The 125,329-nt window shown below is 43.2% G+C and overlaps 1 protein-coding gene across 1 annotated transcript; it reads left to right on the top strand.

Annotated features, from left to right (window-relative positions):
* Positions 1-69,758: 69,758 nt before the first annotated feature.
* LOC148515328 (pre-mRNA-processing factor 39-like) lies at positions 69,759-122,217 on the top strand. Its single transcript, XM_088480020.1, has 14 exons — positions 69,759-69,862; positions 73,178-73,374; positions 78,247-78,372; positions 93,461-93,579; positions 106,030-106,197; positions 106,381-106,531; positions 113,944-114,048; positions 114,141-114,305; positions 115,603-115,729; positions 116,390-116,658; positions 119,203-119,378; positions 120,109-120,183; positions 121,363-121,675; positions 121,773-122,217. The coding sequence occupies exons 1-14, from the start codon at positions 69,823-69,825 to the stop codon at positions 121,833-121,835; spliced, it is 2,094 nt and encodes a 697-aa protein (XP_088336146.1). The 5' UTR covers positions 69,759-69,822; the 3' UTR covers positions 121,836-122,217.
* The last annotated feature ends 3,112 nt before the right edge of the window (positions 122,218-125,329 follow it).

The following is a 125,329-nucleotide window of genomic DNA, read 5'->3' as shown; positions in this document are numbered from 1 at the left end:
CATGATACAATCTGGGCAAAAGGCTGTAAAAGGTGGTATAATCTATTAAGCAGGGGAAACTACTGTAGATGGGACTGCTGGATATGATATTGATAATGTGGGCAGAGGCCTGTATGTGGTGGGCATGAGACTGCAGTAGGCATATACTGTAAGACACCGTTTGGGTATAGTGCTGTAATGTTATATAAAAGCCTATAGTGGGCAAAAAGCTGTTAAGTTAGCACCTACGTCTTGGGCATGCTATGCATCATTCAGTAATACTCTTCTTCACCATCCTGTACTTCGTAAGTAGTTATTTTCTCGCTATAGCATGTTATATGCTATCCAAGTCACAGCCCATGTTTACCATTCCTTACTCCACTCCCTTCATATTATCTTACACTCCAGCAATATCTGTTTTAGAAAATCGTCTTATGTAAGTTGGATAGCCCTGAGGTGAGTTAGGTGCACATTCAGGCTACAGTATATACAAAATAACCACTGTATCTGTAATGACTGCATTTATTTATAGATGTTATTATTTTATCGGGTGCTGGATGCCTACCCGTGTGTTCCTATCTGTAAACTGCATCAAAGCCTTCTCAGCTTTGTTTTCAAATTTTGAGCCCTGCCCTTAGGCTTGACCACAGTGCTGGAGGTTTTCACAAAATTTGATGACTTCCCTTCTCTGGACCAGTGGGGGGGAAGGTCATTGCTTATTTAGACGACCATATGATTAAGCAGGATTCTCATCAATTGCTATTAATCCAGGTTCAGTAAATGACAGTGGCTCACATGGGTAGATTGTGAGCTATGCAAAATCCATTTTCCTCCCATCTAAAATAATAATAAAAATCTAAGGGTTCTGTTTAGCTCACAACAACAAATGTTCAAGTAACAGGATAATATCTCCCAGCAGGATCTGGTAAGTTCTCTGCTGAAAAGAAAATCACAGTCTGTGCATTTCTGCATTAAGGTCTAGGGCAAGATGGTGTTGACCTTTAAGGTGGTACAATTTACCCAAATCCTTCTAAGGTTGTTCTGGGTAAAGATTCTCTTAAAAATGGAACAAATCTCACTTGTAGATGAGGTCTCAGTGCATCAGACTATTGAACAGGGTACATCTATCTCTGTTGTTGGACCCTAACAATTTAAAAAGTACGTCTATTCACCATTTGTGGCTTGTTACAACAAATGCCAGTGTCCGGTTAGGGAGCGATTCCCCTCCAAGCAACATATCAAGGATGATGGAATAAATTATTGTCGAAGCTGGATAATTTTCTGAGACAAGATCAGCTCAAAACAAGATCGAAACGACGCCATCTTGCGACTGGCCGCAAGACACCGTTTTAGAAATGAGATCGGCAAGACGCCATTTTGCGAATGGCCGCTAAGCGCCATTTTGGCTAAACTCACACTTAAGTACATATGGCGATGCTATTATTAGCATTAAGCGATCGCATCTTTTTCCATACCTCATACACACATTAATACACATAGTTGCGCTGTTAACATGTCGCATATTAGCGAATGCATGAGGCCCAGTATGAAAAACGCTATTCATTAGCTTAGTGCGCACGCTTCTGCCCGAAGTTAACTAGCGTCTTTTCCCATATCCCTAATACTTACATAATGCACACTTACACAAAGGGTTCCATAGCGATATAGTAAAAGATCCAAGTTTTATACATTGATTACAAATGTTGTGAAATAAAGACTATTTTGGTATCTAAGGTTTAATACGTGGTAAGTAAGCCGTGTTTGGTATTGTACTGATCTGCACTTCCTCAACAGCTTTCCGGTATCATCGGTGAGATTGCAACATGCATTCGCGACTTATGGACCGTAGAGACTTGAAGCACCAGAGTGTACATTGTAAAACCAACAGCCAAGATTTGCATGAGGCGGGGAAACGGAGGCAGCAAGCTGTTAGAGGCTGTCTGTGTCCATTTGAATCAACCTGTTAAATGCCCTGTAACAAACGCACCACGATGGGGAACCAATGGGATCAGCAACAAACTTCTCTATTGTGTTGTCTATTTCTGTAAGGGTATAAGTGTGTGTGTGTGTGTGTGTGTGTTGTGACTCCAGTCGAGAGTCTTCTTGCTGATGCTGGGATCTGGTCCAGAGCGCGTGCATATGTATGACTGTATCTTGGGTCTGTATAATTCTTTGTGCTAAATTGTACTTAGATCAGAGCGTGTAACTGACTGTACTTTACTTGAATAATACTTTGTGCTTTGGAAACACATGTTCAAGGTCTAAAGTCTTTATTTTACTGTATGACTGCGTACGCAAATAGCATCAATATTAGAGGTTTATAGGCAGGTTTTAGAAGGTATAGGTAGGTGTGTATAGAAGAAATCCAGAATCCTTAGTTGGGGGCTCGTCCGGGAGTGAGGTCACTTACCTACTCACACGATATACCTACGGTTATCGATATCTCACCAAAGGGTGGATAGAGGCCACACGCAGTTTTACCTGCAACCACTCGGTGCTGAGAGATCGCTACCCGTTATCGTGTGAGCAAGGGACGCTGACTAGAATCCAGGGACAAGAAAGGAAAAAAAGTTTGTTTTCCTTTGTTGATAGAATTTCACGCATTTTTGTGCATGCAATAGAGACGCACTTTTGCGTGCGCAGCTAACATTAGGTCATACGGGTGTGTAGTAGGCGCATTATTGTGTATGCGACTAGTCGCACAATAGCGTATACGTACTAACGGTAGTGCTGCCACGTGTTTGAACAAAGCGGTTGAGTTTACATTTTTCAATTATTACCAATAACTGGGGTAACGTGTATTTTTCTGCGCAGGAAAAGTGTGTAACTGTGAGTACTTCTTTAGGTTGTAACACGGGACCTAAATGTTAAGGGTATCCCAGCGTGATTATAGCATTCAGTAATCAATGTGTGTGATCTGTTAGGCTTATTTGAACACTATAATTGAACCACATAATTTTGGTTAAATTGTGAGCTGGTGAGAGGGTGGACGAAATCAACTGGAAAACAAAGGGTACTTTGCTGCCCCCTAGCAGTTGTAAGGTAGTCAAAAAGGGATTGCTGAGCGGAAGCGTCTGGAAGTCCTCCATAGGGTTTTGCGGATACACCCTTTTTCAAAGGCGGCCGCCGGTAAGTGAAAGTATCTAAATTGTCTTTCACCAGTTAAAATTTTTATTGAAAAACATAGGAGTTGTCCCAAGATGGGAGTCGCGCAAACAGTACAAATGTTAGACAATGATGTGTTGCTAATGGAAGTGCCGCTTGGATCGGCCCATCGTATTATGCATACTAAGTACGGTACTTATGCAATAAGGTATTGTGACGTATGGTTTAAAATAACGATGAAGAGTGTTAGACCGTTTCCCAGGATTGGTAGTTTTGATAAAGATGTATTGGATAATGTCCGGGATCACATCAGTCTGATGTGTTCTCGAGAGAAAAGGTAAAATATTATGAATGTTTAAAATTGTGGCAGCAGGAAGGAGATGCGTGGCTTAAAAATGTGCAAGCGACGCAAACTAGCGTTGCGAACGCATTGCCAGCAAATACACCCGCGACACTGGATTGCAAGGCGTGCGAGGCGCAAAGTGGTGCGCACGTGTGGCAAGGTAGCGCTGCGGAAGGTATTGCCAGTAGTTCACGCGCACCACCGGCACCTTATGTGGATGGGGGTGCAGGTACAGTTATTGAAAAAACAAAAATGTAACAAGCAATTTGTACCCTCTCTTAAGTAACCATAAAGAAAATGTTTATGATGTGGATGATGAGCCTATTGTCATGTCTGCCGTTTCCCATGCTGTACACATGTTAGATGCGGCACCACGACAAGCCCACCATCTCCATCAGTAATAGCATGGGAAGTGTTAAACTCCTCTGCGCCCGTGGAGGAAGTTGTTAATACTATATGTTGCAGCAACAGACTAAACCCCCAGCCAGGTAATAAGGTCAAAGGTAGCAATGCGGCCAGTCTGCATCCCATTCGGACAATCACTGTTCCGAATGGGAATGCGGATGCGAACGGAGTTGTACCTGCAAGAGATGTGGTAATGCATTGTCCTTGGACAAGAGCAGAGCTAAATTCCATCATAAAAGATTTCCCCGATCCGAAGAAGGAATTAGCCAAATGTCAAAGATTTTTGAGAAATTTGGGTAGTTCTCACGAGCCCACCAATAAAGATTGGCAGATGGTGTTAAGGGCCTGTCTACCACGCAGTATCGATGTGAAAAAATTTATCACGGATTGTGTATTGGATGGTGACGTTCCCTTAACAGACAAAGTGAACCAAGGTAACATTACCCGTATTATAACTCAATTGGGTGTATATTTTCTAATAGTAGTTAACTGGAACAAAATTTTCACCATAAAGCAAAAGGTGAGTGAATCTGCAGAAGATTATTGCGACCGGGCTCTGCAGGCTATCACCCAGTACACTGGGTTAGAGGATATTAAAGATAGCATTCACCACAGGGGAATGATTGTCACCATACTCAAGGATGGCCTTAAAGAGAACCTAAAAACCCGGGTTCAGGCCTCACAGCCTGGCTGGAGGGGAGTCACAATAGATCCCCTCATAGAATCCGCTTAGAACATGACAAAAACATCTGAAAGAAGAGAGAGACCCAGAGTGAGAAACTAATGGCTGTCCGTATTCAAGCTCTGGAAGGAATGACGGTAACATCACAGCCAGCAGACACTCCTGCACATACACCTGCACCTGAACAGTTACACACCCTCACTAGTCCCACACCACTGCAAACACAACCCTATCCCACTTATCCTACACAACCACAAGTCCCATACTACCCACAGACTACATATCCCCCACCATATCCTTTCCCTCAATATCCTTACCCATACCCACCACTCCCCCCCCCCCCCTGCTCAACCCGCACAACAACCCTTTTCTTCATCCAATCCACGAATGTGCTTCAATTGTAACCAGCCAGGACATGTAAGTAGGAACTGTACGGAAAAAAGGGTAAGACCCCCAAATCAGGGAAAGCTTGGATATCACCATAAGGGATATGCACAGAGACCAGCAAATATCCAACAGGCACCAGCTCCAATTGTGGCCGTTAATGCTTTATTGGAGAGTGGGAGCCAACGCTAGGGGTCAGGTCATACCTGTAGTCTACAGATAGTCAGGTTAACGGGAGGTACTAGGGTAGAGCCAGTCATGATTACTTTTATTTATTACCAGTTATTTATATAGCGCACACACATATTCCACAGCGTTTTACAAAGAATATTCGGCCATTCATATCCATCATCCGGAGCCAATTAACCTACCAGTATATTTTTGGAGTGTGGGAGGAAACCAGAGCACCCGGGGGAAACCCACGCAAGCACAGGGAGAATATACAAACTCCACACAGATAGGGCCGTAGTGGGTATCGAACCAACGACCTCAGTGCTGTGAGGCAGTAATGCTACCATTACACCATCTGTGCTGCCCTATGATGGTTGTTGTAGCTGGTACTAAATATCCTTTTCTTGTAGACACAGGGGCGACCAGGTCAGTGATAAAATCTCCCGTTAATTTACAGGTAACCAATGAGACAGTACCAGCAATGGGCGTAACGGGTAAGGTGCAACATTGTCCTTTAACAAAATCCACGGAGGTTACTATCGGGCCGCTGCATACCAGGCATTCTTGCCTTCTGGCTGCAGCGGCTCCTACTAACTTACTAGGTAGAGATTTGTTATGTAAGATGGGATGTGTCATATATTGTACACCTCATGGTATATTTTTAGATATCCCTGAGAGAGTTGCGCACGAGGTGAGGGATATATTGGACACTTCCCAAAGGATAATGTATCACTCTACCAGTGTAAATGAAAATCCATCTCAAGTAGATCAAATGTTATCCCAAATTCCAGATTCACTTTGGACCAAGGATGGACAGGACACTGGATTAATGGCAAACTTAAGCCCTGTAATGGTAACCTTAAAAGGCGGTAGGCAAGCTCCAAAAATTCCCCAGTACCCACTAAAACAGGAAGTAGAATTAGGGGTTTATCCAATAATTGAACGATTATTACAACAGGGAATTTTAGTTCGTACAGCCAGTGTAGCCAACAGTCCCATCTTTCCGGTAAAGAAGAGTGGTGGGAGGGGTTATTGGCTGGTATTCGACCTTATAGGTGTTAGTAAGGTAGTAGAGAGCCAATTTCCCGTAGTGCCAAACCCAGCTGTCATTCTTATGCAGATCCCACCAAATGCAACCCATTTCACTATAATTGACCTCTGTTCTGCTTTCTTCTCTGTGCCTCTTCACCCTGATGGTCAGTACCTATTCGCTTTCACATACAGGGGGGTACAATACACATGGACACGATTTCCACAAGGTTTCATAGACAGCCCCAGTATCTTCTCTCAGGCCCTGCACGACTGTTTACAATCCAAGTTTCAATCTGCCAATGGGTCTGTTCTAATTCAATATGTGGACGATTTATTGCTATGTTCAGATTCGTTTGTCATCTCTAAATGATACTTAACTTTTGTTGCTTCACCTCTCGCACACAGGACACAAGGTTGCTAAGGACAAACTACAGCCGTGCCAATCTAGAGTAAAATATTTGGGACACTGCCTAACCCAGGGGTTATGACATCTCACAAATGACAGAATCCAGGCCATACAGAACATGACACTGCCGCAGAACCAGCAGCAAATTCGATCTTCTTGGGAATGTGTGGATACTGTAGAATGTGGATTCCAGGTTTTTCTATTTTGGCCTTGCCTTTACAGGACTTAGGCCCTGATTCAGACCCACTCGCGAGCGGCTGTCCGCTCGCAAGTGGGTCGATGTTCTGCACTGAGCATGCGCACGACGGAGGGAGCTCCGTCGTGCGCATGCGCCAGACGCGACGAGCGAAGGAAAGTCCTTCGCTCGTTGTGTCTGATCAAAGGGGGCGTGCTGTCGATGTTGATTGACAGCACGCCCCCTTTGGTGGGCGTGCCGGGGGCGTGCCTCCCTGATGGGGGCGTTCCCATGGGAACGCCTCCCGTCAGAAGCCGGCCCACTGACATCACTAGTGATGTCAGTGGGAGTGATTTTGGCTCTGATAGAGCCAAAATCACTCCGGAGCTTGCGGTTGAAAACCTCAACCGCAGGCTCCGGCTCGCAGTTTTGATGGTCGCGATGGTCACGACCATCGCGGCCATCAAACTGCACGCTCGTATAGGCTGTGGGTGGTGACCCACAGCTATACGAGCGTCCAGGAGGACGCTCCATTTTTATGGAGGGCGGCCCTCATTCAGAGCGTGCGCTCTGCTCAGAGCGTACGGCTCTGAATGAGGGCCTTAGTCTCTTCCTCAAAGCCCGATCGTGTCATACACACAGAGGAATCAGAGCAGGCTTTCTTTAATCTTAAGGATAGTCTGACAAAAGCACCTGCATTGGGAATACCTGATTATGAAAAACCTTTTGATTTGTATTTTACGGAAGCCGATGGTTGAGCTGCAGGTGTCCTCACACAAACACATGGTGATGCCAGTAGGCCCGTAGCATACTACAGTGCCCAATTGGACACTGTAGCAAGATCACTCTCAACGTGTTTAAGAAGTGTAGCAGCGACGGCTCTATTGGTGAGTAAAAGTGAGGATGTAGTATTGGGCCATGATATGATTGTCTACACTCCCCATGCTGTATCTGCTCTGCAGAACTCTGCCCAAACCAGACATGTTTCTTCAGCTAGGTTTACCAAATGGGAACTAGCTCTAATTGCACCTGCAAACATCACTGTTAAACAATGCAGTACGCTGAATCCAGCAACGTATTTACCATATGTACAACATGATGTACAAACGGTGGAAGGAGACGAGTAGCTGGTGGGAAGTGAGTTCAGCGGACATAATGATACACACGATTGTATGGAATATCTGAATCAGACCTTTACTGCTAGACCTGACATACGTGACACACCTTTAGAGAATGTGGATGTGACATTTTACACGGACGGGAGTTGTCATAGACAAACAGACACAGGTGAATTATGTACAGGTTATGCTGTTGTAAATGACACAGACATCATAGAAGCTGAACCCCTCGGTCCTTCTCACTCAGCCCAGGTGGCAGAGTTAGTAGCACTAAGAAGAGCGTGTGAACTGGCAGCAGGCAAATCTGCTAACATTTACACTGACTCTAGGTACGCGTTCGGAGTTGTGCACGATTTCGGAGCTCTATGGCGTCTGAGAAATTTTATGACAGCAGCAGGCACACCGGTTGCACATTCCAGACACATAAAACATCTTTTAAAAGCAATCCAACTGCCCAAAACGATGGCAGTACTTAAGTGCAAAGTCCATACATGTGAGAGTGACCCGGTGTCACTGGGCAACAACAGAGCCGATGAAGCTGCAAAATGGGCAGCAGGGTTAAAAATGTTTTTACCAACAGAACAAATTATGTCTTTCCAAACAATTGATATGCTGAAACTAATTGAGATGCAAAATTTGTGTTCAGTCCAGGAAAAGTCCATCTGGAAGTCCAAGGGATGTGGGCAAGAGTCCTCCGGGCTCTGGAGGGACGGACAAGGTAAGCCAGTAGCCCCTAAAGCATATTACCCCAACCTGGCTGAGGCAGCACACGGTCTGACTCATCTGGGAAAGCAAGGTATGTGCAAATTCGTGAGAGTATACTGGTGCGCACTGGGTTTTTCTTCACAAGCAGAAAAGAGAGCAATGTCCTGTCTGACCTTGAGGAAGAACATAGGGAAAGTGATCCCTACCGAAAACATCCCACATTCCACCGACTGATGGACCTTTCCAGGTGATACAAATTGATTGCATCCAATTACCACCCTGCAGGAATCTCAAATATGTATTAGTGTGCACTGACATATTTTCCAACTGGGTTGAGGCCTACCCAGCAGCCACTAATACTGCTGTGTTTACTGCCAAGAAAATAGTACAGGAGTTTGTATGCAGATATGGTATCCCTAAAATTATTGAGAGTGAGGTAGCCATTTCACAGGTGATGTTTTTCAAAATATGTGTAAACTGATGGGTATTAATAGTCGACTTACCGACCGCAGGCCAGCGCCAAGGTAGAGAGGATGAACGGGACTATTAAAAATAAGTTAAGTAAAATCATGGCAGAGACTGGACTAGGATGGCCCGAAGCATTACCGTTGGTCCTGCATAGTATAAGGACCACTCCTAGACCCCCTCTAAATCTGTTCCCCTTTGAGACACTGTTTGGTAGACAACCTCATTTGATTATAAGTCCACAGGAAGACTTGAAGGGTAACAACGAGGTAACTGTAAAGTATCTTATATCAATGAGTAAAGAGTTAAAATATCAACAGCAGAAACTGAAATTGTTGTCCCATGATATGTCTGAAACTAACTGTCATGATGTTGAACCAGGAGAATATGTTATGATCAGAAATTTCTTGCATTCGGGTTGTTTGACTTATCGGTGGGAAGGTCCGTACCAGGTGTTGCTGACAAGTACTACATCTTTGAAGGTGGCTAAGAGAGATACCTAGGTCCATTCCACTCACTGCAAAAAGGTCAATCAACCGGTGGAGAAACAAGGTGGAGACAAGGCTGATAACGCGGACCTGTCGATCGCAAGCTTGTTCTGGGAGGATTGAAAAGGTCGTAGTGAGATACCTGAACTAAAAGAAATTTGCAGGTCTTTGTCGTGACAATGGACTGGCCTGCTGTGTTCATTTTCATATTATCTTCTAGAGTGTTCACCATTCTGGTTGGTTCGGGAATGTCCGGTTTCTGTGTTGGGGGACCGATAGAGGAGATGGGAGCTGATGGCAGCGCTGATGGAGTGGAGTCAGGAGGAGTGCAATGCCAATCAGGGGAGTGTCTGACCAATCTTAGTACTGTAATTGTTAAGAGAGCTGTTATTTCGGATACTCGGGAATGGTGTGGAGGTTTATCGCCTGAAGATTCTGTATTTGTGAGTTTTGTGGGTCCGTAGTTGATGAGAACTGTATCCAACGGTGCCAACCTAAATATAACCCGTACTGGGGTGGGTATCCTTTAGAGGATTATCATAGTATGGTAGGCAAAGTTTTAAATCAAACTGATTGTTGGGTGTGCTCACATGTGCCACAGGGTCAACAAAATGTAGAGTTGGTACCATTTCCGCTGAATATCACGGAAATTTTAGAATTGCAAAAAGGGTAAACCTTAGATGGAAAATTCCTTTCATCCAAACCACCTCATTTTAAACTATATAAATTCCAAGCAGATAGATCACTTTTGTACTTGAACATAACCAACCCCAATAAACCAGGGAATTGGGAAGTGACGGGGAATAATCAGACGATGACCTCACTGAGAGCTGATAATGAGTCTATAAATCATGATCTGTTACGCTCAATTAGATCTAATGGGAGACATTTTAGGTATCGGTATACATTGAGTCCCACCAAAGAAATTATTGGTAAGTTACCAGATGGATATTGTGCTAAGATAATACAACCAGAAACTTGCATGTACCAGATGGAAGAGCCTGAGATAGGACTGTTTGCAAGGGAAATGTGTTTAATGGTAATGATGCATACTATTCCTTATGTTCTCCCCGATAATGTATATTTTATATTTGGAAGAAAAGCGTATAAGTGGCTCTCCCCGAGTTCTGAAGGTCTGTGTTACCTGGGAAGAGTAGTCCCAGAGGTTATGACCCTCACACATGTTGAAATGCTCAGTATTCATAAAACACACCATCACCATATCTTCACACCCAGTATGAACACAGAGGCAAAAGAAATATGATACCTGGTGACTTGCATAAAGCCACTCAGTTAATTAGTGAGACAACTGGCTTTCAAGTTTTAGTAGCATTGGATCCCACCAGGATCGCTCGGGGTACACTAAATTTTAGATATATCCAGGATCTTGCTAAATTGATAGATAATATCACCGAGATGTATGATGACACCTTCAGGTATACAGGTAGAGAATTGCAAGCATACAAGAAAGAACTGGTGCAACATAGGCTAGTGTTAAATTATTTAACCGCTGTCACTGGAGGATATTGCGTAACTTTGGCCACCCAATTTGGAGTGAAGTGTTGCACCTATGTCACCAATGATACCAGCGATCCCAAGGAGGTAATAGACTGAAAGATGGATGAAATTCTGCAGCTGAAATGGGAATTTCGAAAGAACCATAATGTTTCAGTGGCTGAAGTAGAGGAAAAGGTAGAGGAATGGGTGTCATGGTTGAACCCCGTGAAATGGTTCTCAGGCCTAGGGAAATGGGCCCAGGAAATGATCGCAAGCGTAGGCAACTTCCTCATCTTTATACTGGTCATCATCATAGTAATTGACATATGTGTCCGGTGTGCTCCTATTGTGTTGAAGTGTGGAAAATGTAAGAATTAGGTAAAACGAAGGAACGAAATTATGATGGTGGTCAGTAATGACAATATGAATACTGAGGTAAATATAGAACTGCATTACAACCCTGAACTTGGAAATACCATCATATAATGTATTGTATTTAGATGTGCATAAAAGGTATTATTGAAGTGTTATTTTTTTTTTACTCATTCAAACATCTTAGATGATGTAAGTCTCTATTCCCCACCAAAACTTCCTTTATAGGACTGGTGCATCCCCACATCTTTCACATGATCTCCCAAGGTCCGCGGTGTGCGTATAATGGTAGTTTTATGTCCCTTCCTAGAGACACATTATTTACGGGTTAAAAAAAACACCTTGTGCCATAATAAAATTAAGTAATATATATATGTATGCCTAAATTAATTTAAAATCAGAGTGTGATAGCATGTTCGCTATCAAAGGGTGGACTGTTGAAGCTGGATAATTGGCTGAGACAAGATCAGCTCAAAATAAGATCGAAACGACACCATCTTGCGAATAGCCGCAAGACACCATTTTAGAAACGAGATCGGCAAGACGCCATTTTGCGAATGGCCGCTCAGCGCCATTTTGGCTAAACTCACACTTAAGTACATATGGCGATGCTATTATTAGCATTAAGCGATCGCATCTTTTTCCACACCTCATACACACATTAATACACATAGTTGCGCTGTTAACATGTCGCATATTAGTGAATGCATGAGGCCTAGTATGAAAAACGCTATTCATTAGCTTAGTGCGCACGCATCTGCCCGAAGTTAACTAGCGTCTTTTCCCATATCCCTAATACTTACATAATGCACACTTACACAAAATGTTCCATAGCTATAAAGTAAAATATCCAAGTTTTATACATTGATTACAAATGCTGTGAAATAAAGACTATTTTGGTATCTAAGGTTTAATACGTGAGAAGTAAGCCGTGTTTGGTATTGTACTGATCTGCTCTTCCTCAATAGCTTTCCGGTATCATCGGTGAGAAGATCGCAACATGCATTCGCAACTTATGGACCGTAGAGACTTGAAGCACCAGAATGTACATTGTAAAACCAACAGCCAAGATTTGCATGAGGCGGGGAAACGGAGGCAGCAAGCTGTTAGAGGCCGTCTGTGTCCATTTGAATCAACCTGTTAAATGCCCTGTAACAAACGCACCACGATGGGGAACCAATGGTATCAGCAACAAACTTCTCTATTGTGTTGTCTATTTCTGTAAGTGTGTGTGTTGTGACCCCAGTCGAGAGTCTTCTTGCTGATTACTGATTGACGGAGGTTTCTTGCTGATGCTGGGATCTAGTCCAGAGCACGTGCGTATATATGACTGTATCTTGGGTCTGTATAATTCTTTGCGCTAAATTGAACTTAGATCACAGCATGTAACTGACTGTACTTTACTTGAATAATACTGTGTGCTTTGGAAACACATGTTCAAGGTCTAAAGTCTTTAGTTTACTGTATGACTGCGTACGCAAATAGCATCAATATTAGAGGTTTATAGGTAGGTTTTAGAAGGTATAGGTAGGTGAGTATAGAGGTAGAAATCCAGAATCATTAATATATATATATATATATATATATATATATGGAATGTGTGGTATATGTGTAGATGCTTAGCTTGTTAAGTAAGCCTATGAATGTTCATGGAGCCTGATTTAGATATGTACAGTAATGCAATCACAGCTGCTGTGTGAAAATATGCTAATGCCGCCTGGAAACTTATTGAGACGTCCTCTGGCAGCTTTGCAGATCCAAACACGCAGCGGTGGTCGCAGATCATTTGATAATAAACCATTTGAGTAACCCTATGGTCATAATCACTTTGCAAAGAAATCCTCACTGTGAGCTTCATCGCTAAAGTATCTTGGCTGTGGGCAGTGGCATTGTGATGCATGCAATCATCTCCAGTAAGCCCATCCATAGACAAAACTCCCTGGTCAAATGTTCTGCAGAAGTGTGAGAGAGCTCCCTAGTCCTGCAGCCTAACAACTTCAATGCCTGGACTTTTTCCCATTGTAGAATCCTGTAATACCATCCAGCTGGCAGGAGACAAAACTCCAGTCTCCAGTAGCTCCTGGTAGGAGTCTAAACACCACACCCCAGAAGATGTTACACAGTACTGTGCTCCTAACCTTCCTGTCCTGACCTTTTAAGAGGTATACACCCCTTTGCAGGTAAAGTGTTAGTATGTCCCCTGGTGTTGGGTTTCTCTGCAGCGGGGCTGGATGTGATGCACAAGTATTCTCCCTCGTTTACTTGCTAACCCCTGTGGTATTAAACAATAAAATATATATGATCACTTGCGCTTCAACAGAAAGGCAGCAGTATAGTACTGAAGTGGTCTCTCACACTCCACCAAACATATAAAAACAGAAATAAAGTACGTTCCTGCGCCCTCCAGTAGGATATTGGTATATATTAATAAATTATCTTTTTGTCCATATGAGACTAATAAATGATTTTTTTGTCCATATGAGCGTTTATCAAGAATCTTCCAGACCAAAGTCTCTATAGTCAAAATGAATCCCTTCTTTTTTTGACCACCATGGAGTATTCCTTATTTCTAGAAGCTTTGTCAAGTCACATAGAAGAGAAAAAGAAATGCTCCATATAGTGTAGTATTTTTAAAATAATCAACAATTTATTAATCCAAACTCCAAATAAAAATTCCCGTCACCAAAAAAACATGTATGTGTGGCCCCGTACCATGCAGTAAGGGTGCAGTTTCCTGGACACCCAAAATGGCATATGCAGAAAAACCTCAGAGTCTCCTGGGTTGGACAGTAAGGGTCTGCTGGCGTTTCCAGGAAGCTGGTAATCAAAACTCCAGTATTAGGGTCCTTCACATGAATCACCAACGCATTTTGACTCTTAAAATAGTGAGTCTTCCTCAGGGTGTATGTGAGTGGTGACCCTCACAGACTTATATCCCCCCAAATGACTCCTCATTGGTGCAGGGATTGTCAAACAATAATTACATAAACATACAAAAAATCATAATTTCCACCTATATACTTATACACAAACTTCTTTCCTATATACCATGATGTTTAAAACCATAAAATGCTTTTCCATTTCTATAAAATACATAAATTAATATAAAAAACGAACCCTGTATTTACTTCCGGCTCCGGCATGATTAGTTTACATCCGGTCCCTTGCTACTAAATGCTTGTCGGAGCACTATACCCAGACAATTTTGTTCCTATGGCTACTCTGCCCAGCTCCCAACACCGGCGCACACCTCTGGTCACATGTCCAAACAGCCTCCGGTCTCCGCGCTCCACACGCATGGAACGGAAGCTCCGGAGCTTCCGGCCTTTGCGCTCCACACTCGTGGAACGCAAGCTCCGGAGCGGATGTTCCTTCTCCTCCTCCCTCCGGAATGAGCTTCTCAACAAACAGACTTCCGCGTTCCTCTTATGTGGAACGCATACTTATTAACTGGAACCTCATCATTAAAAACATATATCCCATTACATGGGGACACTATTTTCCAGTCATGGAGCACATGATGTAAAATAGATATCTAGTATTAACTAAAATCCCAAAGCGTGTTAAAAACATCTTCATGGAGAACATATAAAAAGATATAAAAAATAGCACATTCAAGTATAAAAAATCCACTGTGTATAAATATATAGAAAATCCACTGTATATACATATATAAAAACACTAAAATAAAAGTTAAAATCATACATAAAAATGGACATATATGTGTGGTATCATAAAAACCATTTAAGTTCAAAATCACTGTTGAGACCATTAGGGACCAATGTCCCTATTTCATAAATCCATTTCATTTCTATACAGGTTAAATTTTCATCTCCATTTCTTTTTCGCCAATGATTGGTCACTTGTTTAATACCTATAACCGATTTTATACTTTTTGTAGCACAGTTATGACACTCTTTAAAATGGTTAGATAATGAGTGGTTAGTAAATCCCTTTTTTATATTTCGGAGGTGTTCAGCCCAACGTTCCCTCAGTGACCTTGATGTTCGGCCTATGTATTGCAGGCCACAGTCTCATTCTATTACATAGATACAATTTTTACTATTACATGTAATAAATTCCTTAATCTCATGCAGTACTTTCGATTTATTTGAAACAAATGTATCTGTTTTACTTTGCTGGTTTCTATGATTTTTACACATCGTGCATACACCACACCTATGAAAGCCAGTGGTTTTAACTCTACCGGACTTCCTAGGTGGTATTGCACTTTTTACTATTTTGTTCTTAATATTGGGAGCTTTTTTATATATAAATTTGGGATATTTCGACATAATTGGTTTCAAAACTGGATCTCGTTCTAATAAATGCCAATGTTTTTTAATGATCTTTTCCACTTCTTTATATTGGCTATTGAACGTAGTCATAAATGGTAGGGTGACAGGTTTTTCCTTTTCTCTTGATCATGATTCTAAAAGATCCTCTCTATTTATCTCTGTCATTTCCTTTATAGCTCCATCAATATCTCTGTTTGTATCCCTTTGAGATAAATTTTTGTTTTAAAACCACTGATTGATCTTTAAAAACTTCTACATCCATGCAATTTCGCCTCACCCTTCTTATTTGTCCTTTGGGTATATTAGTTAACCATAATGGACGATGGTTACTACCCCATTCTATATAGGAATTGCTGTCTGTAGGTTTATTAAAAGTCTTTGTCTTAAAAATCCCACTTTCCACATATAAAACTAAATCTAAAAAATTCACCTCTACTGTATTTATATTAAAAGTCAAATTGATATTAATTGTATTCTCATTCAATTCTCCACAAAATGTTTTTAAATCCTCCTCACTTCCTTTCCATTTGAACAGGATGTAGTCTATAAAACGATACCATTTAATAATATTCATAAGAAATCTATTGTTTGACCATATAGTTTGTTCCTCCCAAAATGCCATGAAGAGGTTAGCATATGATGGAGCAAATCGTGTGCCCATAGCTGTTCCTTTTATTTTTGGTAAAATCTCTCATTGTGCCAAAAGAAATTATATTCTAAAATGAAGCATATGCTATCTATCATAAAATCCACCTTCCTTTGGTCCATCTCGTTTTTATCTAAAAAATATGTTACCGCATTTAACCCCTGTGAATGTTCAATGATGGAGTATAAGCTACTCACATCCGCGGTCACTAAGATAAAGTCATTTTCCCAAGTAAGGTCTTTTAATTTCTTTAAGACATCACTAGTATCTTTAATAGAAGATCTAATTTTTAATACTTCGGGCTGTAAATGATAGTCCACAAAGTGGGATAAATTAGATGTTATACTTTCAGTTCCAGCCACTATAGGACGTCCTGGGGGATTTTCCAAACTCTTATGAACTTTGGGCAAAATGTAAAAAAACGGCAAACTCGGGTTATTAATAATCATGTATTTTTCTTCTTTCTCTGTAATAATCCCTTCGTTTCTATATTCTGTCAGTAATTCCGAGAGGTTTTTAATAATGCGATCGCTATGATTATTTCTTAGTACTGAATATGTTTCTCTGTCATTTAATTGTCTCATTATCTCTTTTTCATAAAGGACTGTATCCATAATGACAATACTCCCACCTTTATCTGCAGGCTTAATAGTTATCTGATCATATTTACTAAGATTATCCAAAGCTTTCCGTTCTTTTATCGAGATGTTGGAATTCTTTCCCCACTTTGGTGTAATTTCTTCTAGTTCCATAGTGACAGCCTTATTAAAGCTGTCTATGAAACATCCCCTATTAAACGTGGGGTTGAAGGTGGATTACGGTTTCAATATTTCACAATTATTAATATTTTCCCCCTTTTGGCTTAGGAAATATTTCTTTAAAGACACCTTCCTTACAAATTTCTGTATATCAAAATAAGTCTCAAATTTATTGAGTTTATTGTTTGGTGCAAACTTCAACCCCTTTTTTAAAACTGACTTTTCCTCATCAGATAAAATAGTAGTAGCATCTCCTTCATTGCTTTTTCTCCATTTACTTTCCTAGATTTCTCCTTCGTATTCTTATCTTTCCCTCTTTTACCCCGTTTTCTCTCTTTAATTTTCTTTGCAGCTAAAATCTCCTCCTCTGTTTTCTGCTCCTTCCTAAAAAATCATCATCTTGGAAGATTTCAAATCTATTTCTTGTGGTTATCTGATCTAATTCTCAATCCTCCTCTGGATGCCATTCATCCTTTACATAATATATATTCCTCTTCGGTGTGAAACCTCTCTCTCTATACAGTATTTTCTGGTTCCTTCTCTCTTCCTCTGGGGTATGGCTCAAAACGTGTTTCACCATATTCAACTCGCTCGTGTCTATTTTTATTAAATCTTTTGGGACTATATCTATTCCTGTTCCAATGCGGTTTATTCCTAGAGTAATCTACGTGGTAATTTTTCTGGTATCTGTCGGACTTTTTTCACACTCACATTTAGAGTTTTCTCTGAAACGTAATTTCTTGGGTTCTGGGGTATTAACCTCTTCATCCTCTGTCCAATTCTCATTTACCTCTTTCAATTGTTGGCTTTTGTTATTAAAATTCCTATCTCTTAAAAATTTACTTTTTTTCTTTCAAATAATTTCTTTTTCCTTCCTCACAATCCTATTCTCCATATCTATTTCCATGCTTTGGTATTCTTCAACTTTCCTAAAAGGTTCTATAAGATTAGTTAATACATCTATCTCATCTTCTATTGTTTCTAGATTCTTTCTTCTCTCCTCTACAATTAATACCATTAACATAATTGAACAATTCTCTAACACATTATTCCATCTGACGTAAAATTCTTCACTTTCATGTCTAGAAGCTGTATTTTTCTCTATCTTTAAACCTTTTGGTATCACTTGTTCTGCAATATATTTTTCTAAGGTCGCAGCTTCCCACCATATTCGCCTTTCTTTATATAAGGTTTGTTCCAATTTCTTTAATGTATATATTACTTCATCTTCTTTAATTCCTTCTCTATTGACCTCTGGAGTGTTATTATCAAAGACTGTTTTCACTAAAATTTTCTGGGACTGGATGTAAACTAATCATGCCGGAACCAGAAGTAAATACAGGGTTAATTTTTTATATTAATTTATGTCATCCCCCCAGGTCTCACAAGAGCCTGCGTGGGTTAATTCCTTGTCCACTTTTTTCCACTCTTTGCGGCCACATAAGCGTCCATTACCGTCTCAGCCTGCTCAATATGATGAGGATGATGTGTCATCTGATGACGGTGAGATATTTGACCTTTCTGACCAGGAGCCCATCCGTACTAAAGAAACGGATTCTAAGTCTAAGGTCTATATACCTGGCATAATACGTGCTGTCCGTATGGCTTTGGTTATTGAGGATGACGATCCCCCCGTGGCTAAATCTAAATACGCCTTCTTTAAAGATGTTAAGGGTGATGCCACAGTTTTTCCCCTTTCTGCCTAGCTAGTGGATCATTTAGAGGAGGCGTGGAAAAATCCGGGTAAACTGTACCAGCCTCAAAAACGTTTGGCTTTTGCATTCCCATTTGCGGATAATTATTTCTCTAAGTGGGAATCTCCTCCGCAGGTGGATTCTCATTTGACATGCCTAGTACGAAGTGCTACATTGCCCATGTCCTCCTTAAAGGATGCTATGGATCGCAAGGTCGAAATATGCCTTAAGTCCATTTATTCCCTTGCTAGAGGGGCATCCAGACCGGCTATGGCTGTGTGTTGGGTGGCCAGAGCCATGCAGCGCTGGGCGCACAGTTTGGAGGCGTCTCTGGACTCTGACTCATCTGTAGAGCAGGCAGAGTTAGTCGGTAATTTCAGAGATTCGGCTACTTACATTAATGAGGCAGCCTTGGATATCGGTCTCCTCACCTTCAGAATCTCATCTGCAGCTGTGGCCGCTCGTCGCACCCTATGGTTGCGTTCTTGGAAGGCGGACGCCGATTCCAAGAAGGGCTTGGAATGTTTGCCGTTTAATGGACAGGTCCTGTTTGGCCCTGATCTGGACAAGATTGTGGCTACTTTGGCCGCAGCCAAGTCTGCGTGTCTCCCATCGGCTCCAGTCCAGTCAAGGTCGGGTACTTCATCCTTTTGGCCCTACAGGCCCCAGGATAGGTCCAAAGCACAGTCTTTTCCAAGATAGGCCGGGTCCAAAAAGTCTACCAAACCCAAGAAACAAGCTTGGAGTACAAGGCGCCTGGCCACCAAGTCGGACGACAAGCCGTCGGCCTGACGACCCGGGCCTCCCTTTGTGGGATCCCAAAGTGGGAGGCCGCCTGCTTCAGTTCACCCAGTGTTGGTACCTGACTACCAAGGACACTTGGGTACATGAGGTGGTCTCTCGGGGCTATGCCCTATCCTTCCGGTGCCGACCCCCCAGCAGGTTTTTCACAACAGGCCTTCCGTCAGATCAGAACAAGGCCCTGGAATTGCAGAAAGTATTGCACTCTATGCTCCAGGCTGGAGTTATAGTGCCTGTTTCGTTATCCCAGAGGGGCATGGGTTTCTATTCCAATCTCTTTCTGGTGCAGAAACCCAATGGGTCTTACCGTCCTTTTCTCAACCATAAAGCCCTCAATGAGGGTGCCTCGGTTCAGGATGGAGACCCTGCATTCCATCATACTGGTGATGGAGCCTGGGGATTTCATGGTGTCAGACATCCAGGACGCTTACCTGCATGTCCCCATTGTCTTAACGCATCAACAATTCCTCAGGTTTGCAATACGCGACAAACATTATCAATTCCAGGCTCTGCTTTTGGTCTAGCAACAGCACCTCAGGTTTTCACCAAGGTCATGGCAGGCATGGCGGCTCAACTGAGGATGCAGGGAGTCCGCTTATTACCTTATCTGGACGACCTTCTGTTGTTAGCAAGGTCTCCAGAGATCCTCCAGCTTCATCTGCAGCTGAAAATCTCAGTATTGCAGAATCACGGCTGGTTAATAAGCTGGAAGAAATCCACCCTGGTTCCCTCACAGAAGATTCTCCATCTGGGGGCCTTGTTGGACTCGCAACAGCAGAGGATCTTTGTGACGGAGATAAAGATCTCTGCATTGCAGACAAAGGTACGGAGTTGTCTTCAGTGCCGCTGATTGTCTATTCACTCGGCGATGAGGTTACTGGGCTCCATGGTGTCACTCTTCGACATGGAGGAATATGCCCAGTTTCACTCCAGACCTCTGCAACAATTGATCCTGTCCAAATGGGACGAGTTGCCTCACCAGATAAAGACGCAGACCATGGTGCTTTCTCCGGGGTCCGTCTATCTCTGGCCTGGTGGTTGCAAACAACTCACCTGAACAAAGGACGTCCCTTTTGGGTGGAGAACTGGGTCCTTATGACAACTGACACCAGGCTCAGAGGCTGGGGAGCGGTTACGGGTCCACACTTGTTCCAGGGCAGGTGGACTCTGGCAGAAGCGGAACTTCCAATAAATATCTTGGAGCTTCGCATGGTGTTTAATGCTCTCCAGCACGCAAGACTGGTCCTACAAGGAAAACCCGTGCAGGTCCAATCAGACAACGCCACCACTGTGGCTTACATAAACCACCAAGGAGGAAGAACCAGAAGTCGGGCAGCGCTGGCGGAGGTGTCCCGCATTCTAGTTTGGGCAGAGGGCAATCTCCCTGCCATCTCGGCTGTGTTCATCCCGAGAGTCCTCAACTGGGAAGCGGACTTTCTCAGCCGGCAGGACGTACATCCGGGAGAATGGTCTCTTCACCAGGAGGTATTTCAACTCCTGGTGGACAAGTGGGGCCTTCCGGGAAATAGACCTCATGGCCTCCCGACACAACAACAAACTACCTGTGTACGGGTCAAGAACAAGAGACACGGAGGCATTTCTAGTAGACGCCCTGTCAGTCCGGTGGACCTTCCAGTTTGCGTATCTCTTCCCTCCGTTCTCCCTTCTTCCTCGGGTGATCCGAAAATTCAAACAGGAGGGCGGCAAGCTCTTGTTGATAGCTCCAGAGTGGCCCAGAGGTCACAGGTTCTCAGACCTTCGAAGTCTCTCCGTAGACACTGCTCTGCGGTTGCCTCTATGTCCGGACCTGTTGACACAGGGTCCTTGTCTTTACCCGGACCTCAGTCGGCTGTCTTTGACGGCGTGGCTGTTGAGACAGCCCTCTTGTCATCCAGGGGTTTTCCAGCTCTGTAGTTAAGACCATGCTAATAGCTCGGAAGCCTACATCAGCTAGAATTCACCATCAAGTATGGCATACTTTTTTTGAGTGGTGCCGCCCTAGAGGCTAAGATCCTCAGGTGTTCCGGATATCCCGAGTGTTGGCTTTCCTACAGGCAGGCTTGGATCACGGTCTTCACCTTTCTTCTCTGAAAATGCAGGTTTCTGCTCTTTCGGTGTGGTTTCAGCATAGGATTGCTACACTTCCTGATGTCCGCACCTTTATGCAGGGTGTTCTTCCATATATAGAATCCCTTTGTTCCACCTGTGGCTCCTTGGAATCTGGCTGTGGTCCTGAGGGCTATCCAAGGACCGCCTTTTGAACCACTGGGCTCAGTAGATTTGAAATGGCTTACGGCTAAGCCTGTATTCCTTCTGGCCATTGGTTTAGCCAGAAGATTCACAGAATTAGGGGCTCTTTCATGTCGACCTCCCTTTCTCACTTTTCATAGGGACAGGGCGGTGCTTCGTACTCACCCTGGTTTCCTCCCAAAGGTGGTATCTATTTTCCATATCAACGAGGAAATGATTGTACCAGCCTTTAATGCACCAGACCTTTCGGTTGGTGAGACCACCTTGGATGTGGTGCGGACCTTAAAAATCTATATTGACCGCACCGCTTCTTTTCGGAAGTCGGACTCGTTGTTTGTCCTTTATGGCTTCCGGAAGAAGGGTTGGCCTGCCACTAAACAAACGTGGGCAGGCTGGATTTGCCTGGCTATTTCTGAAGCCTATGCTCATTAAGGTCTTCCCGTTCCATCTTCGGTCAGGGCTCATTCCACTCAGTCTGTGGGTCCTTCGTGGGCAGCTCGACATAGCGCCTCAGCGGTTCAGCTTTGCAAGGCAGCCACATGGTCAGCTGTTCATACGGTATTATGCTTTTGATACCTACGCCTCTCAGGATGCTTCCTTCGGGCGGCGGATTCTCCTTACAGCACAGGAGCGTCCCTACCCTTAAAGGATACTGCTTTAGAACATCCCAAAGGTATCCTGTGGTTACCCTATGGAACCTGCAGTAGAAAATAAGAGATATGGTAAGGACTTACCTTTGTTATCTCTATTTCTACGAGGTCCATAGGGTTCCACAGGACTCCCGCCCTGTCGATCCTGTACTGCAGATGGGCTTTTATCTGGTCACCGGTTTTTCTGTCTCCTTCTGGTGAGAATGTGTTTCTTGTGTGTTCCAGATCTTTCTTCTCTCTCTTTCCTCTCCTCCTCTGACCTGGGGCTTGTTATGTAACTGATTTGCCTTGGCTCGGGGGTGGGGTATAGGAGGGGGACCCCAGTGCATCCTGGGAGGCTGGAAAACGTTAACTCTGTGGTGCCTGTGACTGACGTCATCACCTATACCCCTAAGGTATCCTGTGGAATCCTATGGACCTCGTGGAAATAGAGATAACAAAGGTAAGTTCTTACCATATCTCTTATTATACCACAGGTTCTCAAACTCAGTTCTCAGGACCCCAAACAGTGCATGTTTTCCAGGTCTCCTCACAGAATCACAAGTGAAATAATTAGCTCCACCTGTGGATCTTTTAAAATATGTCAGTAAGTAATGACTGCACCTGTGCACCTGCTGGGTGACCTGGAAAACATGAACTGAGGACCAAGATTGAGAACCACTGTACTAGACGATTTATGTGAGCGATTGAATGATAACGATATCTCTCATAAATCGTTTGTAAAGGTTTCTTAAACGACCAGCGGTGCACCAGCTGGTCGTTTAGACATCTATCATCGTGCAAACATGCTGGACAATCTGACATATCGTCAGGTTCAGCATGTTTGCAGATGATTGATGAGCCTGCAGTGAATGACTGCTCGTTTACTGTAGGCTCATCACAGACTGACAAACGGCTGCACGATTACAATGTAATCGTGCACTCGTTTTCTTGTCTGCTAGTGGATGGGCACCTTTACCTGTATAGAACAATTGAACTCCTGCAAAAACATTTGATAATTCAACTGGCTACATTTCAGAAACAAAACATGACAAGCGACTGCACAAAACTCTTATACAGTCCTTAGATGCTGTCTATACCCTCTTCACCTGTGTACAATGCGTAAAACATAAAACACTGAACGAAGAATGGTGTTGATGGGAGGGCACAACAGAAGAAGCCACTGCTGTCCAGGAAAAATATTGATGCACGTCTGACGTTTTGTAAGAGCGACATGGATGTTCTGCAGCACTACTGGCAAAATGCTCTGTGGACAAAAGTTGATATGTTTGGAAGGAAGACAAAACACTATGGGCCTGATTCTTATTTGGACGCATCTGTGGATGCTTTTCTGTCCGTTCGCAGTTAAATTCGCAGATAAGTTGCTCAGAATGAATGCTTGTATCCAAGAAACGATCGTCTGAATGGAGGCCGACGACATATTATCCATTCTCCTCGTGAGGGAAAAGACTTTCTCCATCAGCAGAATCTTTATTCTGCTCCACCTGGCCCCTCCCTAATGACGGAGGAAAATGATAAAACCACCTGAATTGCACTTTTCTCTAAACACCTTATAAAGTAGTATATACGCCAACAAGGCATTTTGATTTGGTTTGTGTTCATCAGACTACATGCCCTCATTTACTTGAGGATATCTAGTCTGGGTTTCATGTGTCTCACGTGTTTCATAAGATTACTTTTTATAGTAAGTGATTTTCCTGTTAATACTGTTAGTTCGTTCTACTCAGTTTCACACTTGCTATATTTAGCTATTTTTTAGGGCTCTGGAAGCGTGCTTTTATGTCCTAGCTCCTTTACCTAGCTCCTTTACCACTCCACGCCTCCACCTCTCTTTCTCTAGGGATTCTCAACATATTCACAGTTAAAAACTTTCCCTTGCCAATGTTTACAAGGAAATTTTAATCACACCCTATCCTGAGCCCAATTGGTTTAGATTAATCAGGGTGCTCTAATTGTGTGGCAGTTCTCCCTGAGTGGGGGGTCCTCGCACACATTCTCTATCCCTCCCTACTACTCCCTTTTTCTTTTCCTCGCAGCTGTACTTCCTTCTTTTTCACCTTTTTCTTCCCTTTATTTATTTATTTTATTTGTTTGTGTGTGTTTTTTTTTTTAGATGCCAGTCTCTGTTTTCACACTGAATGCCAGGGGTCTCAACACTCCACAAAAGCGTTCTATGATGTTTTCGTTTGTTCAATCCCATTCTGCTGATATTGTTTTCTTACAGGAGACTCACTTTAAGCAGTCGGGCCATCCCTCGTTGTCTACTCGACGCTTCCCTTCATCCTACTATTCGAACCATAGATCAAACGCTGTGGGGTAGCGATATTAATTAGTAACTCTGTCCCCTTCACGCTGCTCGACTCACTCCACGATGAAGAAGGCCGCTTCCTAATTCTAAAAGGTCAACTTAGCGGGAGGAACATTACACTCGCAACAATATACGCCCCAAATTCAGGTCAGTCCGTTTTCTTTCGAAGCTTCTTTTTGGAGTTACATACTTTCCAACATGGGGAGGTCATATTAGGGGGCGACTTTAATTCAATTCTCTCACACTCCCTAGACTATTCGGGGAATTCCCCCCACTTATCCAGCACCACTAGCTCCAAAACACTGAATAGACAAATGACCGAGGCTGGTCTGTTTGATTCCTGGAGAGCCCTATATCCCACAGCCAGGGATTATACCTTTTACTCCTGCCCACATGACTCATACTCTAGGATTGATATGCTCCTCTGCAGTGCCTCGCTAACTGACACAATTGTAGACTCGACCATTTATACCAACCCATGGTCTGACCACTCTGCATTGTTGGTTTGGCTAGATTGGTCGTCCTCAGGTTCAGGGACGTGTTTTTGGAGGCTTAACGAGACGCTCCTGAAAATGCCAGACTTCCAAACACTAGTAACCACTAAGTTGAGAGAATTTTTTTAGATCAATTCTACCCTAGGTGTCTCTGCAGGGACGGTATGGGAAACACACAAGGCAGTAATTAGAGGGGAAATTATTAGGTACGCCTCACATTGCAAGAAAACCCAAATGGCAGCAATGTTGATTTTGAATAACCAAATTAACCAACTGGAGGCAGCACATAAACGCACACACTCAACTTTAATATTGCAGCAACTCGGCAAAGCCAGGGGTGAGTTAAACAACATTTTAGCTGAAAAAACAGAAAAAAAATCTTCGTTGGCTCAGGCAAAAATTCCACAACAAAGGCAATAAGGCAGATGCTGTCACACGTCGCTCCAGAGACCCCAGAATCAGACCCCGTCACTTACCTTTGCGGGCGCTGACCCGCGGTGTCTTCCGGCTCCTGCGCTGTGCACTGCTTCCTCCTCTCTCAGGGCGGGTCCCGCTGTTGTCCTCTGACGGGTCCCGCTGCTGTTCTACCTCCACGCCGACTCCTGCTGACTGCTTGGTCCCCGCTGCTCACATCCAGGAAGCGCTGTCCTCCGGTCCATGGGCGCGGTCATCTTGGATTCGCACATGTGACTCCACTACCACCAATGAGGAGCCTTCTCCTTCTCTCTCAGCCTACCAGCTCCCAGTGTCCACTATAAAAGGATCCCCACTGCTGACACAAGTTGCCAGTGCAACAAGTCCCTTAGTAAAACTAAGTGAGCCTCCCCACTGCGCTCTGTAGGTGTTCTCGCCGCTCCAAGTAGCTTTCATGCTACCAGCTCCTCTACATGGCTATCCAGCTGCTCCAAGTAGCTTCCATGCTACCAGCTCCTCTACACGGCTATCCAGCCACTCCAAGTAGCTTCCACTCTACCAGCTCCTCTACACAGCTATCCAGCCACTCCAAGCAGCTTCCACGCTACCAGCATCTCCACACGGCTATCCAGCCGCTCCAAATAGCTTCCACACTACCAGCTTCTCTACACGGCTATCCAGCCGCTCCAAGTAGCTCCCATGCTACCAGCTCCTCTACACGGCTATCCAGCCGCTCCAAGTAGCTTCCACGCTACCAGCTTCTCCACACGGCTATCCAGCCACTCCAAGTAGCTCCCCCACTACCAGCTCCTCTACATGGCTAACCAGCCGCTCCAAGTAGCGTCCACGCTACCACCTTCTCCCCACGGCTATCCAGCCGCTCCAAGCAACTACCACGCTATCAACGTCCTGATACGGCTCCTTAGCCGCACCAAGCTCCTTCCGCATTACCCAAATCCTCTAACAGTCTTCTGCACCCTCTCATGCGGAGAAACTTTATCAAGCCAAGTCTCCTCCAGCGAGCATCTGAGCTGAGTAATACAGGTCCAAGGCCCAGCCCGGGAACACAGCCTCAAAATACCACGATTGTGACAGTTTGCACTGGCGCAATGGACTCGGCAAGTGGTCAAGGATCTGGGGTAGATTCCTCTCAGGATGTGCTATCTCGTCTGGAAAGAAAGGAGACCTCTCAGGCCCAGTTGATCCAATTCATCCAGGATATGTCCTCACATCTGGACAACATGCAGTCCTTGCTGGCTCATCCTGCTCCCGTTGGCTCTCAAGCCGCCTCTCCTCCTGTGGTGTCACCTGCTCCTCTGGTACCACCTCCTGCTCATCTTCAGCTTTCTCCCTCAAGCAAGTTTGATGGCAACCCCAAATTATGCAGAGGGTTCTTGAACCAATGTGAAATCCATTTCGAGCTTCAGTCCACCAATTTTCCGACAGCCAGAACCAGAGTGGCGTACATTATCTCTCTACTCTCTGGTCAAGCACTCGATTGGGCCTCGCCTCTCTGGGAGAAGTCGGATCCTCTGCTCTCCAATTATTCTGAATTCGTTGCCACATTTCGCAGGAGTTTTGATGAACCTGGAAGAACCACTTCCGCATCAGCTGATATTCTATGCCTCCATCAGGGCAGCAGGACCATCGGCCAATATGTCATCCAGTTCCGGACTCTTGCTTTGGAGCTCAACTGGAACGAGGAAGCCCTCATCGCTGCCTTTTGGAGTGGTCTTTCAGAAAGATTCAAAGATGATCTAGCTTCCCGTGACCTTCCAGCCAGTCTGGATAATTGAATCTCTCTCTGCAATAAGGTGGATCTTCGACACAGAGAGCGTGCCTTGGAGAGATGCAGACTTGATCGTGGAAGGCCACGTCCAGCTTCTCGATTACCTTCTCCTCCCATGGGCGAAGAACCCATGCAGGTCAACCACTCCCGCTTATCAGCTGAAGAACGGCAGAAAAGGCAAAGACAGAATCTATGTATGTATTGCGGATCTCCTCAACATTTAGTTAAATCCTGTCCCATCCGTCCGGGAAACGCCTCCTCCTAACTTATGAAAGAGAGGTTAAGTTAGCAGTTGCCATCGACTCACATAGGAAGTCTGATTCCACCATCCAGGCTCATTTAAAGCTTCCTCGAGGTTCCAAAGCTGTATTAGCCCTTCTGGATTCTGGAGTGGCAGAGAACTTTGTCACCACGGACTTTGTCCAGAAACATCAAATTCCCATTGAAGCATTGCCTTGAGTCATCACTTTAACTGCAATCGATGGTAGTCGCATTACTAGTGGAACCATCACCCATCGTACAACACCACTTAAACTTACCATCGGGGTGCTCCATTCTGAACAACTATCCTTCCTAGTGATTCCCAAAGCCTCTCATTCTTTAGTTCTTGGATTACCCTGGCTACAGAGACATTCACCACAAATTGATTGGACAACCATGCAAATAACCTCCTGGGGTTCTAATTGTTTCAAGGGCTGCCTTCAGCGTGTAGTACCTGTTTGATCTTCTGTCCTACACAATTCTACAGACCTGCCCGAATCCTATGTTGGGTTCCTGGACGTCTTCAGCAACAGAGCGCAGATTTATTACCCCCCCATAGTGATTGGGATTGTCCCATAGATCTGATTCCCGGGAAGAATCCTCCCAGGGGCCGAACCTACTCTCTATCTCTTCCTGAGACTCAAGCCATGTCGGAATACATTGAGGAAAATTTAAGTAAAGGCTTCATTCGACCTGCCACGTCTCCAGCTGGGGCTGGATTTTTCTTTGTAAAAAAAAAAGATGGTGGGCTACGTCCATGTATTGACTACCGCGGTCTTAATGAAATAACTGTTAAGAATCGCTACCCTCTTCCTCTCATAACAGAGTTATTCGATCGAGTCAAGGGAGCCACAGTCTTCACCAAACTCGACCTAAGAGGAGCCTATAATTTAATCCGTATTCAGTAGACGAATGGAAAACGGCCTTCAACACCAGGGATGGGCACTATGAATACCTTGTTATGCCCTTCGGCCTCTGTAGTGCCCCGGCTGTCTTCCAGTTTTCGTCAACAAAATCTTCCGAGATCTTCTATATAAGTGTGTGGTCGTTTACTTGGACGACATCTTGATTTTTTCTCAAGACCTCCAAACTCATCGTGTTCAGGTGAAGGAAGTTCTTCTGAGATTACGGTCCAACCAACTTTTTTGCAAATTAGAAAAATGCTTATTTGAAGTCTCAAGTGTACCATTCCTGGGGTACATCATCTCCGGAACCGACCTTCAAATGGATCCTTCAAAACTTCAAGCCATTCTTGCTTGGTCTCTTCCTTCCTCCTTGAAATCCATACAAAGGTTCCTAGGCTTTGCCAACTATTTTCGCAAGTTTGTGAAGGGTTTTTCGACACTGGTAGCTCCTATCACAGCCCTCACCCGTATGGGAGCAAATCCAACTAAATGGTCCGTCGAAGCTACCTCTGCATTCTAACTTCTTAAGCAAGCATTTATCTCCACTCCCATCTTAAAGCAACCGGATTCTACTCGACCATTTATCCTGGAAGTGGATGCATCCTCCGAAGGTGTCGGTGCAGTACTCTCCCAACGATTTGAAGATGAAAAACTTAATCCTTGCGGTTTCTTTTCTCGGAAGTTCTTGCCAGCAGAAAAAACGACGCTATCGGAGATCAAGAGTTGCTCGCCATATAAAAGGTGCTTGAGGAATGGCGATATCTTCTAGAAGGGGCCCAATACCCCATCACCATTTATATGGACCACAAGAACCTGCTTTACCTTAAGTCTGCAAATTGCTTGAACCCTCGTCAAGCCAGGTGGGCGATGTTTTTCTCCAGATTTAATTTGAAACTCTCCTACCGTCCTGGCTCACAAAACCTCAAAGCCAATGCACTCTCTCGTTCCACATAGAGTGACTCTGATCTACCCATGGAACAGTCTTATCCAATGCTAGATCCAGCTACCTTCGCTTCTACCAAGTTATCTGCAATGCCCCCTGTCAGGAAGACTTTCATTGCTCCTGAACTCCGCAAGAAGTTACTACAGTGGGCCCATGCTTCTCGTTTCTCTGGTCACTTGGGTATAGATAAAACTCTTGAATTCATCCAGCGGTCCTATTGTTGGCCTTCGATGTAAGGGTCTAGACAACACTGGTAGAACTATAGATCTTATCCACAGTATCAATTGCGCTCAATTACCGACGGTGATTTTAGCGATCAACGCTGAAAAAGCTTTCGATCGAGTATCTTGGCCATTTCTATTTTACACTTTAGAATCGTTGGCTTTAACGGGCGCTTTCTACAGGCCATCAGATCTCTCTATCAAAGCCTGCTTTCATTGGTTACAACTAATGGTATTTGTTCAGACGTGTTCAGTTTGGGAAATGGGACCCGACAGGGCTGCCCGCTCTCACCCTTGCTTTTTTTTTAATGTATAGAGCCATTAGCAGCTCCCATTAGAGCAAATTCTAATATCACAGGAGTAAACATGGGGCCTCAACAATATAAAATATCATTGTTTGCCGACAAAGTGCTTCTCACATTGTCCAATCCAACTGTTTCTCTCCCATCCTTGTTCCAAGATTTGCAACAATTCAGTGAAATCTCGGGATACAAGGTTAATTAATCAAAATCAGAAGCGCTCGCGTTACATATCCCACGTCAAACAAGGGTTGGCTTGGAGTCTACTTATAAATTTCAATGGCATCCGGCGAAGATACGCTATTTAGGCATATATATCACCAAACAGTAGACCCATTTGTATTGTGCAAATTATTCCCCTCTGATTCGGGCACTGCAGCGGGACATATCGACTTGGAAAGTATTGTATACTGGATAGGAAAATTAAATGCAGTCAAAATGAACGCTCTCCCTAGATTATTGTATCTGTTCCAGACACTACCAGTACGAGTCTCTATGTCTGTATTACAGTCATTGCAAACAATGTTTGGGAGATTTATCTGGGGAGGTAAAAAAACAAGATTGAGCCGGTTAACTTTGTCCAAACCTATGAGAAATGGTGGTTTAGGTCTTCCAATACTGCAAAATTACTATTACGCCACCCAACTGAGCCATATCATATCATATCCTGGCACTCTTACCCGGGCACAAAAAAATGGGTAGATATTGAAAATGCTTCCTCCCTGGATTTAGGTATAGCCTTTCTTCCCTGGCTGCCTCGGATTCATAGACCAGCCTTGGCCTACACTCACCCTTCCATCCAATTTACTCTGTCAACCTGGGACACAATTAATAGACGCTTTTCATTCACATCATTCCCATTTCCTTTAACCCCTATCTGGAAACACCCACTATTTCCCCCAGGCTTTTGTACGAGCTGGGCTGCGCCTTTGTTCTTGTCGGATATAACACGTTTTTTGCATCTTTCTGGAGAGTTTCTTCCCCCCCACAATTACTGACCTTCAGGATCGGTATAATATTCCCTCTAATCTTCACTACCCTTACCTCCAGATTACTCATTTTATACAGTGTCAATGTCAGTCTAGGAGTCTCCGTCAACCCACTCAATTTGAATGCCTTTGTCTAAACTCCATGGGCGTAAAGGCACGATTTCTTTGTTATACCTCTTGATTTTAGCCCCTGAACAACCCCCCCAAGGAAAGCTTCGAAGTAGCATGGGAATGCGATCTTGGGCTACAGTTAGATGACGAGGGATGGGTCCGCATACCATTGCAAATCAAAAAGCTTCTATTAGTGTATTAGAGAAACAGCCTTCAAAGTTTATACCCGCTGGTACTTAACACCCGACAAACTCCATCACATGTACCCACACTCCTCCAATCAATGTTGGCGTAACTGCGGTATGGAAGGTTCCTTTCTCCAGATTTGGTGGGATTGTCCCGTGACTCACCAGTTTTGGTCTATGGTGGTAGCCTTAATATCAGAAATTATTTCCTCCAATGTACCCTTGGATCCACTAATACTACTGCTTCAGGTACCCCTGCACTCGGCATCGAAATCTGAGAATAAATTGATTGGCCATATTTGCAATGCCTCCAAACTATTAACAGCCAAGCATTGGAAATCTCCTCATTCTCCTACCAAAACAGCTCTTATTAATAGGTATATTTTTTCAATGGAATATATTACCTACCTGCTACACAATACAGTATCTACTTACCAGCAGGTATGGAGCTCTTGGTTTACCTATCATAACTCCTCACTGCCAGGAGCACCTCATTGATAACTATGTCACAGAAGGGATCAGCATTACATTATTTTTCTCTTATTTTTCTCTTGTTTTGTTTTTAATTTCTACCCCTTTTTCCCCTGTTTTCCTTTTCTCCTCTCTTAATAATGTAATTAATATTTATTTCTGATCTATTGTTATATAGATGGAATTTTTGAAGATTTGTAAAAAAATTATAAAAAATTACACTATCTGTAATATTGTAGACAAACAGTATGTTACTTTTGTTTTTGCAACATAATGTCTATCTTTTTGTTTCCTATATTATGATAGCCATTTTTGACTATTTGTAATATATCTGTGTAGTGTATTTAAAATAAAAGTTAAAAAAAAAAGAAACGATCGTCTGTTTTATTAAAATATTGGTATTGCAAATGCTTTGGGGCTGTATTGCTGCCCCGGGGCCTGGGCCACTTGCTCTCAGATAAGTGAATTCCAGAATTTTGACAAACTGAAGCTCTACAAAAGTTGGGTGATGGAACAGGACAATGGCCAAAAACACAGAAGTAAATCAACAACTGAATGGCTTAATCAGAAGAAAATTTGCCAAATGTTTTTAATTTGCCAGTTAGAATATTAAGCAGTAGACTATTTGAGGTTGTAGCATTGACAAAAACATTATTATATTGATCAGGTACTGACACACAGCAGTACTCTACTAAATACTACAACTCACCGACTCTGGTGCAAAACTAACGCTGGACCAAACATGGACTCTAACATATATGCCCATGTTTAATTCAAACACTGCTACCTAGTATCACTATATAATTAAAAACTTACATTACATAACATAAGCATTAGTACATGCACCAGTAGTGGCATAGAAAAAACTGGTACTATGTACAGAAATAAATGAAGGTTACTGGCACATATAGGAGTCTATTCACCATTACATAATTATCACTTGTGATCAGGACAATGGCAGAACGGGAGGGGGTTCGTGCCCGCTCCTACCACTGCTGCACAGCCTATACTAGCTCCCCCCCCAATGGACCGATTCGCCATCCCCTCTTAAGGCTCTGATCACAATGAGGGCGGAGCCAATGTGGCAAGCCCTGCCACCATACAACAGCGAATCACATCATTTTGGAGGGGGTGGGGCCCATTAGCAACCAGCTGTTGCATCAGCAGTGTAAGAAATAAGTATGTATGTGTTTTAGCATGTGTAACTATGTATGTGTCTGTATGTGTTAGTGTGGATATATGTGTAAATACTGTATGTATTACACACCCTCCAACATGATCCCCTCCACCAGGTACAAGAGGCTCTGCTCCTGGACTTCCCACATCATTTATGATTGGAGTCACCTTTGTTGAACAAGTAAATTGAGAAGAAGGGTTATTATAGCACAGATGACTGCAATCATAAATGAAGTGGGATGTAAAGGACCAGAACACAGTATACCTGGTGGAAGAGATCATGTTGGAGGTCAGGTGATAACGTATATATGTGTATTATATATACATGTTAGCTATATACTGTGTACATTATATATATGTATGTGTGTTTAATAAACACACACACATATACATATATATATATATATATATATATATATATATAGTGATAGGATCACTGGTAAAGTGGTCTGTGGCAGGGACATTTATCCCAGATTCCTGTCCTATGTGTTTAAAATCCCCAGGAGAAAGTCTGCAGTGTAGCAGGCTTGAGTTTCGGCTTTTTGAAAAGCCGGTTTGGGACCTGGGGGTTGTGGGTGAGAGGAGAGGGAGGGCTCCACCCACAGCCACTCCAGGTTTTGGTTCTCGCAGCCTGGTAACAGGCTTGATTGGGTTCCCACCTGAGAGTGGCCAATATAAGCCTAGTGTGTTGAGGGCTGATTGTCTCACCTGGGAGAGCAGACAGGGAGTTTGCTCAGAGACACTTGGAAAACCTATCTGTGAGTACTGTGCTGTGCTTTGTTGCTGGCGAGGGCATTAGGCCCTGCCAGGTTCTGGTACTGAGGGAACTACCTGTGAAGTTAGTGCCCGACAGGGCTAGGATTTACGTTTATGTTTTCTTTGTGTTATTTCTGACATTGTACAATAAAGACTGGCGCCGACCAGCTTGTACTTGCATCCAGACTGGTGTGCTGCTTCCCTGCTGCTGTGTGTGTGTGTGTAAGGAAGGAGTCCTCTACCCAGGAGAGGGACCCCCTAACCTAACTGTGTCACAATATGGTGGAGAATGCGGGCAACCACACACACTAAAGTTGCAGCAAGAGGAAAACTTTCCATTTAAAAATTAAAGGGACAGACACCCAATTTGTGAGTGTGGAAATAACACTGTGTCCTTGGAGTCCCATAGAGGAGGCATCAGCCAATGCTCAGAGAGGCAAGGTTCAGCTTCCAACCTACACCCCAGGACAAAATGGAGGACATTGTTAAGGCCTTGCTCCAAGCTACAGCAGCTCAGCAGGAGACAAACAAACTTCAGCAGGAATCTACCAGAGCTCAGCAGGAGACAAACAAACTTCAGCAGGAAGCTACCTGGGCTCAGCAGGAATCCACCAGGGTGCAACTGTTGGCCTTGGAGACAGCCCAGAGGCAACAACAGGTCGCCATAGAGGAAACCCTCCAGGCCTTAGCGGAAAACAGCCAGGCCATAAAAGAGGTGGTACAGCACCTGGTCGCCCAGCCCAGAGATGTTAATACTGGTCCTCCCACCACCACTCACTCCGTACGAGCCAGTCACTTCCTCCAAAAGATGACTTCGGGCGATGATGTGGAGGCCTATCTCGCCGCATTTGAAAGAACGGCCGAAAGGGAGAGTTGGCCCCAGGAGCAGTGGGCAAGTCTGGTGGCACCTTTTTTGTCTGGGGAGCCACAAAAAGCATATTTCGACTTATGCCTGGCTGATGCCAAGGACTATAAAAAACTAAAACAGGAGATCCTAACTCGCTTGGGAGTCACCACCTTTGTTCGTGCCCAACGGGTCCACCGCTGGGAGTTCCATATGGACAAGCCTCCACGTTCACAGATGCATGACCTCGTCCATCTGTCCTCAAAATGGCTACAGCCCGAGACGCTGACGGGACCACAGATCGTGGAAAGGGTCGTGATGGACCGGTACCTGCAATCATTACCCACGACTCTGCGCAAGTGGGTGAGCCATGCAGACCCTAAGACCGCGGACCAGTTGGTTGAGCTAGTGGAGAGGTATGTGGCGGCTGAGGAGCTGAGGAGTATGCCCCACCAAGCCCCGATGACGCACCGGCAAACTCCCACAGACACTGGTAAGACTGTTCCAGGGGAGAAGGGTGCTGGGCAGTGGGATGTACCTAAGACTGAGGGTGTAGAACCTGGAGACAGGCCTGCCAGGCCAGGAAGGTTCTTGCCCCGTAAACGACTAGACATTAATATGATTCAGTGTTTCCGGTGTGGTGACTTCGGCCATATTTCCGCTAATTGTTCACTTACAACTGAACCTATGCAATGTGATACTGCTCATGTCTACCGCAGGGGGTCTTTCTTTGCACAGACAGCCTGTACGGCTGACCGGCAGGCTGAGACTGATAAGCACATGTGTGTACTCACTGTAGATGGCAACCGAGTAGAGGCACTGTCATTGTGTGTACTCACTGTAGATGGCAACCGAGTAGAGGCACTGTTAGACTCTGGTAGCTTGGTGACACTTATAAAAGCTGAGCTGGTGAACCCCTTGAGGCATAAGGGGAAAATTGTTGATGTGACCTGCATACATGGGGATAATCGATATTATGTTACTGCCAAGGTGAACATCGAGACACCATGTGGCTCTGCTATAGTTTCTGTGGGTTTGGTGCCTGGTCTGATGTACGATGCAATATTGGGGAGAGACTTTGCTCACTTCTGGAAATTGTGGGAAAGCCGTTTTGTTCCAGAAGTGAACAACCCCGGTCCACTTGAGAAGGTTGTCGATATAGTGGAGGAGGGAGTTTCTTCTGAGTCAGAGTTATTCCCTTTTCCTACTATGGTTGGCGAACTAGAGAATGCGGAGCGTGACGGTGGCCCGCCAACTGAGGTGCCTCCCATTGAGGTGGGAAGTGTTGTTGGGCCAGTTGATCGTCTGCCTGATTTAGAGGTCAGAAGAGAGGTCTTTGCCGTGGAGCAGTTGAAAGACCCTACTTTGGTAAAAGCTAGGAAGAATGTAAAGGTAGTTGATGGTAAACCCGTAGACCCTGATAGTCCTTTGCCCTATCCCCACATGGCAATATGTCAGGATTTATCCTGCCCTGAGTGTCAGTATCATGCTCCCAGACCACGTTTTAAGGGTCCACTAGTTCCATTGCCTATTGTAGAGGTGCCAATAGTGAGAGAGCACCTGAAACAGGCTCAACAGGCACAGCAGAGGGTATACAACTGCAATGCTCGGTTACGCAGCTTTGCTCCTGGGGACAGAGTGTTAGTGTTGGTTCCCACTGTGGAAAATAAACTTTTGGCTAAATGGCAAGGGCCCTTTGAAATCTTAGAAAGAGTGGGACAGGTCAATTACAAAGTTTACCAGCCGGGGAAAAGAAAGCCGGAACAGATATACCATATAAATCTGTTAAAGCCCTGGAAAGATAGAATGGTACTGTCGGCCGTCCGAGCCCCTCCAGTAAGTCCAGGGCCCTTAGTTCCCGAAGTGACAGTGGCAAAAACCCTGTCGGCAATTCAACAACGAGAGGTCAAGGAGTTTCTGGTTAGAAATAGGGTGCTGTTCTCGGACGTACCTGGGAAAACCTCGGTCATTAAACATGACATCATCACTGACCCAGGGGTTAAAGTTAATCTAAAGCCCTATAGGTTACCAGAAGCACCAAGAGCATCGGTGTCGAAAGAAATAAAAAATATGCTAGAGTTAGGGGTTATTGAAGCATCACATAGTGAATGGTCAAGTCCCATTGTGTTGATTCCAAAGCCCGACGGGAGTGTGCGTTTCTGCAATGACTTCTGAAAGTTGAACAGTGTTTCAAAATTCGATGCCTACCCGGTGCCACAGTGGAGAAGGAGGCGTTGGCCATAAAGTGGGCGTTACAAACTTTTAAATTTTCGGTGGAACACAGGCCAGGGGGCATGTTGTTTAAAGCAGACGCGTTGTCACGCGTTCATTGTTTGGGGGCTTCAGTTGTTCCGCCCCATAGGTCGAAACAAAGGGGGGGGATATGTGATAGGATCACTGGTAAAGTGGTCTGTGGCAGGTGCATTTGTCCCAGATTCCTGTCATTATGTGTTTTAAACCCCCAGGAGAAAGTCTGCAGTGTAGCAGGCTTGAGTTTCGGCTTTTTGAAAAGCCGGTTTGGGACCTGGGGGTTGTGGGTGAGAGGAGAGGGAGGGCTCCACCCACGGCCACTCCAGGTTTTGGTTCTCGCAGCCTGGTAACAGGCTTGATTGGGTTCCCACCTGAGAGTGGCCCTTATAAGCCTAGTGTGTTGAGGGCTGATTGTCTCACCTGGGAGAGCAGACAGGGAGTTTGCTCAGAGACACTTGGAAAACCTATCTGTGAGTACTGTGCTGTGCTTTGTTGCTGGCGAGGGCATTAGGCCCTGCCAGGTTCTGGTAGTGAGGGAACTACCTGTGAAGTTAGTGCCCCGACAGGGCTAGGATCTACGTTTATGTTTTCTTTGTGTTATTTCTGACATTGTACAATAAAGACTGGCGCCGACCAGCTTGTACTTGCATCCAGACTGGTGTGCTGCTTCCCTGCTGCTGTGTGTGTGTGTAAGGAAGGAGTCCTCTACCCAGGAGAGGGACCCCCTAACCTAACTGTGTCACAATATATATATACACACATACAGTATATATACAGTGCATCTGGGAAGTATTCACAGTGCTTCACTTTTTCCGCATTTTGTTATGTTACAGCCTTATTCCAAAATGGAATAAATTAATTTTTGTCCTCAAAATTTTACACATAATACCCCATGGTGTGTAAAAAGTTTTTTTGGGATTTTTGCAGATTTAATAAAAAAAAAAATGACTAAGAAATCACATATACTTAAGTATTCACAACCTTTGCTCAATACTTTGTTAATGCACCATGGGCAGCAATTACAGCCTCAATTCTTTTTGAATATGATGTCACAAGCTTGGCACACCTATCTTTTGGCAGTTTCGCCCATTCCTCTTTGCAGCACCTCTCAAGCTCCATCAGGTTGGATGGGAAGCGTCGGTGCACAGCCATTTTCAAATCTCTCCAGAGATGTTCAATCGGATTCAAGTCTTAGCTCTGGCTGGGCCACTCAAGGACATTCACAGAGTTGTCCTGAAGCCACTCCTTTGATATTTGTGTGCTTAGGATCGTTGTGCTGCTGAAAAATGAACCGTCACCCCAGTCTGAGGTCAAGAGCGCTCTGGAGCAGGTTTTCATCCAGGATGTCTCTGAACATTGCTGCATTCATCTTTCACTCTGTCCTGACTAGTCTCCCAGTTCCTGACGCTGAAAAACATCCCCACAGCATGATGCTTCCACCACTATGCTTCACTGTAGGGATGGTATTGGCCTGGTGATGAGCGGTGCCTGGTTTCCTCCAAACATAATGCCTGACATTCATGCCAAAGCAAAGAGTTCAATCTCTGTCTCATCAGACCAGAGAATTTTGTTTACCATGGTCTGTGAGTCCTTCAGGTGCATTTTGGCAAACTCCAGGCGGGCTGCCATGTGCTTTTTACTAACGAGTGGCTTCCGTATGGCCACTCTACCATACAGGCCTGATTGGTAGATTGCTGCAGAGATGGTTGTCCTCTCTTCACAGAGGAATGCTGTAGCTCTGAGAGTAACCATTGGGGTCTTGGTCACCTCCCTGACTAGGGCCCTTCTTCCCCGATCACTCAGTTTAGACGGACGGCCAACTCTAGGAAGAGTCCTGGTGGTTCCGAACTTCGTCCATTTACGGATGATGGAGAACACTGTGCTCATTGGGACCTTCAAAGCAGCAGATATTTTTCTGTACCCTTCCCCAGATTTGTGCCTTGAGACAATCCTGTCTCGGAGGTCTACAAACAATTCCTTGGACTTCATGCTTGGTTTGTGCTCTGACATGCACTGTCAACTGTGGGACCTTATATAGACAGGTGTATGCCTTTCAAAATCATGTCCAATCAACTGAATTTACCACAGGTGGACTCCTATTAAGCTGTAGGAACATCTCAAGGATGATCAGTGGAAACAGGATGCACCTGAGCTCAATTTTGAGCTTTATGGCAAAGGCTCTGAATACTTATGTACATGTGATTTCTTAGTTTTTTTTTTTAATTAGCAAAAAATCCTTCTTACACGTTGGTATTGTGTGTAGAATTTTGAGGACAAAAATGAATTTATTCCATTTTGGAATAAGGCTGTAACATAACAAAATGTGGAAAAAGTGAAGCGCTGCAAATACTTTCCGGATGCACTATATATATAGAAAATCCTGCATTTGCCCCTGCATTTGTGCAGTGGAAAAAAAAAATTCCTGTGTGACTTCATGACGCGTGTGACTTCATGACATCATGCCACGCTGCTGGAAGGAAGAGGTCAGAAGAGCCACGGCGCGCGAGGAGCAGCACCAGCCAGACCTGGAGGAGAAGAATCCAGAAAGAAGGAGCATTCTTCAAGGCAATAATGTAAGTAATGACTCATGAGACACATACCACTTTTATTCCAAAGTTCCGGGCCTGACAGGGTTCCAATCTGGATCAGATCTGGAACTTACCTGGCGCCGACCCTGGATATTCTCGAGTCAGCACCATTCACACCGGAGCTGGGTCTGCAGTGACCTGGCTCTTCTAGCTCTGAAGTGGACGCTCGGAGATAACGTCATGCCACCATGCAGCGCGATCCGTGTCACTGTGACCCGGATTGCGCCGTTTACACTGCAGGGTGGCATGGGAACCTGCAAAATACCCGAGTTGATTCCCCGGGTCCCTGGACCCGGGTGGATCCATTTACACCGACAACAATCCCGGGTTGATGCGCATCTACACGGGATACCTTCTAATAATGACGCTAATTTGCGTACGCAGTCATACAGTAAATAAAGACTTCAGACCTAGAATCTGTGGTTCCAAAGCACAAAGTATTATTCAAGTAAAAGTACAGCAGTAACATGCTTTTGATCCAAACACAATTCAGCGCAAAGGAATTATACAGACCCAAGTACAGTATACATACGCAGCGCTTCAGGTCCAGATGTAGGCATCAGCAAGAAACCCCTCGTCAATCAGCATTCAGCAAGAAGACTAAGACACAGTGTTGGAGCACACATATTTATACCCCCCAGAAATAGACAACACAATAGAGAAGTTTGTTGCTGATGCCATTGGTCCTCAAGGGGGATGCATCTGTTACAGAGCATTTAACAGGCTGATTCAAATAGACACAACCCAGCCTCCAACAACTGAGGGCCTCTGGTTTCCCGCCCCATGCAACATCCTAACAGTTGTTCATATAATATACATTTTGTTGCTTTAAGTCTCTGCGGTCCATAAGTTGAGAATGCATGATGCGATCGCCACACCGATAATACCAAAATTCTGATGAAAGAGTACGCATCAGTACAATACCACACACAGCTTACTTATCATGTATAAAACTTTAATTATCAAATAATCTTTATTTCACAGCATTTATACTAACTGAACAAACTTAAATCTTATACCTTAAAGCTTATTAAACCTTTTATGTGAATATGTAATTTGTAAGTATGCGGGGTGTGATGTAAAGACGCTAGTTAATTTGGGGCAGAAGCGTGCGCATGAAGCTAACAAACAGCGTTTTCATACAGGATCTTATGCATTCACTAATATGCGATTAGTTACCAGCGCAATTGTGCATATTAATGTGTGTATGAGAAATGGTGCACTTAAATCTCACTTAAACTAAGTGAACACCTAGCAGTGTGGAATGCTGAGCCTTATAGTTCCACACGCCCCACTCTCTCTGCAGCCCCCACCCTTCCAAGGCTCAAAAGTAAAGTCCTTTGTTCTCCCAGGTTCTTGTGTAAATGCAAATTAGCACAGCTACAAGACCCAAACCTAAGATAACACTCTTGGCTTTGAAGGTATTTTATTGCAGGAACCCTGCTAATGTAAGGTGTGTATTCGAGCAGGGCCACCTGGAGTGAGAGCAGACGTTATATCCAGGAAGCTTGTCTACACAGGCTAGTTGTCACGTGGCCATTTGCTCTGTTGTTGCTAATGCAATCCAATTTTGACATACTGTAAAGCCATTTCTGAAATATATCCTTTAGGGGAATTATAATAATATACACTTTATCCAGAGCACCCAAACTACGTAAAGTCATGAAATGGGCTTTTGGTGAATCGCCATAACTTATGGCGATGGTCACAGATGCATTTGCATGATGCTAATAGTAATATCGCCACATGTACTAAAGTGTGAGTTTATCTAAAATGGCGCTTAGGCGGTCGCGATCTCATTTCCAAGATGGCGTCTTGCGGCCAGTCGCAAGATGGTGTTGCTGTGATTCAATTTTAAATAATCCAGCTTTGACAGTCCACCCTTTGATAGCGAACAACATGCTATCACAATCTGATTTTAAAATATAATTTAGGCTTACATTTATATACTATTTAGTGTTATTATGGGATGGCACAATGTGGTTCTTAATCCATCAATAATGTGTCTCTGAGTGGGGACATAAAACTACTATTATACACACACCGCGGATCTTGGAAGATCATGTGAAAGGTGTAGGGAAGCACCAGTCTTATAAAAGGCAGTCTTGAAGGGGAATTGAGACTTTACATTATCTGAGGTGTTTTAAAAATAACATTTCAATAATACATTTTATGCATGTCTAAATATAATACATTAAATGATGGTATTTCTTAGTTCAGGGTTGTAATGCAGTTCTGTATTTACCTCGGTATTCATACTGACCACCATCATAATTTTGTTCTTTCGTTTTACTCTATTTTTACATTTTTCACACTTCAACACAATAGGAACACACCGGACACATATGCCAATTATTATGATGACAATCAGTATAAGGATCAAGAATTTGCCTATACTGGTGATAATTTCCTGGACCCATTCCCCTAGACCTGAGAATCATTTCACTGGGTTCAGCCATGAAACCCAGCCTTCTATCTTCTCCCCTACTTCAGCCACTGAAGCGTTATGGTTCTTATGAAACTCTAATTTTAGCTACAGAATTTCATCCATCTTCCGGTCTATCACTTCCTTAGGGTCGCTGGTATCACTGGTGACATAGGTGCAACATTTTACTCCAAATTGGGTGGCTAACGTTACGCAATACCCTCCAGTAACAGCAGTTAAATAATTCAACACTAGCCTGTGTTGCACCAGTTCTTTCTTGTACGCTTGCAATTCTCTCCCTGTATACCTGAATGTGTCATCGTACAGCTCGGCAATATTATCTATCAATTTAGCAAGTTCCTGAATATATCTAAAATTTAACGTACCCCGAGCGATCCTGGTGGGATCCAGTGTGACTAAAACTTGATAGCCAGTTGTCTCACTAATTAACTGAGTGGCTTTACGCACGTCACCAGGTATCATATTTCTTTTGCCTCTGTGTTCATATTGCGTGTGAAGATATGGTATAGTATGTTTTTATGTATACCAAGCATTTCAACATGTGTGAGGGTCATAACTTCTGGGACTACTCTTCCCTGGTAACACAAACCTTCAGAACTCGGGGAGAGCCACTTATATGCTTTTCTTCCACATATAAAATATACATTATCAGGGAGAACATAAGGGATGGTATGCATCATTATCATTAAGCACATTTATCTTGCAAACAAACCTATTTCTGGGTCTTCCATCTGGTTCATGCAAGTTTCTGGCTGTATTATTTTAGCACAATAACCATCTGGCACCTTACCATTAATTTCTTTGGTGAAACTCAATGTATACCGATACCTAAAATGTTTCCCACTAGATTTAATTGAGCGTAACAGATCATGGTTTATGGACTCATTATCAGCTCTTTGTGAGAAGGTCATCATCTGATTATTCCCCGTCACTTTCCAACTCCCGGGTTTATTGGGGTTGGTTATGTTTAAACACAAAAGTGATCTATCTACTTGGAATTGATATAGTTTGAAATGAGGTGGTTTGGATGAGAGGAATTTTCCATCCAATGTTTTCCCTTTTTGTAATTATAAAATTTCCGTGATATTCAGCGGAAATGGCACCAACCCTATGTTATGCTGTCCCTGTGGCACATGTGAACACACCCAGCAATCAGTTTGATTTAACACTTTGCCTACCATGCTATGATAATCCTCTAAAGGATACCCACCCCAGTACGGGTTATATTTAGGTTGGCACCATTGGATACAGTTCTCATCAACTAGGGATCCACAAAGCTCACAAATACAGGAGTCTTCAGACGATAAACCTCCACACCTTCCCCGAGTGTCCGGAATGACAGCTCTCTTAACAATAACAGTATTAAGATTGGTCAGACACTCCCCTGATTGGCATTGCACTCCTCCTGACTCCACTCCATCAGCTTTGCCATCAGCTCCCATCTCCTCAATCGGTCCCCCATCACAGAAACTGGATATCCCTAAACCGACCAGGATGGTGAACACTCTAAAAGAGAATATGAAAATGAACACAGCAGGCCCATCCATTGTCACAACAAGACCTGCAAATTTCTCTTAGTTCAGGTATCTCACTACGACCTTTTCAATCCTCCCGGAACAAGCTCGCGAGCGACAGGTCCACGCTATCAGCCTTGTCTCTGACTTGTTCTCCACCGGTTGATTGACCTTTTTGTAGTGAGTGGAATGGACCTAGGTATCTCTCTCGGCCACCTTCAAAGATGTAGTACTTGTCACAAGCACCTGGTACGGACCTTCCCACCGATCAGTCAAACAACCTGAACGCAAGAAATTTCTGATCATAACATATTCTCCTGGTTCAACATCATGACAATTAGTTTCAGGCATATCATTAGACAACAATTTCAGTTTCTGCTGCTGTTGCTTTAACTGCTTACTCATTGATATAAGATACTTTACAGTTACCTCGTTGTTACCCTTCAAGTCTTCCTGTGGACTTATAATCAAATGAGGTTGTCTACCGAACAGTATTTCAAATGGGGACAGATTTAGAGGGGGTCTAGGAGTGGTCCTTATGCTATGTAGGACCAAAGATAATGCTTCTGGCCATCCTAGCCCAGTCTCTGCCATGAGTTTACTTAACTTATTTTTAATAGTCCCGTTCATCCTCTCCACCTTGGCACTGGCTTGCGGTCGGTAGGGGGTATGAAGTCGGCTATTAATACCCATCAGTTTACACATATTTTGAAAAACATCACCTGTGAAATGAGTACCCCTGTCACTCTCGATGATTTTAGGGATACCATACCTGCATACAAATTCCTGGACTATTTTCATGGCAGTAAACGCAGCAGTATTAGTGGCCGCTCGGTAGGCCTCAACCCAATTAGAAAGTACATCAGTGCACACTAATACATACTTAAGGTTCCTGCAGGGTGGTAATTGGATGAATCAATTTGTATCACCTGGAAAGGTCCATCAGTCGGTGGAATGTGGGACGGTTCGGTAGGGATCGCTTTCCCTATGTTCTTCCTCAAGCAGGTCAGACAGGACATTGCTATCTTTTCTGCTTGTGAAGAAAAACCTGGTGCGCACCAGTATGCTCTCACCAACTTGCACATCCCTTGTTTTCCCAGATGAGTCAGATCATGTGCTGCCTCTGCCAGGCTGGGGTAATATGCCTTGGGGGCTACTGGTTTACCTTGTCCGTCCCTCCAGAGCCCGGAGAATTCTTGCCCACATCGCTTGGACTTCCAAATGGATTTTTCCTGAATTGAACACAAATCTTGCATCTCAATTAATTTCAGCATATCAGTTGTTTGGAAAGACATAATTTTTTCAGTTGGAGAAAACATTTTTAACCCTGCTGCCCATTTTGCAGCTTCATCGGCTCTGTTGTTGCCCAGTGACACTGGATCATCCTCACATGTATGGGCTTTACATTTAATTACTGCCACCACTTTGGGCAGTTGGATTGCTTCTAAAAGATGTTTTATGTGTCGGGAATGTGCAACTGGTGTGCCTGCTGCTGTCATAAAATTTCTCAGATGCCATAGAGCCTCGAAATCGTGCACCACCCCGAATGCGTACCTCGAGTCAGTGTAAATGTTAGCAGATTTGCCTGCTGCCAGTTCACACGCTCTAGCTAGTGCTACTAACTCTGCCACTTGAGCTGAGTGAGGAGGACCAAGAGGTTTTGCTTCTATGATGTCTGTGTCATTTACAACAGCATAACCTGTACATAACTCACCTGTGTCTGTTTGTCTATGACAACTCCCATCCGTGTAAAAAGTCACATCTACATTCTCTAAAGGTGTGTCGTGTATGTCAGGTCTAGCAGTAAAGGTCTGATTCAGATATTCCATACAATCGTGTGTATCATTATGTCCGCTGAACTCACTTCCCGCCAGCAACTCGTCTCCTTCCACCCTTTGTACATCATGTTGTACATATGGTAAATACGTTGCTGGGTTCAGCGTGCTGCAACGTTTAACAGTGATGTTTGTGGGTGCAATTAGAGCTAGTTCCCATTTGGTAAATCTAGCCGAAGAGACGTGTCTAGTTTGAGCAGAGTTCAGTAGAGCAGATACAGCATGGGGAGTATAGACAATCATATCATGACCCAATACTACGTTCTCATTTTTACTCACCAATAGAGCGGTAGCTCCTACACTTCTCAAACAGGTGGGGAGTGATCTTGCCACAGTGTCCAATTGGGCACTGTAGTATGCTACGGGCCTACTGGCATCACCATGTTTTTGTGTTAGGACACCTGCAGCACAATCCTTGGCTTCCGTACAATATAAATCAAAAGGTTTTTCATAGTCAGGTATTCCCAAAGCTGGTTCTGCGGCAGTGTCATGTTCTGTATGGCCTGGATTCTATAATTTGTAAGATGTCATAACCCCTGGGTTAGGCAGTGTCCCAAATATTTTACTCTGGATTGGCACGGCTGTAGTTTGTCCTTAGCCACCTTGTGTCCTGTATGCGAGAGATAAAGCAACAAAAGTTTAGTATCATTCAAACATGACATAAACGAGTCAGAACATAGGAATAAATCGTCCACATATTGAATTAGAACAGATCCATTGGCAGGTTGAAAAGATTGTAAACAGTCGTGCAATGCCTGTGAGAAGATACTGGGGCTTTCTATGAAACCTTGGGGTAACCGTGTCCATGTGTATTGTACACCTCTGTATGTAAATGCGAATAGATACTGACAGTCAGGGTGGAGAGGCACAGAGAAGAAAGCAGAACAGAGGTCAATGACAGTGAAATGGGTTGCACTTGGTGGGATCTGCATCAGGATGACAGCTGGATTTGGCACTACAGGGAATTGGCTCTCTACTACCTTATTAACACCTCTAAGGTCTTGTACCAGCCTATAACCCCTTCCACCACTCTTCTTCACTGGAAAGATGGGACTGTTGGCTACACTAGCTGTACGAACTAAAATTCCCTGTTGCAATAATCGCTCTATTATTGGAAAAACCCCTAATTCTACTTCCTGTTTTAGTGGGTACTGGTGGAATTTTTGGAGCTTGCCTACCGCTTTTTAAATTTACCATTACAGGGCTTACGTTTGCCATTAATCCAGTGTCCTGTCCATCCTTAGTCCAAAGGGAATCTGGAATTTGGGACAACATTTCATCTACCTGTGATGGATTTTCATTTAAACTTGTAGAGTGATACATTATCCTTTGGGGACTGTCCAACATATCCCGCACCTCATGTGCAACTCTCTCTGGGATATCTAAAAGTACACCCGCAGGGGTGCAATATATAACACATCCCATCTTACATAACAAGTCTCTGCCCAGCAGGTTAGTAGGAGTCACAGCAGCCAGAAGGAAAGAATGCCTGGTATGCAACGGCCCAATAGTAACCTCTGTGGACTTTGTTAAAGGATAACATTCCACTTTACCTGTTACACCCATTGTTGGTACTGTCTCGTTGGTCACCTGTAAATTAACGGGAGATTTTATCACTGACCTGGTCGCCCCTGTGTCTACAAGAAAAGGATATTCAGTACCAGCTACATCAACCATCATGACCGGTTCTTCCCTAGTACTTCCCGTTGACCTGACTATCTGTAGACTACAGGTATGACCTGACCCCTAGCGTTGGCTACCATTCTCCAATAAAGCATTTACGCCCACAATTGGAGCTGGTGCCTGCTGAACATTTGCTGGTCTCTGTGCATATCCCTTATGGGGATATCCAGGTCTTCCCTGATTTGGGGTTCCTACTCTTTTTACTTGACAGTTTCTACTTAAGTGTCCTGTTTGTTTACAATTAAAACATGTTCGTGGATCGGGTGAAGACACGTGTTGTTGTGAAGTTTGAGCAGAGGGTAAAGGTGGTGGATATGGGTAAGGATAGGGAGGGTAAGGGTATTGTGGGGGATATGAAGTTTGTGAACAGTATGGGACCTGTGGTTGTATTGGATTAGTGGAATAGAGCTGTGTTTGTTGTTGCGTGGGGTTAGTGAGGGCATATAACTGTTCAGGTGTAAGTGTGTGTGCAGGTGCGAGTGTGTCCGTTGGCTGTGATGTTACCGTCATTCCTTCCAGAGCTTGGATACTGACAGCCATTAGTTTTTCGCTCTGGGTCTCTCTCTTCTTTGAGATGTTTTTATCATGTTCTATGACAGATTCTATGAGTGTATCTATTGTGACTCCCCTCCAGCCAAGTTGTGATGTCTGAACCCGAGTCTTTAAATTCTCTTTAAGACTGTCCATGAGTACCGTGACTATCATTCCCCTGTGGTGAGTGCTATCTTTAATATCTTCTAACCCAGTATACTGGGCGATAGCCTGTAGAGCCCAGTCGCTATAATCTTCTGCAGATTCACTCTCCTTTTGTTTAATGGTGAAAATTTTGTTCCAGTTAACTACTACTGGAAAATATATACCCAATTGGGTTACGATGCGGGAAATGTTACCTCCTGTTTTACCCACTAAAACAGGAGGTAGAATTAGGGGTTTTTCCAATAATTGAGCGATTATTGCAAAAGGGAATTTTAGTTCGTACAGCTAGTGTAGCCAACAGTCCCATCTTCCCGCTGAAGAAGAGTGGTGGGAGGGGTTATAGGCTGGTACAAGACCTTAGAGGTGTTAATAAGGTAGTAGAGAGCCAATTCCCTGTAGTGCCAAATCCAGCTGTCATCCTGATGCAGATCCCACCAAATGCAACCCATTTCACTGTCATTAACCTCTGTTCTGCTTTCTTCTCTGTGCCTCTCCACCCTGACTATTTATTGCTATGTTCTGACTCATTTATGTCATGTTTGAATGATACCAAACTTTTGTTGCTTCATCTCTCGCATACAGGACACAAGATGGCTAAGGACAAACTACAGCCATGCCAATCCAGAGTAAAATATTTGGGACACTGCCTAACCCAGGGGTTACGACATGTTACAAATGATAGAATCCAGGCCATACAGAACATGACACTGCCACAGAATCAACAGTAAATTCGTACCTTCTTGGGAATGTGTGGATGCTGTAGAATGTGGATCTCAGGTTTTTCTATTTTGGCCTTGCCTTTACAGGAATTAGTCTCTTCCTCAAAGCCCGATCGTGTCATACACACAGAGGAAACAGAGCAGGCTTTTCTTAATCTTAAGGATAGTCTGACAAAAGCTCCTGCATTGGGAATACCTGATTATGAAAAACCTTTTGATTTGTATTGTATGGAAGACGATGGTTGTGCTGCAGGTGTCCTTACACAAAAACATGGTGATGCCAGTAGGCCCGTAGCATACTACAGTGCCCAATTGGACACTGTGGCAAGATCACTCCCCACTTGTTTGAAAAGTGTAGCAGCTACCGCTTTATTGGTGAGTAAAAGTGAGGATGTAGTATTGGGTCATGATATGATTGTCTACACTCCCCATGCTGTATCTGCTCTGTTGAACTCAGCTCAAACCAGACATGTCTCTTTGGCTAGGTTTACCAAATGAGAACTAGCTCTTATCGCACCTGCAAACATCACTGTTAAACGTTGCAGCACGCTGAATCCAGCAACGTATTTTCCATATGTACAACATGATGTACAAAGGATGGAAGGAGGTGAGTTGCTGGCGGGAGGTGAGTTCAGCAGACATAATGATATGCACGATTGTATGGAATATCTGAATCAGACCTTTACTGCTAGACCTGACATACACGACACACCTTTATAGAATGTGGATGTGACTTTTTATACGGATGGGAGTTGCCATAGACAAACAGACACAGGTGAATTATGTACATATTATGCTGTTGTAAATGACACAGACATCATAGAAGCTAAACCTCTTGGTCCTCCTCACTCAGCCCAGGTGGCAGAGTTAGTAGCACTAACTAGAGCATGTGAACTGCCAGCTGGCAAATCTGCTAACATTTACACTGACTCAAGGTACGCGTTCGGGGTGGTGCACGATTTTGGGGCTCTATGGCGTCTGAGAAATTTTATGACAGCAGCAGGCACACCAGTTGCACATTCCCGACACATAAAACATCTTTTAGAAGCAATCCAACTGCCCAAAGCGGTGGCAGTAATTAAATGTAAATGTGAGGATGATCCGGTGTCACTGAGCAACAACAGAGCCGATGAAGCTGCAAAATGGGCAGCAGGGTTAAAAATGTTTTCTCCCACTGAAAAAATTATGTCTTTCCAAACAATTGATATGCTGAAATTAACTGAGATGCAAAATTTGTGTTCAATTCAGGAAAAGTCCATTTGGAAGTCCAAGGGATGTGGATAAGAGTCCTCTGGGCTCTGGAGGGACGGACAAGGTAAACTAGTAGCCCCCAAGGCATATTACCCCAGCCTGGCTGAGGCAGCACACAGTCTGACTCATCTGGGAAAACAAGGTATGTGCAAGTTGGTGAGAGCATACTGGTGCGCACCAGCTTTTTCTTCACAAGCAGAAAAGATAGCAATGTCCTGTCTGACCTGCTTGAGGAAGGACATAGGGAAAGCGATCCCTACCGAACCGTCCCACATTCCACCGACTGATGGACCTTTCCAGGTGATACAAATTGATTTCATCCAATTACCACCCTGCAGGAATCTTAAGTATGTATTAGTGTGCACTGATGTATTTTCTAATTGGGTTGAGGCCTACCGAGCGGCCACTAATACTGCTGTGCTTACTGCCATGAAAATAGTTCAGGAATTTGTATGCAGGTACGGTATCCCTAACATCATTGAGAGTGACAGGGGTACTCATTTCACAGGTGATGTTTTTCAAAATATGTGTAAGCTGATGGGTATTAATAGCCGACTTCACACCCGCTACCGACCGCAAGCCAGTGCCAAGGTAGAGGGGATGAACAGGACTATTAAAAATAAGTTAAGTAAAATCATGGCAGAGAATGGACTAGGATGGCCAGAAGCGTTACCTTTGGTCCTACAAAGCATAAGGACCACTCCTAGACCCCTTCTAAATCTGTCCCCATTTGAAATACTGTTTGGTAGACAACCTCATTTGATTATAAGTCCACAGGAAGACTTGAAGGGTAACAACGAGGTAACTGTAAAGTATCTTATATCAATGAGTAAGCAGTTAAAGCAACAGCAGCAGAAACTGAAATTGTTGTCCCATGATATGTCTGAAACTAACTGTCATGATGTTGAACCAGGAGAATATGTTATGATCAGAAATTTCTTGCGTTCAGGTTGTTTGACTGATCGGTGGGAAGGTCCGTACCAGGTGCTGCTGACAAGTACTACATCTTTGAAGGTGGCCGAGAGAGATACCTGGGTCCATTCCACACTGCAAAAAGGTCAATCAACCGGTGGAGAAACAAGTCGGAGACAAGGCTGATAGCGTGGACCTGTCGCTCGCGAGCTTGTTCCGGGAGGATTGAAAAGGTCGTAGTGAGATACCTGAACTAAGAGAAATTTGCAGGTCTTGTTGTGACAATGGACGGGCCTGCTGTGTTCATTTTCATATTCTCTTTTAGAGTGTTCACCATCCTGGTCTGTTCGGGAATATCCAGTTTCTGTGATGGGAGACCGATTGAGGAAATGGGAGCTGATGGCAGTGCTGATGGAGTGGAGTCAGGAGGAGTGCAATGCCAATCAGGGGAGTGTCTGACCAATCTTAGTACTGTTATTGTTAAGAGAGCTGTAATTCTGGATACTCGGGGATGGTGTGGAGGTTTATCATCTGAAGATTCCTGTATTTGTGAGCTTTGTGGGTCCCTAGTTGATGAGAACTGTATCCAATGGTGCCAACCTAAATATAACCCGTACTGGGGTGGGTATCCTTTAGAGGATTATCATAGCATGGTAGGCAAAATGTTAAACCAAACTGATTGCTGGGTGTGTTCACATGTGCCACAGGGACAGCATAACGTAGGGTTGGTGCCATTTCCACTGAATATCACGGAAATTTTAGAATTACAAAAAGGGAAAACATTGGATGGAAAATTTCTCTCATCCAAACCACCTCATTTCAAACTATATCAATTCCAAGTAGATAGATCACTTTTGTGTTTAAACATAACCAACCCCAATAAACCCGGGAGTTGGAAACTGACGGGGAATAATCAGACGATGACCTTCTCACAAAGAGCTGATAATGAGTCCATAAACCATGATCTGTTACGCTCAATTAAATCTAGTGGGAAACATTTTAGGTATCGGTATACATTGAGTTCCACCAAAGAAATTTTTGGTAAGGTGCCAGATCGTTATTGTGCTAAAATAATACAGCCAGAAACTTGCATGTACCAGATGGAAGACCCAGAAATAGGATTGTTTGCAAGGGAAATGTGCTTAATGATAATGATCCATACCATTCCTTATGTTCTCCCTGATAATGTATATTTTATATGTGGAAGAAAAGCATATAAGTTGCTCTCCCCGAGTTCCGAAGGTTTGTGTTACCTGGGAAGAGTAGTCCCAGAAGTTATGACCCTCACACATGTTGAAATGCTTGGTATACATAAAAACACATCGTCACCATATCATCACACACAATATGAACACAGAGGCAAACGAAATATGATACCTGGTGACGTGCACAAAGCCACTCAGTTAATTAGTGAGACAACTGGCTTTCAAGTTTTAGTCGCATTGGATCCCACCAGGATCGCTCGGGGTACATTAAACTTTAGATATATTCAGGAACTTGCTAAATTGATAGATAATATCACCGAGATGTATGATGACACATTCAGGTATACAGGGAGAGAATTGCAAGAGTACAAGAAAGAACTGGTGCAACACAGGCTAGTGTTAAATTATTTAACTGCTGTTACTGGAGGGTATTGCGTAACGTTGGCCACCCAATTTGGAGTAAAATGTTGCACCTATGTCACCAATGATACCAGCGACCCCAAGGAGGTGATAGACCGGAAGATGGATGAAATTCTGTAGCTAAAATTAGAGTTTCATAAGAACCATAACGCTTCAGTGGCTGAAGTAAGGGAGAAGATAGAAGGATGGGTTTCATGGCTGAACCCAGTGAAATGGTTCTCAGGTCTAGGGGAATGGGTCCAGGAAATTATCGCCACTATAGGCAAATTCTTAATCCTTATACTGATTGTCATCATAATAATTGGCATATGTGTCCGGTGTGTTCCTATTGTGTTGAAGTGTGGAAAATGTAAAAATAGAGTAAAACAAAAGAACGAAATTATGATGGTGGTCAGTATGAATACCGAGGTAAATACAGAACTGCATTACAACCCTGAACTAGGAAATACCATCATTTAATGTATTATATTTAGACATGCATAAAATGTATTATTGAAATGTTATTTGTAAAACACCTCAGATAATGTAAAGTCTCAATTCCCCTTTATAGGACTGGTGTATTCCCACACCTTTCACATGATCTTCCAAGATCCGCGGTGTGCGTATAATAGTAGTTTTATGTCCCCACTCAGAGACACATTATTGATGGATTAAGAACCACCTTGTGCCATCCCATAATAACACTAAATAGTATATAAATGTAAGCCTAAGTTATATTTTAAAATCAGATTGTGATAGCATGTTGTTCGCTATCAAAGGGTGGACTGTTGAAGCTGGAATTTTGCGAATGGCCGCCTAAGCACCATTTTAGATAAACTCACACTTTAGTACATGTGGCGATATTACTATTAGCATCATGCGATTGCATCTGTGACCATCGCCATAAGTTACGGCGATTCATCAAAAGCCCATTTCATGACTTTATGTAGTTTGGGTGCTCTGGATAAAGTGTGTATATTATTATAATTCCCCTAAAGGATATATTTCAGAAATGGTTGTACAGTATGTCAAAATTGGATTGCATTAGCTAAACAGAGCAAATGGCCACGTGACAACTAGCCTGTGTAGACAAGCTTCATGGACATAACATCTGCTCTCACTCCAGGTGGCCCTGCTCGAATACAGCAAGAGGGTCGTTTGTAGCACCTTACATTAGCAGGCTTCCTACAATAAAATACCTTCAAATCCAAGAGTGTTATCTGAGGTTTGGGTCTTGTAGCTGTGCTAATTTGCATCCACACAGGCCCTGGGAGAACAAAGACCACTATTTTGGAGCCTGAAAAGGGTGGGGGCTGCTGGGCCATGAGCAAGTCATGGAACTATAAGGCTCAGCATTCCACACTGCTAGGTGTTCACTTAGTTTAAGTGAGATTTAAGTGCACCATTTCTCATACACACATTAATACGCACAATTGTGCTGTTAACTAGTCGCATATTAGCGCATGCATAAGACCCTGTATGAAAACACTGAATATTAGCTCCATGCACACGCATCTGCCCCAAGTTAACGAGCGTCTTCACATCAAACCCCACATACTCACACCTTACATATTCACATACAAGGTTCCATAAGCTTTAAGGTATAAGATTCAAGTATGCACATTTACTATAAATGCTGCAAAATAAAGATTATTTGGTAACTAAGGTTTTATACATGATAAGTAAGCCGTGATTGGTATTGTACTGATGCGTACTCTTTCAACAGTATTCCAGTACCATCGGTGTGGAGATCGCATCATGCATTCTCAATTATGGACCGCAGAGACTTCAAGCAACAAAATGTACATTATATGAACAGCTGTTAGGATGTTGCATGAGGCAGGAAACCAGAGACCCCCAGTTGTTAGAGGCTGGGTTGTGTCTATTTGAATCAACCTGTTAAAAGCCTTGTAACATATGCAATCTCCTTTAGGACCAATGGTATTAGCAACAAACTTCTCTATTGTGTTGTTTATTTCTGGGGGGTATAAATATGTGTGCTCTGACCCTGGGTTCCTAGTCTTTGTGCTGAATGCTGATTGACGAGGGTTTTTTTGCTGATGCCTAACATCTGGACCAGAGAGCGCTGCGTATGTATAATTGTACTTGGGTCTGTATAATCTCTTTGCGCTAATATTATATGAGGATCATAGCGTGTAAATGCTGTACTTTTACATGAATAATACTTTGTGCTTTGGAACCACAGATTCTAGGTCTGGAGTCTTTATTTACTGTATGACTGCGTAGGCAAATTTGCGTCATCCTTAGAGATTTATAGGTAGGATATTAGAAGGTATAGGCAGGGGTATATAGAGGTTCAAAGGCAGTATCCTTAATGTACTAAGCTTTGGAGAGAGATAAAGTGGACAGAGATAAATTACCAACCAATCAGCTCCTGTCACTTTATAGGCTGTATTTGCAAAATGACAGTTAAGTTGGGTACACACTGAATGATATGACGCCCGTTCATTCGAACGGGCAATATATCTATGTGGCATTGCTGGGCTGCTGCAGAGGGAGAGAAGGAGGAAGGAAGGGAGGGGGGGCGGCGCCAGAAGCGGGCCCCCTCCGGGTCCCTGGAAGCCCGGGTAAATTGTACCCGCCCTCCCCCTCTTGGTGCCCCTGGTTGTGTACTGCAGATATGTCTGTTCAGACATATTGCATCTGCTGTGCAGCATAGTCATTTCCTGGTGTGTACAGGCGACCCGCCGATCGCCTGTACACATGCTGCGGGACCCGGCAGTGATTGACAGCTCAGCGATTTAAATGCCCATCCATTTGAGCTGTCAAGCCTGGCACATTGGGCAGACAAATTGGTAAGTGTGTATTGTTGAAGTCTACCTTTTATCAGGTGTTCCATTGTTGCATATAGTAATAAAGTCCAATGCAGTATACTTAAGAATTTGTCATTTTATTAATTAATTAAATAAATAAATCTGGCCCTTATCTGGGAGCACATATTCTCCCAGGGTTAATGCAGCAATCAACCCCCATTGACATTGTTACAGAGTATTTATACCTTATTACAATCTTCAGGTAATACGCCCCCTGTACACCCACTGACATTATCAGATAGACAAAGTTTGCTCTTATGGTCTTATGGTTTCTTCCTGTACTTGGCAGTTAAAGAGAAAAATATTCCTTTATGAGATGATCATGGTGTTCTGCATTTCTATATTTGGTGTGACTCTTTCACTAAATTTCTCTAGCACACAATTATACATAAATGGACAAGTACTTGTACACATTTTCAGATAAACAGTTTTCCTTGGGAGCGGCCTTAAAGACACCTTACCTAATTTCTCCATTTAAATGTGAGTTTGCACAAAGCAAATGGAATGTGCAAAGGCATATTGAATTTCATGAACTGTTTCATTATAAAGCATACAGCATTTGTAAATATGGAATTATGTAAATATATTTCTTGTAAATTAGTCTTCCACAGTCCACTCTTAGATAAGCACATTATAACATACATGTTCTATATCTCATCTCCATCTCTTGTATGTTTTCTTTCTTAAAATAGCCATCTGAATACAGCATAGGCCAACTCTATAGAATGCATAAAAATCAGGATTAAAATTTCAAGAATAAACTTTGTCTGTACATAAAATATGTTAATAAACTTTTCTAAACCTGAAAATCAAAAACTAGTATCTAATCATGACCATCATAAATCACTTTAGAGTCTGTATCATAATGTATTCATAGAAATTCTTCTTTTATAATATAAGCCTCATTTATGTAATTGATAATAATGGCTTCTTCATCTGTAGTATTATTGGCCAAATAACTTCAACAGTGAATTCCAAGATTTGTTTAAAAAGTTCGACAATATCCTCCAGTCTGTACAATTTAAGCAATCAATTATGGGCGGTGTTGTAGTAACAATTAATTCCGGAATATTTTTAATAAATGTCCAACATATATGAATGTCTTATCATATAAAGTCCAGTATCATTGTCAATAAATTTGTCCAGTTCAATAATTTTATGTTGATCATCCAAATATCCCCAATTATCATACATAAGGATGTTAGCAAAGGTTGTACCAACATGATGTCTCATTGAAGTATCAATCAGGGAAATTTATTTTTTATTCACTGGATCAATATCTCTTGTAAAACGTCTGGCATCCTGCAAAATAACTTATCACAAATTATTATGAATTATAACATGAACCGGTAGTATCAGGCTGCCTAAAGAGCAAATATCTTCTGAATTAATTGGCAATAATTTGTAAGCATACTTTCCTCATAGGTAATAAAGATCATTTGGTAACAAGAAAATAACATCAAACCCAAATATCATGGTAGTAACTAACATTACTAACATGTCTGCACTATATGATCTGTATCACTATTAGAATTAATCCCTAGCAGTGTATAATCAAATGCCTCATTGTAAAAATACATTATACATAATAAGCATTTAGTCCTTTTAATATCTTCCTTACATTGTTCAGTATAGCAAGGAATTTAAGGTTTGTACACAGTAAAGATTTTATTACAATATTCTGACTCAACATTGGACTAGTAAACATTCCTGCAGTTATTCAAATCTGAGGTGTAGTCTGCTTCATTTCATATACTTTCTTATTAAAACAAAATGGAATACGTTCACTTACATATGAAAATAACATAATTACTAGTGGTTTTGTCAAGTTATAGTTATCAGTAACCCCTTTTCCTTTTCAATTTTTTAATTACACAATTCTTACATGTTTTTATGTTAATTATCTTAGTAATTTCAGTATATTTCAACTCAAGAATGGTTCTGGCACAAATTCAACAATTAGTAGCATTTATTATTTTACACATCAATGAATATTTTTGTAGAATTTGATATTCTTTCGAATAATATCCATACACCATAGTATACACCTTTCTTCTGGTTTAGTACAGTAAATGCAAATACACTTTTCAATAGATGATAAATCAGATTTCTGATATCGATCATTTAACCTGCTTAGAAAAGAGAAAGGAAAGAACTTATTAGAATAACCCCATCATCCACACTACTGGATGTGTAGTCATACCAGACCATGAACCCTCGCTCGCCCTCTCTCCCAAAAAAAAAATAAGTCTCAATGTTGCAATAAACACGATTGTTTCCATCAAGCAGCTAAGAAAAATTAAAACATCAGTCTATATCATAGTCTATTGTAAGCAATATACTCCATCTTGATTTGAAGAGTTCTCATAAATGCAACTTAGTCTTTATATCTCAGTCTTTATATCTCAGTCTTTATAGCTCAGTCTCTATATCAGCACTTGAGTCTGAGTCTTTAGTCCCCTTTAAGCTCGGATCTTTCTCTGACCTTTTTCAATGCGAGCCATGGATCCAGGTGTCCTTCTCAGCAACCTTTATCGCTGTATCTGTTGTCAGCATTACTTTGCCATGGCAAGGACCATCCCATTGATCTGTAAGGGAACCAGAATGTAACAAACTTCTCATCATAGTCTCTAGATTGTATTTCATCTGCTGGACCAAATGCTGATGTTGGGTGAATATCATGTTGAGCTTTCCCGAAAGTATTTTTGTTGTAACTGCTTAGACAATTGTATAAAATATTGAACAGTCAAATCATGTTGTCATTTCAAATCAGTCTTTGGTTTAGTAACACATCTTGATTGTAGTTAAAAAAAAAACAATTAATAAGGAGAGAAATTGAATAAGGCTCAGGTGTGATTCTATTACTATGAAGCACCAAATGTAAGTCTTCAAACAATGCCATTTCTGTCTCTTTTTTAAGTTTAAATAATCTATTTTTTATAACACCACTGTGTGTAATTTTGATTCTATTCCCATCATTTCACTTATTTGAAAAACTCTTTTCCTTTAAAATGCGTTCCCCTGTCACTTTCAATAACACTTACAGTAAGTAAACTATACCTTACATACAAATTCCTCCAAAATCTTCCCTCTTAGCATTACTGAGCTGTAAATTCAGTAAACTCCACAGTATCTAAAAACATGCTAACACTATATTTTAAAAAATCCTGAAACCTTAACAAGAACATACTTTAATCCTCTTTTTAATCAACATACTTCAATCCTTCTTAATCAACATACTTCAATCCTTCTTTTTTCTTCATTGGTAACTGAATAAAATCAATTATCAATAGTACTTTGAAAATGTTTTAGTAGGTATCATTTTCTCTACATTGTTTCTCAACCAAATTACATAAACATTCACATTTTCACTTTATCTCTGACTCGAGCATACCAGTATGATTGTACAATGCGATTCATATTGTCTGCTCTTAAATGTACTAACCCATGAACAACCTCTATAAGGCTTGTAATAATTTTAATTCCACTCAAATACCCATTATCATCTTCTCTTGTAACAATGCTTTAGTTTCCAAACATTGACCTCATTGTGAGAAGTATTTCCTGATATTGTCTTAATTGGTCAAATTGTGGTATTCTTAAACAACATCAACTGAGTTTCTATAACTGGCTCATCATATGTACTTAAAATTACCTTTCATACTACCCTGTCAGCTAATATGTTACCCATGAAAATAATATCAGTCTCTTTAGTTTGTGTCCGACACTTAATTACTGCAACTTATTTTTAGTAAACATATTGCTTCTTTCAATTCTTTAACTGTTTGTACATGTAAAATTCTAGTTCCCAGAAGCTATGCGGTAACCCCTATGCTTCCAATTGCTATAATCAATCCTGTACATTACATTCAGCTAACTACGTTGAATGTGGTAGTTACTGTAATGCATACCCTGTCACCAAAAACATTATGTATATGTCTGAAACAGCTATCATCAGTAAAGAGAACTAAGTCAGGATTATCTAATGAAACTTTCCATTACTGAAAAATATTTTTATATTTTATTATTGCAAACATGTTCATTGTCTTCCTTTTTCCTCACCATTAACTATTATCAACCATATTCCCCCAGCTGTTGAGGATAAAGAAGATCAATGTAGCACAATTCAAAATATGACATATGTAAGATTGATAGGAGTCTAAAATATTATCCCCCATTGAGAAAATCTGGCTGTAGGAACATGTTTAAGTTGAGCATTATTAGATATCTGAATAACAGTATGAAAACCAAGAAGTTGCAATTCAACTTAACAATTAATGCCACCCTTTAAGGATAAAAATGTCTTCGACCTGCTGGAAAACAACGTCCTGTATATTTAAAATTATCAGTATACAATTGGATTTTGTCCCATTAAACTTTTAACTTGCTTCTGCAAAAGAAACACAATTTTTTATTAGTATCTCTTATTGAAGTTTAAAATAACTTTGAATATAATCACAGATCACTCTTAGATAAGGAACGAGTCATCTGGAAGAACAAAATAAAAATGTCAGATTATTCATCAAATATTGTAAACTGTTTGTGACAATTTTGGAATATTACCCATCTTTTTAAAACACTAAGCAGATACAGCGTATCTGCTAAAAAGTATGTCTCATAACATTCTTTTATCAGTACCCTGGCTGAGGTACAAAAGAAACCTATGATGCAAGAATACAGACACAATCTCATGCTCTGAGATAGTTAAAGCATTTCCTTGAAACAAAACTTTTTTTTGTGCAGCTTTTCGATCTGGGAGGGGTATACAGAGAGAGTGATAAACTCACACTGACGTACAAAGTACACAGACAGACAGTTTCTCACTCTGAAAATATTGAAAGAACAAGTTGAACAGTTATTATTACAAGGCAAACTAATTAGCTCTTTTAGTTTTCAGTATCATCTGTATGTGGACGATACTCGAATTTACCTATCCTCCCCAGATTTGTCACCATATATGCTGGTCCGTGCCACTGACTGTCTCTCCTCCATTTCATCTTAGATGTCATCTCACCACCTCAAACTTAATGTATCCAAAACAGAATTAATGATATATCTACCAGCCAATAGTAGTTACCAACCTGATATCTTTATAACTATTGACAACTCGACAATCAATCCACTTCACAAGCTCGCTGCCTAGTTGTCGTCCCTGACTCCGAACTGTCTTTTGTTCCCCACATTCAATCTGTCTCTAAATCCTGTTATACAACTAAAAAACATAGCCAAAATTCACCCATATCTTTCTCAAGACAATGCAACAAATCTAACACATGCAGTCATTATTTCCAGCATTGACTTTTCCAATAGTCTGCTTATTGGTCTTCCCAAAAACAGGCTCTCCCCACTACAATCCATTTTGAATACAGCTGCGAGGTTGATCTTTCTCACTAAATGTTCAGTGTCTGCTAATCCGCTCTTTCAGTCCCTTTATTGGCTGTCGGTCTTCTACCGTATTCAATCTAAAATACTTACACTCACACATAAAGCTATTAACCAAACCACACCAACATACATCTCTTCACTTATCTCAAAATATCATCCAACCCGACACCTCCGCTCTGCACAAGATCTGCGACTCTCATCCACCTTTAAAGTTAACAATTATGTTAAAGGATTGTTCTTCTCATGCTGGATATGAAAATGTTACCCTATTACGTTATGCATCATTCAACCTATCCTTAAAAAGTCCCTTAATCATCTATGCAACCTTTGTAATCTTTAAGATTTTCTAATAATCTCTTCTTTCTCCAGCTGTTGAATCCTTTATGATTATCAGTAACTGTCTCAAACGTTTCTTATTTAGTCTGGTATAACGTAGCATTAAACATTTGGCTTATGGTCAGTAATAATATCAACACTATTTATCTCAAAAATCACATTTCTAAAAATTAGCGGTTTCCAAACTTTCTCTATTGGTTTATGTAACAATGATAATGTAACACATTTCTATTCATCTACAGGATCTACAGCTTTTTCCTTTTGTAAACTCTGTCTTTTGTCTGGGACATTCTGAACTTCTAAGCATTTTTTTCCTTGGCAACAATAATGTAAATTCAGCCAGCATACTCTCTCATCTGCTATTTTACCATGTAAACTTTAATTTACACTGACGCAGATACTGTGACAGTGTGTTTTCACAGGTACTACGTCTCTATAACTATCTGATAACACTATTTTAAGGATTTTAAGATTGTTTTTAAACATTACAAACACAATCATAGGAATAGCAACTGCAGCCTGCAGTCTGCTGTGCTAGTCCCAACAACATATATTTGTTTAAGAAAGTGTAGAGTTTAAGGACATGATTTACGCAAGCATGCGGGCTGATCTCTGCATTTAATTTAGAATTACTTATACCAATTATGTAAACATTACAAATTCACACTTTACGCTACGCTTTTTATTTCCATCCACTGGAATACACATTTTATCATCTCTTATCATTTTAACACACATTCATAGAACAGAATAAGCTTTCTATGATCACCTGTTTTTCTTCAAGCAAATACCAGCACTGATTTGTACAGCCTGTATTACCTCTTGCGACACGTCTGTCTGTCGAAACACAGGTACATCTCCACAATTCATATATTCATATATTCGTTACTACTCAAATATTAAATACATAACGTCTAAATATTTTTTTTCTTTTTAACCTGAACTGTGGGTGATCAGTCCACAGTCTAAAATTATTACAGCCTCTCAATACAATTAACTCTATTTTTAGCAATATTACTTAAATGCACCAACACACAATGTAAAATCATCTCTGAGTTCAACTTTAGCTACACCCAACGGCCACCTGTTTCTTCTCACTCTTACATAATATCTCGGAGGACAGAAACATACATATATATATACACACATAATGTGTATATATATAATTAATTCTGATACTCACGAAGATTTTGGAGATTGGAGATTAAGAATTTGTCATTTAATTAATTAATTAAATAAATAAATCTGGCCCTTATCTGGGAGCACATATTCTCCCAGGGTTAATACAGCAATCAACCCCCATAGACAATGTTACAGAGTATTTATACCTTATTACAATCTTCAGGTAATATGCCCCTGTACACCCACTGACATGATCAGATAGACAAAGTTTGCTCTTATGGTCTTATGGTTTCTTCCTGTACTTGGCAGTTAAAGAGAAAAATATTCCTTTATGAGATGATCATGGTGTTCTGCATTTCTATATTTGGTGCGACTCTCACTAAATTTCTCTAGCACACAATTATACATAAATGGACAAGTACTTGTACACACTTTCAGATAAACAGTTTTCCTTGGGAGCGGCCTTAAAGACACCTTACCTAATTTCTCCATTTAAATGTGAGTTTGCACAAAGCAAAAGGAATGTGCAAAGGCATATTGAATTTCATGAACTGTTTCATTATAAAGCATACAGCATATGTAAATATGGAATTATGTAAATATGTTTCTTGTAAATTAGCCTTCCACAGTATATACACTTGCCAATAGTTAGATAAGTCAGCAGGTTGGCCGAACTGCCGACTCGTCAACCTAGTGTGTACCCAGCTTTAGGAGCTGATTGGTTGGTACTTTATCTCCGTCCACTTAATCTCTCTCCAAAGCTTAGTACATAGACCCCATACAAACACACTGCTGATATTCATTTTGCTTATCACCTTTCTTTTTTTCACATACACTACTCTACTTTTAATCATTATCTTTGTAGATAGTTCTTAAACTAAAAGATATTATGATCTAAACGGTTTAAAAGCTTTGTAATAAACTATTACTGATGATGGGTCTTTTTTTGGTCTAAAGCCCATCACTGACATATGTGGAAGCACCTTGGGTAACAAGGGAATTTTGAGGAGTGACCAGGAACATATATTTACATGCCATCATACAAAAGTCTTTATGGTACGCACATATATAAATATTATTTTATTTATAAAAAGGAAATACTACACTATGGGCCTGATTTAGAGCCGGACGCTCTGACTAGAGCGCTCGCTCTGAAACAGGGCCCTCCTCTATGAAAATGGAGCGGCCTCCTGGCCGCTCGTATAGCTGTGGGTGACCACCCACAGCATATGCGAGCGGCCAAAAAGATGGTCGCGATGGTCTTGACCATCGCGACCATCGGACTTGTGACGGAGACCCTGCGGTAGGGTCTCCCTGCCACAAGCCCTGGAGTGATTTTGGCTCTAACAGAGCCAAAATCACTCCTACTGACATCACTAGTGATGTCAGTGGGGCCGGCTTCAGACGGTAGGCGTTTCCATGGGAAAGCCTCCGTCTGGCCGCCACGCCCCCGGCACGCCCACCAAAGGGGGCATGCTGTCAATCAACATCAACAGCATGCCCCCTTTGGTGCAAGACCCGGAGCGATGGAAAGCCCGTCGCTCCCCGGGTCTCGCGCATGCGCACGACGGAGCTCCCTCCGTCGTGCGCATGCGCAGTGGGGAACATCAACCCGCTTGCGAGCGTACTGCTGCTCGCAAGCGGGTCTGAATGACCCCCTATATTCTCTCTCTCGTATCTGGCTCTGTTTCGAGCCCTCTCCATTAAGGTCTCCCAGCTACCGGAATCCAGGGTCCATTTCATCACCTGGATCCCCCAAAGTCTCAGATAAGCCTTAAAGATTCTTTATTTGGTACGCACATTATTGGTTTTTGAGCACGGGCACAATTATTTATAATTTATCACACTATTAGGCGCATGCCCTTTCCACCCCTTTTTCAGATCACATCCATCCGATTGCCATATGGTTATATGGAAAGGACTGCTGCCTCCTCATACTAGAAGGATTTACGTGTTGGCAGAGGCATCTTAAGAGAGGAGGGGGCCTGTGTGCACTCCCTGTGTGGGGCCCCCCTCCTCTCTCCCCGGTGGCCGGCAGCTGTCTGATGCGGCTAGCCAGCCACCGGAGCCTTAGTAGACTCCGGGTACTAGAGTGTGCTCGGAGTCTACTGCGCATGTGCAGAACGCCAGAAAATGGCCGTGGCGGCCATTTTTCCGGCATTCTGTGCATGCGCAGTAGAGTCCGGGCACACTCTAGTGCCCGGAGTCTACTGCGCATGCACGGAACACCGGAAAAAACGTCCGTGGCGGCCATTTTCCGGTGTTCTGAGCAGCGCAGACACCCGACGTGGGACCACGGACAGGTGAGTCTAAAATAATATGGGTGCAGTGTGTGAGGTGCGGGGCCCCCCTGGACCGCACATAGTGCACCCATTATAGAAATGCCACTGCGTGTTGGTTGGATACAAACTCCATTATAAAGATACCTGCACTGAAATAAACATTCCGAGTAACTTCATTGAGCGCGATCTTGGAACCAAAACTTCCCATATATATATTTGCATCTGCTTCACTAAGAATTGCAAATGCATCATTCCACTTGGTTATTCATTATCAGCTCTATCCGACAAATAAGTGTAATGTGATTGCATGTGTACTGTTATTTTTTACATTATGTGAATGTACACAGAAACCATGCCTCCAATCGCAATGCGGCCTCATCCCAACCGGTGTACGACAAGGAGATGGAGTTGCAGCTCGACATTTACATATGCGACTGACTCTGAATAATAGTTGCCGACTTTCAGACTGCCAGCTTTGGGATACTTGCCTACTTTCTGGGCAGTGGGAGTGCCACCCAGTTTTCAGGAGCCTCCCAGCCATTGCGTGAGAGTAGGCAAATATGCTTTGAATCAGTTGCAAAAGTATTTGAGATTGCATTTTGCAATTGCAGATGCCTCAAGCTGGGTACACACAGTACAATGTAGGTAACGATTTAATCTCGTTAGCAATTTCCCTTGAACTCCTGAACACTCCCAGACAAACGATATTGTGCATACACATGGAATGATTGAACATACGATCAAACAATAGAGATGAGTCATTAACGACTACAAATCGTTAATGATATATCGTGTGGAAGCAAATATCCTCACGATGCATCCGCTGGAATTTAAATAAAGGGCGGGCTTAACTAGGTTGTATATAAAGCAGGTGCCATTTTAGGTCTGTGCACTTCTGCTCTGTGACTATTGAGGCTTGGTGTATACCTGCTGAACGCTGTACATCGCTATTGTGCTCTGCTTTGTTTTGCCTGGCTTAACAAAGTGTGTTTATCCTGCATTCTATGGTGATGGATTCCTATCGCTATAAACTTCTGCTAGCCTATGGTTATATGAAGCTGAGAGGGATCAGGAAAGTAGGAGGATGAGGTCTTGCTGGACAAAGGAGTGGCTAATGAGGAGGGACATTCGCTCCCACATGCTGCTGCTGATGGAGAATAGGGAGAACAATCCGGACGACTACTGCAATTACCTGCACATGGATGACGCCACCTTCCAGGAGTTGCTCGGCCTAGTGACTCCCTACATCTGGAGGCAGAATACTATGCGGAGGGCCATCCCTGCTGAGGAGAGCCTAATTGCTACCCTGAGGTTCCTAGCTACAGGAAGGTCACAGGAAGACCTAAGTTTGGGACCCTCATCTCCCCTCAAGCTTTGGGGATCATCATTCCTGAGACCTGCAAAGCCATTGTCATTGTGCTTAAGTACCAATATTGTAAGGTAAGTAAAAAACAATACACATATTTTTCTTTTGCAAGAAAGTTTATTTTTTCACACAAAAGTAAAAAAAATACAACCAACATGGCTGCATTTTTTAAAGTAGGCAAACCAACATGGCTGCATTTTTAAAAGTAGGCAACCAACATGGCTACAATTTCTAAATGAGGCTACCAACATGGCTGCATTTTGTAAATGAGGCAACCAACAAGGCTGCTTATTGTATACATTTGCTACCTAAAAATAGCATTATGTTATAACAAAATTGAAACTGCATTATCAACATGTTTTATCTGTCCCAATAGCTATGCTGCTCTATTTTTATATGGTGGGTCAGACGCCAGATTGAATAGGCCAAGAAACACATGGTGCATGTCCAGATTGAGGCCCCAGCTTCCAACAATCTGTCCGTACGCCATAGTAACCGTGTCCAATCAGCATCATCATCACCATATACCATAGAGTAGCTATTGGGAGAGATAAAACTTGTTGCTAATTGCTTTTTGAAAATCTAAATTATGAAATGCATTTTAAAATCATAAAATTGAGGTGATTCCTCATCTGCCTCCTGCATAGCTTGGTAGATGGCCCCTGAGGATGTGGGTTGGGGAGCAGGGTAAGTGGGTTTGGGTTAAGGAGTAGGGTGGGATGGGGTTGGACCCATCACTGTAGTGGGCTGGTAGGTGGCTGGGAGGTTATAATGTGAAGGGGAGTGACCAATGACCTGAATGGGCTGGTCAGTCGGCTGGGGCAGAAGCTCGTCAGTAAGCCTTGTGGTGTTGACAAGTTATCTTGTTTTACCCCTTATGACCATATCATATAGAAGTTGATCCAAGTGGAGCTTGTTATATGGGTGCCGAGGTTGTCGTAATTATCAGATGCTCTTTGTAGCGCCTGTTCCACCTGCTTCGTTAGTGGAGATGACGTTGACTGGTAGCTTTTGATTTGCACCAATATCTGCGCTTGCTTGGTTGACTTGACTCACCCTCGCTTTCAGTCACCATAGCCATTTGCAGGGTAGGGCTCAGGTCCAAGTCTGGTGTAGAAGACTGTTGGGGGGGAGAAAAAAGTTGCATAAATATCATGTTCTAAATTATTATTTTTTAAATTCTTTTATTCTAGTTCCCAACGCATCGGCATCGTTATCATGCCCACACCCGGAACTTTTTAAATGATATGTCTTTCCAATCAGTCGAAAACGGCCATATCGTTTAAAAAATTGTACCGTGTGTGGGGGACTTTAGACTCTGAATTAGAACCTTTGTGCTATTATTAGAGGTAGGATTATGAATGGTTTTGACAAAACTAGAGATAAGTGGTTCGGATTTGACTCGGTTTGCTGGGATATGAAACCAAGGCAAAACATCATCTTTCTTCCATGGCAGAATCAAGACGTTCATGAAAGATTATGTTTTGCCTCGTTTTCAAGTCTGAACTTGTGATTAGTTAGCGAAAAGAACCTAGTCAAATCCGAACCTCTCATCTCTAGTCAAAATTGGACCCATTTAATTGACCATAGTAGTGACCTGTGCTGTATTAATATTTATATTGTGTACAATAAGTTTTCGGATGTGCAGTGCATACTGTAGGTAGTAGACATGATCTGTCTGGTTGTGACTAAAGTTCAGGGCACAGAACCGTATATAAGCAGGACTGCACACACAGTCAGTTTGTTAACTTCCTTCACAAATTCCTTATGGAGCTCAACAGAGGCCAACAGAGAGCCATAATCTTCTATGACTACAAGAGTGGTCTGTGACAGCAGGAGAGTTTGACTGCTTTTGGGGAGGAATCACCACCCCGAAACACTGTGTGGGAGACGGCCCCTGGAAGAGAAGAAGTCCGCCATCACCGAGGACAAAATTGATGCTGTGTAGGCCATAGTTGAGGTGGATGCCAGGGTTACTGTGGCCTAGTTAGAGAAGGAGATAGGCATCTCATCGGGATCCATCCGCTTGATACTCCACGAAAAGCTTGACCTGAGCAAGGTTTCTGCACGCTGGGTGCCCCATTAGCTGACTCGAGAGCAGAAGGAGTCTCGGGTGACTTGAACCACAACATGCTGGCCAGGTTTGATGAGGGTCACGAAACTCTGTCTGAAGATCATCAGTGGCGATGAGTCCTGATTCTTGTCAAAAGTCGCCAGCACGCCTTGTTACATATCCGTGCTCCGGTTGTCTCTCCTCCTCTGGGTCGCCAGCCATACACTCGGACTTCTGCTCTTGTGCAACATACATGCCGTACTGGGACGACAACCTCTGTTGCTAGAAGACTTGGACGCCGGATTAAAGCACATGATGCTGGATGATTATTCCTCCTCAACTGAAGATTACCATTAATCACCTGCCCTGTTACTCCATTGGTTCAATTCATTTCTTAAGCCTGCTACTTTATTGCCAGCTATAGCGCGTTTCTACGTGTTCTCCCGGTTCCTGCTCATCTGTGTCTGTTCTGCCACTACCTCGTGGAATCTCAGTCCTAACTCTCAATCCTCCATCTAGAGTTCTGATTTACTACATTCTACGGAGTTCTCCAGGTCATGCTGTGCTTGCGGCCTATTGTTCCTGTAGCCATCAGTTGCCATCCCAGCTGTCGTAGCCGCACCTCGGCCCGCATCACAGCCTGTACTCATCTCGGCTTTCAAGCCGCATCCCGGCTGTCATAGCCTGACCTCGGCCCGCATCATAGCCTTTACTCATCTCGGCTCTCAAGCCGAATCCCGTCTGCCATGGCCCTTAAGGCTGCATCACAGCATGTATCCATCTCGGCTCACAAGGCCGCATCTCAGCTGAATGCCCAGTGGCACATTAGCCGCATCTTGGCCCTCAAGGCTGCATCTCAGAGTCTGCGCTCACATCGGCTCTCAAGCCACACCTCGGCTGCCAAAGCTGCTCCTCGACCCTCAAGGTCGCATCTCGGCCCTCAAAGTCACATACCGGCTACCTTTGTCTATCTTCAAAGACACTCACCCTGTCAGTATCCATCAGTCGCATAACATCCTGTGGCCTTAGGATAACCATGTAAGTCTTTACTATCCCGAGTATAAGACCAGGGAACCGCCTAAGTACTGGTGAACCTGTCGTTTTCTATGGGAACAACGGGTGGTTGCTTTTGGCAGGAGTGGTTCTAGGGATCTTACACAGTGATTCCTAAGAGACTGTAACAGATCTACAGTTTTGACCCAGAGACCAAATAACAGTGAGCCCAGTGGACCCCAGTTGGAGGTGCGCCACCACGGAAGTTCAGATGTGAGCGCAGCGTAATCAAGCAGATGGTGACTGTTTTTGTTGCCAAGACTGGTCATGTAGCTACCGTACCCAACGTTACTGGGTACTGGTATGCCATCTGATGCCTGCTGCAGGTGCTTGAAGCCATTTCCAGGCGCTGTCCAAGAACTCGCGCTCGTGGTGCCCTTCCCCATCACAACAGTGCACCTGCCCACAAGCGGTGAATTTTCTGTCCCATGAACGCATCCAGGAGCTTGGCCATCCCCCATACAGTCCAGACCTAACCCCCTGCTACTTCTGCGTGTACCCATAAATCAAGCGCAAGATGCGTGGAATTCATTTTGAGTCACTGGAAGCTGCAGTGGAGACCTTCAACCAGCATGTAGAAAACATACCTGCTTCGGACTGGTCCAGCTGCTTCACCAAGTGGTTTGAGAGCATAAAACTTTGCATAGTCTTCTCTTGCAAATTCTTTGAAAATTGTAATGTTCACTATGTTTGTAAATATAATACTTTTTGTGCATCTGGAAACATACCCCTTGTGCTCTTCTATAATACATTATAGCTAGTGCCCAGAGAATAGATATGGATAAGAACAGATTCACTCAAAATAATGTTGTGCGCCATTGGTCAACCCTGTAAAAATGAAGACATTTCTTTAAAAAGTGTGTCTGTCCCTGCAAATTAGGGACATTTGGTGAAATTGAAGATCTGGAAACCACAGATTAATATATATTTTAGATGAATAAAACAGGGTGGTCAGTAGTATAAATACGACATTGAATATAATGAGAGCCAAATGTTTGCCATGTAAAGAGGGTATATGCTGAGAAATGCTGATTATACTGTAGTACACATTAACTTTTTATTATAGAATAAACTTTGCATGAAGTAAATACTCATACTAGTTAAGTTATACTGGAATGTAATGTAATACATCTTCCATAAGAATAAACGATCAATTTGCCTAAATCAATGATGGCCGACATAGGCTCAGGTGCTAGTCGCGTTGAAGACTGGCTGCTGAAGACTGGCTGCTAATTGGCTGATCGCTGAAGAATGGAGAGCCAGGACGGTTACCGTCGCTATTCTATGACGTCACACAGGGAAGATGGCGTCCAACTGGAGGTTTCCGATAAACGTTTCTGGAGGTTCGAACTTAAAACCATTAAAGACGGATAAAATAGTAGCTGTAATCACTGCTGTGGATTAGTGAGGGGCTATGCGCCCGTAATATTGTGTTATACGAGAAAATGTTGTAAGAGATGGGAGGTGTAATGTGGCGGGATACTCTGCAGGTTCTGTATAGGGAATGTGACGGGATACTCTGCAGGTCCTGCATAGGTAATGTGATCGGCTACAATGCAGGCTCTGTATAGCCTAGGTAATGTGACGGGATAGTCAAGGGATTGTGATGGGCTAATCTGCAGGCCCTATATAGTAATGTGACGGGATACTCTGCAGGTCCTGCATAGGTATTGTGATCGGCTACTCTGCAGGCCCTGTATAGCCTAGGTAATGTAATGTGATGGGATAGTCAAGGTACTGTATAGGGAATGTGATGGGCTACTCTGCCGGCACAGTATAGTTTAGGGAATGTGACGCAATGCTCTGCGGGTCCTCTATAGGTAATGTGATGAGATACTGGGCAGGTCCACTATAGGTGGGTTTACCATACACTTATGAATTAAAACCAGGTGAAATGTAGACTTGAAGCCAGCCACAGAACCTGTGTATTTCATGAGTGTCTTGGTTTAAAAGGGTAGTATGGTAAGCCTATCTATAGGTAATGTAATGTGACACGTACTGGATATGTAATGTGAAGCGATGCTCTGCAGGTCCTAGATAGGTAATGTCATGGGATACTCTGCAGGTTCTGGATAGGTTGTGTGATGATATACTCTGCAGGTCCTGGATAGGTAAGGTGATATGATACTCTGCAGGTCCTGGATCGGCAGTGTAATGTGAGGTCGTGGATAGGTAATTGTTTGTGACACACAGGAGAATAGTCATCCCGCACCATAATTGTAGATATGTAATTATTTTCATAAATCTTATCCCAATGATATATATGTTTAAATTAATATTGTCTGCGCATTGAGGTGCTGCTACTAGCTCTAGATTACAATCTACACAATGCAAAAAGGAAAAAAAGCTTCTAATTCTAGAGCACCATTACCACTTATGTGATTTGTTAAGTATGTGATGTTTAAATTGTTAATCTTTATTCATATAATTTTTAAATATTTTTATTTTAAAGAATGTGAAATGAGGTGAAATATTTTATTTTCAACCAATATAACTAATACTGGTTGAAAAGAACTCTGAATACAAATTTGGCTTTAACCCATGAGGTAACAGGTGTCACTGATTAATAGCTAAACTATACAATGCTGTTTTATAATACAGACATGAGGAGATTTAATATCAGCACTGCCTAATTATACACAAACTAGCAGTGGGAGAAATAAACCACCATCTCTAAATAGCATATGATTTTGTCAGTGACTATAGTAACGGGATGCTGGCGGAATCCCGACAGGTTAGGATACCGACACCTGTCTGTAGGTATCTTAACCCTGTCCCTAACCCTCCCTCCCCGGTTCCTGAACCTAACCCTCCCCCACTCCCAATGCCTAAACCTAACTTCCCCCTCCCTGCACCCTAAACCTAACCCTCCCTCCTCCTGCTGGTGTCGGGATTCCGGCGCCGGCATTCTGAACACCGGAATACTCGCCGTCGGGATATTGACCACATCCCATATTAATATTCAGCTGTTAGTATGATATTGCTCAACCCAATTATAGATGGGTGGAAGTTATACTATTTACACAAGTTCAAATAATCTATGATGGAAGTTTTTAAAAATAATCAGCATATAAATTGGACACAAAGCTGACATACAAAACCATAAGAATAAATGTGGAGGAGGTGGAAGAAAGGAAGCTGAGTTATACATAGATTGGTAGTGTGAACAGTAGATTACACCAGGGCTTGACAAATTTTTCTAAAATCTAGGAGCCAGGATGAAAGTGTAGGAGCCAGACCACCGCCCCCCCAATTTTTTGTACAGGAGTGGGTGACGAGCACAGCTCTGTGTGTTATGCAACTGTTATACACACTATACTAGGCCACAAAATGGTCACAGTTGAATGGATACAGTATAATGGAGGCGCCCTCACTGCTCTGCACAGCTCCAACCGCCAGTAATAACAGACCACATTTCACATAAAATAATGGTGCCAGAAAGCACAATAAAACCCCCCTCCCCTCGTGGTCACACCACTATCCCTCTGAAGCCGCTCCGCAATCCCTGGCCACGCATAGACTCTACTACCGGAGAGCTCTATGCAGCCGGAGATAGGAGACAGTAGACACCCGGGACGTACAGGAGGATCAGCGTAGACTAGGACAGACAGCATGGCACAGAGCAGGCCAGGATGGAGAGGAGTCGTCAGTGTAGGTCAGGACAGACAGAGGCACAGCAGTCCCCGCAGGTGACACTCAGCACATGCACTCCTGTGCAATATATGAACACTGCAATACTATAGGCACGAATCTCCGCCGGAGCTGAGGAGGATCTGATTCCTCCCTCACTGCAAAATCTAGTAGCCAGGCAGCAAAATCTGGTAACCATGGCGACCTGGCCCCCGGGATTTGTCGAGCCCTGGATTACACTAAATTATCTCTGATTATTGTATCTCCTCTTTCAGTGACACTATTCCTACTGATCACACAGAGCAGTATTATATCTATCAGTGTTCATTCTAGCACACTGCACATGTCACAACCCGTGCAGTTCCGCTTTCCTGCCTGGGGTGTCGCTCTTTGCTCTGGTGCTTCTAGCACACTCAACTGATGCAACAAACTTCTGAGATACAGACCAGAGTGTGCTAGAAACACCAGAGCAGAGAGCGACACCCCAGGCCGGAAAGTGGAACTGCATGGGTTGTGACAGGTGCAGGATGCTAGAATGAACAGAACACTACATTTATGATACACACCTATTGAACAGTGGCAATTTAATAAGGACACAGGCATAAATAACATAATTACTGAACATGTATTTGTTATACTACTGTATGAAATATAACTGGTTACTGTAATTTTTTTTTCTAATATTTTGCCTCACTCCAGATTCCCTAAAATAAAAGTATTTTATATTGATATGAATAAAGAGTAATATTTTAAACATCACAGACTTATTAAATCACAGACATGATCTTAATGCTGCACTATAATTCGAAGCTCTTCTTTTTCCTCTTTGGGTTGTGCCTGGATAGGTGATTTGATGGGATACTCTGCAGGTCCTGGATAGGTAATGTAATGTGTTGGGTACTGGATAGGTTCAGCAGATGTCTCATTACACAGAGAGTAGTATATTTCTGTCATTTGCTGTAATACAATGCCTAATAAGGATAATGTAACATAATGTGGTGGGTGTTTTTTTTGTTAAATCTGTGCAGACTTGCCTTCTGTGTCTGGTCATTCTTTAATGTCCTGTGATGTCCTCACCACCGAGGACTGCTCAGGCAGTGATGATGATGAGGGTGATGCTTCCAAAGAAGAAATCCTTGATATGCCAGCCTACTGGATTGAAGCCCTAAACAAGCCCAATGATTTCACGGAGTGGATTAAGCTGGTGGCTGTAGCAGAAGGAAAGGTAACCACTGCAGCTCTTATCCTATCTTTACATAAGCGCTCAGACCGCCACCTGTACAGATTCAATTTCTGGCAACCATAATAGGTTTTTTTTTTTTAAATCATTAATTTTTTCAGCATTGTATACACACAAGTAACAGCAAAGTCATTTTATCAGGGAAGGTGATCCAGTGCGAGTCCCCTCCCCCCCTCCCCCTCCCCCCCTCGCACTTGTTTACGCACCGTGAAGACTCTAGCACTGTTCTACAGTCTACTGCACATGCTCTTTTCCTGTTTCATCAGATCTGGGGAGCGCTGTAGACTCTGGGTTTACAGGATATGCTGAGGAGTAGGCATTATATAGTTAATTATTGGAGCTGAAACTCATCCCTACCCTAAGCCCTCCCACCTCCTCCAGCTATTGTGGTGCTTTTTTTTTTTTTCTTTTTAGTGGCTGTTGGAGAAAGGCACGAAGATTATATGTAGGAGCGGTTTTATTTTATTTCTAGTTTGTTTTTCTTATAGGTGCCCGAATTTCCATCTGCGATCAGGCTTTGCAGAGTAGCGGGCATTTTGACAGCGCTGGCAGCCAGCATCTGTCCCCCTAACCGCACACTGCTCCTGGCCCAGGCAGAGGGCCAGTAGGTACCTGCGGATGCTCTGGGACCCTGTGCTTCAGTGAGGCGACCTATACTAACATTTGGGATTTCCTGCCTCCCTCCGGCTATAATATCCGCACCGCAACCCAGGTGCTGCGGTCTTTCAGTTAAGCTGCCACAGCCAACAGCGGTAGCGCTAAGCGGTACTGAACCACTATTCTGGATATTCTCGATATAGAGCTATAGATAGATAGGGACTAGTTTAGTTAATGTGTGTATAGTACATATCTTGTGAGTTTAGGTTAGTTGCGGATTTCTATTCTGTTATATTAAAATTATTTTTTAATAGTAGTTTATATGACTAGAGTCTGTCCTTAGTTTTAATGGGGCATAAGTTCCCTTTTTTCCCCTTCAGTTTACGAAGCCTGTTTCTGAAGTTTTCAGGCTTCTAATTTTCTTTAAATAAATAAATAAATATACATACATACATACATACCAGTATGTCTGGAAGGATAGAGAGACATTGCCAAAACCAAGCAGGGAGCAGCACAGCTTGTACATTGTTTGCTCAAAATGCTCTTTTAAGCTTTTTCGTAGTAACAGGGAGACAGACCCTCTTTATGCAGCTTGTGAGACAGAGGCACTCAGTCAGTGCACATCTGTGGGTTCTCTGCTTGAGGAGGATGATGCAGAACGTGCTAATCAGAGGTGAGTGCTTCCATCCTTATTGTTCCTCAGCTGGCCCTGCCCCCACAGTCTTCACCACCCATGATTACTGGTGTCTATGTAGATCCCTGGTTGGCCCAACAGATGGATAGACTTTCCAAAGAGAAATTGCCAATTCACCCTAGTTTTATCCCTTTCGTTTTCCTGGACGAGCCTGTCCACCGGGTGATCTTCGCTGGGCCACAGAGTTCTGGTCACTTTCTAGGTCATATGACAATGGCGTCCAGACGACCAGGCCCTCGCAGAACAACAAGCAGTTGTAATTACCTTTTCCAGGTCTGTCCCGGACCTCCAAGAGTTGGTGACCGCCTGCTCCTGTTCTCTGGTTCAGGTAGGTTGCGTCCCTCTTGGTACGAAGTATCATGTCTCAATATGTTCTGGATGTTTTGTGAGCTCATCTGCGCTGGTTCCATGTAACTTCTTTCCATGGAACAGGTTAGACGGGCTGCCTTGCTCAGGGAGGAGTGCTCTCTCCTGGGCTCAGGTGTGGTGTCTCTGGAGTAAAACCCCAACCCCTGTTGGTGTGGAGAAACAATCTTTTTCTGGTGCAGAATCCTGATGGGTCTTTTGACCCCATTCTAAACCTACAAGGCTAAACCCTCATCTCAGGGTGCAAAAGTTCAAGATGGAAATTGCGTCCTGTGGCTTCTGTTTGACACGACTAGTCAAAAAGTCTTTCTTCCAGAAGACAAAATTCTAGCACTGTCTGGGGTGCGGTTTGTTTTGCTTCCACGTCGTGTGTCCATCCTATGGTGTATACAGTTGATGAGGAAGATAGTTGCCACCTTTTGTAGTGGTCCCCTTTGCTCACTTCCATTCCAGGGCTCTGCAGCGTTGGAAGAAATCGGACCTTCATCTAGTCAGTCCTTGGTTTGGTGGCTTCATTCCTCTAATCTGTCTGGGGGTTGCTGGTTCTCAATCTAGGATTGGACTCTGTCATGGCTGATGCCAGTCTATTTATGTTGGAGAGCGGTGACGTGGGGATTCCAGAGACTCTGGTTCAAAGAGGAGGCGACCCTCTATGCTGGAACTATGTGTTTTTCCGGAATGTCCTGTAGCAGGTTTCTCGTTTAACGTTCACCTAGGTGAGTGGACTTTACACCAGAACATGTTTAACCTTATTGTGGACTGCTGGGGGTCTCCTGGACATTGACCTCATGGCATCCAAATCTATCAGGAAACTGCCTTGTTTCAGGGCACGGTACAGGGATCCTCAGATGGTGTTAGTGGCTGCTCTCACCGCCAGGTGGTCCTTTCGTCTCAGTTACCTGTTCACACCATTTTCCATGGTACAACATGTGATCTGCTGAATCAAGAAGATGAAGGCCCACATTCTTCATGGTGCACAGAATTAGCCACATAGGGTGTGGGACGCTGATCTTCTGGCTCTGTCAGGTGAATCACTGTGCCGATTGCCACTGCGGGATGATGTTCTCACTCAAGGACCATTTTTGCACCCAGATTTGCCTCTGCTGGCTTTGTCGGCGTGGCACTTGAGACCAGCATCTTGAGGTCTAAAGCAGGGGTGGGCAATAATTGACCCTCCAGCTGTTGTTGAAGTACACATCCCAGCATGCCCTGCAACAGTTTCAGCATGGCCAAATAGCAAAACTGTGGCAGGGCATGCTGGGCTGTGTAGTTCTACAACAGCTGGGGAGATCTTATTGCCAACCCCTGGTCTAAAGGACTTTTTGCGGTTGTCATGAAAACTCTGCAGACCACGGCCATTATTTACGACCGTGTGAAAGGTTTACATTGGATGGTGTGATCGCCAGGGTGTTTCTGCTTCTAAGTTTCGCCTCCTTTCCTTTTTGCAGGCTGGAGTTTCTCAGGGCCTTTGACTTTCCTTGTTACTGGGTCAGTAGTGTTCATTCTAGCACCCTGCACCTGTCACAACCCACGCAGTTCCTTTTCCTTCTTGGGTTGTTGTACTCTGCTCTTGTGTTTCTAGCACACTCTGGCCTGTATATCAGCAGTTTGTTGCATCAGCCCAGTGTGCTAGAAGCACCAGAGCAGGGAACTACACCCCTGGCAGGAAAGAGGAACTGCATGGGTTGTGGCATGTGCAGGGTGCTAGAATGAACAGTAATAGATATACTGCTCTGTGTGATCAGTAGGAATAGTCACTGAAAAAGAGGATACAATATCCATTGATTTAGTGTAATTTACTGTTCACACTACCAATCTATGGTAGTTTTCGCCTTATCAGATCTGTTTCAGAAACGTCTGACTTCTCTTCTGCATGGTCACATGTTCATGCAACGGATGCTGCATGTACAGCTGCCATATGTTCCACCTTGTGACCTCAATTTGGTCTTTGCGGCTCTCCAACGGGATACTTTTGAGCCTCTGTAGTTGGTGGATTTGTTTTAGCTTACTTGGAAAGTAGCGTTTCTTCTGGCCATTGCCTCTGCTCGGCGAGTCTCTGAGTTCACAGCATTATTGGCCAGTTCTCCTAACCTGTGCGGAACTTCGTACTCTGCCGTCCTCTCAACCTAAGGTGGTTTCTCACTTCCATCTGAATCGGGAGATTATTTTACCAGCCTTTCATCTTTCTGATCCTGATAGCCCCCTCTGATTCTTGGATGTTGTCCAGGCGTTGCTGATTTATGTTGACAGGACTGCGGCATTTTGGAAGTTGGACTATCTCCTTAGTCCTCTGACGCTTCAAGGTGCTGCTTGATTAAATCTACAATCAAGCAGGCTTTCGTTGCTTTGGGCAAGACTGTACCTGATCCTATATAGGTGCATTCTACTCGGGCGACGAGTGCTTCTTTGGGGGGGGCACAACAGGGTGCCTTTGTCGAGCAGCTGTGCAGAGGGGCTACTTTGTCACGGGTGCACACTTTCACTAACTGTTATAGTTTCCACACATTTGTGGTCAAAGATGAAAGCTTTGCTCGTAATGTTTTGTGCACGGCTCGGCTTTCTCATGACTTCCCCTCTTGGGGTTTGCTTTGGGAAGTCCCAGGGTCTTAGCAGTGTCCCCCAGATTGGATGAAAGAGGAAAGATGTTTTTTTTTGTACGCACTGTAAACTCCATTCCTCTTGAGTCCATTTGGTGGACTGCGTTCCCTCACTGTGTGTTTGATGCTTTAATTATGCCTCTGACATTTTGTTTTGGTTGCATCTTTTGTATGTTGGATAAATAAATGACTAGTTGGTGGAGGTCGGAGGGCTTAGATGGGGGGGCGGGGGGGTTCAACTCCAATAGTTAACAATTCAGTGCCTTCTCCTAATCAACCCCTCTAAACCCAGAGTCTTGGCAGTGTCCCCCGGATAGAAACTTATCTCCCTGACTTTTCTTCTGTGCATATCTCTAGTAAAATGGCAGCAGTTTAATATTCCTGGTGAATTTTTTTCAGCGGTGTAAGCATATTTAGTGGGTGCAAGGTGTGTGCTGTGGGATCTCCTTAACTCAGGGGCCTGTATTGTAGTCGAACTTCGCACTTTTCTCGTGGCGTTTTGTGGCCATCAGTTAGTATTGAATTCTTCCTTTGATTTAATACTTGGATGTGCAAGCCGTGCTTTCAGATCTCTACATCGCTGTCTCTTCTTACCTCTCACAGAAAAACGTGGCAGCTTGTAGGAAAGTGTACGATGCTTTTCTCTTTCAATTCCCGCTCGCTCACGTCTCCTGGAAGAAGTATGCAGATATAATGCAGCAGATTGGAAGTGCAGAAGAAACGGAAAAGGTGCGTGGGACCATTGAATAGGCTACCACAAACATGATAAATGTTATTCCTGATTTATAGTGATAAACTGCTGCATTTATCTCTTGATTTTGTTGACATATGACTATCAATATGTCCCTCTTGTAAGTTGAAATATGGTAAACACTAGCCACTACATTTAACTGAGTTTGTGGAATCTCATATGGGTTATATGGCCTACAAATTGCTACCTCTTCAAACTGCCAGGTTAAAAACATGCCAAAACTGGATTTATAGCAAGAAGGATGTAAAGATTGTTAAATTAAACAAATTCATTTAAATTTAATATACCCAGTGGTAGGGGGAGGCGATAAGCATCCACTAAAGTTGTTTCAGCCCTTGTAAATAACAGTGGAGGCTCCTGCTACCTGTGATAATTGGATCAATATTTTATTTTTATATATATTAGCATTCCCGCTAGGCTGTTTTAGCGGGGCGCGGCGCCCTGCCCTCCTTCTGGAGGGCAAAAAGCACCCTGCCCTTCAGAAGGAGGGCAAAAAGCGCCCTGCCCTCACAGCCTGCAGGTGCCGTCTTCACCCGCGGGTCGTAGTGTCCCGCGAGTGGGGAAATGTGCGGTGACCCAGTCACCGCCGGAGAATAGATGCCAGGCGCATGCGCCTGGCATCTATTCTCCCTGTCTGCAGCGCTTGGGGGCTGCCCGGCGTGTCCGTAAGTGCTGGGCACGCCCCCAAGAGTGACGAAAAGTTGATGCGTCTTCTAAACACTCCCTCTTTTCAATGGCCGCGCCCCCTTTTTGGGCGCGCGCATGCCTTTGGCCCGCGCACAAAGGTGCCCTCTCTAGCTCCGGCACCCTGCCTGCCGCTGGAGCTAGAGTGAACACTATAATTCAGACTCAGGCCCTTGGCGATTTCAACGTTTCAGTTATTATAAATTGTCGTCAGGAAAACTGATGACAGTTTGTAATAACTGAAATGTTGAAATCGACAAGGACCTGAGTGTGAATTATTTATTTACGCCTTGTGTCCCGCACCTTTGTTCTATATACATGTGCATTTGCTTCTGTGAGGGCACCGGCATCAGTTGCTCATTCATCTTTGGGAGTGCCAAACCTTTGAGATGGATTAAATCCAGTGATGGAGAGCACACTCATCAAAAAAAACGAACTCTCATAGAAAAAATATAATCCTTTTAATGATTCATCTTCATCTGTGAATCTAGCACATGTTGATAAAGTGCCAATCAGAAAACAACAGTGCAATGGAATATCTTTAATAAATGTACTGGCTGTTAAATCAGCAACAAGTCCCATATATACTCATGTGGTCATATGCTCATGTGGTCCGTCGACCTCGGTCCCATCCAGGGCCGTTGGTGTATATATATTAATACAGAGCAGCAGTACATAAGTTTCAATCTTCCCAGTCTGAAAGAAGCACTTTTAAGTTTATAAAATGATCTAACAAACCTATTATAATCTTACGCAAAGCACTGACAAATAGAATACACTTCCTACATGCTGTACTTTGATGGTTCGCCTTCGCACATGCGCAGACCTCGGTCGCCATCCACTATCGGTGCTTTCGCCGCCAATTCAAGTCATCAATGGCAAAACTATTCGCCATCGCCATTACACCAGCAATGTTTTTTTAAATATTGATGATAGTTGGCCATCCCCACATTACACAGTACTCTTTCTATCAGTGTTTCTTATCCTGAAGTACAACACATAGAAAAGAAACCACTCTGGGTCCTAAAACAAGTCAATCCTTTTTCCCAATAAAAGTCCAACCCATTTGAATGGTGCGGAGAAAGAAAATGTACTTTTAGGAGACTTCCTAATGATATTGCTGCATACTCGCTGTGCATTTATTCTGTTTTATACACTGAGCTAGTAGTAAATGTATTTGAGCTGCTGGATTTCTAAAGCGCTGAATTACGGTGTGTTTTTCCAGCTGTTTTAAATCTTCTTATGTTATTAAAAGCAAAACACGCTGGGTTTACATTTAAGAACATAGCCATTTTCAAAATGTCCGTCACAATTGGCAAAAATTGCTGAATTTTAAAGCCTGCAACTCAATACATTTACACCCTGGCTGTTGTCACCTTCTTCTTACTGAGCTCTGGACAGATGTTTCTGGGGGTGGAGTCGGTACTTCTGGTAATCTGCATATCTAGGGGGAAAAAATAGCTTTTTTTTTTTTTTTTTTATAAATGAGTTAACAAAATTGTAACATTGCTGGCCGAAAAAAAAAATGAACCAAATGGTGGTAATATAAATCTAAATTCCTGTTCTGTTAAGTGGAATTGGCAACTATGCTACCTATACACTGCTTCACAAGACTGTCTCTACAGTTTTAAACCCGCACGCTTTGTTAAACACACATTGCCTCCACGCACTGTAGATAACCTAACATAAGCCTCCTTTAAATGCTGTTTCTCTAACATCCATAAAAGGGACACTGAAAACACTATGGTAGAGGTGTAGAGCAGTGACAGTATCAAATTAACCTCCATAAAATCTATCTCCTCTCCCTCTAGACCCTGGAAGCTCAGTGGGGAAACTCAGCTTTTTTTTAAAGTGCTCACAGGAGGTGTCTGATTATTTTAGATCTGCCATACTTTACTGTTATGTTTAGTATTTTGTTTTAAACTATGGAGTCCATAACCTCCTCTGGGAGGTTTTGTTTGGTCCCAAGCTGGACAAAATATTTTCTTTGGCCACAGGAGTAAAGCGTTCCTTTCTTCTTCAGAGTCCATAGGGGGTCCACAGGGTTGATCTTGGGGTTATAGGTTGGGAACCAAATCCGGGCACCACGCAGTTAAGCTTTTAGCTCCCAGGATGCACTGGGTCCACTCTCCCTATAATCCCGCCCCCAAGCCAGAGGCACCTCAGTTTGCGTAGGTGTCCGGCCGGAGTCGGGTCACCGTTAGCGCAGAGGGGGCTGATTAGCAGCCCCTAAGTTTAATGTAGGAGTTTTAATTTTATTTTTAGAACTCTTCAGAGTGGCAGCGTCGGACTGTCCATTGGCCGTCCAAGCTGCCGCTCCTCCTCCCCGTCGGAGCCGCGACGCCAGTACAGATCTGGGGATCGCGGCGGGACCCCAGAGTCTGTACTAGCCGGGCTCTGGGGGAATCCCAAGGCTGCAGCCGTATTGACGGGGATCAGGTAAGTCGCGGGTCACCGCTTGCGTAACATGCAGCCTCCTGCCTCTGGGGACAGACCGGAGGCGCTAGCAGTGGCGGCTGGCTACCCCTCTGTAGAGGCACACCCCGTGTGACCGCTAGACCACCAGGGACTTGAAGTTCGGCAGCGAGAGCTGGCATCCTGGGGGTTAATTGCTAGCCAGGGGAGGCAGCCTTCCCTGTCTAGCGGCTCCTCCCCTCAGCTCAGCGTGCCTTTCCTGTGTGTGGTCTGGTGTCCATGAGCTGCATTCCTCAGTGGGCCACGCTTCCTCTGAGGTCTCCAGGTGCCCATTTTCTCTATGGTGCAGCAGCAGAACTCCTAGGATAACAGTGAGCCCAGTCCCCCTGCGTACCTGGCAATTTGGGTGAGCGTACACAGCGCTATAGCCTTCCCAGACACTGAATCTGGGCAGTTGAATGTAGCGACATTTGCAGTATATTATAGGTAATGTTTAGGTGTTATATATATATATATATATATATATATATATATATATATTAGTCTGCATTGTATGTGACTTATGCTAGTGCTGACTGTCTGCTTTTTCTATCACCTGCCAGTGTATATCTATCCCTTTCTTTACAATCTGCCCTAATACAGGTTTACTTAGGGTGGTTCTGAGACCTCACATGTATATACTTGTCAATATTTGTGAGGTTTGTCAAATACTGTTGCATGCTGCACGTTGCCATATTTTAGATGGAATTGTGTGTTGCATACGCTGATAATAGGTCCCTGCAGCTAATCTTAGCATCAGTCAGGACCAGTATAGCGCTGCTTGATATTTCCACGTGGCTGGTTAGTCAGATAGGTCTGACCAAGAAATAGAGCACGATACTGCTCCCATTTTTTTTGATATCCTGTGAGTCATGGACTGCAGGTGTGAGTACGGAGGATTTGACTCAGGAAGGGTTATGTATAAAGTGCCATCAGGTGCCGGGCCACTTAACGCACCCCCCTTGGGCGGTTTGTTTTCTCAAGACCCAAGCCTCCATTGCGGATCGCCTGGCGGCCCCCATAGTTGTGACCCACTTGGGGTTACCTCAACATGCTACCCTTCCCTCTCAGGGTATCTCGCAGTTCTTGCGGTTTACCCCTGTTACACAAACTATCGCTCCCTACCGGGGTTTTTCAAATTCCCTCAGGTTCCACAGCAGCCTGTCATTTCCCTTGCAGGGATTAACACGACAGCCACCCTGGGTGGATGTTGTTTCTAAGGAATACAAGATGGCGTAGTAAAAGCCCTGTGGTTATGATGTTTCGGACTCCTATCCCTTTCACACGAGGGGGAGCCTAAAACAAGTATTATCCCTGCTTGGGTGAGGGCGGTCGAGCCATCCTAGTTATAGAGGATGTCAAACCGGCACCTAAATCAAATCACCCTCAGTTTAAGCATTAAAGTGTCTTTGGCTGTTTTTCCCCCTCTCTGACCAGTGGGTGGATCACATGGCGGGGTCTGGCAATCGCCAGATAGGAGGTATCCCCATTCCGTGAGGGTCATTGCAAGTCATAAGAATCACCTCATGGGATGGATTCTCATGTTACTGCTTAAGAGCGCTGCTACGCCTTCCATCCCTGCTCTGACGGATACGTAGGTGGTAACTTTGCCTGAAATCAATATACTCGCTTTCAGGGGCTGTTGCCTGTCCAACCATGGCTATCTCATGGGTGGCTAATGCTATGAAGTGCTGGCCTGATGCATTTGTAGAGCTTTTTCCCTCAAAAACTTCTGGTGATTTAGATGTCTTTTGTTGCTCACATAAAAACTGCAGTTTCATATGTTGGAGTAACACCATTGGATGCCAGTCTCCTAACCTTCAGGGTTTCGGCTGCGTCTGTATCTGCCGCCATACCTTATGGCTGCGCTCAGGAACGGCAGAAGTGCGCTCCAAGATGGGCCTTAAAAAGGGATACCCTATCTTGGGGAGATCTTGTTTGGTCCTGGCCTTGACAATATTGTAGCACAGTATCCCGAACGGCAAATTTCCGCTTTCATCTACTCCCACTACAAGGCCCCAGACTAAATCCGTTAAGTCTTTTTGTCTTCAGGGACAGCCTAAAGGCCGGTCTTTTCCTAGGTTGTCTGCCTCCATGAGGGCCGCCATACCAGTTACCGAGCAGACCTGGACATCCAGAAGTCCTGCTTCTAAACCTAAGGATGAACCTTCAGCCTGACTGGACAAGTCTTCATCTGGGGGATCCCAGAGTGACATACCAACCTTTTTTCAGTTTACCCAGTGCTGGTGTCAAGTCACCATGTATGCTTGGGTAAGAGTTGACGTGTCTCACGGGTACGCCTTCTCATTGTTCAGACGGTCTCCCCACATGTTATGCTACCCTTCTTCAGATCCGAACAAGGCCTTACAGATCCAGAAAGCTATACAGCTTGCGGTGAGCAGGCATGTTTTTGCCAACCCCACTATCTCAGCAAGGCACTGGTTATTCAGCTTTCTTTCTTGTGCAGAGGCCGAATGGTCTTCATTGGCCTATCCTCTATCTCAAATCCCTAAACCAGTTCCTATAAGGTGCCTAGGCTCAGGAGGAAACCCCTACGCTCGGAGTGCGCGGATGTCTAAACAGTCGACAAGTGTCATTACACTCTGTAATGCGCGTTTTGGTATCCAGGGTGTCTAACCTAGACAGGGTTTAATATGCTCAGTTCCATTTCAGGCTTTTGCACGATCTGATCCTCTCCAGATGGAATGGGTTTCTCCATCGGATCACTGTTCGGACTGTGATGCTCTCTCCGGAGGTGCGTCGGTCTCTATCTGGGTGGCTATGGCCATCTCATCCAGAGTAATCTTTACAACGGACGCCAGTCTCTGGGGTGCAGTGTCTGGTCCGCATTCCTTTCAGGGCAGTTGGACGTCTGTCGATTCCGCCCTGCCAATTAACTTGTTGGAACTTTAAGCTGTCTTGGGCCCTCACTCTGGCCTAACACATACTTCACGGTAAACCTGTAAAGGTTCAGTCCGGCAATGTCACAACAGTGGCTTACATCTAGGAGACACTGGTCGTTGGGCAGCAATGACAAGAATGTTACACATTCTGCAATAGTCCAATGGTCTCCTCCCGGCCATCTCTGCAGTGTTCATTCCGGGAGTTCTCCATTGGGAAGTGGGCTTCCTCAGCCATCACGATGTGCATCCCGAGGACTGGTCTATTCTACAAGAGTGCTTTCAACTCCTAGTGAGCAGAGGGGGCCTCCCACAGGTGGTCCTCATGACCTTCTGACTCTGTCACACACTGCTGGTGTTAGAGTCCGGAACTAGAGGTGCTGCAGCAACCTTCGGTGACGCGTTGTCGGTGAAGTGGACCTTCCACTTTGTGTACCTGTTTCCTTCAGTCTCCCTTCTTCCTCGAGGTCTTCGGAAGTTCAATCAAGACGGAGGTACTCTCCTTCTGGTGCCTCCAGATTGCCACAGACGCCACTGGTACTTAGATTTTCGGAGTCCACATAGACGCTCCGTTCCTGCTGCCTCAATATCTGGATCTGTTGTCTCAGGGTCCTCGCCTTTCCCTGGTCCGGGATCATTTGTCTTTGACTGCGTCCCTACTGTGGTCCTAAGGCTTCTCTGACTCTGTCATCGTCAGGATGTTTCCAGCGCGTAGCCCAACTTTAGCTGGGATCTTCCACAGACTGTGGCATGCATAATTCTTATGGTATCGTACCTGTAGCTACGATCCTCAGGTGTTTAGGAATGCCAGAAGTTCTGGCATTCCTTCCAGCTGGCTTAGGTCTCGCCCTCCGCCTGGCCTTCCTAAAAGTGCGGGTCTCTGCACTGTCAGTTTCGTTCGGATGTGGAATTGCTCCACTCTCGGGTATCCGAACCCTCCTTCAGGGTGTTTTCTTAATTCTACCTCCCTTTATCCCCCCTGGGGGCTCCTTGGGATTTGGCAGTGGTTCTTTGTGTCCTCCTGTGGCCTCCATTTGAATGACTAGCTTTAATAGCCCTTAAGTGGTTTATGGCTTAGACTCTTTCGTTTGGCGTTTTACTTCTGCCAGGAGAGTGTCGGATTTGGGAGCGTTCTCATGTGGCTCCCTCTTCTGGATATTTCACCAACACAGGGTTGTGAGTGGCACTTACCCTGTGTTTCTTCCTAAAGTGGTTTTTAAGTTCCATATTATTCAGGAACTTCTTGTACCGACATTTCAGTCTCCAGTCCTCTCGGCTGGGGTGGCCTTATTGACTGTGGTCTAGCCTCTCTGGTTTTACGTGGTTCCGTTCAAGTTCCTTCAGGACATCAGACTCCTTATTTGTAGTCTATGAAGTTCACAGGAATGGATGGCTGGCCGTTAAACGGAAATTGCCTAGATGGCAGGGGCCTACACGTGGGCCGGCCTTTGTTTCTTTTAATGCTTATTCTACTCGGGCTGTGGGTCCCTCGTGGGCAGCTCGCTGTGGCGCCTCGGATTGCTCACTGCAGCTTCTGAGCATACCCTTCCATACGGACAGCTTTGGGACATGTTCAGCGTTTCCAGTGTCCCTCAGTTGGGATTTCTTCTTCCTCCATAGGGCACACAGGCTTTACGGTGGGCATAGGTTAGTGGGTTTAAGTCTGGGCGCTCCACATAATACTTGCAATCCATCAGCCCAGGCCCCCCCCCATCAGCAGCACACCGTGGAATCTGTGCAGACAGCTTCATGCTTTTTGTGTTTTGTCTGAGTGGGCAGCGCTGGGCGTCCTGCAGCACACCTGCTCTGCCGCTCCGCCACCTCAGAGCTGGCAGCCGCAGCACCTGCGACTGGGTTAGCGTCTCCGGCTGGAGCTCCATGGAGGGAGCCGTAGCTGCAGCTGGCGCAGCAGGGGTACAGGTAAGTCAGCTCCCTGTTTGCAGGGAACTGCGTTGTCGCTGCTTTTCACCTCTGGTTAGAGAGACGCCAACAGTGCTGACTGTGGGGACCTAGGTCCTCTCCGCATCCCCACTAGACCGACAGGGCAACTGGACGCCACGGTGTAGACAGCCATTTGCCTTGGGGTCCATGCCAGAAGGGGAAGGTAGGCTCTCCCCGTTAGCTCCGCACCTGCCCCTGGGTGCTATTCCTCTTAAGGCATTGCATCCCAGGGTGACTTCTCCTCTCTCCCCTCCTTCAGAGACGCTGGGCAGCCATTTTCACAGTGCCTGCTAATGCAGCTTGTCTCTGGAGAGTGCAGGCTCCTAGTCTCCCTGAATTCCTCGTTCTCAGCAGTCAGTTTATACTATACAGCTCCTTCCTCCCCTCCTTGGGCTGGTTTATTGAGCACTTATTGCCTTTTTCTATTGCTGCACTGAATTTTCTGTGTGTGTGACTATTTTGTGCACTTTGTATAGTCTCAGGTCTCTACATAGCCCCACTCATTCTTTTATTTGTGGTGAATTAGCATTCATTGCTCTACCCCTTGTTGGCACATCTCCGTTCCTTGCTCTGGTGTGTGGGGACTTCCGGACCACGATGGTCTCTGTTCACTGTTTTGCAACGTCACAGCAGGAGGTTCCTTCAGCTTCACCTGCCAGTCAGGAATCTGCTTGGTCTTTCTTGCTATCCCAGGTAATGTTGCAGTTAGTTGATAGGCTCACATCCCCTGGGTCCACTCCTTCTACTGGTGTCTGCTCAGGCGCGGCACATCTCTCCAATGTTGTGCCATCTACTTGGCTGCCTTCCGCTATAAAGCCTCCTTCGATGCAGTCCTTTATGCGGTCAGTGCATGGTTTAGCGCAAGTGTCTGAATCTTTCAAACAGATGCTGGACGGGGACTGCACTTCTAAACGTAGGCTCTCTAGACTGGACAGCTTTACACCCTTGCCTGATACTGATTCAGACTCTGAGGATTCCTCTGACCACGAGGAAAATGTTTATATAGCCTCTGATGAGACCTCTTCTATTCCGCAAGATTCCCAACCCCTGGTAGACTTAGTTTCTTTGATTAAAGCGATTAAATCTGTATTGCTAATCAAGGATTCTGAGCCAGCCCCTATATCCAACGCTCCAATGTTTATGCTCCGCTTGAGGACCTTTTGGCAGAGGCATGGTCACACCCTAATAGGCATTTTCAGGTCTCTAAGCACATTACTTCCTTTTATCCTCTGCCTGCTGCCAATTAGACTAAGTGGGAGTCTCCTCCCCCGGTTGATGCGCATGTTCCCCGCCTGGTCAAGAATACCACCCTTCCCTTCCTCTTCCTAATACGGAATCCATTAAAGATCTGACGGATAGGAAGTTGGAAACATTTCTCAAATTTATTTATTCTAATGCAGGTGTGGTATCCCGTCCGGCCCTGGCATCTTCTTGGGTTGCTAAGGCCATCTGTCGCTGGACTCCCTGGAGGATGGCCCCACTTCAGGTACCCACAAGAATGATCTTTGGCCTTTCGTGGAGCATATCCGAGGGAGGCTTCATATCTTGGGGTGGCGGCTATAGACACAGGAATACTGACTTCCAAGGTATCTGCGTCTTCCGTGTCAGCTAGGAGAGCCCTCTGGCTTCGTGCTTGGCAGGCTGATGCTGTCTCTAAGAAGGCCCTGGAAGCTCTCCCCTTTTCGGGGGATATTCTTTTTTTTTTTTTTTTAATTCAGAGTTGGACAATATAGTGGCTACAATGGCAGCATTTAGGATGGCCTTTCTTCCTTCTGGGGCAGCCCCTAGGTCGAGATCTTCTAATTTGCGCTCCTTTCGTCTGCAGGGAAATGTCAAGGACTTATCGTTTTTCTAGGGCTCAAGGATCCTCCACTAAAAGTTCTAAGCCAGCAGTTAAAAACCCTGGTCTATCAGGTGCCCAGTTGCTAAGCCAGCCGAGAAGCCTGCTGCATGATGGGGCGGGCCTCCACCTGGGGGACATCAGTGTGGGAGGCTGGCTTCTACTTTTTTCCGAGATTTGGAGGGCGACCACAACGGACGCCTGGGTAAGAGGGGTAATCTCTCAGGGATACGTGTTGACGTTTCGGGAGCATCCTCCGGCCCAGTTTTTTTTTCACAGGTCTTCCTTTTGGATCAAGAAAAAGTAGGAGCCTTGAGGTGGACTATTCGCTCTCTACTGGCCTCCAAGGTAATTGTTCCGGTTCCCTCATCTTAGCGGGGCACAGGCTTCTATGTCAGTTCCTGGTGCCGAAGACGAACAGTTTCTTCCAGCCGATTCTCAACCTGAAGTCTCTTAACAGTTACTTGCGAAATCGCAAGTTCCGCATGGAATCTCTTTGTTCCATTATACTAGCTCTGGATGCCAGGGCACTTCATGGCCTCCTTAGACATCCAGGATCCCTATTTGCATGTCCCCATCCATCTCAGTCACCAGTGAATCCTTGGGTTTGCTGTCCAGGAGGAGCATTTCCAGTTTCGGGATGTGCAATTTGGGCTCTCCGCATCTCCTCATGTCTTCACGAAAGTCGTGGCGGTCATAGCAGCTCATCTTTGGAGCAGGGGAATCTGAATATTTCTCTTATCTGGACAACTTCTCTTGGCCCAATCTCCAGAGGTTCTCAGGGAGCACATTTGGGTCATGGTGGACCTTCTCCAGAATCACTGGGTCATCAATTGGAAGAAATCTTCTCTGTCTCCGTCTCAGAAGATGGTGAATTTGGCAAGGGCATTGCTGGACTCCGGGATTCAGCGGGTGTTCCGGCAGACAAAGTTTGGGACTTACAGGCCAAATTTAGTTTATTTCTGTGTCATCACTGGGTGTCAATACACTCTTGCATACAAATCCTGGGCTCTCTGGTCTCCACCTTCGACATGGTGGAGTATACCCAGTTTCATTCCCAGCCTCTCCAGTTAGAGATTCTGGTCCTTTGGAAGAGATCCCATCTGCAGCTCAAGTCTCAGACTGATTGTCCTCTCTGTGTGTAATTCCCTCTTGTGGTGGCTCCAGGGTTCCCATCTGAGCAGGGGACGCCCCTTCTGGATTCAGGACTGGGTCCTCCTCACCATCGAAGCCTTCGGGGGTGGTGGGTGGTGACCTGTCAGAATATTCAGGGTCATTCTGTGTTCGCAAATACATGCTATAGCACGTATTTTACCCGATGTCGGGCATTGGGGACTCACTTTTAGAAAGTCCCCGGGGACGCGCTGTGCTGTGGCCAATCCCTGACAGCTGGCTGCAGCACAGCGCATCCCCCTGAGAAGGACACAACGCTGTCTGTTAGAGCAGCCAATGAGAGTATTAACTATGTGGTACCCAAAATCCAACCCACCAACCTATACCCAACGTAAAGCCTGTATCCCCTATAGAATCAAAGAAAAGGATTTAACAGGTAAGAACATAAATCTCCGTTTTTTTTTCTCTAATATGTTTGTCTTCTGCTATGAGTCCATTGGGGGACACTGGACACTCTTGCTGTACACTCTCACTTTACACTTCTCTTCCTGTTTACTTTGTTTGCTTCACAGTTCTCCGTGTTAGGATCTTCGTTCCTGTTGTTGGAGAATCTTGCCTCTTTCTGTTGTTCTGTCCTCCGAGCTTTGTTAGAAAAGTACTGAGCTTCCTGGCAGACTTCTGTGGTATAGAGGGGGAGGAGCTTGACCTTCTACACCGCACTTTATACAGTGTTCCCCCACTAAACTATTAACACACAACCAAATTATATATGCACGAGTAATACAGAAGAGAGGTGAATCTGTAATTGCCCAATCAGAATTGTTTAGCTAATGCTGACGACAGTTGTCATCCTCCTCCTGTATTTACACCAGACCTCAGGCTTCTTCAATTGATACATCTTTGACAGGCATATATGTATCTCTGTACTGACTGGTCTGCATCTGTTTTCTATGATGGGAACATGTCCTTACTGTACGCGGCTTATGTTAGAATGCCCTTTCCCCACCTGTGTTCTGGGCATGCTCAGAAACCATCTGCATATTTTACGCCTCGCAAAGTGTCATCAGCCCGTTTGTATTAATATACAATAAATAGCATGAAAGGATTTTCATACATACAAACACACCAGTTACTGAATATGTCCAGAAATTATTGGGCCTGATTCAGAGGTGGACGCCAATGCAGCCACGACTGCGTCTTTTTCCAGAACGCCTTTATGCTAATGACGCAGTCCATGGAATTCATATAAAGACACCAACCAGTTGTGGCACTATTCTGCCACTTTGCGTAAAAGGTTTCACCAGTGGACATTGCACAAGCCGAGGTGCAGAATGTCCTGAACATGGCCGCCGAAATCGGTGCAAAACACGCAGTCGCTGTGACACACCTGCGTCTGACTAGCAACCCCCTTTACCTCCCAGGAATGCCTACTGAAATTTCCTGAAATAAATGAGGGGGGGGCGGTCTGCGCTTCACAATTGTGGTGTGGTGGTGGGGGGACTGGGAGGGAGGTGGGATGAGGAAATGGTAGGTGCAGCAGCGTGAAAACAGGAGTACCTGTGCCTGTTGGTTCAAACGGAGGAATATGTGGTACACGTGCGCTCCTAAGGGTGTGTGTGGGGGAGAAAGGGAAGGTGAAAAAAAGGGGGGGGGAGGGGAAAAAAAAGAGGGGGAGTTGTGGGATAGGAAGGGAGTGGAAATGTAAGGCTGTTGGGGAAATGGAAGTGTGGATATGTGGCTGTTGTATAGATAATGTTTGTGGGTGTACGTGGGTGAATACAAATGAGGCAGACAATAAGTGTAGGATCCAACCTTTTATTGGGTAAGGCACAATGCTTCCCTAGGTAGTTCGGTTATATGGTGTGGGCATTAGCAGATAAGTGTAGTGATCCTCGGTTGGGGAGTGGGTGTACCCTTTCAGGAGGCTCCTTTCCGTGTGGTCCTTACTCCTGCACGTTCCCCTGCTGGACCTATGGTCTACAGTCTTACTGAACCCGGATGTGGGGTCTGAATAAAGTCCTGTACTTAGTGCAGTAGCGGCGTCCCGCTCTGTCTCTGGGATCTTTGTACCTACCGGTAGGCGTGGATTGTCCTGTGGTTCTTTGCAGCTTTGGCTGTGATCCCAGGTGTTAGCCGGATGTTACGTGACCCCTTCGCGAGCCCACGGGGTGTCTGGCAGCCGTGCGCCCGTCGACATTCTTTGGTGGTGTGATGCGATGCGGAGACCCGCGTGGTGGGGTTGATCCACGGTCCCGTGGAGTCAATGAGTGGTGTTGGGCACAGTGATGGGGCTGGTGGGCGGGACCCAGGGTCTGCCTTGCGGCACGGTGCTGGATCCTCTGCAGCCTTTCTTTGTGGTGTGGTAATGAGTACAATGGTCAGAGTTCTGGTGGTTGGTGGGGGGTGCTGATTCTGCAACGCGTTTCGGCACTGGTGCCTTCTTCGAGGTGTGACCTTCCTATCCCACAACCCCCCCCCCTTCCCTTTCTCCCACACACACACCCTTAAGAGCGCACGTGTACCACATATTCCTCCTACTGAAATTTCCTCCCTCTGCGACTAAATTTGTTCTGCGTCCCCGGCGGCTGTAACCATCGGCACGCATGCGCTGACTGAAAACGTCTGCTTGCGTCCTTTGCTGCAACAGAGTCCACCTTTTGAATCAAGCCCTTTGCATGATAGTTACAGTAAAGGAGCATGCGTGAACAGGCATATGATCATGTGACAACAGTAATTAAACAGGAACAAGAGATCTTATACACCGTTATATAGACAGGTCATTTAGTAAGACAGACAAGGTGTGCAATCTGTTTTGCTGTATTCGGATCTTTGTCAGTGTACTAGCAATATGCAATAGAGAACTTAATCGCTGATGAGGCTCTGATTTACCATGCAAGAGAGAGTCGTTTCACTTGTATTGTGAAATGTCAAGGTAGCAATTCTCTAAGATTGCGACGTCATCTGCACAGTTAAAATGAAGTGCAAAGAATTTTCATTCTACATGTGTAAAAGGATGCTGCGCCCTCACCGAAACACGAATTGACCCAGCTGGCTCTCCTGGTGAGATCAGTGTTCTCTCCACAACTCAGCAGCTGGGGAGGTTCCAGAGAGCTGGATGAGTGCTTGGTTATGAATAATTGTTACCTGCCGAGGACAGATCAAGATGGTGATTGAAGAGAAAACACTTGGAGACAAAAAGGCAAGTTTTAATATCCCCAATGTCACATAGTCCAGATGCAACACATAACACAATATATACAACGAACGATAACTGGGCTTTGTTATGTAAATGCTTTATGAAAACATTAAACACTTAGACATGTGAATGAAATATATATTCCTTCAAGGTTTCAAAAAAATAAATAAAAAATTCTAAGGAAAAAAAACAGCAGCAAATATTTGTCTTCATAGTCTGCATTGTAATGATGATTTTTTAATGGGTTTTTATTTGGTGGGACACACATTTTGGGTAATGTTACCTTTAGGAACCAGGGTGCTGGAAAACAAGAATAGACTACACCTCCCTGTAACCCACTGTTTCTTCCTCCTTTTTCCTGTGTCCTGTATGTCTTGCACAGGAGGTCGGCAAAAGTCTCTTGCTCTTCCTTGTTAATTATTTTAGTTAATTCCATTTTTTTTTTTTTTTAAATTTAAAAAAATAAAAAAATCTTGAATATATCCTCAGTTTTTTTTTTCAGGGATATTTTTTTAACAATCAGCTATTCTGAAAATGCTTTTAGTGACCGTTGTTAAATATGAATTGTGACTAAGTTTAAGAATATTTTTAAATTAATGTAAATGCAGAATTTGTATATAAACTTTCTTAATTTACTGACAGTGTAATTTCTATTTTTTTTTGTAGGATTTGTTTTTTTACCTCACTTTTTCTGTTTTCTCATGTCATTATTGTATATAATAGTGAAGTTGTGTTTATATAGGCAAAAAGACAACCAAATACAAAACAATTCTAGTCATAAACAGAGAAAATTCACTTGGTTTATTAAATATTACAGTAATATGTCTACATTACCATTTTGTTTTCTAATGTGGCACTGAAACATACCTCTATTTAGATTATATTGTGCCACTTCCAATACTGGATTGTATGTATACTAATATTTATGCTCTGTTCAGGTCTTTAGTCGTGCTGTGAAGGTGAATCCACTGAATGTCACGTTGTGGGTAAATTATATCTCCTATGTGAAAAAAAACTTGGATATGTCTCTGCCGACATCCCACGAGACATTAGATCGGTAAGCAAGAGGTGGGCTGCAGATAGATATATATTTTTCTCTCCAGGTATTTACCTTCAAATGGATAGAATGTTCTGTGTATATTTGTGTTGGGAATCAGTTCGGTTGTGAGTGATAAATTTGTATGGATGAAAATGATCAAATAGTAAGGACAACATTTTTGTAAAATGTTTAAGGCTAGAAACGGTTGGTAATTCGGTAGGTTGGCATGTGCAGTACCCCATAGTTATATTGATACTCTGCTATATTCAGTGCATGTTCCTTCCTTGAATAATCAAACTGGCTGTTCAGTAGCCCAATTTATTATTTCAAGAATAAAATTGCTAACTATATTATGATTTTCATTTGGGTGGTTATCAATTGTCTTTGCATTCTTTTGCTAGCAGCTAGCCTGTTACATAACTACATTTTGTGTTTTGCATGTGTCCAACTGGTTTCTGTTTTTGACAGGTAGAACTGCATTTCTTTTTGTGCTTTTAAAGAGGCCAGGAAGAAATTTTATCGTGGGAGACCTCTTCCACCAGTCTGACACTGTGGCCAGCCAAGTCTATTCCACTCATCATTTTGTCATTTATATACAATGATTGATACTAATGTGTTATTTAAAATAAATATATAAATGATGCTATTGTTTTCTATTTGAAGCAGCAATCTTTTTATGTGTCTTAAGAAGTTCTCCCACCCAAATTAATTTTGTCTGTAAAGATCTTCTTCCCAGTTCATAAGCTTTTTTTCTGGGGTTTTTAGAGTGTTTAGATGACGTATACAGCAATTGGCCATTATTCCTGAAATAATCATCTATGGGGAAAATCCAATTAGCTGCGGAGATTCAATCAGCGGGGTTTACTCCATGCGTTAAACTGCAGAGTTTGACTTTTACTTGCAGCTTCAGGAGCTGTAGAGATACGTCTGCAAGAAAAGGCACCCGTGGGGGGGTTAACTTGTGGAGAAAATCCATTGATTATGCAGTTTATGTGGAATCATTGGGTTAGCGCTCGCTAACCCTTGGTTTATCGTGCAGGGAAAATGCCATTTAATTGAATAGCATTTCCCTGCGAGGGTAAACCTTGCTGCCAATTTGATTCCCCCCTATGTATTTAAAACCATGCCTGCCTTCTTGTAAACTTATTGTCAGGACTCCAGATTTGAAGGGTAATTGCACAGACGGTGTAATGGTTAGCATTACTGCCTCACAGCACTGAGGTCATGGGTTCGATTCCCACCAGGGCCCTACCTGTGCGGAGTTTGTATATTCTCCCTGTGCTTGCGTGTGTTTCCTCCGGGTACTCCGGTTTCCTCCCACACTCCAAAAATTTACTGGTAGGTTAATTGGCTCCAAATTAACCTTAGTGTGTATGTGTGTGCGCATGTGATAGGGAATATAGAGTGTAAGCTCCACTGGGGCAAGGACTGATGTGAATGGTAAAATATTCTCTGTAAAGCGCTGCGGAATATGTGTGCGCTATATAAAACTCTGGAAATAAATAATTGTACTACAAGTTGAGTCTCCGATATCCAAAATGCTTGGGGCCAGGGGTATTTTGGAATATTTGCATAGAAGTAATTGGGAATGGGACCCAATTATACACACACAATGCATTTATGTGTTATATACACCTTATACACACAACCTGCATGTAATTTTATACAATATTTTCTATAATTTTGTGGCTCAAACAAAGTTTGTATACATATATAAAATTCAGTTATGTTTCATATACACCCTATACACACAGCCTGAAGATAATTTTATACAATATTTTTAATAATTTGTGCCTTAGACAAAGTTTGTGTAGATTGAACCATCAAAAATCAAAGGTTTCATTATCTCAGTCAAGCCAAAAAAATTCTGTATTTCGGAATATTCCGTATTTCAGAATATTTGGATATGGGAGACTCAACCTGTATATGTACTCAGAGCTGCATGGAGGTGTTCTTTAAAAATTATCTATCTTTCTTTCATTCATTAGGACACTGCAAAATATGGGATACAGAGGTGCAGTGCAGGAACTTCTGCACTTTAAATCTCCCTCCAAAAGCTCAAGCCAATCCTCCTCTAAACCCTGTATCCTGCTGGGATCACAGAACCCACTGGCACTGTGGGATGCTTGGAGCCAGGCTAAGGAGGTACTGTGTGATGGTACCTTCTCCTGTTTTCTGCTAGCTCCCACTGTGGTATCTCTTCACAGCAGGACCTGGTTACTTCTGATGCAGATAGTGACCTGAATCCCTGTGCCAGCGGGCAGTGGGACCATGCACTGTAGACGTGGCTTGCAGAAAAGTGGTTTTACTCTCCAGGATCAGTCAGCTATATGTCGCCGTCAGGGCCTTCACTGGAGCAGTAGAAACAGTGTCTCTGGTGCCGGGGGTACGGCATAAATTGGAGCTACTAGATATGGCAGCCACACACTAGGCACAGCAAGGTTTAGAGGTAGCAGCTATTCCTTTGCTTTCCTCACTTTCAATCACACCAAAAAAAATGGAGCAGCAGCTCTTTCTCTTTAGCGCTCTACCCTGCAGGGAAGTAGTGAGCAATGGTTGTGGGTGCTATTTTTGTTGTGTTTTCTTCCTTTTTGCTGGTATGTGTCTGTCATGCACTTTCCATATCCATCTTGGATTGAGCTCTTTTCTTCCCTCATCTTCTACTGTGTTTGACAAGAAGAATGTGGCCAGGCTTAGAGGAAGGATAGCGGCAAAAGTCTTCCTTGTTATAGTTGCCGATCCAAATCGCCCAGTCTAGAGCGGATACTCACATATTCATGGCATGTGATGCAGACGACCAGAGGCAGTGAACGCCTATGGTGGGCCTCAAAGAAAATGGCAAAGCCAGTCTTGGGTTATCTTTGGCCCTGGCTATTGCTTTGTTTACACAGCTCACTGCAAGTTCCATGGAGTTGAGCAGGGACCTTCCCTTCTCTGCACCTCCCACGGGAGCCATAAGGAACAACTTTCTTCTCCCTGGTATCGCCAATCAGGGCCTTTCTGGTGGTTCTTCACTTTTAGCTAGGTTCAGACTGTTTTCCTCCAAGGAGGAGATTGATGTGCCTTACGTTTCAAACACTTTGGTTTCCTTATGCTGTTAAGAGGACTCCCAACATGAAATGGGGATTAGAGGATTTGTTGTGATCCATCAGACTGATGCTAAATTTGCGATATAACAGAGAATCCGTGATTCTTGACTAAATGCTGTTTAAGAGAGAAGGAAACGGACTGTTTCCCTTTTTATGTGACTCATGGACTAAGCCAGAACATAATTTTCATTTCTCTCACAGGTTGCAGTCCTCTAATCTCAAGCAAGGATACAGTGAAATGAGAATCTCTGCCTAATGCTGGGCACACAATGACAGATAAATCCATTGAACGGGCGATATCCTTGTAGTGTATCGGTTGGTATGTACAGTCGATATGTCTGTGAACAATGTTGTTCAGACTTATCGCCTCTGCCCTGCAACATAGCCGATGCCGAAAAATCTTGCTGATATATTGGCACACCCTGCTTTGTGTACGGGTGACCCGCCGACCTACTGTACACTGTGGCTGCAGGGAACCGCTGGTGACTGACATCTGAAATGGGTGGGCAAATTTAAATCTCCCCCCATTTGTGGTGTCAGTGCAGACAGCACAGACACAACGGCTGAATGATTGCAATTTTTGATTTCTTTTTTTTCTAAAAGTAAATGTGTGATTTAGCTCCGAAATAAAACATCGATGTTGATCGATTTTAAATCGATTAAAATTGACCCTTAGTAAATATACCCCCAATAGTCAATATATTAACACAGGGGCTACACCTAAGCGATTCACTCTCCCTGACTGCAGTTTAAAATCAAAGGGGTCTATGTACTAAGCCTTGCAGAGAGAGAGTACAAACCAATCAGCTCCTGACTGTCACTTTACGGGCTGTTTGAAAAAAATGGCAGGAGCTGATTGGTTGGTACTTTATATCCATCCACTTTCTCTCTCCAAGGCTTAGTACATAGGCCTCAAAGTTCCCAAATAATGATCAGCTGTTTAACAACATGTATTCAGCTTTTATTCGGTCTGTGTGAAAGTACAAGGAACTAAGGGGCTGATTCAGACCCGCTCGCAAGCGGGTCGATTGTTGGCCAGTGCGCACGCGCGTCGTGCTCAAGCCCCGGAGCGAGTGAGAAATTAATTCGCTCCGGGCTCGTTACAAACGGGGCGGCTGTCGTTGTTGATCGACAGCTCGCCCCGTTTTGTAGGCGGGGAGAGGGGGTGGCTACACAAGCTCACTGGGGCTTGCGGGAACAAGACCCTACCACAAGGGTATTGTCGCAAACCTCGATGATCGCGACCATCACCTGGCCGCTCGCAAAAGCCGTGGGTGGTTACTCACAGCTTAGCGAGCGGCCAGGAGGCCGGTTTAAAAAAAACTACCTCCCTGATTCAGAGCGAGCGCTCGCTTTTTGCGAGCGGCACTGATTCAGGCCCTAAGCGCACTGGTGAACAATTGTCCCAATGTAGGTGCGCATGCACTGAGCTGAGTCACTCACACTAGTGTTCGTAGATCCTGAAGAAGCCTGTTAGGTGAAATGCATTGAGCGTGCGTAGCATAGATCCCGGAATGCATCGGGAAGCGCTTCACACGGATGCGACGAGAGTCTGCTGGCAGACCCTCAGCCTACTTTCATTCTTCAGCCAGAGACCGGACAGAGCCTTTAAACACCTCTCTGGGACACTTCACCTACAGTGGCTGCTGCAGTAAGGTAATCTGGTGGTCTGCTGTGCATTAATCTATATACCCGCATATGTTGAAATACCTGCACACTAGTGTAAGCGACTCGCAGCTCAGTGCATGCGCACTTACATTGAGACAATTGTTCACCAGTGCGCTTAGTTCCTTGCACTTTCACACGGACCGGCTGAAAGCTGGATACAGATTGTTAAACAGCTGATCATTACTATCATTGTGGATGCTTGTGGATTTCCTTGAATACAGCTCAATAAGGAAGCTTTGAACTTTGAGTAGAACATTGACGGTCTTTTTGGGAACTTTGGGCCTGATTCAGAGCCGGACGCTCTGACCAGAGCGCTCGCTCTGAATCAGGGCCCTCCTCCATGAAAATGGAGCGTCCTCCTGGACGCTCGTATAGCTGTGGGTGACCACCCACAGCTATAGCGAGCGTCCATGATGATGGTCGCGATGGTCAAAGACCATCGGGCTTGCAACGAGACCCTGCGGTAGGGTCTCGCTGCCGCAAGCCCAGGAGTGATTTTGGCTCTATCAGAGCCAAAGTCACTCCCACTGACATCATTACTGATGTCAGTGGGGCGGACTCAGACGGTAGGCGTTCCCATGGGAGGCGTGCTGTCAGTCACCATCGACAGCACGCCCCCTTTGGTGCGAGACCCCGAGCGACGTATTTCTCGTGGCTCGCCGGGTCTCGCCCATGCGCACGACGGAGCTCCCTCCGTCGTGCTCATGCGCAGTCTAACAACATCGACCCGCTAGCGAGCGAACTTTGCTCACGAGCGGGTCTGAATGACCCCCTTTGATTTTTAACAGCACAGACAAGGACAGTAAAACGCTTAGGCGTATCCCCTGTGTTAATGTATTGACTATTGGAAGCAGAGCTATCGCTAATACTAAAAACAATGGTGGTGTTGCGCTAATAATCTTAATCTAACAGTCAACTAATACGGATTGGAGTTATTTCTTCTCTCTTCAAAGATTGGGAAATTATCAGTATAGCGGCACTTCGGGACTGAAGGAGAGACTTGCCGAATCCTACAGAGCCCAGCAATTGCATAAGCAAGGTTTGGAAACCTAGTATATTAATTAGACTTGTGATTTTCAAGTGAAAACTGTGGATCCAAGACTGTCTCATTTATACATCCATACATTATTCAAATTAATTTGTATTGAGATCGCAAGTTGGTAAGCTTATACGCCTCAAATCAGGACAGTCTTAGGTGTTCACCACTGCAGGAACTTTGCAATAGGTCATGTCCTTTTAGCACATATTTTATTATATATGATTATATATTTTCTATAAAGACTGACCATTTTATATGCTAATATTGGTGTCTTGAAGTTTTTATTTTCTGCCGTATCTGGTTGCTGTTCAATTAATTAAGATCATTAGCGCAACACCACCATTGTTTTTTGTCTTTTCTTGTGTCTGATCACCTTGGTGATCTTATTTGGGTGCACACAGACCCATAGGTGTGTGGAGCTGTTTTTTGGATTTTTTTCTTGGATTTATTATTAATTATCGTTATTAGCGACAATCTGACTATTATTATAGTTTGGTTTACTATCGCTAATACTACCTCACAAAGGAATATTGAGGTTGCAATTTGGCCTCCATATCGATTTTTTTGTTAATGTTGTGAGTATTTGGTCTCCTATGAGTTTTGTGTTGTATACCGGTATTAGGCTGGCGACGACTGGTTTTGTGTAAGTTAGTTAAAAAGGTTTTTCCTATTTAAAAAGAAATGTTAGCCTTTTTTGTATAGTATATGTAATCTTTATAAATAAAAACACTTGGTTTATAAATTACTTGTGGACTGAACAATGTCTGTTGAGTGCCGAGATCCCTCTGTTTAGTGCTTAAAATCTCAGATGGAGCTTCAACTTCAAGCAATCCAACCTGTCTCCTTACCCGTGGTTAGTCTTTCTGGGACTGCTTTTTAGTACCCACAACCAGAGTGTATTGTTGCCACCGGAACAAAAATATCTCCTTACAGGAACTTGTTTAGTCAATGTGAGCCGACCGCCAGTACACTTGCAGCAGACGGCCGCCAGTGACTGACATCACAACTGGATGGGCACATGTAAATACCCACCCAAGTTGTGACATCGGGCCGACGATTGGTAAGTGTGTATGCACTAACAATCGTCAGATAGGACAGCGGATCGGCCGTCCAGCTTAAAGATGCTCCTTTTGTGGCTGAGGGGCAGTAACCTTGGGGTGTTGCTGCTGCTAAACTGTAGTCTATCCTCTCTCTCTCTTCTATTGCTCTGATCTCCTTGTCTTTGAAGCTTTGTAATAAAAGTACTGAAGTCCTGGCATCCTATATTGGATATTTAGGTGGAGGAGCTGGAAAGTTTTTAAGTAGATTTAAAGTGACCAAGCTTCTGTACTGCACCTTTGCAACCCAATGTTTCCAGGGTCCCCCATTGGACTTAGGAATTTTTAAATATGTTAAATCCTATTCTCTGTTTTTCCCTTTTCTGCATAACGGCAACATTTGTGTTTTACGGTTTAAAACCAGGCAATCTGTGTTAGCCATGTTCAAAACCATTGAGACATTTAGGGCAGATAAAAAGTGAATACTGACATTAGGAATTGTCCAGCCAGTGCTAATAATTGCTGTACTCAGAGGGGTAATGTGTCTGTGACAGTCACAATGTCAAAAGGTCAACACACCATAATGTTCAATATCAACACTGTTGAAATGTGAACACCCATCATGTCAACACAGCGAAAATGTCAACACATGAAAGGTTGACAGTTAAATTGTCGACAATAGAATGTCAGGGTAAGGCTTAAAGTTGTCTGACATATACCTTTCGACTTTTGAACATGTTGACATGTTGTACTTTGTCGACATTATAGTGGCTATAAAAATGACTTGACAAAAATCTACTGAAACAGTCAGTGACCTGTAAGTGGATCATGCAGTGACGGAAGCTGTTATTGGTAGGTAATACCCCAATGCAGTGCTGCCGAGGACATAGCCCCTTTTAATTTACAGTGTAAACAATATGTATGCTGCAGCTATTCCTATGGTTTAGTATTTATGGAAGGAACGTACACATGGTAAGAACAGAGAATAAATGCTTGTTCCTGGGTTGTCACCGAAGTGCAAGGAGCCGGACGACACAGCCATCACTGTAATTTCTTACATAAGTTCTAAAACCTCTTACAGTGACTAAAATGATCATTCTGGAATTCATAAAAGTGGTTAGTAAATAAGAGAGCAGCTTACTGTAGCCCTTTATTGGCTGCATCTCCATGTTTATGCATTTATTTCCCATTATAAGTTGTTTATAGTTTGCATATTTGTACATGGTGGTATACTGTATTTAATAGAATGCTATGGGATAGTATTTTAATGCAGTCATTTCACTTGATTTAATGTTACATAATTGTTTATGCATTTAAATTTGTACTTGACTGTTTAACTCTATTTTTAATCACGTTTGCCGTTTTATTTTAAGAATAGTGACACCCAAAACTAAAAAATGTAACTTTGGTAGTAATTATGTGAGATAAATAAAGGAATATAGCTTACCTCTGCTTTCCCAATTCCCTAATAACGTTGTCCGTTTTCTTTCTCTATGAGCAGTGCATGCAAGTACATTTTTATTTATCACACCGTATTAGTCATCCTTTAATCCCTATTATATATTTGTCCCTTTTTATATTAACTTTTATGTTAAATGTTTAAATTCACATTGCTACCATTCCCCTGACTATTTAGTAATGATTTAATAGTCTAGTTATTAGCACGATGTCCTAGAACTGATCAATGCACTAGATTACATTTGTTTTAAAAGATGTTATTTCTTTATATTTGTGGTATCCCTACGTTTTTGTATTACAGATTAATGTACTTCCTAGGTTTTTTTATTTTTTTTATTTTATATCTTTGTAGTCTGAACCCAAATGAAGTCTCGATATCTCCTTTTGTTTTGTTGTGTGTATTTTGTTTTGTTAATATTTTTAATTGCTGTTGGCTAGAAGTACAGGTATGGGATCTAATACCTGGAAACCTGTGATCAAGAAAGCATAAAGTGGTAAAATTAATTGCTGTTTCCGTTCAGTAACCTTGTCATACATACAGACATAGGGACATATTCAATTCCCAGCGAAAAGTCCCATACTTTTTGCATGCTGGACTTTTCGACTACTTAGCCTGTTTTCAATGTGGAAAAGTATCGGGCGCGTGCCCGCTTTTTCGCCGTATTCCGTTAGAAATTGTCGAAAATGGGAGTTGGCAAAACTGTAACATGCGAAAAGTGCTGTCAGATTTGGGGAAATGAGCCTGGCACCCCCCAAAAGATGTTCTGACATTGGAGATCACTCTAGATACCACCGAATAGCCCTGCTGAAGGTATTTGGGGTACTTAAATGCTCTCAATAGCTGCTATTTTGCGTCTTTGCAGAAGTGGTGAAGAATAGCGTTCTGCAGGTTTTTTTTAGCATGAAAATAAGTAGTCCCAGCAAATTTGGGGTACCTGAAAATGGGTGCTAGCATATTTTTTTTAGTTGCTAAAGTGTAGTTTTAAAAAAAACTTTTAAAAATCCACCTCTTGCAAGCACCTGTAAACTTAAAAACACCTGGGGCATACTTGGGGACCCCCCTGGAGTCTATTTCGCTACTTTTTAAGTTTGTCCCCCAACTTTGGACTTTTTCACCCCAAATACAAAAGTACTTTTTTGGGGTGATCTAAATACTTTTTTAAACTTTTTTTTTTAACGCAGTTTACCTTTGGGGGACTGTCCCAAGGGTGCAGGGGGGTTCCCGCAGCTTTGCACCCCAAAACCCCAAATTTTGCACTTTTTTTTCGACACCTATGCATAGGCGAAACTTTTTCGCAGGTGCCATTGCATTGAGTTTCCGCACCGGCGAAAAGTGTTTGGAATTGAATACGAAGGAAGCTTTTCGCATGGCTTAATGACGTCACTCGTGATACTTTTCTGCAGAAACTGACTTATCGCAGCTAATTGAATACGCTACATAGTCGTAATAAGTAGTTGAACGTGGGAGTATTTTTTTGTTTTTTTTGTTAATGTATTTAATTAATTATATTCTATACATGATGCTCCAAATTACAAAATAAACTCTTCCGGAAAGCATCTTAAGGTGTATATCACTTTTATTAAATACATCTGCTAATAAATTAGAAATACATATATAAAATTGTAATTTATATATACAAAATGTTAAGGATTTGTTTTTAGATTGCAAATTTTTAGTAAATTTAGGTTAATACTCCAGATAACTTCTTTAAATGCAGCGACTTCAGTGTGTCTAGCTGTCTAAACTGATGATTAAACCTCTTTTCTCACCCCCTGTGCTGAGCCTGCTTTGCCACTTTTTGGTCAGGTCACTTTTCAACAATATAATTTCTCTCAAACACCAAAAGGCAAGCTTCTAGAGCTAGGTTTTCTTAATAAAATCTACACTTGAAAACTATAAAATATATTTTTTGTTTGCAGTTTTTAATCAAATAAATATTAATATTATTAATAAAAAAAAAAAATATATGTGTATATATATATATATATATGTGTGTACATATATAATATATATATTATATATGTGTGTATGTGTATATATATATATATATATATATATATATATATATATATTAGACTTAGAAAGCATGCCATCTAGTATACTAAAAAACCTACTGCATCAAATCAGGGCACCTTCAGTTTTTGAAGCCAGGATGGGGGAACCCCCTATTTCTGGATTTATTAATACTTGCAGTTGTACAGGGTGTCCGATCCCCTGGCTCTACTACCGTTTTTCTAGTGGAGGGTGATATTGTCTGGTGATCGTATGTGCTCATCAGACAATAACCACTACGGGCCAAATAATATGGTTTGTGATTGATCGAACTTTGGGATGGACTGCACATTGGATCTGCTTCTTGAAGAGATTTTTGGTGGCATCATGCTTTACAGTACTGCAGGAGGTCCTCCGAAGAGGCATTTAATGTGTGTGCTAGTCTGGGGTGGAAGTATATCTTAATGTGCTCAGTAACTAACTGGTAACATTTTTGCTAAGCAAAACTAGTGGTACTGATATACTTAAGCTAAAGCATTTCTGCAGCCATTCCCTGATCTCTCTTTATTGAAGGGATTATGGGTTAAAATCAACACATTACTTCCCCTAGTTTACATCTCCTGTTTGCTGTGACTTGTGCTCAAGCACAGGGTTTTATTTTACTTGCACAAAGCAGGTTTGTTAAACTACTTCAATGAGTGTGATCACTTTGTGGTATGAACAAGTAAATTCAATAGTCCTTTTTTGTTTTCTTTTCTGGTACTTAGAAGTCTGTATTTTCTTTACGTATTTCTGTAGGCTGCTTGGACCTTGTATATTTGTAATTTTTGTGCATCTTATCGGCGTAAACCTGTTCCAGGGTATGCTGTTCAGTCTTTGCCACCTTCTGTCATCATTCAGTAGCGTAGTTGGCTTTCAGATTCTAGATTAAGGTTACTGCTACTGGGAGTCCCCTCCTAATAATTTTGAATGCTTTGGTTCTGACCTATTTGCTCTGTTTAAGTTCTCGCTGTGCACACGGGATGTAGTTATATTACTGAAAGCCAAAATGGGACTAAAGATAGGCGTCAAAATCCTGACGCCTATATTTAGACAGACGGCGAAATCCCCACGAACGGCATCCCGAACGAAGGTAAGCGGGGATTGTTACCTCTTAGCCGCGGGAGGTGTTGGGGATAGGCAACACCAGGGGTGTGGGGGGGCAGGTTAGGGTTAGGCACCACTAAGGGGAGGGTTATGCGTATCCCTGTCGGGATATGTCTTCATTGGGCTTCCGACGTCTGTATGGGAACCGGTGGCTATTCAGCCGTCTGTATTTCATACCGATTCCGTGCACACTGCCTAACAATAGTACATATATTTATCCTATATCTCTACAGTAGTAGTCTATTAGTCTTTTCCTTGTAAGTTTGCTTAGCGCTGTGTCTGAGAGTATGCTGTCTGAGGAAAACTATCCCTAGTGTCCAACCTTCTATAACCCATACTCCCCTAAGGAACTACATGTAAAATGGAAGTAATGGTAAGTACACCCATATCATCACTCCCCTCTGTTACTGCGATATCTGTTCACTAAAGTAACTGCCCCCCTGGAGGGTCACATTGCCTTTTGGACACACAAGAAATCCCTTGGCATAAGTTGGTGTTGTAACTCCTTTTGTGTTAAAATATATAATGCTTGATTTATATTATGTTTATTGTAGAAAGGGACCATAGCTTGTGTTTTTTACTTATTTTCATATATATATATATATATATATATATATATATATGTGTGTGTGTATATATATATCTGTGTATGTATATATATTTATATTAAGCCAATAAGTTATTTTATGCCTCTTTTGTTTTGGGAGTTGAGAAATTCATGCCTTTGATTTTTGTAACTCAGTTCAATGAAATGATTTCTGCATTACATTTTATTTAGGTGGTAATGTCTTAGACCAATAATACAGTTTAGAATAAAGTTGCACATTTTTATTGGAACTCATAATTTATTAGCATTTTTAATTTCCGTCAATGTACATTTATTCAAATAAAGTGGTGTTAGGTCTGTAGCCTCTGCGTTTATATTGAGTCCGATTATGGCACAGTGCCTACTCTTTCCGGGAATCCGGAAGGTGCTTGTGTTTTGATTTAATCTGCATTAGTTTATAGTAGATTAGATTTTCTGCCATACTTTTACAGGGTGATTACAGATGCCGTGGAAGCTGCCGGCATGGAATTCCTCTCAGATGGTCTGTGGAATCTTTGCATAGAATGGGTGATAAAAAGGGGTCAACTAAAAAGAGTATTAACACTACTTGACCGTGTACTTTGTATCCCCACTCAGCAGTATCAGTTTCATTTCAATAGGTAAGAACACTGAAGTACATATAATAGATCTTGCTTTGCTATGCTTTCCTTTTTCTGTACACACAATATACTGTACAACTTTGTCCACCTTTTTTATATTGCACACATTTATAAACGTCAAAACATATTGCATAATACTTGGTTGGTATAGTAACGCACACATGTCTCTCTTCTATCATACAGATTTAAAGCGTTTGTAGCTCACTATTCTCCTATCGAAATCTTGAGCTCGGATGAGCTTGAATGGATCCACTCAAAAATACAGCTTGAAAATGAAAATAATCTCGTTGCTGATGAAGACTGTCCATTAGAGGATGTTATACAGTCATTAACGGTGTGTATTATTTTCATATCTATAGCGTCCTTCAACAAAGTGGCTTAATAACTCTTATGTTACGTTTGGCAAGTACTTTTATTTGCCTATGTACCAGTCTGCAAAAAAACTAAAAAATCTTGAGAGTAGAGGATAATTCCTGAGCCATTTTTCTCAACCGGGTGATCTGGTTACTGCTGCTGCAGGTATTACCTGAGTTTCTAGATCTAGTGCCGCTGGACAGCTTGGAGTTAAGTGTCTACCTTCTTTTGTATAGGGGTGTGGGCTTCTTAGATGCTGTTAGTTCCTGGCACGAGGGCATGCACAGGAGGTGCAGGGTTTCCAGTACCAAAGTGGGCAGGTAGATCCGCACCGTTACTAAGAGACGGGGTGTCCAGTAGCACCTTGAGATCTGTTTCTGACTTCCTCTCTGCACTTTTCTTTCGAACCCTTGATTTTGGTGGAGTTTAAATTTCTTTTTTGAATGACCATCTTTTTCGTGTCTATTGCCACAGTCAGGAGAGTTTCAAAGCTGTGGAGCTCGACCTTGTATGATTGTTTCTCCTCTTTCATGAAGACTGGGCTGGTGTTCGGCCTAAGTCTTCATTTCAGCCCAAAGTGGTCTCCTCCAATTTTCATCTTAAATAAGACATTGTGAACCTGACTTTGCACTGTCAGGAAGAAGGGGGCTGACAGAGCGCTCGCTCTGAATCAGGGCCGTCCTTCATTTTTAGAGCGGCCTCCTGGCCGCTCGTATAGCTGTGGGTGACCACCCACAGTTATAATGAGGGGCCAGGAAGATGGTCGCGATGGTCAAGACCAACGCGACCATCGGGCTTGCGACGAGACCCTTGTGGTAGGGTCTCGTTGCCGCAAGCCCTGGAGTGCTTTTGGCTCTATCAGAGCCGAAAGCACTCCCACTGACATCACTTGTGATGTCAGTGGGGTTGGCCCCAGATGGTAGGTGTTCCCATGGGAACGCCTCCGTCTGGCCAGCCACGCCCCCGGCCCGCCCACCAAAGGGGGCCTGCTGTCACTCACCATCGACAGCACGCCCCCTTTGTAGCGAGGCCCATAGCGACGGCTTGCCCGTCGCTATCTGGGTCTCGTGCATGCGCACGACGGAGCCGGGTCCGTCGTGTGCATGCGCACTGGGCCAACATCGACCCGCTTGCGAGCGGGTCTGAATCAGGCCCACTGTTCACTCTGAATGAGTTGAGGGCCTTGAAAGAGAGCGCATCAGACAGATGATCTCTTGATGGCCTCTCTGATGCACACAAGAGAGAGTGGCCAGTGTCTAAGCAGACCATTGCTAGATGGATTACTTCAGTAATTTGTTAGACTTGTGTTGGAACAGGACAGTCTGCGTCTGACAATGTGAAGGCACATTCTACCTCATTGTTGAGCACTTTCTTGATGGCGCAGCAATGTTTATCAGTTGAACAGCTTTGTCTTTGGTATACATGCTCACAAAAACAAGAGATTCATGATTTTTAAATCCAAATATGCCAGTTTTGGACTTAAGGGGCATGACTCATCTTATTCAGGATGTGAAGCTTCCCACCACTCTTGCACGTTTGCTGGCATTAGTTACGCCGGTATGCATGAACAAAATCACAAAGGACAGCTCTCTCTGTAACAGTGGTCCTTTGCGAATGAGGGACTTCCAGATCTATGGCCCAGAAGTCCCACTGGTGTCAATTTGCGCATGCGCAGAATGACACACGTACCGTAGGAGGTGCTGGGAGGGATTCACATTCCTGGGCTTGGTGCATATGAGAAATGTGGTCATACCGCATTTTCGTTGGTTTGGCCACATTTCTCACGTTGCGGAATCCTGCCCAAGGTGAGCACACTGCTACATCGAAGTATATCCTCCTTCGGGACAGCCTTGGGACCCCCAGTGTTTCCAATCTCCCCCATTGGTGAAAGTGAACATAGAGGTTTTTATACTTGTATTAAATTATTTTATGATGTAAGTGTAAACTTCCATCTTTTTGCTCTTGCTTCTGTTCTTTGTTCCTTGTTAGGGTTCACAATATGGTGGTTACGCTCCCTTGCACTTCTTCTTTTAGAAGTATGCCAATACACCCACTTCCACACTTTAAATCTTTCTGCAACACGCTTTTGCCAAAGTGCTAATTGATCCTTTTTTTTTTTTTTTTTTTAAATTTACTCCTAACTCTGAAATCAGGCCCAGATTGTTAAATCGTCTCTATACCTTAGTATTTCCAGTCCCCAATTGACTCTGAGAAAAGGAATCATTTTGCATTTTAAAATCTAATGTTTAAGCACATGGTTGCGCTAGCTCTTCAACTGATGAAAGAAAACACACACTTCCAATTTTCAAATTGGCAGAACTTTCAGAAGCTCAAATTGGCCCTTGAGATCTTTAGTCATTGTTCGATCCCAGAACATTTTATCTGTTGAAAAACAAAACCACAGCAGTATGTAAGGTCTGTGATCTTGGCCAGCCATGAGATTATATAGATCTTCCAAGATGCTACCCTTTTTTCCATCTGAGCCAATAATTTAGGAACATTTTTAATATAAGCTATGTTTTCATAGGTGTGGAAATATCTGTCCCCAAATACTTTCTATTGCTGGCCTACCTCTGAAATGTGATGGTAGACTGCGGCTTCCCTGGCTCTTGAAGGGTTGTGCAAAGGGACAGCTTCCGATATAATGTGATATCTTTCCAATTTCTTCCTTTTATAACTGTAAATAAATGGCATAGAGGTATGTATGGAAACAAGGGAAAGGAGTATGTCATCAACTCCTCATTTTTTTTTTTTCCCCTTCTTCCTATGGGGCACACTGGAGACATCAGCTTTTTCTTCTTCTTCCTCTTCCTCTTCCTCTTTCCTTCCTCTTTCCTTCCTCTTTCCTTCCTCTTCCTCTTCCTCTTCCTCTTTCCTTCCTCTTTCCTTCCTCTTCCTCTTCCCTTCCTCTTCCTCTTCCCTTCCTCTTTCCTTCCTCTTTCCTTCCTCTTTCCTCTTTCCTTCCTCTTTCCTTCCTCTTTCCTTCCTCTTTCCTCTTTCCTCTTTCCTTCCTCTTTCCTCTTTCCTTCCTCTTTCCTCTTTCCTTCCTCTTTCTCTGGTACAGTTGTGAAGTCCACTCTTCATAAGTGTTCAGGAGCTCTGCATTATGAAATGTCCTTTTGTGAGACTCTGTCCATTCTTTAAGGTCGACACGTGAATGTTCAGTCAGACAACGCTACTGTATTTGAACCACCATTGGGGCACCAGGCAAAGCCAGACACATATTGAAGAGTTCCTTTGTCTTCATAGTGTGATGCTTAGTGGTGTAACCCCACCAATTTTCATATGTATAGGCTTTAAACCAAGTAGAGACAACCCATCAGTGATAGTTTTCCAATATGGGGGTTATTACATTTCAACAATGGTGACATGGAACACAGGAATAGACACAAGGACTAAAAAAAAAACAATAAGGAAATTGGGTGCTTATGTGCAAAAAGCCAAAGTCCTTTAGAGAGGCTGGAATGGTGGGCCCAATGCGTTTAGTCAATTCATGATTCATCTTAATGCCTTGTATGATGATCATTACATATAAATTTACAACCACTATGATTAACATATTTTTGTCACTTGTATATAGGATATTATTCTGTTAATAGTGCAGAACATTTTTTCATCAGCAACCTACACATTCACTGTATTTTACGCTGTACTCTCATTAACCCTATGTTGTTTCCCCACGGGGACTACAGGGTTAAAAGCCGATGCAGGGAGCTTTTTCTTCATATATAGGGTTGCATGCTATAGGCGCTCTCATTTTATATCCTATGTCCTACGGATGACATTCAAAAGTAGAAACCTGGCATGCATTTCTTTCTCTGTTTTCTCCCACTTTCACTATGTTCCTTTAAGATCACTTGAATTATGATTATGATGGTCTATGATTGATAATGGTTTTCTATTGGACATTTTGGGATTTCTCGGCTGCATAAACTGTGAATGGTTGCTACTACAATCCATATTTCTATGAGTTACAGGATGTGATTTATTTAGCATTCGGTTGGGATCGGCATTATTTTCACTTTGATTATTGATAGGTTTGAAACAGCCCCTTTTACATACAGTCCGGTGCATAAATATTGGGACATTGACAGAATTTTCATATTTTGGCCTCTATTCACCACCACAATGGCTTTGAAATGAAACAAACAAGATGTGCTTTAACTGCAGACTTTCAGATTTAATTTGAGGGTAATTACATGTGTGTAGGAATTACAACGGTTTCTATACGTGCCTCCCACTTTTTAAGGGGCCAAAAGTAATGGGACTATCAACTCAAAAGCTATTTCATGGACAGGTGTGGGCTATTCCCTCGTTATTTCATTATCAGTTAAGCAGGTAAATGGTCTGGAGTTGATTCTAGGTGTGACATTTGCATTTGGAATCAGTTGCTGTCGACTCTCAATATGTGATCCAAAGAGCTGTCACTATCAGTGAAGCAAGCCATCAGTAGGCTGAAAAATCAAAACAAACCCATCAGAGAGATCGCAAAAACATTATGCACCTGACTGTATATCCATGTAATTTGGGACTATCCGATGTCAAATGTATGAAGGATTTATGTCAAAAATTATTTGCTACTATATAATCACATGTTTAACAGAAGGTTTAGAACCACAAGTTGGTTATATGCAGGTGAATAAGACTCATGTACGCATTTGTGCAAATATTTTTCATTTTTGATGCCTTCTTCTGTTGCTGGTGCGTACCAGTGGTATATATGACCTATTCTTCCTTTCATATACAGTATATACATATATATTTCTCTGACATTTTTATTCTGGAATAATATATTTATTTCCTCCAGACTTTTATGTGTGTAGTGTTAGTCGGTCTTGTAAGTCCTGTATAAAAGTAAAGTTTTATTGATCATTCCTTTGTCAGTGCCCTAGCAAAAGAGCTTCCTTTTCTTCTCTATTTACTGTTTGGACATATAAGGGCATATCTGCTATGTAGGATATTTTTGACCCGAGGGGGAGGGGGGGAGTTGTTGCCTCTTTTAGCGCTCATGAAAAATGTCACCTTCCACACACGCTGTTCTATATGTACTTGCAAGTCAGACATTTCATTCGGTCTCTCCCTGCTGCCACATTTTCCCTTGCCTTCGGTGTCTGATGATTTATTGGCTCTACTCCGATTTCTATGTTCTATTACATATAGAACTAGGTACTTCTCTTCTGATTTGTTATGGCATACTGCTGATAAATCTTGGAGTAAGCTTGCCCTTAAGTGGCAAATGGAACTATCCCCTCATTTGCTAACATCATTTTGAAAAACTATGAAAATTCAATATTCTGCTATGCTAAAAATAGGTCAGTTTTACACACCGATACATAGAACTTTCCTGTCTCCGGTTCAAAGAAGATATACAGTATGGTGGCAGGAGAGTCGGGGTCTTGTTTGAAATGTCATTACCCAAAAGCTGTTTTTTCCATCAATTTTGGGAGTGCAGGAAAATGAGCAAATTTGGGAATAAGATAAAGTGATTTCCTAACTCTATTACATGGGATGTGGTTAATATACCGACACCCGGGATGCCGACTGCCGAAGTCCCGATCAGCGTGGGAAGACCGGTGATGGAATGATGACATGGCTGGAGATGCCGACGCCGGAATACTGACAGCCGGCATCCCGAACGTAAGTATAGTAGGGCCTGGTAGGTGTTGGCTGCGGGGCGAGGGGGGGGGGGTGGTTAGGGTTAGCCTAACCCTATCAAGGAAGAAACGCGTTGGGATACATCATTCTGTGAAATTTTGGAGACCGGTTGCAGCAGCACTGACACTTTCTCCAACCCATCTATTACTTTGCTTTTTATACAAGACTCCGCAGGCATCCAAAGCGAGTGCTTCTATTACGGCAGGACAGGCACAGTGTGAGCAGTCTCTATTTTAGCCGAAGGTAGCATCTCACATTCATAGCGGGGTAGCAACACGGCACTTTGGAGTCCCGCATCTGCAGCAGTGAGTTGTGATATATCACCTGTAAGCACCCGCTGCTAGTGAATTTATTGGGGCGCCTGTATGAACAATAATTAAGGAATATACTTCTCCTACACATTATAATGTAGTAGAGATAAATTCGGCTTAGCCTACTTTATGCTCCATAAAATACCCACTCTCTCACCGAAACGTGTTTAGTGGATAACAAGTGTCACGTCTATCACATTTGTTTATTTCATTTTTCTCCTAATTGTCCTGGAAGACTTATTTCGATTTCTCATTTATGTCGACAAATGTTGACAGGAAATGTTATCGGAAACATTATTGCGGCTGCAACCAAGGATATACTAAAGAACTGAGTGTTGTAACTTTCATATGATACATAATCACCGACACTCAGTCACTCAGCATACCAAGTGTCGGGCTATCATAACCAACCCCTATTACACATCTCAACTGTGACCCCTCAGCTATGCTATATTGCAATTTTTAAAATTGGCACTAAGTTTAATGGTAAATCCCTTCTTCCCTTATTCACACTCGTGCTGACAATGGCCAAGGAGGTTATTCTGTTGTCTTGGACGATTGCTGCGGAAAAATCCATTTCACTTCAGATTTTGTACTTTGATCGCAGGACCACCTTAATGGACATTGAGAAAGGAGTTGTCTGCTTCTATAAAAAATGGGGTATTTACATTGAGTCCTTGGATGTTTCCACTCAATCAACGAAAGGAAATTGTTTAAAACGGCAACTTGGTATCTTTAGTGACAACTTACCTGATGGACTGTTATGTTCCAAATAACTTCCTAATATGTCTGGTTTGTCACTGGAGACTGGCACCATAATCTATCTCACTCCCTATTTGTAATAATTTAGGAGAGCACCACATTGTACTTTGTATTTTGTTTCTTTTGTATTATTCTTCAGTGTTTGTGATTTTTTTTTTTTTTTTTCATTGTGAACCATGTATTATGTTGTGTTTTTACACTTTTAAATATCAACGAGCAGTTGACATTCTCTACCATTTTACATTTAGCTGTTCCTCAAGTATGTGTCAATTATATATTCCTGGTTCACAACTTTTATGCGCTCTTGAACCACATTGTCTGCATTATTATGCCCTTTATCATTCTAATAAAGAAAAACCAAAACAAAAAGGTAAAAAGATAGAACTTTGAGACATACTGGTGGCTCCAGATTCATCAAAGAGGTCTTGCTACATGTACCTTCTCAACATGTTGGGGGCTTGTCCGTAGCTCCTTCCATTGAGGCCTGACCTTTTCCTGCAAGGTTCCTTCCAGCACCTCTCCTTATCTTCGTTGTTTTAACAGCATGGCTACTGAAACAGCCACTTCTAAGCTGCTCTCATAATATGACCATCGCATCCACTATACTTTATCCATGCAAACAGTAGTTTTCATAAACTTTGTTGCTTTTTTTTTTTTTTTTAAGGATTCTGAGATAGAAAAGTTTCGTGAACACATTATAAAGTCAAGGGAACAAATCTATTTCTTAAATGAAGTTGAAGTTAAAAAACGCATTTCGTTTGAACAGGAGGTAAGTTGTCATTCATTTTTATATGGCAAATACATGTCTCCTTTTCAGGCAATTATATTTTAGTTTCTATTCTCAATTTCTTCCTCAACCAGATCACAAGCCTTTATTTCACTGCCTTACCACTAAACATGAAGCAGCTACAAAACTGGAGAAGATATCTGGATTTTGAGATTTCCCAGGGTCAGCATGAGCGAATAGTGATACTATACGAGCGCTGCCTGATGTCATGCACAATGTATGAAGATTTCTGGCTGGCGGTAAGTTCCATTCTGTATTCTCCAGCGATAGCTAGTGCTGGAGTTTTCTTGTTGGATAGATATAAATTATGGCATGATGACCAATACTTAGGAAGACACACACTCTGCTAAGGTTGATTGCAGGTACTGGCTTCTGTTTTCCAGAAAGCTGCAAAAACCAAAATGGAAACAAAGTAAATCATTAGTGGGACTCTGGATAATGTGATACACACAGGCGGAATCAGTAGGCAATGTCTACTTGCATTGTGCGGAGCACTGTTAAACAATTTGATGAGGCAGAGAATACAATGGGTGGTGTGGATTAGGAACGGGGTTATTATAATATTGGTTATATTTTAGCTATTATATTCAAAATGATGGAATAAACAATTCTATGTTCTAAGCCTTATGCCTGAAGTCCCAAACTCTGTCCTCAAGGCACCCTAACAGTCCAGGTTGTAAAGCTATCTATGCTTGGCTACAGGTGACTAAATTAGTACCTCAATCAATTTGATTTAACCACCGGTGCTCAACCATAGCTATTTCTAAAACCTGTACTGTTGGGGTGCCTTGAGGACCGTGTGTGGGATCATCTGCCTTATGCATAATAGATGCCATACCTGCATTGGGGTTGGGTATGAGATCCCGGCTGTCAGGGTGCCGCTGGTCAAAATATCGACAGCAGCATCCCGACATCTAATGGTAAGTGTTTTCCTAACCCCTACCCTAACCCTCCCTCCACGGTGCCTAACCCTAACAATACTTACTTGCCTTCGGGATGCTGACCTGTCGTGATTTCGGTGCCGGCATTTAGACCGTTGGCATCCCACACGCCGGGATGCTGACTACATCCCCTGCATTGGTATGGGAGCTATTATTGCAAAACTAGGAATTAGAATAAATAAATAACGGCTGTTTCTAAAATGTCATACACAGACCTAATTACTAAGCATTTTCTCCTACAATCACTATGGGGAATACTGCTAAACTGTTTTATTGCAGCAAAAAGATGGTAAGAGAGTAGGGAAGTACAAGGAAGATTTAAAAATTTGGTGATCTTAGATATGTTGCTCCTTACTATGGAGAAGTCCCTTTTATGGAAAGTTGAGAGTCCCAACGCATTCTGTATAATAGATTCCACATTTATACATACATATAACAAGTCATAGCATAAGATGCCTGAAGGCTAACTGCTGTTATGCCGCTCATGAAACGGTTTCGTATGCCCACATCTTTTGTGCCATGACATGCATGAATATTAAGATCGTTAATAAATAACTATAATTTGAATTTATATGAATGAGTTGTCTCTTTACAGTATGCCCGATACATGGAGAGCCATTCTGTGGAAGCTGCTCGTTCTATATATAAGAGAGCATGTATGATCCATTTGCCACGGAAAATTACTCTACATTTTCATTGGGCAGAGTTTGAAGAGAAACATGGTATGTCTGATACTATGCTGAGGTTATTGCTAGGGCAGCCAGGCTCTGTGGTCTGTCCAGTGATCGATATAGTTCTATGGGCCTGATTCACAGTTTACACTAATGACACCGCAGCTGCGATCCTGTAAGCAAATGACGCAGCCGCCAGGATATGTATTGGGGCCCCCACCATGGTCTATGTAAATCCAAACATCTGCATACAAAGATGCAGCATCGATCACAGATCATTCCATGTTGCCAGTCCTGAGTAACTCTATGATCAAGCACAATGGCCACAGGAATTTAGACGCCCGGGGCTACGTTTCTTGCGAACAGAATCGCAGACGCAGGATGTGACACGCCCCTGAAATGGTCGCAGCGCGCCTGTGTTTTTAGCCAGCACTCCCCATTACCTCCCTGCAAATGCTCCCTGTCATTTGCACTGCAAATAAATACTAGCTGGGAGGCGACTAGGGTAATGTACCTTGACGCATGCGCTGTGCGACCCAGATGGCCAATAATCACTCAACTGCGAAAACATCGGCATAGCGTACATCTCTGAATCAGGCCCAATGTGCATTTTGGGTCCAGCCCTGAGGAACCCCCACTACATTTCATATAGAGCCAGGCTGTCTCGCCAGACCTGTAGGTGTAAGACTTCTGTATACTGTTTCCTTTTAGGATGTGTGGACTCGGCCCGTTTTATCTTATGTAATGCGGAGAATGTGAAGCCTGGTTTGGCCATGGTGTGTCTAAGACGTGTGAATTTGGAAAGGCGAAATGGGAATCTACAGGAGGCAGAGAAGCTGCTGAGGGAAGCTGTGCAGTTCAGTTCAGGGAAGGAGCTGGCAGCCTTTTATACTGTCAAACTCGCACGGCTGCTTCTAAAACTCAAGAATGATCCAGAGAAAGCGAGAGCTGTTATCACTGAGGCTCTGCAGAAGGAACCGGTGAGAAGTTATCAATGCAAAGCAAATATTGAGGTGTCTGCTGCTTCTAAGTTTCAGGGAATACGCTACATAGAGGGGTATTCAATATGAAACGTTAACTTCGCTGTCGAAGTTTACGTTTCATATCGGAGATTTTACCTGCGTTAAAGTATCGGGCGCGCGCCCGCTTATCCACCTATTCAATATGAAATTAACGAAAACTGGAGCCTGCGAAGTTGGATTTACGTAAAGTTACGAATTTTTCCTTAAAAAATTTGTAGGACCCCCCTAAAGTTGTAAAAACATGGGGGATCACTATGGGTACCCCCGTTTTAGCCTGTAATTGAAAGTCGGGGATTTAAATAGCCGCAGCAGGTGCTTTTTTCCCGACATTGAAGAAGTGATGCAGAAGAGCACTTAGGTTATTTTTTTCGTTTTTTTAAGTGGTCCCATCAAATTTGGGGTACATGAAATGGCTACTAGCATATTTTGATGTCCCTAAAGTAAGTTTTTAATAATTCTGCATTTGTGCACCTGCCGCTATAATTCTATTCTAGAAAACATCTGCCGCATACTTGCAGAATAGCCCTGAACCTATTTCCCTATTGTTTAACAATTTTTTCCCTTTTTTTTTTTTTTTTTTACCCCATTTTTTAAATAAATTTTTTGGGGTGTCCCTATTTTTTTTTTTTTTACTTTTTTTGACACCGTTCTGTTTTAAATGTCATTCCCAGGGGTGCAGGCTATTTTTTTTAAGCCTGCACCCCTAAACCCCAATTCTGCACTTTTTTTCGACACCTATTCAATGGTGATAAGTTATCCCCGTTTTTTTATCAAAGACTTTTCGAACTTGCGATAAGTCTTTGAAATTGAATACGGTGTAAAAGTAAAACCTGCGATAATGACGTCATAGGTGCGATATTAACGCAAAAACTATGTTTTCGCTCCCATATTGAATACCCCTAATAGACGTCTGTAGAGACAAAGGTGTATATTTAATAAAGAGATGTTTTCTTCAAAGCTGTGAGGGCTGGATTTAAAAGGGTAATAGTAATATACACCAAATCAGGCTTGTTTTGTGTTTATTACTATTGCCTTTTTAAATCCAGCCCTCGAAGCTGTAGAGAATTGGTGTATTTGAAAGTTGTTTTTTTTTTTTTTTTTTTAGCAATATACCTCAGTGTATATGACTTGTACCTGACGTAAACCTGACGAATACCATACTGCCACCACCCTCTGCGCACCTTGTGCTGGCTTCAACTTTGCCTAAGCTCCCAATTGCAGATTTATTACTTGATGCATTTTTCACTTTTGGGGTGTAATTGCTGCCAACTCCGCGTCAACTCCACTATGAGAGGAGTATTGTGCCGGGATACGGAGTCTCTGAATATTGGTCATGTCTGACCACTGAGCAGAGCACCTCTTTGGAACCAATGGTTCCTTAATTTTTGTTTTCATTTTTGTTATGCATAAACTATGGTGTCTTTTATGCCCATATGTTTGTTTTTTCTGACACCTCTCCTGAGGATGGCTATTTGCCATTGTTTGTGCCCAGCATTGCCTCTAGAAAAAAGGATTTACAGTATTAAAAAGAAAAAAAATCATAAGCTTTTTGAATCCACTGATTGGCAACAATAGAGACGACTGGAAGGAAACTGATTTCTGTAAAAATACTCCTAATTACTTAGTGAAGAGCTCTACAACTTTCCTCAATTAGATTTCCATCTTGGCCCAGTGTCCTAGTACTCCATATGTAATAGCCTATGAGTTGCAGATACCTGTGTGATTACAGAAGTTTGGTCCAATGACAAAGATATTGTCTGGTGAGAATACTATCGCATTAATCGGACCAAGGGATAATGGGAAAGACTGACATAATTGTGGACACATTCTAGGCTAGGCTGGGTCCAGGGCTAGGCTGGGGCCAGGGCTAGGCTGTGACTAGGGTTAGGGACAGGTTTCTATGTAAAATCACTGTCGACATACTAACTTGACAACATTCTGGCAGTGTCGACATTCTCTGAATATTAATATATTATACCATACCCTTTGGGCTCCACTTAATTAGGGCCCCATTAATTCTGGTTATATTAGATTGCTCCCTAACCTGAACCCAGTCCCTTAATCCCGGCTTTCATTTCTTGTCCCCAGTCCGTAAACTAACATCTTAAACCATATTCCTAACCCCAGTTCACACTATATCCTATAGCTCTAATTATAGTCCCAAACTCGAATTAAATATATCTTGGGAGCCCAACTGAACAAAACAAGCTGTTGTATACAGTAAGTGTTTGACGCCTTGCGCTCTGTACCCACTGGTGTGTTCCGTTTACTGACAGAATGCCTAGCGACCACAGAACACTTCCTAAATGAGTTATGTCACACACCTCACAATTTACCAAATATAAGTTGTATTAACATCAATACTCAACAATAATAAGGATACATTTTGCATGTAATTGTCACGTATTTATTTGTATGTATAGTTTTAAAACCATTCTCCTATATGTACTGAGGCATATTTTCAGCGTAAGGTTTAATGGGTGTTCTGATTTTCACACCCAGGATAACATCCGCCTTCACCACTGCCTGCTGGAGATTGAGATTTCCCGAGATGCTGCTGCGGACGCTGTTCTCTGTGTGGAGACAGCGCTGAAAAACAATCTCAATATTGATGCCAAGAGGCGCCTATTGCATAGACTTCTTCAGTTCCTAGATGACGAGGGCACTAGTGTCACAAGGTAATGTGTGATCTGTCCCCTTTGTTTCTGCGGTCACATGCAAGCAAAGAAAAGCTTCCTCCTGTCCGGGCAGAAATGGAATGCCAATGGTTATATTGGCAATCTGTTTTTGTACAAATGGAGTCATCAACTTTTGAACAATTGATTTAGTGGTCATTTTGTGTAAGCAGACACCGCTGTTCTCCTACCCTGCGCTGTTCTCATGCAACTAAACAAGTCCAATCTTTTTTTGTGTGTGACACATTTTCCAAGTTGGTAGGTATTTCCAATGTGATCATCATTAATTCCATCATTTCCGATCAGCTGTCGCCACATGTAAACATTTGATCGCTGTAACCAGTGATCTTTACATTTCTCCTTTTCCAACAACTTGTTACAGAAATGTCTGTCCCCAGGTACCCAGCCACCAAAAAGGATGATTGAGTGGAAGTAGCTCAACAGCTGCATTTGCGATAAGCTACCCATGCCCACAATAAGAAACCACATAAAGCCCGTTTCATCAAAATACCTATTTTTTTAAAACCACTTACTGCTGGTCCATCTAGTAGCGGCCATTCTGGAGAAACCATATCTCCAAATGGCCATTTGCGGAAAAATATTTGTTTATTGAACAATTTCTGGAAAGTTAATCGCTATACAGAATGTAAACCTCTATATAGTTTTCCTTTTGAACTTATTGTTATTAGCAGTTTTGTGCTTCCTAATATAAATGTACTATTTTATTCTGTAGTTGGGTCAGTGCCTTTCATAAACATGAAACACTGTTGACGGAGCATGAAGTTGAGGAGAAACAAGCAGACACATGGTGAGCATTGGAACTACTCCAAAGTTTATTCAGTTACTCTTACATAATGCTAATTTGCATTGTAATATAGTTCCAAAGCAGATATGCTACTTAGTACATTTTACAGTTGTTTCTAGACTGGTAATGATGACTAAACCTATCCTAGTTATTATCTGGAATGTGTGCCACCGTCTTAGCGCTCATCCACAGGAAAGAGTCATAGAGGCCAATCACTGCACACCAGTTAGCGTAGACAATTTCAGCATCATTTGCTAATAGCTTCCTCTGACCCACAGATATTGTCCCTGTCCATGTGGACAGCATAGATGGCAGGCAATAGAGATCAATGGCTTTGTAAAACAGAATGCGAGAATAACAAAGCATCCTCCAGACTTGCCTTTCATTAACATACACCTGTATTGTGTGTCTCAGATGAGCATGAGCCTCTGCAGGCTGAACAGGAGCAAAATGCCTGTTTTTTGTATCACATTTATTCATGACATCATTTTTTTTTTTTATGTGAGTGATTTAATTTACGTTGGGGAAGTCATTTGTGGATGCAGTCAGCTTGCTGGAACACTGACTGCACTCCATGTGGGAGCCATTACTGGTGGTGCAATAGGTCTCTGAGGGATACATTTACTAAAGTGTCAGTTTTTAGAATTGGAGATGTTGCCCATAGCAACCAATCATATACTACTTAACATTTATCTAGCTGCTTTTAGAAAATAAAAGCTAGAATCTGGTTGCTATGGGCAAAATCACCACTTCTAAAAACCTGCACTTTAATAAATATATCCCTAATATTCTATTTCCCCAGTGGCTTTCTTGTGTTGCTCCTAGAGAACACACTTGGGTTCCTTTGCTTTAATACTCTTGACAGTTTCTGGAAATAATTTATAGCCATTTCTAGATGAAGTCTAGAACAGTGGTTCTCAAACTCTGTCCTCAGGACCCCCACACAGTTCACATTTTGCAGGTCACCCAGCAGGTGCACAGGTGTAATCATTACTCACTGACACATTTTAAAAGGTCCACAGGTGAAGCTACTTATTTAACTTGATTCAGTGTGGAGACATGGAAAACATGCACTGTTTGGGGTCCTGAGGACCGAGTTTGAGAACCTGTGGTCTAGATCAATGGATACTGTAATGTAAAAGAGAAAATCTTATAAATTTTATATTTTGCATTTCTATACAGGAAGAAAAATGCTGAAAATAAAATAACCAAAACTGGATCTTCTGCCTCCTCTACACAATCATCTGTAGTAAAGTCTTCTGTGCAACCACAAGTTAGTGTTACAAAATGTGTAACTCCATCTGTGGCACCAAAACCACTTAGATCCATAGTACCAGTACACTATCCCAGACAACAACTGACATCTCCGTCACCATTTTATGCTTCTCCACCACAACCTCTTAATTATGCAAGAAGTCCTGTTCCCTATAGACAGCCATACTATATAGGAGGACATCCAAGACTTTTTTTTTACAGCCAAACATTAAGGCATCAGGTGAGCACAAAAACCCGATGTATAACTGTTATTTGGTGCTTTGATCTCATATTGCACATTTATTTACACTAATAAATATTTCTCTATCTTTTCTTAGAACATCGGACAGTTTACCCCCCCTCGGCCATGGTCTCAGAATAGATTTTATCCACCTTATTGATTTGCATTTTTCAATAGTTCATAACTAGTAGTCCTTTCCACCCATTGCGATGAAGAGGGCATCTCTACTTTAAGTGAAGTTGCCTATAAAGTTTGTTTTTATGTCTCAAGTCTAGAAAGGACGGTGGCATTCCATAACTGTGTAACGTGTGGGGTCATTTGAGATGTAAACTACACTGATGACCACTGTTCGGAATGGTCCGGGAAACATCCACCCAAACCACACATCTATGCAGCAGTTGGTATACATTGATTTTCATTTCATTTTTAGTTGATACACATGGTTTTACATATGCAAAGAAATAAAATGTCCTATACAATGTGATGCTACTTATTGTTTAATGTGCTTTACTCCAATTGTAAATAAAAATATGGATAACTGATGTTTCATTTTTAGACAGTATATTTTACTTTGTATGCTTTTTTTTTGTTTATAAATAATGCTTGATAAAAACAAACAAATGCAGAGTCTATCCTTACCAACAATACTACTTCGACATCAACCATTCTGAACATGGGTTCGGTATGATTTACCGCGATTCAAATCCCGGCAGCGGCAGCCCGACACAGGTATAAATCCCAAACGTCGGAAGGCAAGTATAATCTAACCTATTCTAACCCTCCCTTAGAGGTGCCTAAACCTAACCCCCCCTTCCCTCCGCCTAAACCTAAGTCCCCTGGGGGGGGTGCCTAACCCAGTATGCAATCGGGAAGCCGACTGCCTAAATACCGGCAGCCGGCTTCCTGACTGTCATATTGCGGCAAGGGTGAAATGCCGGGCGTCTAGATGTAGACGCCCACATTTCCCCGACGCCGGGAGACCGGCGCCCGGCATCACGATCGTAGTGATGCCGGGCACCGCGAGCGGACAGCCGAGTGGGGGAGGGTTAGGTTTAGGGCTCCCGGGGGAGGACTTAGGGTTAGGCTGGGGGAGGGAGGGTTAGGGTTAGGCACCCCAGGGGGGGACTTAGGGTTAGGCACCCCCCCCCCCCGGGTTTAGGCAGCGGGGAAGGGGGTGGTTAGGGTTAGGCACTTGGGGGGGAGGTTAGGGTTAGGCACTTGGGAAGGAAGGGGGGGGGTTAGGCACCCCTAAGGAGGGTATTTCATACCAATTCCCCTAACCTCCCCCCAGGGATGCCTAACCCTAACTTCCCCTAGCCTGACCCCAACCTCCTGGGGGGGGGGGGGGTGCCTAACCCTAAGTCTCTTTATTCTCTGCAAGGCCTGGTGAATGAATACTTTGGATTAAATGAAATGGGGTGTGAGTTGTAAAAACAAACAAAAAAAAAGTTTAGCACTAAACTCTCATTTTATTACATGCAATGGAAAACACAACTTGGCAAATGTAATAAGAGTGCAAGTTTTTTAACTCGCACGGAATTACTTAAATAAAACCCACTAAATAATTGACCTGAGCAGGTGCATGTTTCACAGAAGCCTTCAGAGATTAGTGAGATCACCGTGAAGGTATATGGGTGTAAACATGTAATGGTGTAAAAATCAAGGGGGAATAAAAGGATGTGGGATCCCCCCCTAAAAGCACCACCAGCACCTGGCTGTGTGAGCTGGTCCTGGTTGTGAAAAAACGTTTGGGTCCCCCGTATTTTCAACAACCACCACCAGGCTCTGTGAGCCAGTCATGGTTGTGGAAATACGGGGAACAAAATGAGCAGGGGTCCTAGGTATTATACACAACCAGCATCGGGATCTTTCTAGCGGGGGTGTAATGCTGCAGCTGTGGGATCTGTTTCACAGGGGTCCCCCAGCCAAAGCATTCAGCACGCCACACTAGTCAGCCCAAGGTGTTGATGCCCCCAATAAAGGATATCCCCTTTCCAGGGCACCCCAGGCTGGGGCTGATAGCCCGGGGCTATCCCCGGCACCCCTGGGTTGTGGGTGCCGAGTTGATAGTGTAAAAAATTGTTAAAATAATATTATCCTTCCCAGGTGAAGCAGAGGTCCCAGCAAGCCTCCCCCGCATGCTGCTACTTGGAGAACCACAAGTACCAGCATGCAGGAGATTAAGGGCATGCTGATACCTTTTAGTTCACCTGCAAAAGAATTTTTTTAAAAAAAAACCGATATGTTGTATCTTTTTATTACACATACATACTCACACTCCCTACTTATCTTGAATCCATGATCGTTAACTAAAAAATAAAAAACTTCCCTACCACTTGGTTCTGGTCCTCTTTGTTCCCTGTAGTCTTGTACGGTGAAGCATTCACCCAACGGACAGTGGACCGTCCGCTAAGGATTGGTACTTCACCAATGACACTCCAGCTGCTGCATTTCACATAGAAATGCATGGGCTAAAAGTTCATTGGTTGAGCCTCCGCCTCTCAGACTATAAGTGGTTCCCCCCTATTGACTTCAATGGTGGGAACCACGAGCCTCTGGCTTATATAGGCCATGACTTTTGATGAATTACAGCCTGTGGGATATATAGCGTTTAAAAAAAAAATATTCCTGGACATTGATGTTTATGAATGCAAATATACTAACTGCTGCTAACTCATTGCTGCCAGTGACTGCTACTGTGCACTAGCTCTATTAAGTGAAAAGTTTGCAATTAACAGTGACTTATCCCTAGCACTACTCTATCTGTAAGATCGCCTAAGGCTTGTCATTGTAGTACGTATTTACATAGTGAAGCATGCTTATATTTCCTGACGTATAAGATGTTATTGCTGTAAGCTGATCATCCATGGCTGGTTTTCACTATTGTTATTGTACTGTACTTGTTTTACATTTGTACAGTCAGGTGCATAAATATTGGGACATAGACAGAATTTTCATATTTTGGCCTCTATTCACCACCACAATGGCTTTGAAATGAAACAAACAAGATGTGCTTTAACTGCAGACTTTAAGATTTAATTTGAGGGCAATTACATTCAAATCAGGTGAACGGTGTAGGAATTACAGCGGTTTCTATATGTGCCTCCCACTTTTTAAGGGGCCAAAAGTAATGGGACTATCAACTCAAAAGCTATTCATGGACAGGTGTGGGCTATTCCCTCGTTATTTCATTATCAATTAAGCAGGTAGAAGGTCTGGAGTTGATTCTAGGTGTGACATTTGCATTTGGAATCAGTTGCTGTCGAGACTCAATATGAGATCCAAAGACCTGTCACTATAAGTGAAGCAAGCCATCATTAGGCTGAAAAATCCAAAAAGATAGTTTAAATGGGATGCAGTCAGGAAGCCGACGGTCGAAATGCTGACCACTGGCTTACCGACTGTCTAATCCCGGCAGGGGTCTAATGACAGGCTTCCAAATACCTACGCCGAGAGCCCGGCATACCGATCGAAGGTAAGCCGGATGTGGACGGCAGGGAGGGGGGGGGGTATTCTGGGTAAGGCACCCCGAGGGGGGGGGGGGGTTTAGGTTAGTAATAGTTAATATACTTACCTGTCAGGATCTTCACTGCTGGTCTTCCGCTGTCCATGCGTCCGGCGGTATTCCATACCGATTCCGTTTAAATATATACA

This window comes from Taudactylus pleione, unplaced genomic scaffold (genome assembly GCF_031769625.1).
Source record: "Taudactylus pleione unplaced genomic scaffold, aTauple2 ptg000250l, whole genome shotgun sequence".
Lineage (NCBI taxonomy): Eukaryota > Metazoa > Chordata > Amphibia > Anura > Myobatrachidae > Taudactylus > Taudactylus pleione.
This window is presented reverse-complemented; position numbering and strand designations above follow the sequence as displayed.

What these genes read in the sequence shown, in the direction of transcription:
- LOC148515328 (XM_088480020.1), top strand. Translation starts at nt 69,823, where the DNA reads ATGGCGTCCAACTGGAGGTTTCCGATAAACGTTTCTGGAG. An exon ending in GTGCAGAAGAAACGGAAAAG is followed by an intron (nt 78,373 to 93,460) that starts GTGCGTGGGACC and finishes TGCTCTGTTCAG; the next exon opens with GTCTTTAGTCGTGCTGTGAA. An exon ending in AGAGTTTGAAGAGAAACATG is followed by an intron (nt 115,730 to 116,389) that starts GTATGTCTGATA and finishes GTTTCCTTTTAG; the next exon opens with GATGTGTGGACTCGGCCCGT.